The sequence below is a fragment of the Panthera pardus genome, unplaced genomic scaffold, assembly GCF_024362965.1.
Source record: "Panthera pardus isolate Hobbes unplaced genomic scaffold, ASM2436296v1 HiC_scaffold_13, whole genome shotgun sequence".
In the NCBI taxonomy this organism is placed as follows: Eukaryota; Metazoa; Chordata; class Mammalia; order Carnivora; family Felidae; genus Panthera; species Panthera pardus.
Genome location: NW_026526688.1, coordinates 171,691,343 through 171,799,365, shown reverse-complemented (window position 1 = coordinate 171,799,365; position 108,023 = coordinate 171,691,343). Strand labels below are relative to the sequence as shown.

The 108,023-nt window shown below is 37.1% G+C and overlaps 1 protein-coding gene, 1 long non-coding RNA gene and 1 other non-coding gene across 3 annotated transcripts; all 3 read left to right on the top strand.

The window, feature by feature from the left end:
• Positions 1–30,426: 30,426 nt before the first annotated feature.
• Positions 30,427–102,662, top strand: UBE2K (ubiquitin conjugating enzyme E2 K). Its single transcript, XM_019413829.2, has 7 exons — positions 30,427–30,586; positions 71,777–71,870; positions 76,150–76,208; positions 84,231–84,313; positions 95,365–95,464; positions 98,145–98,273; positions 98,612–102,662. Exons 1-7 carry the CDS (start codon positions 30,524–30,526, stop codon positions 98,684–98,686), a joined length of 603 nt encoding a protein of 200 aa, XP_019269374.1. The 5' UTR covers positions 30,427–30,523; the 3' UTR covers positions 98,687–102,662.
• On the top strand, positions 44,861–45,015 carry LOC128776862 (U12 minor spliceosomal RNA). The gene has a single exon (XR_008422001.1). It is a non-coding gene; the product is annotated as a U12 minor spliceosomal RNA (small nuclear RNA).
• Positions 52,765–54,901, top strand: LOC128776630 (uncharacterized). The gene is made up of 2 exons (XR_008421794.1): positions 52,765–53,221; positions 54,245–54,901. It is a non-coding gene; the product is annotated as an uncharacterized LOC128776630 (long non-coding RNA).
• Positions 102,663–108,023: the final 5,361 nt, after the last annotated feature.

Sequence of the window (108,023 nt, the reverse complement as noted above, 5' to 3'; positions counted from 1 at the left end):
TGTCTCAGTTGTTTAGGTGTCTGACTTGATTTTGGCTCAGGTCGTGATCTCATGGTTCGCAAGATCGAGCCCCACGCCAAGCTGTGCGCTGACAGCATGGAGCCTGCTTGGGATTCTCTCTCTCTCCCTTTCTCTCTCTGCCTCTCTCTTTCTCTCTTTCTCAAAAATAAACTTTAGAAAGAAGAAACCAGAAATTTTGCTGGTCATCGTGGAATAATCAAGTGTAAAACTGCAATAAACATATTCAGCAACTACTTTCAGACAGTGTACAATTAATTGCATAGACTGCAGTTTCTCAGAGAAAGAAAATTCATGAGGTGAGTCTCATGATTGACCAGCTCTCTGCCTAGGGAAAACTTCCTAACTATAGTGCAGATAGCTTGAGTCTGAGCAGAGCATAGGAATCCTACTGAACTGAGGAGGCAGGCATGAGAGTGTGTGGCCTCTGAGTTGGCTAAAATCTCTGAGTTGGGGTGAAGCATTGGAAAGGAACAAGCTGTACAGAAAGGGAGGTCCAGATACATCTGTATCTATATCTAGCTATACCTATCTCTATCTATATCACTATATATATTTTGTTCCATTGATCTATACAGTGCTACATGCATATACATGCATATTTATACATATATATATAGAGAGAAAGATCTAGATCTAGGTATATAAATGTATATAGCTATATGTCTCCTGTCTATCAACACAGAAAAAGCATTTGGTAAAATAAAATAACCACTCATGACATAAATTTTCACCAAATTAAGAATAGAAATGTTCGTAGTCTAAGTATAAATGTACAAAAACTACAGCTAGTAGCACACTTGTTGATGGACAAAGGACTGCTTTCCCTCTAAGACTAGGCATAAAGATAAGATATCCACATGCAACACATCTAGTATTATTGTATTAGAGGTCTTAGCTAATGTAACAAGGCAAGAAAAAAAGATACAGAGATTCAAAAGGAAAAAGTAAAACGGTTTCTATTCACAGATCACATGATTGCTTACTTGCATAGAGAATCTTAGGGAATATACCAAAAAAGTGCTATAATTAATAAACAAATTTAGTAGGGAAGCACGGTTAAAGAATCACTTGTATGTCAAAATACTAGCAACAAACCACTGGGAAAAAAATGTAATGCTATTTATAATAGCATTTTAAAATAGCATAATTATTAAACTAAAAAAAAAATAGCATAATTAGGAACAAATTTAACAAAAGGTATCCAAGGCTTCTTCACTGAAAAAAGGTAAAGCCTGACTAAGAGAAATTAAGGATGTAAATAATAGAAAAATGCATTCAGGGACTGAAAGATCCAAAATTGTTAAGATGTTAGTTGTGCCCAAATTGATCTATAAAATCAATGCAATCTTTTTAAAAAATGTTTATTTATTTGTTTTTGAGAGAGAGAGAGAGAGAAGGCACAACTTGGGGAGGGGCAGAGAGAGAGAGAGAGAGAGAGGGAGACACAGAATCAAAAGCAGGCTTCAGGCTCTGATCTGTCAGGACAGAGCCTAAAGTGAGGCTTGAACCCACAAACTGTGAGATCATGACCTGGGTCAAAGTCAGACGCTCAACCGACAGAGCCACCCAGGCGCCTCTAAAATCAATGCAATCTTAATCAAAGTCTCTGAAGGCTCTTGGGAGAAATAGACAAGCTGATTTTTAAATTTGTATGGAAATGCAAGAAACTAAGATAACCAAAACAATTCTGGCGAACTTGTTATTTCAGCGCTATTTGTTGAAAGACTTTCCTTCCCCCCATTGAATTGCTTTGATGTCTTTGTCAAAAATAATCTTGTAACTGTGGATCTATTTGGGGGCTATTTTGTTCCATTGATCTATTTATTGATTTTATGCCAGTACAACACTATCTTGATTGGTCTATATTAAGATGGTTGTTTCTATGACTGGTTCTAGAGGCTGTAGCCCACAGGACAAGTACTCAGGAAAGGAAGATGGGTGTGATGTGAGAGAGGCAAGAACAAACTTAAATTTGTGAGGTTGAGCTGGATATCGATAGGATGGATTGGAACTCAGGTAGGCCTTTCATCACCTCAAAGCTTGTACCTTTAATGATGGGGGTGTAATGCAAGGAATCCATCTGGTGCCTTTTATCTAAGAGCTATTTGCCCAGGAGGTGATGAAGCTGAAGGAGATCTGGCAGGAGCTAGAGTTGCTTACACCAGCAGGTGAGCCAACAGAGATACCTGTAACACTTGCTGGTGCTCTGCACCGACATTACGAGTATGTGAAGAAGATGACTGCTACTTCATTTCTCATGCAAAAAAATAATCCCTTATGGCCCTGGAACTACGTGTTGGGCCACCATTCTCCATAGTTCCCTCACTTTTCTGTACCTTTTCAGAGCAAGAGCAGTGTCAGACCTTATCTTGGAATATCTTTTAAAAGATATTTGTATAGTGAACAGTCCCAAAAGAAAGATAAAGGGGCACCTGGGTGGCTGAGTCATTTAAGTGTCTGACTCTTGATTTCAGCTCAGGTCATAATCACAGTTCATGGGATGGAGCCCCTTGTCAGGCTTAGCACTGACATCTAGAAGCCTGCTTGGGATTCTCTCTCTCCCTCTCTCTCTGCCCCTCCCAACCCCTGCCAGCCTCTCTCTTTCTTTCAAAATAAATAAATAAACTTAAAAAAAAAAAGAAAGAAAGAAAGAGATAGCATTTTCCTCTGGGACAGAGGGCAGATTTATTTGCTCTGCAATATAGTAAGAAAATAATGTAGTAATGACACCTTCCAAGGCAAAAGTAGGGTGGTTTGCTTGCAGTCCATTGTAAAAGATTGGGAGTTTTCCTAAGCTCAAAGTCCCTCAGCTGTGACACAAACCCATTACATGTGTAGCACCCATCCACCTGAGTCTACCTCCATGCCACCCCTGTGGGATTTGGTGGGGGTGGGCATGAGAGCAAAGGAAATGTATGAACGTGAAGCTCATGCTGCCTGCTTACGCTGTGAGAAATAAAGTTCTCTATCTCTAACCTGGGTATCTTATGTCTTCTGCCGGATGCATGAACTGTGGCAGATTTTTAAGAGGGCAAAATCTGGAAAATGTAGTCCCAGCTTAGCTGAATTGACACAACACAAATCCACTGCAGAGAGACGAAGGGAGAGAGCAATGAGGGGGGTGGGGAGGAAGGAGTATGTGGTAAAATGTTAACAATTGGTAAATCCAGATGAAGGCTATGTGGGTATTCACAACACTATCTTTCTTTCTTTCTTTCTTTCTTTCTTTCTTTCTTTCTTTTAAATATGTAGTGATTTCTTTTTTTTTTTAATTTATTTATTTAGAGAGAGAGAGGGAGAAAGCAAGTGAGCACAAATGGGAGAGGGGCAAAGAGAGAGGGAGAGAGAGAGAGAATCCCAAGCAGGCTCTGTGCTGTCAGTGCAGAGTCCAAAGCGGGGCTCGAACCCACAAACCATAAGATCATGACCTGAGCTGAAACCAAAAGTCAGATGCTTAACCAACTTAGCTTTCCAGGTGTCCCTACACTATTCTTTCAATTGAAATTTTACAAAGTAGAAAGTCAAAAGGGGAAAATCACCCAGACCGCTATACGAGACAGAAGAGTGGGAAGAGTTGAAGCAGGGATATTAGTTAGAAAATCTTAAACACAAACCACAAACCAGAAATCTAGGAGCCATTTGACCAACTTCCTTTCCCACATCTAAACTATTACCAGGTCACAGAGGCAATGTAATCTCCTCATCAGCTTAAATTTTGACATAGTCTCTTTTTCACTACCAATACTTAGATTAGGGCAAGACTAATAAAACAGCCTCCTAATTGGGGGTCCTGCCTCCAGTCTAGCCCTCTACAAGCAATCCTCCATATTGCTGTCAGGATAATCTTCAAAGATCTTTTCTGACCATGTCATTTCCCCACTCAAAACCCTCTGCAGCCGGGACAAAATTCAATCTCCTTTACACGGCCTACATGAGATCATGATTTGCACCCCACACTTAACTTACACATGCATCAGAACAATGGTCACATCTTTGTTTCCCACGCACATCATCCTCTTGTACATGATATATCTGCTGCCTGGAATGTCCTTTCCACCTTGGCTTCTTGCTGCGTACCTAATCATCCTTTCATATTTGGTGACTGCGACATTCACTGGTGCTCTGAGACACTTTCCTAAACCTCACAGTGAGAATTTCCTCCTCTGAACTATTTCACAGCCTTGCACATACTTCAGTTGTTTCACATAGCACACACTGTTATATTATTTATTGGCATGACTGTCTTCCCAACGAGGCCATGAGTGCCTTACAGGCAGAGACTGACTCATAGTTGTAATCCAATGCAAAAGACAGAGACGACATGTGGCAGGTGTTCTAGAACAGCTCATTGAAGCAAAGTGAAAATCCTGCCGCTATAAGAGAATTTAGGAAAGGCAGAGAAAATATGAAATACTGAAAATGCCAAGCATAAACTTTGTGTGGCTGAATTCTAAGATGCCCACCCAAAGAGTCAGCTCTGAGTCACTTCTTTTGAAGTTTGAAAACACAGAAATGAAGAAACTGAATGTAGAATTTTAACCACTTACTTTGAAAGAAAAGGTTTCTTGCTAGCTATTTGAAGAAATACAAAATGATGGCAAATATCTTTTTAATAAAATATCTATGGAAATTCAAGTCAAGTATTAAAACATAAGGCTAGTTCACCTCCCCAGAGGGAATGAATAACTTGGAAGAGGGAAAATGGTATCAATAAAATTTCTATTGTTGTCTTTTCCCTGCATTATCATTTTGTACTTTCTGAGAGATGGGACTCAATTTCTATTTCTACCATTTAAAAGGTCCTCCATAGTAATCTAAAAAAGCTGAACTCAGAGAAACAGGGAATAAAGTGGTGGTTGCTAGGGGCTGGGGGTTGGGTGGAGGAGGAAGTGGGGAAATATTGGTCAAAGGTACAAACTTCCAGTTATAAGATTGTCCAGTTCTAGGGGCTGATGTACAGAATGGTGATTATAGTCAATAATACCATATTATATGCTTGAGAGTTAAGAGAGTAGATCTTAAATGTCCTCACCACAAAAAAGAAATGGTAATTAAGTGACAGGATGGAGGTGTTAGCTAATTCTTCGGTGGCAATCATTTTGCAATATATAAGTGTTTGTACACCTTAAACTTATGCAATGTTATATGTCAGTTATATGCCAGTGAAGCTGGGGGAAAAAAGGTCTTCATTTTAACAATAAAGCTGTTGAATTACTGCCTGAAACTCTACCTTTTAGAAGAAACGTTGTAAATAGGATACTTTATAGTTATTATGTTTATGTAGCAGAACAGCTCTAAAATGCTTTGAAATAGGCAAAATAATTTTTAAAGCAAGGTTTTGTGCTAAACTGTCTATGATGTATTTTAATAACTTAATCTAAAAATACTACCTTGTAATAATAGTGTTCAACAGCACCAATACATAAAGGCAGTGTCAGGAAAATTGATGTCCTCAGCAAGAAGAACAAGGAACAGAAGGTGTAATGATAACAGATGACAGAGGACAAAGCAGAATTCATCAGCTCCTACTTGGCTTACATTTTCCATCACAAAGAATTATCCCCAAATTAAGAAAGGTAAGAGCTACATGTGAAAGACAGAATTTTATTCCAAGGCAGGTGAAGATGTAAGAAAGCATCCAGCCATTTACTGCAACTTCACCTCTCTGGTTTAGTGCCAGAATTTGAAATGTGGTGGTAACTTTGTTGGGAATCGGAGAGGTGCCAGAAGACTTGAGATGGACAAATGTCCTCATTTTCTAAAAGAAGAAACTATAAGCCTGTGAACACATTTTTTCCTTGGCGAAATTCTGGAATGGAAAATTAGACAAATGGTTTGTGAATCTCTAAAAAAGTGGTGAAAATAAGGCACAGCATGAATTCACTAAAAAATAAGTGGATCTAAATGAAGTGTTCTACCTTTCTAATAGGGTCCCTACTCTCCCCAGTCTGACCCCTACAGGGTGATACAAGGGAAGAAGGCAGAACTCCAAGTGGGATGAGACTGAATTCCATTCCCAGCTCCCCCACTTGCCAAAAGTGAGACTTGGACACTCAGACTCTTGGAGCCTGTCTTGTAACCCAAATGTGACCGAGCTTCTTCAGGCTAGCCATGCTCTTACCCAGGGACTTACTTGACATCAATCTCACACATGGGGTCTTATTACAAAACAACAATGATTCAAACTTTGAAAGTATTGATAAATAATGGGTATTATGTCATACATGACACAGCAAAACTTCTTAAAAATCCCCTTATCTAGGGGCGCCTGGTGGTTCAGTCGGTTAAGCGTCGAACTTCAGCTCAGGTCATGATCTCACCCTCTGTGAGTTCAAGCCCTACATCAGGCAGCTCAGAGCTGCAACAATGGCAGCTCAGAGCCTGGAGCCTACTTTGGATCCTGTGTCTCCTCCTCTCTCTGCCCCTCCCCTGCTTGCACTCTCTCTTTCTCTCAAAAATAAAATAAAAACATTAAAAAAAAAATCCCTTATCTAACCTCTTTCCCTAAAATTCTTCCTCTTGAGGGGTACCTGAGTGGCTCAGTCAATTATGCATCTGACTCTTTATATCCACTCAGGTCATGATTTCACAGTTCATGGGATCGAACCCCACATCAGGTTCTGTGCTGACAGCGTGGAGCCTGCTTTGGATTCTCCCTCCCTCTCTCTCTCTCTCAAAATAAATAAATAAGCATTTTAAAAAAGACAAATTATTAAAAAAAAATTCTTCCCCTTGAGAATCTACACTATCTCCTTCACTTCTAACTCTCTCAAAGCAAACAAACAAAAAACAAACAAAATTTAAAAAAACCCACTACTGTCTCCACAGCTTCTCCAGGTATGCTTCTGCTTTCCTACCAGTCGGTAAAATACCAGTATTTAGAAAAATGAATATGTAGTTAGCCTAAACCAGACCACACTTACATGTACCCTAGGGAGCCTGAATTCTATCACATCAAAAATTAAAATAATAACATCTATATCAGAGATTTTTGAAAGGACTAAATTAAAAGTTATATATGAAAAAGATTTGGGGGACACCTGGGTGGCTCAGTCAGTTAAGCGTCCGACTTCAGCTCAGGTCATGATCTTGCAGTTTGTGAGTTTAAGCCCCACATCGGGCTCTATGCTGACAGCTCGAAGCCTGGAGACTGCTCTGGATTCTGTGTCTCCCTTTCTTTCTGTCCCTCCCCTGCTCACATTCTCTCTCTCTCTCTCTCTCTGTCTCTCTCTCTCTCTCAAAAATAAACATTAAAAATTTTTTAAAAAATTTTGCCTCATCACTCAATAATGAGTAGGCATTATTATTCATCACTACTCTCACTTCTGTAGAGAGCAGGAAAATGGTATGGACCTTGTAGATCCTTATTTTGTCAAGGCATTTGACAAATCTTCATGGACAAGGAGGGCTGGATGATAGTACAGTTTATTAGAAGCTGGAACAATTTATACAAAGGTGAGATAGAAGTTTCTAGTCATTTGTTAAAGACCTCTATGGTTCTATCCTGTTAAATATTTTCATGAGCCATTTAACATAAAGGAGCATATTGGACACATGGTAATCAAATTTGTAGTTAATACAAAATGGGTGGTGATTCATAGATGACAAGTTTAATGACAAAATGAAGAATCCAGAAGATCTAAAAAGGCTGATACAAAAAGTAACTTAATATGTGTTAATGTAAAATTGAATTTCCCCCAATGGTTACCTCTCACATAATTATAGCACAATAACAAAACCAGGAATTTGACATCAGTACAAGGTGTGTGTATAATTCTATGTCACTTTCTTACATGGGTAGATTTGTGTAACCACTGCTACAATTAAATTCACTGGTGTTGACATTTTACCTTACTCCTTTTATGCCCCTTTATTCTCCTGAATTTGTAATATAATTGTTTTAAATATTTCTTCTACATACATTGAGAACCACATTAGACAGTGTTATAATTTTTGTTTCAATGGCCAAACATAGAAAACCCAAAAAAGTCTATTGTATTTACCTATATTTTTTGCTCTGTGTTCTTTCTCCTTGCATGATGTTACAAGATTCTTTATCATTTCCTTTCTGTTTAGAAGAGAACTTACTTTAGCCACTCTTTTGATGTACGTCTAATTTGGTGAATCTGGTGTCATATTCTTTTAGTTTTCCTTCGCCTGTGAATGTTTTGATTGATTCTTCACTTCTGAAGGATGTTGTCTCTGGATAGAGTTCTGGGTTGACAGTTCTCTTTCACAACTCCAAAAATGTTGTGCCATTTCCTTCTGGCCTCTGTGGTTTCTGATAAGAAGTCTGCTAATATTTCAATTGTTTTCTCACTATAGGTAATGTTTAATTTCTCTGAGTGCTTTCAAAATTTTCCTGTGTCTTCAGTTATTAAAAGTTTACTATGAAGTGCCTTGGGGCGCCTGGGTGGCGCAGTCGGTTAAGCGTCCGACTTCAGCCAGGTCACGATCTCGCGGTCCGTGAGTTCGAGCCCCGCGTCAGGCTCTGGGCTGATGGCTCAGAGCCTGGAGCCTGTTTCCGATTCTGTGTCTCCCTCTCTCTCTGCCCCTCCCCCGTTCATGCTCTGTCTCTCTCTGTCCCAAAAATAAATAAAAAACGTTGAAAAAAAAAAATTAAAAAAAAGTTTACTATGAAGTGCCTTGACATGAAATTCTTTAAGTTTATCAACGGTTTGGAGTTCAGTCAGTTTCTTGCATTGTTTATGAGACTTTTGGTCTGTTTGCTTGTTTGTTTTGCCAAATTTGGGAACTTTACAGTTACTATTTCTTCAAATACTTTTTCAGCCCTGTTCTTCCTCTCTGTCCAGGACTCTGTAGATACGACTATTAGACTTTTTGTCGTAGCCCCACAGTCCTCAAGATTCTGTTCATTTTTCTAAAAATCAATTTTCTCTCATTGTTCAGAGTGGTAATTTCTGTTTTTCTATCTTTAGGTTCACTGATTCTTTCATCTGTCCTCTCCATTATTCTGTTGAGCCCATCCATTAATATTTTTATTTTGGTTATTGAATATTCTAACTCTAAATTTCCATTTCGTTCCTTATATATCTTATTTCTTTCCTAAGACTTTGTTTCTTTGCAAAACTGTCTATTTTTTTAAAGCATGCTCATAATTGCTTATTGGAAGATATTTATGATATCTACTTTGCAATCCTTACAAAATAATCCTAACATCTGTGTCATTTTGGTGTTGGCATCTGTTTTTTGTTTTGTTTTGTTTTGGTTTTTTTTGCATCTGTTGTTTTTTTTTTTTCATTCTTTTTGAGATCATCTTGGGTTTTGGTATGAATGATTTTTTATTGAAACCTGTATATTTTGGGTGGTATAAGACTCCAGATCTCATTTATTTTTTAAATGTTTGTTTATTGTTGAGAGAGAGAGTGCACATGTATGTACGTGAGTGGGGGAGGGGTAGAGAGAGAGGGAGACAGAGAATCCCAAGTAGGCTCCATGCTGTGACCGCAGACCCAGACATGAGGCTCAAACCCACTAATCAGGAGATTGTGACTTGAGCCAAAATCAAGAGTAGAACGCTTAACTGACTAAGCCACCCAGGCGCCCGGATTCCAGATCTTATTTAGATTTTGTGTTTTAGCAGGCCTCCTCCACTCTGATGGGTAAAGAGGTGTGCTACCTCATTATTGCCAGGTAAGAGTGAAAGTGTTAGTTCTCTTCTATGATACCATGGGTGTAGGAAGGAGCATTTGATTACTGTTGAGTAGGGGCAGGAGTTCTGGCTCCCTATGTGGCCTCCGCTGACACCATGGAGGTATTTATGGCATTGGTACCACTGACAGGTGGTGAAAGTCCTGACTCTATTAGGCCTAGCCTGACACCAGTGACAAGGAGAAGGAGTGTTGTGGGTGAAGATGGAAGTCCAGGCTCCCCATATGGTCTCCACTGACATCACAGGGAATCCTATGCTCTTAACCACCAAGCAGAGATGAAAGTCATAGCTCTTCACTTGGCTTTCTCTGACACTTACCCAGGTAGGGGGATTGGGATGACTCATTGGGATGACTGGAAAAAGTGGAAAGGCTCCCCACGGGGCCTTTGCTGGTGATTGTGTGGGTGGAGCCACAGGTTGTTTTCTGTGATGTTTGCATAATGTAGAGCAGTTAATGTTCAAAGGTTTTTTTTGTCTAGCAAACTATTCCTTTCCTGGTCCTTTGGCTAGAGAGAACAGGCTTTTCTTGGGGACATTCTTTTTTAAATCAGTGTCCATTGGTAGTTCCAAGGTGCTGGTTTTTCTAATATCCAGTCTGGAATATATGCAGTGAAAAGAAAACCTGGGAACTCAGCACCATGTTATTCCTTGGTTCCTAACATCGTTAACTGGTCGACTTTCTCCTCTCCATGTATCCAGTAGTTTTAGTTGCACTCAGGGGAAGGAATAGGGAAAAGTACATCTATTCCATTTCTTCCTGGATGTAGAAGTCTATGCTAACTTTTAAAATCCTCTAACTTTTAAATACCTCCATCAACCTGAGGAGGTAACTACTATTATAGCCATTTCAGTGGGTAACCCCATTTCATGGGGAAAGTGAGTACAGAGAGGTTAAGTCATTTGCCCAAGATCACCCAACTAGTAAATGAGGATATGAGATTAAACTGAAGCAGTCTGGTTTGAACCCATGCTCGTGACCACCACATGGGCTTCTGACAACCATTTATTGATTGATCACTCCATTTTGGTCAAAGTATCATCACATTTAATTTTATTCATTAATTCAAAAAATATTTATTGAGCACCAATTATGAATCACTTTGTACTAGATATAAAGATACAACATAAAAAGACATGGTCCCTTGGGGCGCCTGGGTGGCTCAGTCAGTTGAGCTTCCAACTTCGCCTCAGGTCATGATCTCATGGTCTGTGAGTTCGAGCCCCGCGTTGGGCTCTGTGCTGACAGCTCAGAGCCTGGAGCCTGCTTCAGATTCTGTGTCTCCCTCTCTCTCTGACCCTCCCCTGTTCATGCTCTGTCTCTCTCTGCCTCAAAAATAAATAAACGTTAAAAAAATTTTTTTTTAAAAAAAGACATGGTCCCTGGCCATAAGATGATTACAGTCTAGTAAAGGGCATAGAAATATGAATAAATAATCATAATAGAACATGGAGTGCAATAGTAGATATATGTGGTAGATACGGTGGCTGCACAAAAGAAGACCTGAGTTTGTTTGGAGAAGGAAGGAAAGCTTCACAGATGTTTAATTTGGATCTGGAAAGAATAGTATTTCAGTAAATGGATGAGGTAAAGAAGGAATTCCAAGCAGAGAGAACAACGTACACAAAGGCATGAAAGCATGAAAATAGATAACATCGCATGGTTGGGAAGCAGAAAATAGAATGACATAGCTGTTGTTCATGGTGCATTGTTGTGGGGTAGAAGGTAGCATTTTTTTCCCCAAATTATCCTGACACTATCTATTAAATAGTTCATTATTTCTCTACCAATTTGAAATGCCACATGTACTGCATCCCAAATCTTTATGAACTGTTGAATCAGTCCATTCTATCTATACTACCTATTCAGAAAAATGTTTTGATTCTCAGCAGCTTTAAAGTATATTTTAATATCTAGTAGTGTCTTTCTTTTCCAAAGATTCTTAGATTTGGGATGAAATGGTTCAGCGGAGAAAAAAAAGTCCCCTCAGAATTTTAGTTGGAATAGCATTAAATTTATAAATTATTTTGGGAATAATTACTAAGTTATTAATAATTTATGGGATAAGATGCAAAAATCATTAAAAATTTGAGTCTTCCAATAAAAAAAATGTGTATTTTTTTGTCTTCTCAATAAAATTTCATGGTTTTTCTTAATGTGCTATGTAATTATAGTGTTTATTGCTAGATAATTATTTTAGTTTTATCTTGTGAAAACACAATTCTGAAATTGATTTTTTAAATTATTATCCAAATACATAGTGAACTCATGTCAAAGTTTTGTTTAATTCATTAATGAGAAAATCAGTAAAATTCTGAGCTGTTTCAGAAAAGGAGAACTAGGGGTTCCTGGCTGGCTCAGTTAGTAGAGTGTGCAACACTTGATCTCAGGATGTGAGTGTAGAGATTACTTAAAAAAAAAAAATCTGGGGTGCCTGGGTGGCTCAGCTGGTTAAGCATCTGACTGTGGCTCAGGTCATAATCTCATGGTTCATGAGCTCGAGTCCTGTGTCAGGTTTTGTGTTGACAGAGAGGGGCCTGCTTGGGATTCTCTCTCTGCCCCTCCTCCACTTGTACTTTCTCTCTCAAAATAAATAAACATTAAAAAAATAAAATAAAACCTTTAAAAACAAAGGAAAAGGAGAACTAGAAACATATAGCTAGTGGAAAATGGAATGCTGAAATAAGAACACTAAATTAGATGCAAAAATGGTCAGTGTGCTAAAGGACAATAAAATATAATCTTGGGCTTATCCTCACTACCAACAGAAAAAAAAAATCATTGCACCCTATTCATTCCTATGCATTCAGTTCAACTATTACAGTAAAAAATCTGGTCCCTAATCAATTAATCAATTAATGGTCAGAGTTACAATTTCTGAGTCAGATCATCCTTGGGCAGCTTATTTTAAAATGCATTTCTTAAAATTCTGAAGCTCAGAATAGCCAACATAGTATGAAGAAGAAAAACAGGGGCACCTGGGTGGCTCAGTTGGTTAAGAGTCTGACTCTTGATTTAAGCTTGGGTCATGATCTCATGGTTTGTGAGATCAAGCCCCACATCAGGCCCTGCGCTAACAGCTCGGAGCCTTCGTGGGATCCTCTCTCTCCCTCTCTCTCTGCGTCTCATCCCCCCTCTCAAAATAAATAACTAAACTTAAAAAAACAAACAACAACAAAAAAAAACAAACATAGTCTAACCATATACTTAGGATATAACCTAGCAATTAGTCTCTTAGGTATTTACCCAACATAGTTGAAAACTTATGTCCACATAAAAATCTGCAGGTGGATGTTTATAGAAGTTTTATTCATAATTGCCCCAAACGAGAAGCAACCAAGATGTTCTTTAGGAGGTGAATGGATAAACTATGGTACATCCACACAATGGAATGTTATTCAGTGATTAAAAGGAGTTAGCTATCTGGGGCGCCTGGAAAGGCTCAATCAGTTAAGGATCCAATTCTTGATTTCAGCTCAGGTCATGATCTCACAGTTTGTGGGATCGAGCCCCACAACAGGCTCTGTGCTGACAGCATGGAGCCTGCTTGGGATTCTCTCCCTCTCTCTCTGTTCCTCCCCAACTTGTGCTCTCTCTCTCTCTCTCTCAAAATAGGTAAACATTTAAAAAAATTTTTTTTAATTTTAAAAAGGAGATAGTTATCAAGCCAGGAAAAGCCACAGAAGAATCTTAAATACATATTGTTTAATGAAAGAAGTCAGTTTGTAAAGGATACATACTGAGTGATTCCAACTGCATGACAACATGGAAACAGTGAAAAGGAGACAGTGAAAAGATCAGTGGTTACCAGGGAGAAAAGGAGAAAGAGGTGGAAGAGGGATTAATAGGTACACTACAGAGGATTTTTTAGGCAGTAAAACTCCTCTGTATGATACTGTAATGGTGGATACATGATATTGTGCATTTGTCAAAGCCCGTACACACAAAACCCCATATATACACAGAGTAAACTCTAATGTGAACTATGGACTTCAGTTAATAATGATGTATCAGGATGTCTGGGTGGCTTAGTTGGTTAAGCATCCAACTCTTGATTTTGGCTCAGGTCACGATCTTAAAGTTCATGAGAACTGTTTAGAACAGGTTTAGAGAAAATTCAGTAAATACTACTGAGAGTTCCCATATTACACTTTCCCCATCCCTCACAGTTTCTTCTACTATTAACATTTTGCACTAGTGTGGCACATTTGTTATCCTTGATGGACAAAATATCCTTTGCATTATTTCTTAAAGTTTATAGGGGCACCTGGATGGCTCAGTTGTTTGAGTGTCTGACTTTGGCTCAGGTCATGATCTCGCAGTTTGTGGGTTTGATCCCCACATTAGGGCTCTGTGCTGATAGCACAGAGCCTGCTAGGGATTCTCTCTCTCCCTCTCTCTCTTTCTCTCTCTCTCTGCTCCTCCCCCATATACACTGTCTCTGTCTCTCTCAAAATAAATAAATTAATTTTAAAAAATTCTCAAATACTCGTTATTTCTGGAGCAGTGGTTCTCAAATGTTTCCCTGTCCCAGAATCACCTGGAGGATTTATTAAAACATAGATTGCTAAACTCCAATTCACAGTTTCTGATTCAGTAGCTCTGGGACGAACGCCAAGAATTTGCATTTCTAACAAGTTCCCAGGTGATGCTGATGCTACTGTGAACCACTGTTTTAGAATAGCCTAACCTAAGTAGTCTTCCCCCTTCCAGTTCCTCTCCATTTCCTTTCAGGTTACTGAGAGCTGCCAGTATCAATCTTTCTAAAATGCAGTTTCCATATATCACTACCTTAATAAAAAACCTTCAATAATTCCCTAATGCCTCAGATATAAAAACTCACACTCTTTTGCATAGCATCAGATAGGATTCTACAAACTTAAGAGAAACAGGTCATTTGATCCAAACAGTAGTTCCTTTTGGATTACAAATTAGTGTCTTTTTTTTTTTTTAATGTTTATTTATTTTCAAGAGACAGAGAGAGACCGAGTGAGAGCTGGGGAGGAGCACAAAGACCAGGAGAAACAGAATCTGAAGCAAGATCTAGGCTCTGAGTCATCAGCACAGAGCCCAATGTGGGGCTCGAACTCATGAGCTGTGAGATCATGACCTGAGCCGAAGTAGGATGCTCAACCAACTGAGCCACCCAGGCGTCCCACCAATGTATCTTTTATTTCTTTTTAAATAACTGCTTTACTGAGGTGCAGTTTGTATACAATAAAATTTACATTAAAATTTTTGTTTTTATTTTGGAGAGAGAGAGCATGAGCGAGGGAGAGGGACAGAGGGAGAGAGAGAGAATCTTAAGCAGGCTCCATGAGTGTGGAGACTGACAGAAGGCTTGATCCCATGACCCTGGGATCATGGTGAACTGAGCTGAAATCAAGAGTCAGATGTTCAACTGACTAAGCCACCCAAGTACCCTCAAATTTACATTTATTTAGGAGTGATGAGGCTGGTGAGGCTATTTGTTTTTTAAAATAACACCTTTATTGATATATAATTTATATACCATACAATTCACCTGTTTAATGTGAACAACTCCATTGTTTTTAGTATAGTCATAGAGTTGTGCAATCACCATCATAATCCATTTCAGAACATTCTCATCATCCCAAAAAGAAATTCTCAATTCCATGCCCATTTGCAGTTACTTTCCATTCCTCCCTCCTTGCTTCCACCCCTCCCCTCCAGGCCTAGGCAACCAGTAATTTATTTTCTGCTTGTATAAATTTATCTCTTCTCAATATTTCATATAAATGGAATAACACAATATATGGCCCTTTGTAACTAGTTTCTTTCACTTAGCATGATGTTTTTAAAGTTCATCCATGTTGTAATATGTGTCAGTACTTCATTTCTTTTAATTGGTGAATAATATTCCATTGTATAGATACACCACATATTGTTTATCCATTCATCAGTTGATGGACATTTGCACTGTTCCCATTTTGGGGCTATTATGAATAATGTTACTATGAACTTTTGTGTATATACTGATTGGTATCTTAATATTTAAAATTAATTCCTAAAACCACAGCCTCTGAACTCCCAACACATGTAATTTCTGTGCCACTTATTTTTATTTAATTGTGTTTTAAAATTTTAAGGTTTCTTTTTTTAAGTTTATTTATTTATTTTAAGAGAGAGAGCGGCAGAGGAGCAGAGAGAATCTCAAGCAGGCTTCGTGCTGTCAGCTCAGAGCCCAACTCAGGGCTTGAACCCATGAACGCTGAGATCATGACCTGAGCCAAAATCAAGAGTTGAATGCTTAACTGACTGAGTCACCTAGGTGCCCCTATTTTATTTTATTTTTTTAAGGGAAATTTTTAATTTTTAGAGGAAGGGTTTGGTGTTAATTTATCTTTGAAAGAGAGAGACAGAGCATGAGTGGGGAGGAAGAACAGAGAGAGAGGGAGACACAGAATCTGAAGCAGACTCCATGCTCTGAGCCATCAGCCCAGAGCCTGACATGGGGCCCAAACTCAAGAACTGTGAGATCATGACCTGAGCCAAAGTCAGATGCTTAATAGACTGAGCCACTCAGGCATTATCTCTCTCTCTCTCTCTCTCTCTTTAATGTTTATGTATTTATTTTGAGAGAGAGAGAAAGAAAGTGGGAGAGGGGCAGAGAGAGAGGGAGAGAGAAAATTCTAAGTGGGCTCCACAATGTCAGTGCAGAGTCCGATGAAGGGCTCAATCTCATGAACTGTGAGATCATGAGCTAAGCTGAAATCAAGAGTTGGACACTTAACTGGCTGAGCTACCCACGTGCCCCAAGATTTTATTTTTAAGTAACCTCTACACTTAACATGAGGCTCAAACTTAGAACCCTGAGATCAAGAGTCACAAACTTTACTGACTGAGCAATAAGGTGGCACTTATTTTTAAACTACCATATGCTATCTTGTATTTGTATGTATTTTAATGAGATATTCTACTTCCCCCAATAAATTGGTAGTTTCATGAGCAGAGTCCATATCTTATTCCTCTATGTATCTCTAACATCTAATATAGTTACTTGTATACTCATAAATGGTGATAATAGTGGCTTTTATTCAAAGGTAAGCTTTGCTTGGGAAGAAAGAGAAGAATAATCCTCTGCAGTTAAAAGCTTGAGATGATCCCTCACATATATGGTCAAATAATTTTCAACAAGGGCCAAGACCATTCATTGGGGAAAAGACAATCTTTTCAACAAATCATGCTGTGAAAACTGACATCCACATGCAAAATAATGTAGTGGGACCTTACCTTATACCATATTCAAAGATTAACTTAAAATGGATCAAAGACCTAAAAGTAACAGCTAGGGGCGCATGGGTGGCTCAGTCGGTTAGGCGTCCGACTTCGGCTCAGTGTGTTTTCTCAGGGTTCATGAGTTCAAGCCCTGCGTCGGGCTCTGTGCTGACAGCTTAGGGCCTGGAGCCTGTTTCAGATTCTGTGTCTCCCTCTCTCTCTGCCCCTCCCCTGCTCACGCTCTGTCTCTCTTTCAAAAATAAAGATTTAAAAATTTTTTTTAAAAAGTAACAGTTAAAACTATAAAAGTCTTAGAAGAACTTTTTTTTTTTTTTTTTTTTTTTTTTTTTTATTTTTGGGACAGAGAGAGACAGAGCATGAACGGGGGAGGGGCAGAGAGAGAGGGAGACACAGAATCTGAAACAGGCTCCAGGCTCCGAGCCATCAGCCCAGAGCCTGACGCGGGGCTCGAACTCACGGACCGCGAGATCGTGACCTGGCTGAAGTCGGACGCTTAACCGACTGCGCCACCCAGGCGCCCCTAGAAGAACTTTTTAAAATAAATAAATACTCCCTACAACTCAACAAAAACAAAACAAACAACCTGATTTAAAAATAAGCAAAAGAGGGGAGCCTGGGTGGCTCATTCAGTTGCACACTCAACTCTTGATATTGGCTCAGGTCATGATCTTGCTGATTGTAGTATCAAGCCCCGCATCAAGATCCATGCTGAACATTGAGTCTACTTAGGATTCTCTCTCCCTCTCTCTCTGCCCCTCCCCAATCCCATCTTTCTCTCTCTCTCTGTAGATAAGTAAATAAACATTTAAAAAAATAAGCAAAAGACTGGGGTGCCTGGCTGGCTCAGTCAGAGAAGCATGAAATTCTTGATCTCTGGGTTGTGGGTTCAAGCCCCATGGTGGGTATAAGATTACTTAAAGAAAAATAAAATATTATAAAAAAATAAGCAAAGGACTTAAATAGATATTTCTTCAAAGAAGGTATACAAATGGCCAATAAGCACATAAAAAGATGCTTGACATAACTAATCATTAGAGAAGTGCATATAAAAAGCACAATGAGATACCACCTCACAGCTGTCATGATGGTTATGAACAAAGAAACAAAGTAAGAAATGTTGGCAAGGATGTCGAGAAATTGGAACCCTGTGCACTGCTGGTGGGAATGTAAAATGGTGCAGCTGCTGTGGATAATTTTGTGGTAGTTCCTTTAAAAATTAAGTGTGTTGGGGGGGCACCTGGGTGGCTCAGTTGGTTGAGAGTCCAACTTCGGCTCAGGTCATGATCTCACAGCTCGTGAGTTCGAGCCCTACGTGGGGCTCTGTGCTGATAGCTCAGAGCCTGGAGCCTGCTTTGGATTCTGTGTCTCCCTCTCTCTCTGCCCCTAACCCACTCATATTCTGTCTCTGTCTCTCTCAAAAATAAATAAATATTTTAAAAATTTTTAATAAATAAACACATTAATTAATTAATTAATTAATTATGGGGGCGCCTGGGTGGCTCAGTCAGTTAAGTGTCTGATTCTTGATCTCAGTTCAGTTCATGATCTCATGGTTCATGGGATTGAGCCCCACATTGAACCCCACATTGGGTTCTGTGCTGACAGCATGGAGTGTTCTTGGAATTCTCTCTCCCCCACTGTGCTCTCTCTCTCTCAAAATAAATTAAAAATAAAAATTAAAAGTGCCTTTAAAAAAATAAATAAATACGGGGCTCCTGGGTGGCTCAGTTGGCTGAGCATCCGACTTCAGCTCAGGTCATGATCTCACACCCTGCGTTGGGCTCTGTGCTGACGGCTCAGAGCCTGGAGCCTGCTTCGGATTCTGTGTCTCGCTCTCTCTCTGCCCCTTCCCCTGCTCATGCTCTGTCTCTCTCTGTCTCTCTGTCGGCGCCTCCCCGAAAAAAAAATTTTTTTAATTAAATATGGATAGGGCACCTGACTGACTCAGTTAGTAGAGCATGTGACTCTTGATCTTGGGGTTGTGGGTTCAGGCCTCACATTGGGGGTAGAGTTTACTTCAAAAAAAAAGTTAAAAAATTAAATATGGATTACCAAGTAGCCCAGTAATTTTACATCCAGGTACAGACTCACAAAATAATTGAAGCAGGGTCAAAGAGATAATTTGCACACATATGTTCCTAGCGGCAGCCAAAAGATGAAAACAACTGAAGTGTCCATAGATAGATGATGAATAAACAAAATGTGCCATATATATACAATGGAATATTATTCAGTCTTAAAAAGGTAGGAAATTTTGACACATGCTACGACATGGATGAACCTTGGAAACATTACAAATGAAACAAGCGAGATACAAAAGGACAAATATTGTATGATTCCATTTACTTGAGTACTTAGAATAGTGAACTTCACAGAGACAGAAAGTAGAATAGTGGATACCAGAGGCTGAAAGGAAGGAAGAATGAGAAATACAGAGTTTCAGTTTGGGATGATGAAAAAATTCCAGGTGGTGATGGTTACACAACAATGTGAAGATAATGCCTTGAACTCTACACTTAAAAATGGCTAAAATGGTAAATTTTATGTTATGCATATTTTACCACAACTTTTAAAAATAAAAAATAAAAGGTTTGGGGCACCTGGGTGGCTAGTTGATTAAATATCTGACTTCGGCTCAGGTCATGATCTCGTGGTTTTGGGGTTCGAGACCCGTGTTGGACTCTATGCTGACAGCTCAGAGCTTGCAGCCTGCTTTGAATTCTGTGTCTCCCTCTCTCTCTGCCCCTCCTTAACTTGCACGTACCCTCTCTCTCTCTCCCTTCCTCTCTCTCTCTCTCTCTCAAATAAATGAACATTAAAAAAAAATTAAAAATAAGAAAAAATTAAAAGGTTGAGAAGAAGTGTTGTAAGGAAGCCTAGTGAGAGCCTGGTATAAACCCTTGGTACTTAGGTTTATATAATGACAGAAATCTAAAAACCTAATTATCTGGTGTAGAAAATAAGGTTTTATTGTTTTTTAAAAAATAATATTATTTATCAATAAGTGTGCTTAGACTACTTACTACTGCAGACATATTCAAAGCTCTAATTGTGGTAGTATCTAAGTGCTTTCCTGCACTTTTCAGATGGGAAATATGGGAATGTATGTTTCTTAATCAAATACACAAAATTGTGGAATAATAAATTATCAAATTTTTAAATTATGCTATTTAAACTATTTTTATTTAAAATTAACCTTCTGGGGTGGAGGGGAAAAAAGAAAATTAAAAACACAAAACTAACCTTCCTAATGTTAACTTAAAAATATATTATACTATTAGGTTAAAAATGTATAAGAATTCACAACATTGTTAATACATTGACATCATAAAAAGAAGGATAAGATGTAATTTGTAATTGCATCAAATCCTGAGCACAGTGCTTTTGCTGAGATGTTCACATGATAAGTCTTCCTCCTGCTACTTTGGATTATGCTTTTCATTACAGCTCTCTTACGCAGAGAAGCCTGGCCTCTGTAGGGTCTCCTGAGAGTGCCTAAGTCATGCTGCTCACTAGCTTCAGAGGGCACAGGGGGAATCATTTGCATAATGCTCCCCTAAATCTCTCGGAAGAGACACTAAAAGCTGGATCCTTCACCTTGGAAAGGAGCCATTCCCTGGGATGGTGCAGTTGAATGCTCAGCTACAGACATCTGCAAGTGGCTATGAATTTCTACTCCAGGAAGCACCAAGAAAGGGAAAGATATTTGTCTATTATTCATAGAGCAATACCTGAAGTGGTCACTTTCAGTTGGTCCTTCTGAATTAGGTCATCACCCTGGTGGGGAAAGTTGGAACACTGGCCTCCTCTAAGTAATCCTAATGCAGAGGCTACAGAACAGTGGAGACAGAGTGGCAACTTTCCTCAATAACAGCAATATCCAGGAAAGTAAGAAATAATGGTTATACCTTGGTATATCAGACAGGGCCTTGGCAGGAAGCAGGTGGTTTATCAGAAGAGTTTGTTAAAGATACTATAAAAGTTACAGCAAGCTGACAAAGGCTAACAGTAAGGACCACATGGTACCTCCAGGTTTGAAAGGGTAAAGGGAGCAAGATTATCAGAATCCTGGAAGAGCAATAGCAGTAGCTATAGCTGAAAGGGAGATCTTGGACAGAAACTTTAGCCTTTGGTAGCCACTACGGCATTGGTGAGCCTTGGCCTCATCTCCTGCCAGAGCCTCCCATCCATTGACCACATTCAAGTGGAATCCAGAAGATAATGAAGTCTTATTGATGTGAAGACAATATTATAGATCATACTTTCAGGTTCTGGGGGCACAGAGTAAAGAATGTTGGAGAGTAGATTTGCAGAAAGCAAACAAAGACCAGCTGACCAACTTAATGAGGCTGATATGATTTATGAAATTCTGTATTCTAAATGAATAATAAATAATTGACATAATTGACATAATCAAGTAGGTAGAACTAGTTGTGGATTTTATTCAGTGGGAAGTTCATGGTCTTTGAGGTGACCAAAGGAAGGGGATTTTGAAGAGTGGCTTCTAAAGGATTAGGATCTTTTCACTGGAGCCCCAGAAATTCTAGGCTCTAAAATAAAGGACTCTGGTGTAGAGGACAGAAAGAAATTAACCAATTCAGCAAAAACAATTGAGATGGTCAGCGGAGGGTAGTCTATGGGAAAGGTGGATAGTGTCTTAAACATGAAGTATGAAGGCCCTGTAGCCTTGTCCCAGTTGTAGCTGCATATTCCTTGGAAAGAGTGAAATGATAAAGTCCTTCCCTTAAAAAGTCTCACCTATAGAACCTCTGCACCTAACAGGAAACAAATCAGTAACTTAAGACAAGGAAACATATTCTATGCTATTAAAATCAGCTTTCCACTCCATGCTGCAGATATCCTGAAAGCCATAATGGTGGGAGTTATGCTTTATTCTCTAAATTTAGAAAAATACAGTGTGCATTACAATCAATACTGTGGTGCCCACTGGCCTGGGGCTAAGTTTAGAAGTTCGACTGTGGATCTAAATGCTGCTTTCCACTCTTGCTGCTAGAGCTCCTCACCCCAGCTGGGGCGGGTAGGGGAGAGAAGCTAACAAGATGGGAAGGGCAGAATTCAGTGAAAGAAAAAAGGCAAAATGACCTCAGAGTTATGACTGGGTGTTTCAAAAAAAAGTTAAATGAGAGGCTTGGGTAGAACAGGCAGTGATGAGAGAAAGAAAGGAAAAAAGCTGGCAAACACAAGGTCAGGAAAGAGCAGTAGGGAAAAAAATTGCTCTGCCTTCTGAACAACAGGAAATTTAAATCTGAAGAGCAGTAATAGTAACAAGCAGGAATTACAAAAAGGAAGACTGGCTATTATTATCAGGAGTTAGCAAAGCACTATAATGCCTTACTTCATTTTTTTTTTTTTTTTACGTGAATCAACACATCAAAACACATTGTTCTGTTAGACGTAATGGAAGAGTTACTAGATTAACTCCATTAATCTGAAACCAAGTTTACAAATTTCACATATATAACAAGTTTATGTAAATTATATATTCTTTTTTTTTTACAGGAACTTTTTTTAATTTTAATTTTAATTTTTAAATTTATATCCAAGTTAGTTAGCATATAGTGCAACAATGATTTCAGGAGTAGATTCCTTAATGCTCCTACCCATTTAGCCCATCCCCACCTCCCACAACCCTTTCAGTAACCCTCTGTTTGTTCTCTATATTTAAGAGTTTCTTATGTTTTGTCCCCCTCCCTGTTTTTATATTATTTTTGCTTCCGTTCCCTTATGTTCATCTGTTTTGTATATTAAAGTCCTCATATGAGTGAAGTCATATGCTTTTTGTCTTTCTCTAATTTCGCTTAGCATAATACCCTCTAGTTCCATCCACATACTTGCAAATGGCAAGATTTCTCTTTGATTGCTGAGTAATATCTCATTACATATATATGTATATATATATATATGTATATATATATATATACACCACATCTTTATCCATTCAACTGTCAATGGACATTTGGGTTCTTTCCATACTTTGGCTATTGTTGATAGTGCTGCTATAAACATTGGAGTGCATATGCCCTTTTGAAACAGCATACCTGTATCCCTTGGATAAATACATAGCAGTGCAATTGCTGGGTCATAGGGTAGTTCTATTTTTAGTTTTTTGAAGAACCTCAATGATGTTTTCCAGAGTGGCTGTACCGGTTTGCATTCCTACCAGTAGTGCGAAAGAGATCCTCTTTCTCCGCATCCTCGCCAAAATTGGTTGTTGCCTGAGTTGTTAATGTTAGCCATTCTGACAGGTGTGAGATGATATCTCATTGTCATTTTGATTTGTATTTCCCTGATGATGAGTGATGTTGAGCAGTTTTTCATGTGCCAGTTGGTCATCTGGATGTCTTCTTTGGTGAAGTGTCTATTCATGTCTTTTGCCCATTTCTTCACTGGATTATTTGTTTTTTGGGTGTTGAGTTTGAGAAGTTCTTTATAGATTTTGGATACTAACCCTTTATCTGATATGTCAGTTGCAAATATCTTCTTCCATTCTGTCAGTTGCCTTTTAGTTTTGCTGATTGTTTCCCCCACTATGCAGAAGCTTTTTATTTTGATCAGGTCCCAATAGTTCATTTTTGCTTTTGTTTCCCTTTCCTCTGGAGACATGTTGAGTAAGAAGTTGCTGTGGCCAAGGTCAAAGAGATTTTTGCCTGCTTTCTCCCCTAGGATTTTAATGGCTTCCTGTCTTACATTTAGGTCTTTCCTCCATTTTAAGTTTATTTTTGTGTATGGTGTAAGAAAGTGGTCCAGGTTCATATTTCTGCATGTCCCTGTTGAGTTTTCCCAATGACATTTGCTGAAGAGACTATCTTTATTCCATTGGATATTCTTTCCCGCTATGCCAAAAATTAGTTGGCCATACGTTTGAGGGTCCATTTCTGGGTTCTTTATTCTGTTTCTCTGATCTGAGTGTCTGTTTTTGTGCCAGCACCATACTGTCTTGATGATAACAGCTTTGTAATACAGCTTAAAGTCCGGAATTGTAATGCCTCCTGCTTTAGTTTTCTTTTTCAGGATTGCTTTGGCTATTTGGGGTCTTTTCTGGTTTTACACACATTTTAGGATTGCTTGTTCTAGCTCTGTGAAGAATGCTGGTGTTACTTTTTTTTTAATGTTTATTTATTTTTGACAGAGAGAAAGAGAGAGACAGAGACAGAACATGAGTGGGGGAGGGGCAGAAAGAGAGAGAAAGACACAGAATCTGAAGAGGCTCCAGGCTCTGAGCTGTCAGCACAGAGCCCGACGCGGGGCTCGAACTCACAAGCTGTGTGATCATGACCTGAGCCAAAGTCAGACGCTTAACCAACTGAGCCACCCAGGTGCCCCAAAATAGTGAGGGTTTTAGGGGCATCTAGATAACTCAGTTGGTTGAACATCTGACTCTTGATTTTGACTCAGGTCACGATCCCAGGGCTGTGGGATCAAGCCCTGTGTTGAACTCCCACCCCCACCGGCACTGAGCATGGAGCCTGCTTAAGATCCTCTCTCCCTTCCCACTCCCACCCCCACGTCACACACACAAGCATGCACTCTCTCTCAAAAAAATAAAAAAATTGAGGATTCCAAACAGCATTATTTACATGAGCTAAACAATATTTGTTAGAAATTAAAACAAAATAAAACAAAACAAAGAAATTAAAACAAATTATTGGAACATATATTTAAACATATATTTAAAATAACTATAGGGGCGCCTGGGTGGCTCAGTCGGTTGAGTGGCCGACTTCGGCTCAGGTCATGATCTCGCGGTCCGTGAGTTCGAGCCCCGCGTCGGGGCTCTGTGCTGATGGCTCAGAGCCTGGAGCCTGTTTCAGATTCTGTGTCTCCCTCTCTCTGACCCTCCCCCGTTCATGCTCTGTCTCTCTCTGTCTCAAAAATAAATAAACGTTAAAAAAAATTAAAATAACTATAATAAACCTATTACATACTTACGTAAATATCTTTAGTGAGAAATGGGCTATATTTTCTAAGATAAAATCTCTTTAATGCCTGACTTAATAGAATGCAGCTGGATTTTCATATATGCTTTTGCATTCAGTATGTTGCATATATTGTTTTGGTTGAAGTATATGAAGAAAATCCAACCTCACACAGATATGTAGTTGGAAAGGGAAGAAATACTTTAATAACTTTTTCAGATATTTGTGGATCTTATTCTTCAGTACTACACTAAATCCAGACAAGGGGTCCTTCCTCAAAGGTTAGTTGCAATGTGGAATCTGAAATATTACCAGTGAACTTTTTGTACTCTGTTATATTAAATCTACTGGTCTGTCTCAAACCTTGAACAGATGCTTTACCCATGCATGATTTTGTAACATCATGCCTTGGTCATTTGGAAAATATTGGTTCACCGACTTAATGCGGATCTTCCAAATATGAACACATTTCATTGTACAATTAAAAGCATTCATATTTGTTACAATCACCACCAATTTAATCAGAAATATCTTTGGGGCGCCTGGGTGGCTCAGACAATTAGGCGTCTGACTTCCGCACATGTCATGATCTCACAGTTCTTGAGTTCGAGTCCCGCGTGGGACTCTGTGCTGACAGCTCAGAGCCTGGAGCCTGCTTTTGGATTCTGTGTGTCCCTCTCTCTCTGCCCCTCCCTCACTTGCTTTCTCTCTCTCTCAAAAATAAATAAACATAAAAAAAAAAAAAGAACAGATGACTTCTAATTAAAAAAAAAAAAAAAAAAAAAGAGGGGAGCCTGGGTGGCTCAGTCAGTTAAGCATCTGACTTCAGCTCAGGTCATGATCTCCCGGTTCGTGAGTTCGAGCCCTGCGTCGCACTCTGTGCTGACAGCTCAGAGCCTGGAGCCTGTTTCAGATTCTGTGTCTCTCTCTCTCTCTCTGACCTTCCCCCTTCATGCTCTGTCTCTGTCTCAAAAATAAATAAGTGTTAAAAAAATTAATTAAAAAAAAGAAATATCTTTAAGTGTATTGGGAAGCTGTCAAGTCACAATGGCAGATATATTTTCTAAAGCTCAAATTTTCAGTTGAAAGTTTAACTTTTATCATTGGCAAAAAGTTCTGCCAGTTATGTTCCTTGAAGTGACAGGCTTACCTAGTTCATTTTTGATAAAATATTGCCAAATACCCAACCCTTGATAAACATAGTTTGTCTCAATCATTTTAAGTAAAAATGGTATTCCATGGAAATAGTGTCTAATTTAGTTCACAACTCAACCAATTTCACAGACTTTACCATGTGCCTTATGCAGAAGTGCTTTCTCTATCCTTCCCATAAATCACACAGAATATGAAGAAGGCATGTATTCAAAAGTTTAAGTTTAATAACATCAACACTTTCTGCTGCTTCTTCAAAGGCATTCTAAAGTGAAACTGGTTTAAAAAAAAATAAAACAGGGTGGGGGTGGTGCCTGGCTGGCTCAGTTGGAAGAGCATGAAACTCTTGTTCTTGAGGTTGTAAGTTCAAGCCCCATGTTGAGTGTAGAGATTACTTAAAAATAAAATCTTGGGGTGCCTAGCTGGCTCAGTTGGTTCAGTGTCTCACTGTTGATTTTGGCTAAGGTCATGATCTTATGGTTTATGGAATCAAGCATCAGGTTGAGCTCTGTGCTGACCACACAGAGCCTGCTTGGGATTCTCTCCCCCGCCAACCCCTCCCCAGCTCACTCTCTCTCTCAAACTAAATAAACATTAACAAATAAAATAAAATCTTTTTTAAAAAGTGAAACTGGTATTTTTTTTTTAAAGTAAGTTCCATGCCCAATGTAGGGCTCAAACTCATGATCAAGAGTCTCATGCTGCACCGACTGAGCTAGCCAGGTGCCCCTAAAACTGGTATTTTTAACAGTGAGTGTGTGATATTAATAAAATTATTACTAGTACAGTAATTGTTTTTGTCTACTATTGCTTTTATATCATCAGTGCAAATGTCAACACGGTATAAGGCAAATAATGCCTTAGTTGTACTAAGATTATAGTTTGGTCATTGCAGACTGACCCCTGAAAACATCTCAGGGGCCCCGACATTTCTGTGGATTACACTTTGAGATGAATTCTCCCTATCCCTGACAAAATGTAATTCCTGCAATTCCAGAGGTGTTCTGTTTCTTGTTCATTGATACACCTTTAGGGCCTAGATCATGCCTGGCACATAGTAGACACTCAATAAATAGTTGATTAATTTTTAATGAAGTAACCAACCAGAACTACATCATAATAATGAAGAGTTTATAATCTGCATTACTGGAAACTCATTTTTAAAAAATTAGTTTTGAATAGGTGAAATATACAAGAGGTTACATGGTGAAAGTCTCCCATTTTGCTTTCTCGAAGGCATTTAAGTTGCTTTCTCAGAGATAACCAATACTGTCAGTTTCTTATGCATTTTTCCAGTGATATTTTGAGGATTCACAAACATTATATACACAAGCATATTCATTTCTTCCCTCACATACATGGTGGTATACTGTACACAATATATCCTGCATAGTGCTTTTTAAAAAGTAAACTTTGGGGCGCCTGGGTGGCTCAGTCGGTTAAGCGGCCAACTTCAGCTCAGGTCATGATCTCATGGTCTGTGAGTTCGAGCCCCGCGTCGGGCTCTGTGCTGACCGCTCAGAGCCTGGAGCCTGTTTCAGATTCTGTGTCTCCCTCTCTCTCTGCCCTTCCCGTGTTCGTGCTCTGTCTCTCTCTGTCTCAAAAATAAGTAAGTGTTAAAAAAAATTTTTTAAAAAGTAAACTTTTTGTGGGGTGCCTGGGTGACTCAATCAGTTAAGTCTTCCACTCTTGGTTTAAGCTCAGATCATGATCTCACAGATCATGAGTTTGAGCCCCACATTGGGGTCTGCACTGATAGCACAGAGCCTGCTTGGGCTTCTCTGTCTCCCTCTCTCTCTACCCCTCCCCCATTCGCTCTCTATCTCTCTCTCAAAAAATAAAGAAATAACTATAAAAGTAAAGTTTTTCTTTTGGAATAATTGTAGATTTATAGAAAAGTTTCAGAGATGCTTATGTACTCTTTACTTACTTCTACTAATGTTAAGTCTTACATAACCACAGTACCATGTCAAACTGAGAAATTAATATTGGTACAATACTATTAACTAAGTTACAGAATTTATTTAGATTTCACTAGTTAAGTCCTTTCAGTTCTAGGATCTAATTCAATACACCACATTGCATTTAGCACAGTGGTTTTTTTGTTTTTTTACTTAAAATGTACTTTGGGAATTATCTCATATCAGTTAATATGCAGTTGCCTCATTTTCTGGAAGGACTGTAGAATGATTTTCTATAAGTAGAATATCAGGATCAATGATTATGTGTATTTAAAAATTACCTAGCCTCTCTCCCCCAAAGAAATGACCATACTCTTCTAAGTAGACCGCTCTGTGATTTGAGTGCTGCCAAGTTTCTTTGAAGTCCAAGATTAAGATTAGGGACTGAATGAAGCTGATAAATGTAAAGTACTAAAACAGTTTTTGCACACTTCAAAATAATTACTTTTAGTGTACCAACACAAATACACATAAAAATTGCATGATTTACATTACACCAATAACTCATTGTACCATGACCCACATGTATAGCTGGTTCCTCTTAGGACCACTAGGGGGCTCTGCTAGAAGGGTTTTTATAATTTATGTTAGTCCACTCAGGGAAATGTTTCCAAATGATGCTTTAGAATTCTGACCTCTTAAAACCTCAAAGACATCATATAGTCCAGCTTCCTTATTTTGCAGATGAGGAAACCAAGGTTGGCTAAGATAGCTAGCATGGAAGAGAGCTGGAATCAAAAATCCCCTCTAGGTTCGTGTGGCAGAAGTTCAAGAATTTCTTTTCCATGTGCCTCCACTTGAATGATTCACTGCTAATGGCTATTTCCTTACTGTTGCCATAACTTTAGTAATTTTTGCTAAGACTGTATTTGTGATATTGTTCTAGGATACTTTACTAATTGATTAGGTGAACGGAGTTCATGAAATGAAATAAAAAACTTCTAAATAACCTTTTTTTAAGTTTAGAAAAAAATTTTTAATTTTGTTTTATTTTTGAGACAGAGAGAGACAGAGCATGAGCAGGGTAGGGTCAGAGAGAGAGGGAGACACAGAATGTGAAGCAGGCTCCAGGCTCTGAGCTGTCAGCACAGAGCCCCACGCGGGGTTGGAACTCACGAACTAGGAGATCATGACCTGAGCCGCAGTCGGACGCCCAACTGATTGAGGCACTCAGGCACCCCTAAATAACCTTTATTACTTATTTCGGAATGTTCTACTTAAAGTACCTCTCAGCACCAAAACCATATTGCTTACTGAAACCCTAGCAACCACTTTCAAATTGCCTTTCAAACTTACTTTCCACTTAAAACATTTTACTCTTATCTTCATTTGTTCATTCAATATTTATTGAGTGCTTACTAGTGCCAGACACCGTCGTAGGCCCAAGGCTTACAGAAGTAAAGCTGCCCTTTCCACGCCAGAAGCATGTATTTCTCCATTTTTCACTTTAATATACAAACTATTTTCACATGCTTTAGTGTGGTGGTTCTCCTAGTGTGGTCCCTGAATCAGCAGCAGGGGCAGCAGCACTTGAGAACTTGTTAGAGATGCAGGCAGATTGTTAGGCCCACCCCCCACACTAGGGATGGGGTCGAGGAATTTTTTTCTTTTTTTAAGAAGCTCTTCAGGGATTCTGATGTACACTCATGGTTAGAAACTATTAAAAGTCGGGATTAATTATCTAAGTAGTTCAAAGATCAACATCTGACTTCTAAATCCATCTCAGGCATATCCAATGAGTACCGGTTTCAAATACACCTGCTGGGACCCAACAATGACCACTCTTAATTCAGTGATTTGTAGTACCTGGAATGATCGTAATAATACTGCCACCACAATGGCTTCAGAAGGAAAACGAGCGCAGTGGATTTTCTGGGCTTATACTAACAGCAAATGGGCCAGATCGAGTTCTGGAATGGTGTTTTTATAGACTAGACACAACCAGGCACATTAAGCCCGTGGGTTCTGGGACTGGCTGAGTCAGGACGGCGCTCACAGCCGAGTGGGGCCGCGTGAACCCGTTAGGTCGGGCTCAGCCTTCAGTCAAAGGCCACGGCTGGAAGCGGCGACCACACCACAGAGGCTCGAAGAGGGGCGGAGGCACAGGAGAGGACCCAAGATGCCCGGGCAAGGCTGGCCAGCGCGGAAGCCGCACCCTCCTGGCCCCAGACGCCGGCAGGGCGGAGCCACGCGGCCGCAGCTCCAGCAGAGACGCGCTGCGCGGCGCGGCGCGGCGCGGCGCGGGCTAGCGTTTGAGGCGTATGGGGCTACAACGGGAGCGGCTGCGCCGCTCGGCCGGGTCAGCGTCTTGCGCATGCGCGGACCCGGCGCCATTTTGGTGGCCGGGCGCGGAGGTGATTCCACACTGAGGAGAGCGCGGCGGCCGGGGTGGCGGTGGCAGCGTTCGTGTGCTCGGGTGTGAGTCGCCGAGGGAGGAGGCGGTGGTGGAAGAGGTGGCGGCGGTGGCGGTGGTCGTAGCGGTGGCGGAGGAGGCGGGTACGAATCAGCTGCGGGCGGAGACATGGCCAACATCGCGGTGCAGCGAATCAAGCGGGAGTTCAAGGAGGTGCTGAAGAGCGAGGAGGTCAGAAATGAACTCCCGGACATCCCCCACCTCAGCCCAGGGTGGGAGGGTTCTTCCAGTAGCGACTTCAATGTCCCCGGTAACCCCTGGGTGGCCCTCCTTGCGGTCGCCCATCTGCCTGTGGGGAAGCAGCAGTCTCCCCCTGCTTCCGTCGCCTTCCCCTCCCCTCCCCGGGCCCTGGGATGGACCGTCTCGCGGGCGGGTGGTCTGGAGAGGAACACGGTTTGGGGGGCAGATGGAGAAGGGGGCACTTCTTGGAGGGGTGTGGGCTCTAGAGAGAGCCCCGAGGCTGTGGCAACAGCTGGAAGTGTGGCTGTAGGGTGTGGAGGGAGCAGGCCGAGCCTGAGAAAACCCGGGAAGTGGGTTGGGGGAAGGGGAAAGGTGGTAACTGGATCCGGAGAGCCGCGCTGCTCAAAGGCCCACACTTTTAAGGGTATTCTACATTATAGCCTGTTTGGCCTCCACTGTCCTTTCCTTAGGGAAGGAACGGTAAAGGATCTTAGGTGTTGATGAAAAGAGGACGATCAGAGTTACTCCTCTTAGTTCGGTGTTGGGAGAGAAGAGGAGACATAAGGGATACTATTTTATTTGAATGGGGGATAAGGGAATTTTCACCTGAGGTAGGAAATTAATTCCAAATTAGATTATCTCGTTTTCACGCTCCCCCCCCCCTCCCCCCCCCCCAGTTCCTAGGCCTCTTTTCTGTTGACATCTAAACCTTTTTGACTGGGTGAAGGCAAGTTGTTTGGTGTATTAAAGGCATTTAAATATTTTTCGTTAGGAAAAAATAATGGAGAGTAGAAGTAGCTTATTTCAAAATACTGTTTACAAGTTACATATCAGAGTCTCTCTTAACACAATGCCTCTGTGACTGTTGGGTTGTGCCATGAAACTTCATTATGATGTCCCTCATAGTTAACTTCTTACTTTCGAAAAACAGCCCTATTTAAAACATGGGATTTCACCAGATATTAGTACATTATTATATCTCCTTATTGAGTAGGTTTATCCCGATGTAACCTGAAATTATTTAAAAAAAAAATTTTTTTTTTTTGTCTCAAGCTGTTTATGAGTCCTGAGGAATTTAAATACTTTAGTGTTGGCCATATTTATGTATATAACATATTCACAACATCCTAGTGATTTGACTCAAAACTATGCAATTATCAGTACAGTTTTTCATACCCAAATCAACAAGAATGTCAAGTTTTTCCTCCTTGGATTTAACAGAGATGAAAAAGTAATACTGAAATAGTTATTTTCAAGATGTCACATACCATTATAGAATGTATCATTGCTATTTGTATTTTTCTTATGTTGAACTTTGATAATCTCAAAGATTTGTGAAATTCAGCATTCTAAGTATGTGATGAGTAATTAACATAAATGATAACACTTGAGCTTTATATCTGTCACTGATTCTACAGTTATTATCTTTCCAATTAGACTTGGAGAATATAATTCTTTAAAATTACTTAAAAATAACAAATACTAGCAGATTTACTGAAGGTTGTAGTATATAAATAATGATGTGTTTTACAGAGCATGTGTATGAACTCTGACCTCTGTATTTGTTCAAGTGCCAAAACTCTGAATGGAAGGATGACTTTGTATTTTTTGTGATACAGTGCAGAAATAGGGTCATAAATGTCTGTACTGATAAACGTGAAACAATGATTCTAACTTTTTATTTGCAAGAAAATATATTCCAGCACAGTTGACATATATGTTCCTAGTGAAAGATTCATCTAATACTGTTGCCAACAGCCTAAAACATTTTTTCTATAAAGTTGTACATGCCTGAAACTTAATGTAAGACTTCTAATGCTTTATTTTTTATTACTTAAAAATGGTAAGTTGCTGCTTGTAATTCATATGGTCTCTTTGCTTTATATGAGGAGGCTTTCACCATATTTTTAGTACTTCCAATTAAAGCTTAAAAAAATCTTGTATTGCTCTCGTAATGCCTATTGTTAAAATAATACTGCTCTTTATATGTAAGGGATGATGAGGGCTGGCTTCAAGTAAGCGTTATAGTTTTTCAGACGAAGAGAACAGGAAATGCAAACACAAATTATTTTAAGAAGAGTGCCTTTATAAATTTGGAAGGAAACTTCTTCCAGAAAAGAAGTTGCAAAGAGCATTAAGGAAAGGGTCAAATAATTTAAACTGGATTATAACCAATAAATAGCTTTATTTTAACCAATGTTGTATTTCATCCTATTTTAGTAGGCCCAGTTCTATAAGTGTATTATGTTGGTTTTTTATTTGGAGCTCTTTGAAGGACTTGTACAATCCACGTTTCCTTATTACGTGTGTAAATGCAGTATTTTGAGCGTCTGGTCAAGTAATCAAGTATTTCATCATGTCATCTATGTAAATCTCCAGTTTTCAAAGTTTGTTTCATATACTTGTATTTACTAAGAATACTGACTGATTTAAGGGCTTTTTTTTTTTTTTTTTTAAGTTCTTTTATAAAGATAGCTGGTATCTGCTGATTCTGACCTTAAGAAGTTATAAGTGGGCATTCTTGGAGTGTGTTAATTAAAATATAGCCTCCAAGATAAATCAAATGTGAAAAGCAAGGTGCAGAATAGTGTGGAGGAGGCCACTATTTGTGTTGGAAGAAGGGGGAAATATGTGTATTTGTCTCTGCAGGTGAAAGGATTAATGAGGAGAAATTGCTAAAATGTATTAGTTATGTATAAAGGATTTGGGTGTCTGGGGTAACTGGCATCAAAGGATCCCTTTTGAATTTTGAGACATGCAAATATGTTATTTACTTAATAAATAAAGGCATCTAGGCCTTTTTTTCCTGGAGACTGTTTGGAAATCCATCCTTTTATGTGTCAGACATTAATTTTAAATCTGTGTGAATTTTAAGTAGTATTTCAAATTGCCAGGAATGGGAAATTGATTAAAGTACCTTTTATAGTTACTTTATGAGTCGAATTACATAAGTGTTGATTGTGAGGGTATAATAAAACTATAATCTATATTCACAGATTGTGTTATTAATTATTATTGCTGTTAATAACCACTATTTGTAGAGTGGCTCTCAGTACCATTTATTTATGCATTATTGCTAATTTTCAAGAACAATTCTTTAAATTAGATTTCTTATTTCTTAGATGAGGAAATTGAGATTCAAAGAAGTTAGATAATTTGTCTGTAAACATACAGGTTTTGGGTTTGGATCTAGATCTCCTAGTTTTTATATTGTATCACACTGTCATGACTTTCCAAGGATAGGCATACTTTAATTACTTAAAAATAGTTGAGACTGGTTTGTGTTACTGGTTAAAAGGATTTAAACCAATCTAATAGTTTAAACATTAAAATAAGTGTTACCTGTAATTAAAGATTTACTTGCATTTCAATACGCAAAATCCTTTTAAATTTGAAGCTCAGTGAAGTAAAATGCCCTTAGGTCAATGCACGTACTGTTGTTTGTTTTTGTGTTATATATTACCTGTAGTTTTTTCATATTGTAGCTGCACTTGGCTAACATTCTTTTTAGGATTCCAATAGGGAATATTTAAATCTGTGGCATTAAAAATTGGTTTCATGAAAACTGTTACTGTGTAAGTTTTCTTTTAAGTGTTTAAATGGATTTTGTATTTAGTGTCATTTTAAATTTAATATATTTTATATATAGAGCTAGTAGGCAAATCTTTAGAAGTTAAAGTCTTGATTACTGTAGACCATAGTTCCTCATTTTTGGCACTGTTGACATTTTAGGCTGATAATGAATTCTTTGCTGTGGGTGGCTCTCTGAGTTGTAGGATGTTAAGCAGTATCCCTGGCTTCTATCACTGGTGGCCGGTAGCATAGCCAACCCTCCTCCCTACCCTCCCTGCCAGTTATAAACTAAAAATGTCTGCAGACTTTGCCAAATGTTGAGAACCGCTGCTATAGAAAAAACTCTTTAGAAGAACGTTTCAGACTATTAACTATGTAAGATGTGTGGTATAATTTATTGAACGGATGAATGAATAGTAAAGGTACAAAAAAATTTTATAACATGGCTATTACTAGCTTTGAATGTTGTTTTGTTTTTAAGACTTTGAGTTTTTCCCTTTGTAAATTAATGATCATCTTTTTCTTGTAAACTTTTTCCTTTTTGATTTAAAGAGAAAGGTGAAATTCCCTGCTGAAAATGAATGTAACCAGAATTTGAACGATATTTTTAATAAGAGTACAAAAGTGGTTTGCTTTCACAGTTACATAAGTTACAGCTCTGTATAACTTAAATAGTGTGCGTTATGGGGTTCTCTGTGTGGATTGAGTGAGGAAAGCTTTTGATTGGGTAAAAAAAAAAAGAGTCTGGCTCAATAATACTGTTTGGGTTGCATTTCTTGTTTTATTTCACTATTATAAAGATTTTGATCAGGCATAGCTTAAAATTTTTTTTTAATGTTTATTTATTTTTAAGAGAGAGACAGAGCATGAGTGGGGGAGGAGCAGAGAGAGGGGGAGACACAGAATCCAAAGCATGCTTCAGGCTCTATGCTGTCAGCACAGAGCCCGACGTGGGGCTCGAACCCACGAACCATGAGATCATGACCTGAGCTGAAGTCGAGCTCTCAACCGACTAAGCCACCCAGGCGCCTCTGATCAGGCATAGATTTAAATGCATAGGGGATTCCCTAGCATGTCACCGTTTTGTAAAGAATATGTGTTCTTATTTTCCAGTAAATAATGATATTAACAGTTATTGAGGATATTGACCATAGCCCCAAGAGACTTGGTTGGAGATAGATTAAAACTTAGTTAAATACAAAGGGTAAATGTTATGGGAGTTCTGAGGGTGTGTGTATGGAGGGAGGGTTTTCTTTTCTTTTTTTTTTTTTTTTTAAGTTTTCATTTTAATTCCAGTTAGTTAACATACAGTGTTATCTTAGTTTCAGGTGTACAATATTGGAGGGAGGTTTTTGAGCTAGGGTCCAAAGGAAGGTTAAGACTGACCTCAAATTTCAGAAGACAGTGCCAGAGGAATTACAGGAATACTGGAATTTATAAGTACATTTTTTTTTCTGTAGGCACCTGAATTGGAACTAGGGAGCAGAGATGATTGGCGAAAATTAGGCAAGAGACACATTTACATATTTTGAAAGATTGCATACACAGCCCTGATATAGTGAAAACACGGTTGTGGAATTAACACCTAAGTATCTTCACTGTTATCTTTAGGAAAAAACACCTTTTTCATATCAATTTAACAAAATTTAACAATAAGGTGTGACCAGCACCCAGATCAGATCTGAAACAATATTATAAGCACCATAGGAACCCCCAACTGCCCCTTTCTAGTCACTTTCTGACTTGTTTTTTGAGAGAGCGATGGAGACAGAGCATGGGAACAGGGGAGCGGCAGAGAGAGAATCCCAAGCAGACTCTACACTGTCAGTGCAGAGCCCGATGCAGGGCTCAAACCCACAAACTGGGAGGTCATGATCTGAGCTGAAACCAAAGGTCAGACACTTAACCGACTGAGCCATCTAGGCGCCCCACTTTCCTGACTTCTAATAGCACAGATTAACTTTAAATATGTTTGAGTAAAAGAATAGACACAAGTGTATACTATATGTGTTTTAATTTTGAAGGTTTTCAAAAGATAACCTTTAAAATATTTGTTCAAAAAATATTTAGTGGTGTGTATATATATATACACATTAGTGGTGTGTGTATATATATATATATATACATACACATACATAACGTGTACAACAGACTATTGGCAATGAAAAAGAATGAAGTCTTGCCATTTGCAACAATGCGGATGGAACTACAGCGTATTATGCTAAGTGAAGTGTCAGAAAGACAAATACATGATTTCACTCAAGTGGAATTTAAGAAACAAAACAGATGAACATAGGAGAAGAGAAGGGAAAAGAAGATAAAAACAGAGGGAGGCAAACCATGAGACTCTTAAATACAGAGAACAAGAAATTGAGGGTTACTGGAGGGGAGGTGGGTGGGGGGATGGGCATTAAGGAGGGCACTTGCTGGGATCAGTACTGGGTGTTGTATGTAAGTGAAGAATCACTGGGTTGTACTCCTGACACCAATACTACACTGTATGTTAATTTGAATTTAAATTAATAGTGTACTATATATATCTACTCATATATACTATATACTACATATAATAGTGTCTTAGAAAACATGTTAAAATGCATGGAGTATTAGAATTGAAAGACACCATACATCTAGGCCAAATTCCTCATCTATAAGATCAGGAAACAGGCCTAGAGAGAGATTGATTGTTGTTCAGTGACACACATCTGGTTAACGAACCCAGGATTTTTGCATACCAGTCCATTCCACCCTTTATATATGGTCACTTTACTGGACTTTTTTTTTAATGTTATTTTTGAGAGAGAGTGAGGAAGGGACAGAGAGAGGAGAGGAACAGAGGATCCGAAACAGGCTCTGTGCTGACAGCAGCGAGCCCAGTGGGCTCCAGCTCATGAACATGAGATCATGACCTGAGCCAAAGTCAGATGCTTAACCAACTGAGCCACCCAGGTGCCCTGGTACTGTTTTTTTTCATGAATAATACTATAAATGCTAATAAAACTTCAAGTAAGAGTGACAATTTAATATTGGCTATTGTATTTAAGTATATCTTGCTTTTTTTTCCCCTCTCGGTGTTAGAACTTAAATTTGGGAGGAGGCAGAGATATTTCACTCCTTAAGCATGATACAGTAAATTTAGCTTAGTAATTAAGAGTGTGGGCTTCAGAATTAGATTTGATTTGAGTCCTGGCTTTTCTACACTTAACCTGCAGCACTGACTCTGTATCTTAGTTTTCTTATTTGTAAGAATGTAGGAAGATTAAGAGCATCTGTACAGTGCTTAGATCAATGCCTAGGACATATAAATGAATAGCCTATAAGATACCAAAGTTAGTGATATGTTCATATTCTGCTTATTGTTGTTCTTGGATCCTTCAGTGGTGTAGTGATAGCTCTATGAGAATTTGCCTCAAGAAAAGATTTAAGATGAAGGAGCTTTAGTACTTCTGATAGTGATTCTTTGTCATCTGTGTGCAAACAACCTGTGGCCAAGGGGAATTCAGAAAAATATATCTGGGTTTTGTTCTCAAGGTGTTAATCTTTCTTTAGGAGACAGTTAAAAATTGGGGAAGAGTTTGTTAAAATGTGATCTTTTTAAGTGAAAAAGAAATACATTATTTGGAAGCCTTTCAGATAATACAGTGGATTATTTGGGATTTCTTGATATGGCTTTGGTTGCTTTGAACTGAACTAAGAAAACCAGATTCTAATTCTATGGTCTATGTAATCTTCAATCTCTTTGTAAAATTCCTAATTTATTATTTATTTATTTATTTTTTTAAATTCCTAATTTAGGGGCTCCTGGGTGGCTCAGTCAGTTGAGCGTCCGACTTCGGCTCGGGGCACGATCTCGCGGTCCGTGAGTTCGAGCCCCGCATTGGGCTCTGGGCTGATGGCTCAGAGCCTGGAGCCTGCTTCCGATTCTGTGTCTCCCTCTCTCTCTGCCCCTCCCCCGTTCATGCTCTTTCTCTGTATCAAAAATAAATAAACATTAAAAAAAATTTTTTTTAATTCCTAATTTAAAATTGGGTCTTGGAAGCTAGAAAGTGGCAGTCACATCCATCTAACATCCGTGGTGGTCTCTTAGTAATTCTGAGATGAGAGACCTTCATTTCATCCAAAATTCTTGCCCTTTTTCTTCCTTTAGTTCTTTGTTTTTATTACAAATTTAAAATAATAAATACCTATAATTGAATGCATGCTGTCTGCCATTTTATGTGTATGGCAGCCTTATGAGATTGGTGTTATTCTTGTTTTCCAGATTAGAAAATTGGAGCTCTGAAGAAACTAAATAATTTACTCAGTATCAAGCAATTTATTGGTGGAACAGGGGTTTGAAACCAGGTCTCTGACTCCCAAACATTTACTGATTAAGGTGTAAAAAAGAGTGTACAATCATATCTTCTGCTTGCTTCCAGCTCATTATTTTTAAAGATTTTTTTTAAATTATGGAATATTTTACACTTAGAAGTTTAGAAGACAGTCGGTGTGAACATCTTTTATGTCCATGGTATAGATTTAACAGATCTTAACTCTCTTATACTAGATTAACTTTTAACTCTCCCGTCTCCCCCAAGAAGTTAAACAAACATACAGATGAAGATCACTTTGTAACCTTTTCCCTATTCCATTCTCTTAGAAGTAATCATGTGCAGAAGATGGCCTATATCCTTTCCATTCATACTTTTGTTTTTACTATTGAAACCATAGTATTTTTGAGTGTAAAAATACTTTTTAGTGTTTTTAAAAGTTTAAAAAATTTTTTTCATAGTTGACTAATATTCTATATCGGCAACTTTTCTTCTTAGCCTTTTTTTTTTTTTTTTTAGAATTTGTCCATGGCAATGCATATTGCTTTAGTTCTTTAAATTATGTAGAATTCCACATCAGGTTTTGTTTGTTTCTTTATTCATTCTCAATGGGCAGCATGAACTTTGAACATTTAGCCCTTTAAAAAAAGAGAAAAAGAAAAAGAAAAAATCAAATATCATTATGTTTTCTTGGGCACATAAGAATTTTCCTAGGAAGTAGAATTGCAGGATCTGTGTGTGTTTTGCATCTTTTACATCACTGGGTGTTGCTTCATTGTTCTATGGATGATTGTATCATTACACTTCTCTAGTGGTGTATAGGTTCTGGTGACCTGACATTTGTAAGACTTAGATTTTTGTCAGGGCCCCTGGGTGGTTCAGTTGGTTAAGCGTCTGACTCTTGATTCCAACTGTTAATTTTGTCTCAGGTCATGATCTTGGGGTTTGAGAGATTGAGCCCCATGTGGGGCTCTGCTCTCATAGTGAAGAGCCCACTTAAGATTCGTTCTCTCTCTCTCCCTCCCTCTCCCCCCCTTCTCATACACACACCCACACACCCACATGCACGCACACACACACACACACACACACACACACACACACACACTAAGCATAAAAAAAAGGACTCAGATTTTTGTCAGTCTGATGGATGTGGAATTGTAGCTTATTCTAATTTTAATTTCCTTCACCAGTAGAGATATTAAGCATATTTTTGTGTTTATTGGCCATTAGGCATTCTTTTGTGAAGTTAGTGTTTTCATTCCTTACCCATTTAAAAAAATTTGGATAGTTTGTATTTTTCTTATTGATTTGCAGAAATTCTTTATGTATTTATATGTATTTATATGTATTTACATTATGTGACTTTTTTTAACTTTTGTGCTCTTTTTTTTTAAATTGTGGTATGCTATACATGTAAAACTTAAACATCTTGTATATTTTTAAGTGTACAGTTTTAATGGCATTCGTTAACATTGTACAACCGTTACTACCATCCATTTCCAGAACTCATTTCATCTTGTAAAACTGTGAAATTCCCACCAAAAACTCTTTACTTCTTTTGTTGCCCAGTCCTGGAATTCATCACTGTACTTTTTGTCTATGAATTTGACTATTACATGTTATTTGTCCTTTTATGACTGTCTTATTTTGCTTAACTTTGTCATATTATCTAACTGAAGTTTAATTTTTAAGTAGTCACATTTTTTGGGCAGTACCTCTGCCTCAGTTGAGTGTGCAACTCGATCTTGGGTGAGTTCAAGCCCCACATTGGGGGTAGAATTTACTTGAAAGAAAGCAAGAAGTCACATTTTTCTATCTTTTCCTATATGGTATGCTTTTTGTATAAGAAATCTTTTCCTACTTTGATTATTGTAAAGATATTCTATGCTTGGTTACAGGAACAAATCAAATATAGGTTATATTCCCTAACTTTTTTTTTTTTTAACGTTTATTTATTTTTGAGAGACAGAAACAGAGCACAAGCAGGGGAGGAGCAGAGAGAGAGAGAGAGAGAGAGAGAGAGAGACAGAATCTGAAGTAAGCTCCAGACTCCCAGCTGTCAGCACAGAGTCTGACGTGGGGCTTGAACCCACGAACCGTGAGATAATGACCTGATCTGAAGTCAGATGTTTAACTGACTGAGGCACACAGGTGTCTCCCCACCCCCCCCACCCCCAGTTTTTTTTTGTTTTTTGTTTTTTTTTGGTATTCCTTAACTTCTGCGTTCAGGCTTTTATCCTGACCATATAATATGGAAACTACTTCAGGCATTACCAGTATCTTCCGATACATCAGACTAACTTCTCAGCGGTCCATTTTGTATACCTTTCACTTCCATTTCTGTATCAGAACTTGCCTCTCTTGGTTACTCTGATCCTGCTTTTCTGGTTTTCCTTGAATACTATCGTTTATTTTTTGTTTTTGAGAGATCATACATGCACTCGAGCAAGGGAAGGGGACAGAGGAGCAGAGGGGGAAAAAGAATCTTAAGCAGGCTCCCTGCCTAGTACAGAGCCCGACTCAGGGCTTGATCTCATGACCATTTGGTCATGACCTGAGCTGAAATCATGAGTTGGACACTTATCCAACTGAGTCACTCAGGGGCCCCTGTGTCACTACTCTTGGTAAGTTGATTTCTTCTCCCATTCTCCATTTATCTTTTAAATCTTTGTTTCCTCTTTTACATTCCTTTTAAACACTCTAGGTCAGGTTTGCAAAGCTCAGATGGGCTATTTATAGTAAAACTGTTTGCTTATTTACACTTACTTCTCTGCAACCTCTGTTCAACCCTCCTAGTGCCACGCCACAGAATTTAATTTTTAAAATATGATCTTGTCATTTTCCTTTAGCTTTTCTACTGCCCATTGTACAGTCAAAACTTGCATACTTTTGTTCTAGTCTATCTTTCCTGACCTATATCCTGTCAAGTCTCAACACAGTTGCATGCCTACATGTACCTCACTCTCTCAGACCTTCAGCTACACTAAATTGCATACTGTTTAGTGCTGTGTCTGCCTGGGATAAGCTCTTACCTCCTCCTTTGCCTTTTGAAATTTACTTACCCTAAGATGCCTTTCCTCATAAATCTCTCATGAAAACACAGTTTACTTTTGTTCTCCAGTGTCACTTAGTCAGGATTTTGTTAGAGCAGTTACTGTGTTGGTAACTGTACATATGTTTTTCTGCTCCTACTCGATATCATTGAGCTCCTTGAGATACTTACTCATCTTTATTTCTTCACCTTGTATAGTGCCTGGAATGTAGTGTGGGCTTAGTAACATTTAAAATAAGCCACGGTGCTTGGATGGCTCAGTCAGTTGAGTGTTCAACTCAACTCAGGCCATGATCTTACGGGTCTTGAGTTCTAGCCCCACCTTAGGCTTTGTGCTGGCAGCATGGAGCCTGCTTGGATTCTCTGTCTCCCTCTCTCTCTGCCCCTCCCCTGCTCATGCTTACTCTTTCAAAAATAAACATTAAAAAAACATTTTAAGCCAAAAAAAACTTTGATAGGCACCTAATATTTTTTTGGAGCTGCTGTCCAAAGTGCAAAACCTTTGCATAGGTTTAGGGCAGGCCTGTTAACTCGGTTAATTATTTTCAGCCTTTTTGCAATTACATATTTTTCTAGTGATTACAAATGCAGGACTGGTATATGTAACCTTCTCTCAAGTGACTGGGTATTTTTAGGTTTCTTTGTTTTGTGTGGACTCTCCTATTTGGGATTGGCATACTCAAGTGTAGATTTCTGATACTATTGCTTTTCAGCAGTGATAATACATTTTGTGCTTCATTTTTCTTAAATCACTTTGTAGTAGTTCCTTTTTTCTTTAAATATATAGAATATACTGAAGTTTATGCATCTGTTGAACATTTGGTTATTTTCCAGCTTTTGCTGGTGTACATGGGTAAGAATTTTGGGTGTGTATCTTAGAGTCATTGGGTGTTTGAATGAGGTATTAGGTGGTTAGATGTGTCAGACATTGTATCTATAGGCTTGCTCATACTTTGGCTATATCCTTAGGTGTTTACTTAGGTGCTTTATCTCTATCTGCTGGCTCTTAGGAACTGTGAGTGTGAGTCATTGAAGGCAGAGACTTATCTTACATTTTCAGTTCTCCATTGTTTAGCACACTGCCAGGTAAGCAGGAAGCACTTGTTTTCCCACATGAGTTTAAGGACTTTTTTAAGTGCCAGGGAGCTCATCCCCAATCACTGTAAAAGTAATACTGCTTATTCTGCTTCTGAGACTAGGGACTATAGTATATTGATAAAGGTGGCCTCTAGACCAAGTTGGGTTTCTGTTTAAGTGTTGATAATGTAGTCAGGTTGTGATTTGGGGTAATAGTCAAAGCCAAAAACTGGGAAATAAGATGGTGGAAAGGCAATCTATTTTTGTTTTATTCTGTAGTTTTCCCTGTTAAAGATTTCAAGGAGCATCTATTCAATATTATATATGACATCGTCTGTATCAGTGTGGGTTAACTCTTAAGTTTACATTTTCTCCACTTATTCAACAAATATTTTTTGAATGCCACCTATGTTTGTTAGTAAGATATAGTCTATGCTATTATGGACTAAATTATGGTCTAGTAAGGCAGTGACACATTGACAATTGTATGTGTGTTTGTTGAGTTTAAATAAGGAGAACTGTGGGGTGAGGTAACCTAACCTCAGGGAAAGAGTTCCTTGGGAATAACCCTTAAACTGAAACTTGGGAGGATAAATTGGAATTAACTTAGTCATACATTAGGATCATCAATTCTTATATGCCTATAGAAAGCACTAATAATCATTATACAGTCAAGAATGTAGAACCATTTAATTACTTTTCCCTTTTAAATAGCCAATTTTTGTGAATACAAAAGTAACACATACTTGCTTATTGAATTTTGGAAAATACATAGAACTATAATAAAGTAAAAATTATGTGTAATCCTACCCCTGGGGATAATCCTTTTCTTATGTTTTTGTTTTGTTTGTGATATATTTTAGATATACAGAGAAACATCTTAATTTTGGTTATTTCCTTCCATTGGTTTTTAATGTGTGTTCATATATACACGTATTTAGAAGTTGTTTTTTGTTTTTTAAGCGAGGCTTTTTTTTAAATGTTTATTTTTTTTAAAATTCTTTTATTATTTATTTTTGAGAGAGGGTGTGAGCAGGGGAGGGGCAGAGAGAGATGGGGAGACACAAAACCGGAAGTAGCTCCAGGCTCCGAGCTGTCAGCACAGAGCCCAACACGGGGCTTGAACTCCCAAACCATGAGATCATGACCCGAGCTGGCTGAGCCACCCAGGTGCCCCTAATGTTTATTTTTGGGAGAGAGACTGAGCGTGAGCGGGGGAGGGGCAGAGAGAGAGGGAGACACAAAATCCAAAGCAGGCTTCAGGCTCTTCTGCTGTCAGCATGACGTGGGGCTCAAACCTGTGGACCGTGAGATCATGTCCTGAGCTAAAGTTGGATGCTTAACCGACTGAGCCACCCAGGCACCCCCATATTTAGAAGCTTTTAAAAGACCTTTGAATATAATTCGAATTTGACTTGCATCCCAGATTTGTAATTTTTAATGTCTTTTAGTCATTTGAAGCTGTCTTTCTCTACTAGAGTCCCTACTCTTGAGAAGCTCTAAAGTAAGCATCATGGCTCCTCTTTGTATCATCAGTATCAACACGTCTTTAATTTAACAAATATTTGAAGGCTTCCTTTATGCTAGGTATTGCTGTGTGCTGAGAATATAGTGATGAGTGGGGCAAGGTAAGACAGACAAGTGATAAAAGTGCGGAGAAATATGTTGTATAGATGAAATTAATTAGTTGGGTTTTTTTTTAATGTGTATTTTGAGAGAGAGCATGCGTGCTCGCAGGTGGTGTGCGCACTCGCAGGTGTGCGCACAGGTGTGAGGGGGCAGAGTGAGGGAGACGTTGAATCCCAAGCAGGCTCCATTCTGTCAGCGCAGTGAGATCATGACCTTAGCCTAAATCAAGAGTCAGATGCTTAATCGACTGAGCCATCCAGGAGCCCCTAACTGGTTGTTTTTGATTGTATGTTTAGAAAAGGCCTTTTCTAAGACTTTAGACTTAAATTGAGATCTTAATGATAAAGCTTGTTTCTAGGGGAAGAAAATTCCAGATCAGAGGAAATAGTTAATACAAAACCCATAAAGTAGGAATGAATTTGATATGTTTAAGCAAGCAAAAGGAGGTTATTGTAGCTGGAGTACTGTAGGTAAGAGGCAGAGAATGACGTAGGCAGGAGCCAGATGACATAAAACTTCTAGGCCCAAAGTAACGAGTTTGTATTTTAAGTGACTCTAAGAGCCATTTGAGGATTTAAAGAAAGAAAAGAACAAAATTTTTGTTTTTAAAAGACCACTTTGATGCCTTAAACTTCTGAGTAAGAAAAAATAACGATTTGGGTGATGCCTGAATCCTCACTGCTAATGTGAGATGAGATGAATTTCTGAGTGGGTAAAGGTTGCCCCTAAGGTGACCTGCCTGTTTTGTGGGATCCTTGGGAGTCAGGATCTGCCTGTCCCCCCTTTAAAAAAAAAAAAGACCACTTTCGCTGCTGTGTGGAGAATGTATTAACCAAAGATGTAAGGAAGAAGGATTTAGGAGTTAGGGGTTGAGTTTGGCTGGATGTAACCAAAGAAATGGTAGTAGTGGGTTAAACAATAGGTAAAGTCAAGAGAGAAGTATCCTAGAGTTTCGTGGTTAGAGGTTTTAAGGTGTTAATAGACTACTAACTTTGAATTTACCAGTAGGAGTTTGACCCTTGTCCTTAAACTCTTCAAAATGCCTGGCAGAGGTTCAGACAACATTTCTGAATTTTCAGAAAGGGAAACGCATTACCTACATGTCCAGCTGAGTTCACCCTTTTTTTTTTTTTTTTTTTCAACGTTTTTTATTTATTTTTGGGACAGAGAGAGAGACAGAGCATGAACGGGGGAGGGGCAGAGAGAGAGGGAGACACAGAATCGGAAACAGGCTCCAGGCTCCGAGCCATCAGCCCAGAGCCTGACGCGGGGCTCGAACTCACGGACCGCGAGATCGTGACCTGGCTGAAGTCGGACGCTTAACCGACTGCGCCACCCAGGCACCCCTGAGTTCACCCTTTTTAAAGAGCTTTCTGAGAAATCCCATTCAGTGACTTCTGTTTTTATTTATTTTTTATCCAGGATTGTGTCATAATTTCTTGGTTTAAGGAAGACTAGGAAATGTTTTTAGCGGAGCACATTGCTCCCCAGTTAAAATCAGTGTTTCATTAGTAAGGAAAAAGAAAAGAAAATTGGTTAGGCATTTTGTCATGTGGGGGTGGGGAATGGCAGGAATGAACTTAGGAAGATTATTTGGGAAGCCTTTCTAGATAGCGTAGGCAAGAGATGATTGTAGCTTGGGGTTATGATAGAATAGGAGGCTGAAGAGAAGTATTTGGAATATGTTTTAAAGGTAGGGTCACAAGAGCTTGCTGATGTTACAGATGAAAAGTGAAGAAATGAGAAAAACACCTAGACTTTTGTCTTTAGCAACCAGACAGATGATGCTGCTAATTTCTGAGATGGGAAAGAGTGGGAGGAGCACATTGAAATTGTCTGGGAAGATTAAGATTTTTGCTTTGTTCTTGTTAAGTTAAAGCTTAGACTGGATGACTTAAGTCTAGGAGAATTTAGTTAGAAAAGGAGGGAGTCTAGGACAAAGTCCTGGTTTTTGTCATGGACCCCTAGCATCTTTTGAAGTTGAGCCTAGAAGAAACAACAAAAGATAAGAACAGTGAACTATTAGTGATATATTAGGAAAACCAGGGAGTGTGGTATCATTGAAACCAAGAGAAGACAGAATTCCGAGTGTGGTCAACTTTATTATGGTGCTGAGTGGGAGAAATGACATTGAATTTGAGATGCAGTGATTATTGATGACCTTGACTGGAATATTTTCATTGGAATGCTGAAGACGGAGTTATGATTGGAGAGAGTTAGTAAAAGAAAATGAGATAAGGAACTGACACCTTAGAAAGCTAAAGCAACTTTTTTAAGGCTTTGCTTTGACAGGAGCAGAGAAGAGGGGGAGCTGCAGAAGAATATGACTTCAGAGATCTTTCTCAAAAATAAAGAAGCATTTAAAAAAAATAGACACAGAGCGAGAGTGGGGGAGGGGCAGAGAGAGGGAGACACATAATCCAAATCAGGCTCTAGGCTCTGAGCTGTCAGCACAGAGCCCGATGTGGGGCTCGAACCCACGAACTGTGAGATCATGACCTGAGCTGAAGTCAGACGCTTAACCGACTGAGCCATCCAGACGCCCCAGCTTCAGAGATCTTTAAAAAAAATTCTGAGGGGCACCTGGGTGGCTCAGTCGGTTAGTCCTGCAACTAACTCTTCATTTCTGCTCAGGTCATGATCTCACGGTTCATGAGTTCGAGCCCTGCATTGGGCTCTGCACTGACAGTTCAGAGCCTGCTTAGGATCCTCTCTGCCCCTCCCTGCTTGTGCTTTCTCTCTCTCAAAATAAATAAACTTAGGGATGCCTGGGTGGCTCAGGCGGTTAAGCGTTCGACTTCAGCTCACATCATGATCTTACAGTACATGAGTTCGAGCCCTGCGTCGGGCTCTGTGCTGTCAGTTCAGAGCCTGGAGCCTGCTTCGGATTCTGTGTCTCCCTCTCTCTCTACCCCTCCCCCACTCACGTTCTATTTATATCAAAAAATGAATAAATGTTAAAAAAATTTAAAAATAATAAACTTAAAAATTGATATTGATTATATTTATGTGTTGATGGATGGGAGAAATTGATTATGCTAGAGAAAGGAGGAGTAATTGAATGTGTAACGTTCTTGAGAAGAACGGAGGGGTGGTATCACTAGCATAAATGGAGGAGCAAAGACACTTAGGGCAAATGTTAAGTTTTCATTTGGGATTTGTGGTCTTCACTTGAACATGAGACCAATTAATGATGGTTGTGTGTTATTGTCCCCAACCCCAGCAGTGCTGCTTCAGGCAGACACAGAAAGGATTTTTGTTTTTTGTTTTCAAGTTAATTGGGGAATAAGTTTAACTAGCAGTGGGGCTTTGCCTTATGAGTACCTCGAAGGAACAAAAGCACCAAGGTTTGCAAGGGAGTGATTGATAATGAGGGAGAGTGGTGATGTTCGATTAAGCCAGCTAGTAGCTGGGTTTGGAGTACTAAAGTGAACTTGATTTCAAGAATTTCGGAATCTGAGAAACTTGAAATGGATTTCAGAGAAGGTGCAATTTTGGTGATGACAAAATCGAGTGTATGGCCATGGGTTTAAGATCTTATGGTCTGTAAATATCAGAAGCACAGTCTTTGTTTCTTTGTTGTTTTTTGAGAATTTAGAAATGTACAAAGATGACACATGTAAGCAACAATCTCATCAGTCACAGATATCTGTTGCTATTACCATCCTTTTTTTCTTTATACCAAATCAATGTCTTGGTTACATACCAAGTATTGTTTTGTACTTTTTTCTCTTAATATATCTTGTATTTTCTGTGTGACATTAAATATTCTTTTAAAACGTTTACTGTTTAGGGGTGCCTGACTGGCTCAGTTGGTGGAGTATGTGACTCTTGATCTCGGGTTGTGAGTTTGAGCCCAAATTTGGGTGCAGAGATTACTTAAAAATAAGATCTTTACCTGGATAGCTCAGTGGGTTAAGTGTCCAATTCTTGATTTCAGCTTAGGTCATGATCTCATGGTCTGTGAGTTTGAGCCCCATGTTGGGCTCTGTGTTGATGGTGCAGAGCTTGGTTGGGATCCTCTGTCCTCTCTCTGCCTCTCCCCTGCTCATTCTCTTTCTCTAAAAAATCAACTTTTTAAAAAGTTTAAAAAAAAAAATAGGGGTGCCTGGGTGGCTCAGTTGGTTAAGCATCGGACTTTGGCTCAGGTCATGATGTCACAGTTGGTGAGTTCCAGTCTTGTGTCAGGTTCTGTGCTGACTTGTGTCAGGCTCAGAGCCTGGAGCTTGCTTTGAATTCTGTGTCTCCCTCTCTCTCTGCCCTCCCCTGCTCACACTGTCTGTCTCTCTCAAAAAAAAGCCATTAAAAATTTAAGTAAAAATAAATAAAATCTTTAAAACAAAATGTTTACTGTTTAAATATTAAATAGTATTAAATATTAATAGTAAGTTACATATTTAATATTTGGTATTGCCTGACTAAACCATCCTTTTTTTTATTATTATTTTTTTTAAGTTTTATTTAAGTAATCTTTACACCCAACATGGGGCTCGAACTCCCAACCCCAAGATCAGGAGTTCTATGCTCTTCCCACAGAGCCAGCCAGGTGCCCCTAAACCATTCTTTTGTTGAACATTTAAAAGTTATTTTTTCCACTGTGTGTGTGTAGAGAGAGAAAATGGAATATCTTTACATAATTTTTATATGAGTTTATTTTCCTAAGATAGATTTCCTGGAAAAAAGTTACTGGGTCATAGTGTCTGAACTTTTCATATGCTTATGACCAAAGTGCTTCCCAGAAAGTTTGTTGTCAATTTCTGTAGTACTGGCACTGCATGAGGCAGCCCATTTCATCATATTCTCACCATTAATACAATCTTTTTTTAAAGTCAAATAGAAAAATCAATTGTCCAATTTTATTTTTTTATTTAACTTTTTATTAAGAAAACTTTTGGGGCACTTGGGTGGCTCAGTTAGTTGAGTCTGGCTTTAGCTTAGGTCCTGATCTCGCAATTGTAGGTTCAAGCCCCACATCAGGCTCTGTGCTGACAGCTCGGAGCCTGGAGCCTGCTTCAGATTCTGTGTTTGTCTCTCTCTCTGCTCTACCCCCGTTGTGCTGTCTCAAAAATAAGTATTTTAAAAAATTTAAAAAATTTTTTCAAGTGGAAATTTGAAATATACTTACATTCTCACTACCTAGGTTGAACAATTGTTAATGTTGCTGTTATGAAGATAATTCACTACCAAAATCTTGAGCATATATCTCCTAAAAATAACATTCTTTTACGTAACCATGGTATCATTATCCTACCTAAGAAAATGTTAATTCCTTGATATCTAATATTCATATTACCTCAGGTAACTAAAAAATGTTTCATAGTTTTTTGGGGGGCGGAACAGGATCCACATACAATTTACAAATTGCATATGGATGTAATTTTTAGTCTTTTAAAATTTACACTGGTTCTCCCCACACACCCTTCTTTTTTTTTCCTCTTTTTGACACTGAAAATCCTGGAGATTTCCTTATGGTGGTGCTTTTTATATTTCTTATAAACTGGGAGTTTATGTGTAAAGCTTTGACTAGGTTCAGTTAGACATTTTTGACAAGTATAGTATATAGTTCATACTGAGTCAATTTAATAGATCTGTAATAATATCAGGTTGTTTAGTGATGCTAGGTCAGTTGGATCTTGCCCGAGTCAGTTATTTCATTGGGGGTTGCAGAAATTTGGTTTTCCTAATTACCAATTTTACATTTGTATAGCTAATTATATATATATATGTATATATATATATATATATAATACGTCTATATATTATATATACGTATATGCACACACAGTATTCTTTTAGAAATGAGTTTTCTGTCACCAACTGGAATGAAAATTATTATTAAAGATTTGGTATAATAGTCATCTCCACTGGCAATAAATGGTTTTCCCCTTTTTCTTTCTCTTTCTTTCTTTCTTTCTTTCTTTCTTTCTTTCTTTCTTTCTTTCTTTCTAAGTTCATTTATTTTGAGAGCTAGAGAGAGAGTGTGAGCAGGGGAGGGGCAGAGAGGGAGAGGGAGAGAATCTCAAGCAGGCTTGGCACTGTCAGGGCAGAGTCTGACTCAGGGCTCTAACAAACTGTGAGATCATCACCTGACCCCAAATCAAGAGGCGTTTAACCAACTGAGCCACCTAGGTGTCCCATCCTCTTTCTCTTTCTTTCTTATCAGTGTGTGGATGTCTTAGTCCACCTGTGTTACCATAACAAAATGTCATAGACTGGATGGCATAAACAAAAATTAATTTTCTGACAATTTTATTAGAGTTGGAGACTTCCAAGTCACAGCTTCAAAAGCAATTTGAGATTTGTTTCAGTTGTTTGAAATTTTTGTGGTTAAAATAACATTTATGCAAAATAAATTCATGTTGAATTTTATGAAAGTGTTTGTGTTTAGGGGTGCCTGGGTGGCTCAGGGTGTCCAACTCTTGATTTCAGCTCAGGTCATGATCTCACAGTTCCTGTGATTGAGCCCCACCTTGGCTCTGTGCTGACAGTGTGGCACCTGCGTGGGATTCTTTTTTTCCCCTCTTCGCCCCACCCCTGCTTGGTGCACAGGCACTCTCTCTCAAAGTAAATAAACTTTAAAAAAAAGTGTTTAGATGGAAGGATTACTCTAAGTGATAGAAGTAATAGTATAGTTTGTCTTTCCCTTTTTTAAGAAAACTAATTTTGTCTCAATTTTAGATACATATTCTTTGTCAAAGTAAAGGCTGTATTTGTCAGATTAAGGCATTTCCAGATACCTTTTTGATAAAAGTTTTCATGGAGTGAAGTCATTCTTGAATTCTTAGAATAAATCCCTCTTGGTCATAGTGAATAGTACTTTACATTTGTAATGGTATATTAACCAAGATTTTACTCAGAGTTGTATATCTTTTCGGTGAGACTTGCCTGTATTTGTTCAGAATTGTCCTGATTAAGTTTGGGGGCATCAAAGCCATATTTATTTTACAAAATGTGTTTATGATTGTTCTATCCATTTCATTGTTTTGAAACCATATGGGATTATTCTTTGTAAATTGGGGTGGATGTGTGTTTGAGAACCAGGTGGCTTTTTAGAGTGGTTGCTGAAAGGCATATTTTTTTGTGAATTTTTCTTTTTCTGTGTTAATATTTTGTTCACATTCAAAATGTTTGTCAGTTTAGGTGTCTTTTAAAAAAACTTTTCCGTAATACATCTCATTATTTATGATGTTATTAATGTGTAAGTAAACTGAGGGCGTGGTTTGCCTCAGTTTTTAGTTTCTTTTCTTTTTCCTGCCTTTAGTTTACTTATTCTTTGTCTTAACAGTTGAGCCTGTGACTTTTCAATTTTATTTTAGTTCCATGTTTCTCTTCCTTTTTGTTTCAGGTTTTTTTGTTTGTTTGTTTTTTACTTATTTATTTTTAGAGAGAGAGAATCTTAAGCCTCCATGCTCAGTGTGGAGTCCAAAGCAGGGTTCGATCCTACCATCCTGGGATCATGACCTGAGCCGAAATCAAGAGTGGATGCTCAACTGATTGAGACACCCAGGAACCACATGTTTGAGATCTTTAGTTTTGTTAGTTTTTCTTTTTTGCTGTCAGTACGTTTTATCATTTAAAGTTCCTTTGGCTTTGGGGCACCTGGGTGGCTCAGTCAGTTAAGCGTCCAACTTCGGCTCAGGTCATGATCTCACGGTTTGTGGGTTCGAGCCCTGCATCGGGCTCTGTGCTGACAGCTCGGATCCTGGAGCCTGCTTCTGATTCTGTGTCTCCCTCTGTCTGCCCCTCCCCTACTCACGCTGTCTGTCTCTCAAAAATAAATAAATGTAAAAAAAAAAAAAAAATTAAAGTTCTTTTGGCTTTTTTTTTCTTAAAGCTTCTGTATTTTGAGAGAGAGAAAATCCCAAGCAGGCTCCACACTGTCAAGAGTTGGGTGCTTAACAGACTGAGCCACCCAGGTGTCCCTTAAAGTTCCTTTTTGACTTTTCTTAATGATACAGGAATTTGGGTGATTAAAAAAAAAAAAAGGTTGTTTTAAATTAAGGATATAGTGTCATTGTGAAAAATTTTTTAGTACAGAAATAATACAGAGTAAAATTTTTTGATACTTACCCTTTCCTTCCTCCCCTGAGTCCTCATCTTCTCTTTCAGAGGGAACTTTCAACAATTTTTTTCTATGCATTTATATATTTAGTAAATACAGGAACTCTCAGTTTATGAATTTCCATAAATAACAAGGGTATAGCCACACTAAAAGCATTTTAGCTCTGTGTGTGATGATAGTTGTTGTAAAAGAAAGCTTGTGCAGTATCCCAAGATTTAAGAAGAGCAACTTTTTTCAAAGTTTTATTTAAGTAATCTCTATACCCTGTGTGGGGCTTGAACTCAGTGACCCCAAGATCAGGAGTTGCATGCTTTCCAACTGAGCCAGCCAGGCGCCCCCAGAGTATTTTCGTTGCTCTGGAAATCCTGTGTCATCCTGTCCATCTCCCCACCACCACCACCACCACCACCACCACCACCACTGCTGACCTTTCTGCTATCTCCATAGTTTTTTTTTTCCAGAATGGCCTATAATTGGAATTGCACAATATGTAGCCTTTTCAGATTGGCTGCTTTCACTTAATAATAGGCAGTTAAGCTTCCTCTGTATCTCTTCATGGCTTGATAGCTGTTTCTTTTTATTGCTGAATAATATTCCATTGTCTGGATTTACCACAGTTTATCTATTCATCTACAAGTATGTCTTGGTTGCCTCCAAGTTTTGGCAATCATGAATAAAGCTGCAATAAACATCCACATACAGGTTTTTGTGTGGACATAAGTTTTCAACTCCTTTTGGGTAAATAACCAGGGAGTATGATTGTTGTATTATATGGTAAGAGTATGTTTAGTTTCTTGAGGAACTAACATTGTGTCTTCCAGAGTCACTGTATAATTTTGTATTCCCACCAGCAATGATTAAGAGTTTCTCCTGCTCCACAGTTTGCCAGCATTTGGTCCAGATTTTGGCTGTTCTATTAGGTGTGTAGCGGTATCTCATTTTTTCTTTATATTTGTTTTGAGAGAGAGCTCGGGCAAGCGGAGTGGCAGGGGGAGAATCTGTAGCAGGCTCAGTTCTGTGAGCATAGAGCCCAGTGTGGGGCTAGATCCCATGAACCATGAGATCATGACTGGAGACAAAATCAAGAAATCGAGTCAGATGCTTAACCCACTAGGCCACCCAGGTGCCTCATTATCTCATTGTTTTAATTTGCATTTCCCCCATGACATATGAAGTGGACCATCTTTTCATATGCTTATTTGCCATCTGTGTATCTTGCTTGGTGTGGTGTATGTTAAGGTCTTAGCTCATTTTTTAATTGTGTTGTTTGTGATTGTTGAGTTTTTACAAGTTTGTTGTGTATTTTGGGTAACAGTCCTTTATCATATGCATCTTTTGCAGATACTTTCTCCCAGTCCCTTTTTCCTTCATTCTCTTGAGATTATCTTTTGCAGATCAGTTTATTTTTAAGAAGTCCTACTTATCAATTATTTCTCTTATGGATTGTAGCTTTGATGTTAACATGTAAAAAGTCATAGCCATACCAAGTTTAATCTAGATTTCCCCATGTTATTTTCTAGTAGTTTTACACTTTTGTATTTTACATTTAGGTCTGTGATCCATTTTGAGTTAATTTTTTTTTTTTTTTAAGTTTATTTATTTATTTTGAGAGAGAAAGAAGCCAAGCAGGGGAGGGGCAGAGAGGGAGAGAGAGGATCCCAAGCAGGCTCTGCACTGTCACCACAGAGCCCAATGTGGGGCTCGAACTCATGAACCATGAGATCATGACCTGAGCCGAAATCAAGTGAGACACTTAACTGAGCCACCCAGGCACCCGGACCAATACCATGTCTTGATTACTGTAGCTTTATGCTAAGTCTTGAAGTTGGGTATTATCAGTCCTCTGTTTTTTTAGTTCTTTGATACCATTCATCAGAACTTGATGGTTTTCCTCATAGTTTTTGTTTTGTTTTGTTTTGTTTTGTTTTAATGTTTATTTTTAGAGACAGAGAGACAGCACAAGCAGGGAAGGGGCAGAGACAGAGGGAGACACAGAATCCATGAAGCAGGCTCCATCCAGTCTCTGAGGTGTCAGCACAGAGCCCGACAGGCTTGAACTCACAGCACGATCATGACCTGAGCCAAAGTGGGATGCTCAACCAACGGAGCCACCCAGGCGCTCCACCTCATATAGTTCTTTTACATATTTTGTTAGATTTATACTTCAGTATTTTAGGTTTTTTGGTGCTAATGTTAAGTGGTATTGTGTTTTTAATTTCAGATTCCACTTGCTCATTGCTGATATATAGGAAAGTGATGGACTTTTGTATATTAATCTTATATCCTTTAACCTTGCTATAATTGCTTACTAGTTCTAGGAATTACTTTTGTCATTTCTTTCAGATTTTCTACATAGATGGTCATGTCATTTGTGAACAAAGACAGTTTTATTTTCTCCTTCCTAATTTGTATGGCTTGTCTTTTTTTCTTATGGCATTAGCTAGAACTAGTATAATGTTGAAAAGGAATGGTTAGAGGGGATATCCTTGCCTTGTACCTGATCTTACTGAGAAAACTTTGAGTTTCTGACCATTCAATGTGATGTTAGCTGTAAGTTTTTTTGTAAATATTATTTATCAAATTGAGAAAGTTCCACTCTACTCCTAGTTTACTGAGTGTTTTTATTGTGAGTTGGTTTTGGATTTTGTGAAGTGTTTTTTTTTTGCATCTGTTGCTATGAGTGTGGTTTTATTACTTTAGCATATTGATGTGGTTTATTACATTAATTGACTTTTGAATGTTGAACCAGCATATATACCCAGGATAAATCCCACTTGGTCATGGTGTACAATTGACCCTTGAACAACACAGGTTTGAACCACACAGGTCCACTTTTACATGGATTTTTTTTTTAAGTTTGTTTGTTTAGAGAAAGAGAGCATGAGCAGGGGAGGAGCAGAGAGAGAGAGTGTGTGTGAATCACAAGCAGGCTCTGCACTGTCCACGTGGAGCCCAATGTGGGGCTCAAACTTCCGAACAAATCTCAAGATCATCACCTGACCTGAGATCAAGAGTCAGACCCCTTAACTGACACTTAACACTTAACTGACTGCACCACCCAGGTGCCCCTTGACTTTTTTCTCATACGTATATGCATTCAATGTGACTCTTCCTCAAAGCACTACTTTTATCACATCCTGCAAATTTTGATAAGTTGTCTTTTTTTGTTTTCCTTTAGTTTAAAATATTTTAAAACTTAAATTAAGGTGTCTTCTTATGTGTTATTTAGAAGTATGTTGCTTGTTTATATTCAATTTTTTATTTAAATTCTAGTTAACATATAGTGTGATATTGTTGTCAGGAGTAGAATTTAGTGATTCATCATTTACATACAACACCCAGTGCTCAACACAAGTGCCCTCCTTAATACCCATCACCCATTTAGCCCATCTCCAACCCAGCCTCCCTCCATCAACCCTCAGTTCTCTATTGTAGAGAGTCTCTTATGGTTTGTTTCCCTATTTTCCCCCCTTCCCATGTGTTCCTCTGTTTTATTTCTTATATTCCACATATAAGTGAAATCATATTTGTCTTTCTCTGCCTGACTTATTTCACTTAATATAATACACTCTTTCATCAGTGTTGTTGCAGATGGCAAGATTTCATTCTTTTTGATGGTTGAGTAATATTTCATCGTGCATATATACCACATCTTAATCCATCAGTCGACAGATATTTGGGCTCTTTCCATAGTTTGGCTATTGTTGATAATGCTGCTAAAAACATTTGGCTACAGGTATCCCTTCAAATCTGTATTTTTATATCCTTTGGGTGAATACCTAGTACTGCAGTTGCTGGATCACAAAGTTCTATTTTTAACTTTTTGAGGAACCTCCATACTGTTTTCCAGAGTGGATATACCAGTTTGCATTCCCACCAACAGTGTGAGAGAGTTCCCTTTTCTCCACATCCTCACCAGTACTTGTTGTTTCTTTTATTGTTATTTTTAGTCATTCTGACAGGTGTGAGGTGGTATCTCATCATGGTTTTGATTTGTATTTCCCTGGTGTGTGATGTTGAGCATCTTTTCATGTGTTGTTAGTCATCTGGATGTCTTTGGAAAAATGTCTGTTCATGTCTTCTGCCCATTTCTTCACTGGATTATTTGTTTTTTGGGTGTTGAGTTTGATAAGTTCTTTATAGATTTTTGAATTCTGGCCCTTTATCAGATATGTTATTTGCAGATATCTTCTCCCATTCCATAGGCTGCCTTTTAGTTTGTTGATTGTTTCTTTTGCTGTACAGAAGCTTTTTATCTTGATGAAGTCCCAGTAGTTCGTTTTTGCTTTTGTTTCCCTTGCCTCCAGCAATGTGTCTAATAGGAAGTTGCTGTGGCCAAGGTCAAAGAGGCTGCTGCCTGTGTTCTCCTCTAGGATTTTGATGGTTTCCTATCTCACATGCAGGTCTTTCATCCATTTTGAATTTATTTCTGGGTATGGTGTAAGGTAATGATCTCACAGTTCTTAGGATCAAGCCCCCCATGTTGGGCTTTGCACTTCTGTCTTATCTTTTATTGAGCATTTTATATGACTCCATAGTGGATTCATCTGTTTCTCATTATAGTTTTATTGTTATTGCCTGATGTATTTTGAAATTCGGTTCTTAATGCTCATTGACATCTTTATCATTATGCTTTTTATCCCTGGTAATCAATTCTTTCTTTCTTGCTTGCTTGCTTGCTTGCTTTCTTGCTTTCTTGCTTTCTTGCTTTCTTGCTTTCTAGCTTTCTAGCTTTCTAGCTTTCTAGCTTTCTAGCTTTCTAGCTTTCTAGCTTTATTTATTTAAGTTCTCTACACCCAACATGGGGGTCAGATTTATGACCTTGGGATCAAAAGTTGCATGCTCCTCCAGCTGAGGCCATCCAGGTGCCCCTATTCCTGGTAATTTTTCTTGCTCTGAAATCTACTTTGTCTGAAATTGAAATGACTACTCCAACTTTCTTTTGATTACTGTTAACATAGTGTATTTTTCTCCATCCCTTTATTTTTTCCAAAATTATGATAAAATACACTTACCATTTTATTAATCACATTGTCGTGCAACTAATCTCCAGAATCTTTTCATCTTTCAAGATTGAAACTCTCTGTCTATTAAACAATAACTGTTTATCCTCCTCTTCCCCCAGTTTCTAGCAACTGCCTTTTTACTTTTTGTATCTGTAAGGGGACTCATACAATATTGTAGTTTAGTGACTGGCTTATTTCACTTAGCGTAACATCCTTAAGGTTCATCCATGTTGTAACATGTCAGACTTCTTTACTTTTTAAGGCTGAATAATATTCTCTTATGGGTATGTACCACATTTTGTTTATTCATCTGTCAACAGACACTTGAGTTGCTTCTGCCTTTTGGGTTTATTGAATAACGCTGCCATGAAAGTGGGTGTGCAAATTATCTTGAGACCCTACTTTTTAAGCATGTACCTGGAAGTGGAATTGCTTGATCATATGGTAATTCCATTTTCAGTTTTTTGATGAACAACCATACTGTTTTCCATTGTGGCTGTGCTGTTTTACATTCCCACCAGCAGTGTACTAGGTTCTGGTTTCTCCACGTCCTTGCCAACACTTGTTATTTTCACCTTTTTTTTTTTTTAATAGTAGCCATCCTTGATAGATCTGTGTGTCTCATGACTTTGATTTGCATTTCTGTAATGATGTTGAGCATCTTTTTATGTGCTTGTTGGCCATTTGTATATCTTGTGGAAAATGTCTATTTAAGAACTTTACCCATTTTTTAAAGGGTTTTTTTTTGTGTGTTTTTAAAGTTTGTTTATTTTTTGAGAGAGGGGAAGGGGCAGAGAAGAAGAGAGAATCTTAAGCAAAGCTCCATGCTCAGCATGGAGCCCAATGTGGGGCTCAAACTCACGAACCATGAGATCAGGACCTGAGCCCAAATCAAGAGTCAGACACTTAACTGACTGAACCACCCAGGTACCCCTACCCATTTTTTAGTTGGGTTCATTTTTTGTTGATTTTAGGAGCTCTTTTATATATTCTAGATATTAATCACTTGTCATTTATATGATTCGTAAATATTTTCTTCCATTGTATAGGTTGCCTTTTGACTCTGTTGATTGTGCTCTTTGATGCACAGGAATTTTTCACTTTGATGTAGTTCCAGTTAATTTTTACTTTTGTTGCCGGTTTTGTTTGTGTCGTATCCAAGAAATCATTGCCAAATCCAGTTGTCATGAAGCTTTTCTTTTATTTTTTTTTTCTTAGTTTTATAGTTTTACCATGCCTTTTACTGTTAACATGTTTTTGCCTTTATGTATAAAAATGAGTTTTGGGACATCTAGGTGGCTCAGTTCGTTAGGCCTCTGACTCTTAATTTCAACTCAGGTAATGATCTCACAGTTCTTAGGATCAAGCCCCCATGTTGGGCTCTGCACTTCTGTCTTATCTTTTATTGAGCATTTTATATGACTCCATATATAATTTTATTGAGCATTTTATATGACTCCCTTAGCATATTATTTGTGCTTTTTTTAAAGTTTATTTATTTAGAGAGCACACATGAGCACACAAGCGGGGGAGAGGCAGAGAGAAAATCCCAAGCAGACTCCGCACTGACAGCATGGAGCCCCATGTGGGGTTGGAACCCACAAACCGTGAGATCATGACCTGAGCCAAAGTCAGGAGTTGGAGGTTTAACCGACTGAGCTACCCAGGTGCCCCCATTTGTGCTTGCTTGCTTTCTTTCTCTTTCTGTTCGTTCGTTCGTTCTTTCTTTCTTTCTTTCTTTCTTTCTTTCTTTCTTTCTTTCTTTCGTAGTTGCCTTTGAATTTGCCATATACGCTTATAAGTGCCCTTTCACATAACACTGTACTAGTTCACAGGTAGTACAAGTACTTGGTAACAAAATCTACATTTCCTCTCTCCTGTCCATTATAACATTTGGCATTCATTTCACTTACACATAAGGTTTAATCACCAGGTACTTCGTTGTTATTGTTTTGAACATAATTGATCTGTTAGATCAATTAAGAATAAGAAAAATCAAAGATTTTATTTTACCTTTTTCCTCTAATGCTCTTCCTTTCTTTATGTAAATTCTAAGTTTCTGATGTGTTTGTTTTTCCTACTTCTTGAAGAATCTCTTTTAATATCAGGTTTTTTTTATGTTTATTTATTTTTGAGACAGAGAGAGACAGAGCATGAACGGGGAAGGGGCAGGGAGAGAGGGAGACACAGAATCGGAAGCAGGCTCCAGGCTCTGAGCCATCAGCCCAGAGCCCGACGCGGGGCTCGAACTCACGGACCGCGAGATTGTGACCTGAGCTGAAGTCGGACGCTTAACCGACTGAGCCACCCAGGCGCCCCATGAAGAATCTCTTTTAATAGTTCTTGCAAGATAGGTCTGCTGGCAACAAATTTCCTATTTTTTTAAAAACTTTTTTAACGTTTATTTATTTTTGAGAGAGAGAGAGACAGAGCACGAGCAGGGGAGGGGTACTGAGAGGGGAAGACACAGAATCTGAAGCAGGCTCCAGGCTCTGAGTTGTCAGCACAGAGCCTGACGCAGGGCTCAAACCCACGACAATGAGATCATGACCTGAGCCAAAGTCGAATTCGGATGCTTAACCGACTGAGCCCCCCAGGCGCCCCTCCAATTTTTATTTGAGAAGTCTATTTATCTTTATGTCTGAAGAGTAATTTTGCAGGATATAGAATTTTACATTGGTGGGGCTTTTTGCTTTCAGCATTTTACGTTTATTTGTTTGTTTGTATGTATGTATATTTGTACCCAGTATCTTTGCTCCTTTATAGGCAAGGGGTTTGGTTGGTTGGTTGGTTGGTTTTCTGGCTCCTTTCAAGTTTTTCTCTGTTTCTGATTTTCTTCAGTTTGAACATGATATGCCTAGCTATGAATTTTGGTGGATTGATCCTGTTTTATGTGTTGTTGTTGTTTTTTAAGTTACTTATTTTGAGAGAATGTCTGTGAGCATGAGTGGGGGGGAGGGGCAGAGAATTGCAAGCAGGTTTTGTGCTGGATTTTAAGAACCTTGAGATTATGACTGAGCTGAAATCAAGAGTTGAACGCTTAACTGACTGAGCCACCAGATGCACCGGGATTGATCCTGTTTTATATTCTCTGAGTTTCTTGGATCTGTGATTTGGTGTTTGTCATTAATTTAGGGAAATTCTTAGTCACTATTGCTTCAAATATTTCTTCTTTCCCTTTCTTCTCCTTCTGGTATTCCATTACTTGTATGTTACACCTTTGAGTATTCTGTTTTGTCTTTTTCATTTGCTTTTCCTTTGCATTTCAGTTTTGAGAGTTTCTGTTGACATTTCTTTTAGCTCACGGATTCATTTTTAATTTTGTTACAATTTTTTTTTTAATTTCTAGCGTGTTCTTTTGATTCTTTCTTAGAGTTTCCATCTCTCTGCTAACATTACCCATCTGATTTGGATGTCAAATTTTTCCATAATAGCACTTAGTATATTAATCACAATTTAAAATTTTTAGTCTGATTCTAGCATTTCTGCCATCAGAGTCTTTTTTTTTTTTTTTTTTAAGTATGCCTTATAATTCTTTTCTTGAAAGCCACACATGATGTACTGGGTAAAAGGAACTGAGGTAAAGAGGCCTTTGGTGTGAGACCTTCTGTCTGTCTGACCAGGGATTAGTCTCTGTTTGCTGATTGCTGTAGTGTAGATGTCAGAATCTAAAATCTCCTCTGATACCCTTGTTTTTGTCTCCCCTGTTGCCTTTGGGGTTCTTTAGAGACTTTTTTTTTGTTTGTTTATTTAGTTTGAGAGACAGAGAAGAGGAACAGAGAGAGGAGAGAGAATTTAAAGCAGGCTCTGCACTGTCAGCACAGAAGCCTATGTGGGTCTCAAACTCACAAACTGAGATCATGACCTGAGCTGGAACCAGAGCTGGATGCTCAACCAATTGAGCCACCCAGGCACCATCTTTAAGTAAGGTCTGAGACCTGCAGTTCTTTGAGTTATAACCCCTGTTATTGCACAGGAACCCTATTGATGTGGTGGCTGGGGGAGGGAAAGCACTTTATAGTCCTGTAATTGGGTCTCAGTCTTTTTAGCTGTGATTTTAAATGCTTCTCAGTCCCCTTCCGCCCTTAGATGTTACTGGAAGTCTGGAGGGATTTGGAATCGGATATTTTCCCTTAGCTTAGGTTGGTTAGATCTGTTCAAAAAAACTCTAGTTGGTTAGGGTCTGGTGAAAGTTTCTCTTGAGGAAAGGCCTTATTAGGCAGAATACCCTGGGTGTAGAGGCACCTGGGTGGCTCAGTTCGTTGGTATGACTTTGCTCAGATCATGATCTCATGGTTTGTGAGCTCAAGCCCCACGTTGGGTTCTGTGCTGACAGCTCAGAGCCTGAAGCCTGCTTTAGATTCTGTGTCTCCCTCTCTCTCTCCCCCTCACCCATTCACACTTTGTCTCTCCCAAAGAATACCCTGGGTTTATTTCAGAAAGGCTTCTTTCCCCTTCCTCCTGCCAGAAGCATGAGGGCATTTTCTCTTATCTTCACTGTGTAAACCTGGTAGGGATCCTGGAGGTAAAAACTCAACAAAAGTGGGAAGGCTCCTTGGGAGTTTTTCCCTTTAAAATTCATCCTGATTGTGTCTCTAGCAGTTTGTCAGTTACAGTTTAGGTTTTCCTACCTGAGTAATGGTTCATGCAGAGATGCTTGTGAGCTTTTGCCCTGGTAAGTTTTGAATCTTATTTTCTGTCTTCTCAGTTTTGGGGGCAGCAGTTTGCCCTGAGACTTCAATTCTCTGGTGGATTTAAGAAGAGTTGTTGGGGGCGCCTGGGTGGCTCAGTCGGTTGGGCGTCGGACTTTGGCTCAGGTCATGATCTCATGGTCCGTGAGTTCAAGCCCTGCATCGGGCTCTGGGCTGACAGCTCAGAGCCTGGAGCCTGTTTCGGATTCTGTGTGTCTCTCTCTCTCTGACCCTCCCTTGCTCATGGTCTGTCTCTGTCTCAAAAATAAATAAATGTTAAAAAAAAAAAAAAGAGTTGTTGATTTTCAGTTCCCTTTTTTCCTTCTGTAGGTGGGAGTGATGTCTTCCAAGTTTTTACATGTTGGATTGGAAACCAGAAGTATACTCATTTATTTTTGTTTGTAGTATTCTCTATTAAATTGCACCATAATTCCTGTGGACAACCCTCAGTTAATGGATACTTAGGTTATTGTTTTTCATTATATTTAATGTTTCAGTGATTACCATTATGGTTATATATTTTTTTCTACCTATAATGAAATTATTTCTTTACGCTGTTTCTAGGAGTGGTAATGCTGGGTTAAAGAGTGTGACAAATTGTATGGTGTTAATCCTTCTTGTTGTATTGCCATTAAAAGGGTTTCTGAGCTTTATTGGTATCCCTTCAACTTTAACTAGTATTGGATATTAAGAATTTTGACAGTTTAGGGGCACTTGGGTGGCTCAGTTGGTTAAGCATCTGACTTTGGCTCAGGTCATGACCTGGTTCATGAGTTCAAGCCCCACATTGGGCTCTGTGCTGACAGCACAGCACCTGCTTGGATCCTCTATCTCCCTCTCTCTCTGCTCGTGCATGCTCTCACTCTCAAAAATAAACATTAAAAAAAATTTTTTTAAAGAATTTTGCCAGTTTAGAAAATGAAAAATGTATGATAAGATTACTTTGCATGTGGATGTCCAACTGATCTAGCACTGTTTTTGTTGAAAATATTTTTTTTTCTCTATCCAGTTGCCCCTTTGTCAAAGATTAGTTGACTACATAGGTATGAGCCTTTCTGAGTTTCCTATTCTGTACCATTGGTTTGTCTTTCCTCTTACCAATACAATGTTGTTGATTTTAGTAGCTTTATAGTAACCCTATCAGAAGTGGGATTTAATCCAGCCAAAAAATGGGAAAAGGAGTGACTGTTCTCATACAAGGTAAGGTGAAGTAGTGTACAAATGTGGCTGTGGATATCACCTTTGTTTTCATATTCTGATATGATTGTAAACATTAGAAAGTTTTAATCCAGGCATGTTTTAATTCTGGGCATGTATTTCTTTTATAAATTAGTAAGCCAGTTCTGGAATGTATGGAGCCCTTACTATGTGCTAGGTACTGAATTAAATTTAGACCCTGTTCTTAAATTCTCACTCCCAGTAAGTGACTTTTAAAAGACTATTCTTGATCAGGATGATTATGTTAGGAATCACATCCCAGACTTAATTCCTGAAGATTGTTAAATAGTTCACACTAGTAGTGTGGGAAAAGGTTAGAATTTCATTGAGGATAGAAAAATGAGACCTACACAGCTTACATTCACATAACTTTCTCTTTGAAGTGTTCTTTATATGAGGTCAGTCATTTATTTTTTCATTCTGGATTTCACCCATTCTTCCCCATTCCATCTTGTTCATTACATTATCTGTCATCCTTTATTTTACTTGTTTTATTTAAAGATTTTATTTTTAGGGACACCTGGGTGGCTCAGTAAGTAGAGCATCTGACTTCTGCTCAGGTCATGATCTCAGATCATGATCTCTGTCAGCACAGAGCCCGCCTCGGATCCTGTGCCCCCCTCTCGCTCTGCCCTTCCCCCATTTGTATGTGCATGTTATCTCTCTCAAAAATAAACATTTAAAAAAAAAGATTTTCTTTTTAAGTAATCTCTATACCCAATGTGGGACCCAAACTTCTAACCCTGGCATCAGCAGTCACATGATCTACTGACTGAGCCACCTGGGTACCCCTGCCATCCTTTATTTTTACCCTCTCCCTCTCTACTATAGCTATCTCACTAGCATTTAAACTTACTATTTAATGGTTATGTTAAGAAAACTTGTCCTTCTACCCTCTTTCTCCAACTTCTGCTCTACTTCTCACTTACTCTTTATAACCAGAATTTGTTCTCTGTATGGTCTCCATTTCCTCACTTCTCATATACTACCCAATTATAGTGGACAAATTACCATTTGACTTTTGCAAGGACCATCAGTCTTTTTAACGTGTTTTGTAGAAAAAATTCTTTATGTGTTTAAAATAGTTTTCAAACAGTACCTTGGTCTCCCATTTACCCCAGATCCATAGTTCTTAGTTTTACTACGCTAAGCAAACCACTATTGCCAGTTTCTTATGTATGTTTCTGGAAGGTGTGTGTGTGTGTGTGTGTGTGTGTGTGTGTGTGTGTGTGTGTGTGTGTACACATTCAGGGCTTTCAATGTGAAGAAAAGAACTATTTTGCTTATTTTTTCTTTATGCAGTCTTAAGAGTGATATTTGTAAAATCTAAAATTTCTTTGAGTAAGTGTAAAATAAAAATTCTAAATGATAAAATATTGTGTTATAGTGTAAATAAAGGTGTTTTTTTCTTTTTGGCATATATCAGGGCATCCTGTAACTGATGGTATCTTAGAGTCAGTGAAATAAAATGTGTATATCTTGGCTCACGAGTCATTTTTCAAACCCGGCTTCACTAATTATTAGCTCTGTGACCTCCTTGTATCTCAGATTCCTTATTGGTAAATACATAAAATTGTTAATGAGGGTTAAGCGAGTTATTACATATAAGTCAAAATGCTACTTATAAGGTGTTACATAAGTATTAGTATTAGCTATGATTATTACTGTGAGCAACATTAACTTACTCTCTCCTTAAACATTTTTCTTCCTTTGGTGCCAGTGATAACAGACTATCCTGATTTTTGCTGTCTTGCTCATCCTCATATCTTTAGCCCAGATCACTCCTGAACTCTAGACCTGAGTTTTCAACTATGTACTTGGCCCTTAGGATATTCAGTTCTCAACATGTCCAGAACTGAATTTTTTATTTTCCCTTTCCCCAAACTCTGACCTCCCAATTTCTTGTTTATCTTAGTTTAATTATACTATCATCTACTCAATGGAAAAAGCAAGCTGTAAGAGTGATCCTTGTTTCTTCTTTAAGAGGTTATACACTTTGTTTTAATAGCTTAGTCCTAGAACTCTTACCTCTCTTCTCTCTCTTAATTAATTTACTTCTTTTCATCTAAGTAGATTTTCTCTCTGTTTCTGCTTTAATCTACCTCCAGGCTTTTTTCCTTCCCTATAGTTGGTTATTCTTTAAAAGAATCAAATCTCCTTGTCAGGTTACAACTTTCAGTGTTTCTCATTGTTTTTCATGACCCTGCATAATCTGGCTCCTGCCTACCTTTTTTGCTTCATTTCTGCTCCTTTATTCTGTGTATTCTAAGCACATGGGTGGCTTTTCAATTCTTAAACATGCTAGGTCCTTTTTTGCTTCTGTTTTGTACAGGGTGGACTTTCTACTTGAAATGCCATCATTGGCTTTACCAGATTAAATCTTTTAATGGTAGTTTCCTCAGGGAAGCTTTTTCTTACTCTAAAGATTCCATCTTTGTTAAATATTACTCTCATGATATCCTGTACTTCATTTAATAATATTAGAAATTATTGTTTAATATTTAAGAATAAAGGCTCTGTGGGAATAGGGTGGGTTAGAGAACATTTCTGGTCAATCATTTTTACCACTCAATCCCTGTTAGCCTTGTGAATAGTGTTAGCCTTATGAATAGGATACTCAGTAAATATTCATGGGGTTAATATGTTCAGAACTTTAAAAAAAAATTTTTTTTTTTTTTAACGTTTATTTTTGAGACAGAGAGAGACAGAGCATGAATGGGGGAGGGGCAGAGAGAGAGGGAGACACAGAATCGGAAGCAGGCTCCAGGCTCTGAGCCATCAGCCCAGAGCCCGACGCGGGGCTCGAACTCACAGACTGTGAGATCGTGACCTGAGCTGAAGTCGAACGCTTAACCGACTGCGCCACCCAGGAGCCCCCAGAACTTTAATTATTCTGCATTATAGATTGTGTGAAGTATGTGATAGAAATTCACAAAGTAAAATTTAAATGACACACTGTTGTAATTGGAGAGGCTATTATTTCCTGGTTCTCTAGAGCTGTACTTGTCCAGTACTGTAGCCACTGGCCACATGTGACTTTTTTTCAAGTTTTAAAAAACTTTTTGAGTTTAAAAAATGTACAATTCAGTGGTTTATAGTATGTTCACAAAATTGTGCAACTGTCACCATTATCCAACTCCGGAACATTTCCCCTAAAATAATCCTTGTACCCATTAGCAGATCTTTCCCATCTCTCTTCCCTCTCCTCTCCTAATAACCAATAATTTACTTTCTGTGTCTGCAGATTTGCCTATCACATGTGTCTTTTGAACACTTGAAATGTGGACAGTCCAAATTGAAAAGTGTTACAATTATAAATTACACACTGGATTTTGAAGACTTTGTATTTTAAAAAAATGAAAATATCTCAAATTTTATTTTGATCATAGGTTAAAATGATAGTTATATATATATATATATATGAGATAAATAAATCATTGAAATTAGTTTCTCTACTTCCTTTACTGTTTTTAATGTGATTACTAGAAAATTTTAAAGTACATTTGTGACATACATTATTATCTATTGAACAGTACTGTTCTAGAACTTGCAGTTGGTAAGGGTCATAAATGTTCCCCATGGCCATCTAGTCTCATAGTTTCCATGTCAACCTGCTTTGGGTATGTGACATGCCCCAAGTTTCAGAGGATCTTATTTTATTTTACTTTATTTTATTGAGAGTGAGTGGGGGAGAGGGGCAGAGGAAGAGCAAGAATCTCAAGCAGTCTCCACACCTAGTGCTGAGGCTGACATGGGGCTTGATCTCTTGACCCCTGGGATCATGACCTGAGCCAAAATCAAGAGTCAGATGCTCAGCCAAATGAGCCACCTGGACCCCCCTAGAATTTTTTTTATAACTGCTTGAAAGGTGGAAATCTTTCTTATTTGGGAGGGCCTTAGGATAGTAGGGGAAAGAGAAGTCATTTATATTAAATTATGTGAACATAATGGCAACTGTTAAATCTTAAGCCTCTGGGGCACCTGGGTGGCTCAGTTGGTTCAGCATCTGACTTTGGCTTGGCTCAGGTCATGTTCTCACAGTTCATGAGTTTGAGCCCCATGTCAGGCTCTGTGCTGACATCTCAGAGCCTGGACCTGCTTCAGATTCTGTGTCCCCCTTTCTCTCTGCCCCATCCTGCTTGTGCTCTTTCAAAAATGAATAAACATTAAAAAAAAATTTAAAAAGCCCTTTTAAGCCTCATTTCCAACAAATTAGGAAAAACTGAATTTCACATTCACTTGCATTACACCCTAAATTTTGGTAGCTGTGATTTTTTTTAACTTTTTTTTTTTTTTTTTTAACGTTTATTTATTTTTGGGACAGAGAGAGACAGAGCATGAACGGGGGAGGGGCAGAGAGAGAGGGAGACACAGAATCGGAAGCAGGCTCCAGGCTCTGAGCCATCAGCCCAGAGCCCGACGCGGGGCTCGAACTCACGGACCGCGAGATCGTGACCTGAGCCGAAGTCGGACGCTCAACCGACTGAGCCACCCAGGCGCCCCAACCTTTTTTTTTTTTCTTAAGTGAGAGTGCTAGCAGGGGAGAGGAGCAGAGGGAAGAAGAGAGAGAATCTCAAGCATACTGAGCATGGAGCCCAGTGGATACTCAGTGCCATGACCCTGGGATCATGACCTGAGTTGAAATCAAGAGTTGGGTACTCAACCAACTGAGCTACTCAGGTGTCCCACTACTTGTGATTTGACTAGGACACAAATTAATAGTTTCTTTACTGGATATAAGAATTTATCTATAATTTTAGGGGTAATGTAGAGCTATATTGGTTTATCTAAATTTAGGTTGAAATTTTTAGAGTAAATTTTCCAGAGTAAATACAAGTAAGACTAATGTGACAAATTGTCCTTAAAAAACATACAGTATTTGCTTTCGTGGAAGTTTTCTGCTCCAACATCATTGTTAAAAGTCAACACATTACAGTGTTAAATGACTATACATTCAGCATTTACTATATGGCGGGCATTGTCTTATATACTGTATTAGTTCATTAAATTCCCCCATGAACTGTATGTAGTAGGTACTTTTATAATCCCCAGTTGACAGATGATGAAACTGAGGTACAGAATGGTTAATTAACTTGCTCAAGGTCACATAGTAAGTTTAAACAGGTTAAATAATAATGTACTTAGAGCTTGTTTATGTATGTATGTATGTATGTATGTATGTATGTATGTATGTATGTATGTATGTATTTAGAGGCAGAGACCGTGTCAGTGGGGGAGAGACAGAGAGTGAGACAGAGAATCCCAAGCAGGCTCCACACCATCAGCACAGATCCCGATGTGGGGCTCGAACTCATGAAACCATTAGAACATGACCTGAGCCAAAACCAAGAGTCAGACACTTAACCAACTGAGTCACCCAGGTGCCCCTGTACTTAGAGCTTTTATGATAAAATCTTTGTTTTTAGTTTTTCCTACTAGAATGTAAGCTCCAAGTGGGCAGGGACTTAGTTTTGTTCACTAACACTTGATATATCTTTCTGGCATATAGTAGAACCCAGGAATTATCTGAAAGAATTTTGTGATAATGGTATCAATTCACCAAAAGACTTGGCCTTGGAAATCTATTAAAACTGCTTTAAGTCCGCACCATTGCAAATTGGCAGTAATGTTAATTTACCACATCCAAATTACGTTCAACATTATGTGCTATTTTGCATGTTTTCTGTTATATTTTAATAATCTTTACTAGGAACTGTAGTTCTATTCATCTCTTTTCCTTTTATCTGTTAGAAATGCATTGGAGCAGCAAAGGGACATCAGAAAAATCAAGACCAGCAGAGGTCCCACTGTGTGTTTAGTTGAGTTGGCAGAAGAAGGTATAGAAAAGCAGTTTTGCAGGTGTTCTCATAAAAAAATGTAGTACAGTGATAACACATTTCTTCAGGGTTTCATCCAAAAGCCTTAGCATTCCTGGTCATTAAAATGAATAACACATTGTTTTGTTATTTATTTTAAGAAACAACATTTCCATTCTTAGACTGGAAACACAACTGTGAAATAAATTTTATAAAATAAGGCTTTGAAAGCAAAGGTTTTTATAATTGATACTGTCACTTCTATCCACAATATTCTCATTTAAATTGGGTATGTATTCTCATTTTACAGTAATAAAATTGAGAGATACTAAGTGACTTTGCTGAATTAATGCCACAAGTAAGTGGTAGAACTAGGATTCAACTCACATCTGTCCGACTTCCATACTTTTTTAAATACTGTCATTTTTTACCATTTTCTATCTTCCTTACAATACTTGAGTCTTAAGTGGGATTTTAAGTTAGTTTGCTGAGGGCACTGGGATCAGAATTTTGGATTGTGGAATAAACTGGATATTAAACTGTGGAGGTAACGAAGGGTAATTGTTATGTGATGGAAAAAGTAAGCTGTGAAAAATCTGTCTTTAACTTTCCATTTTCTTTTTATCTTTGGTTATCTGCAGATAAGGACCTTACTCTAGACCATATAGGATGCTTCTTTATAATGGATTCATCATGGTGATTGTATTTTTTTTAGCTAATTTAGTAAAATTTTCATACACTTATAGTGTACTTTCTCTAGAGAAAAGAAAGAAAAAAAAAGACCCATTTTCCTCTAATTATAATTTGGGGGTAATGAGGACAGAAATAGGACAGAGGTATACCAATAAAATTAGTAGTTTTTATTTAGCATTTTACTAACTCAAGAATTGGTGGCAATCCAGAAGGCCGCTTTTCTAATTTCTGTTACCTCCTCTTTTCCTCCCAAAACTTTAATCATGTCCTTTACTATCCTGACATTTTAGGGCTATTTACTTCTTTTTGGAAAGGGAGTACTGTGGGAAGCTATAAAGAACTTAGAAAGCATTGATGATGTGCAAGATCTAATTACTCTTATTTTACTTAGAACTGTCAGGGGAGAAATGGAAGTCCGTAGTTCTACTTGTGGCTTCTTAAATTGGTTAGTGAAAGTGTATATGGCGCCTCTGATTTTCATTTTAACATTATTCATTCCTGTGCATACTAGACGAAGTATTTTATCATTGGTAAAATTGTACATTTCATCTTCTGCAAATACCAAGGATGTTAATGATTTTTTAGGGCATAGGATAGAGTTTGCCATGGTATGTTTATCATTACTTTTAATTTTGGTATAAAATTAATTTCAGAAAAATATGAAATACTTTGATCCCAAATATTAGAAGGTTATTAAACCTAATTGTAATGTTTTTAAAATGCATAAAGTTTTAAAATCTTATTAAAAGATAAGATTAATTAGGAGTCATGTGAAATCTTTTAACATTTGGGTTTTAAGTTACAGATTTTTTCAGTACTTAACATTCTGTATTAAAACTGTTTAGCACAGCAAAAGAGTAAAAATGGTATTTTCTGTTGGAAGTTGGGGGAGGAAGGACCTTAAAACAGTAATTCTTACATTGTCATCCATTAACAAGTTTAAGAAGGTAGGTTTGAAATAAAAAAATTTATTATTGAAATCTTGTGAGGCTTTTTCCATAAGAGCAGATATATTGTGTCACTTAGGTAACATGTTACTTAAGTAACAAAATATGAAGTCCTAACCAAAAAAATGAAAACGTAACTGATATATTAAGGATTTATGTTTTTAACAATTGAGAAAAGGAGATTTGCCATATTAGGAATATAGACCTAGACTAGTAAAGTGTAGTGTAGATTAGAAAATATAAGTGGAGAGCTCGTTTGCAGATGAGTACTTTTGAACATGAATGTGAATTCCACTGGAGGGTTTTCTGAATCATTTGAAGGTCACCGTTGACTCAGAATGGATTGAGAAATTGAAATGATACTATAGATGTGAAAGGACTTAGAGAAATACAAAGTGGGAAGTAAATAGATGTAGATAAATTTAAAAGTCTGTTTTGAAAAGTAGGTAGTTGCCACTGAAGTAAACTAAGCAGTTTAGCTTAGTTTAAAACTAAGCAACTTAAATTGAAGAAGGCATTAGATGATTCTAGTGAGGCATTGATGCTTCAAGAATTTTCATGGAAAGAGAAATTAGATGCTTGGAGTTTTCACCATCTGGGTAGATGGTATATTATTTCAGTTAACCTAAACATCTAGAGTTGTGGTTAGTTCAATTGAGACTTTATACACTAAATGGCTTTTAGTGACCTTGAATTTTCTGTTTATATGTATAGAATCCATGTAACCTGGGTTGTAGTATAACAGCATTCATCTACAGATGAATAGATGGATCACTTTGGACTGAACATACATGAAATTGGCAAATGTAAAATAGGTGTCTGCTATTTTTGTCTAAACATTCCAGTAAAGTCAACAAGCCATTGTACTGTTCAAAGTGGTGTTATTTCATTAAAAACATTGAAGTGAAAAATTGTTAGCTTTTTGGTTTTAAATATTCTTAAAACTGGCTAATTAAATCCTAGAAAAGCACAGGCAATTATTTTTACTAGAGGAGATAATCAAGTTTATGAAAGAGGGTCTTCAAAATTTTTTATAGGTAATACTTTAAAATAGGCTTTTTTCTTGCTGATATGACTAACATTTATTTTCTGTTTATTTTTAAGACGAGCAAAAATCAAATTAAAGTAGATCTTGTAGATGAGAATTTTACAGAATTAAGAGGAGAAATAGCAGGACCTCCAGACACACCATATGAAGGCAAGTACTTTTTTCTGTATCAAAATATTGTGTGTATTAGAACTTGTCTGAAACATTAAATCAGAATAATCTTAAGCATCCTTAAAGTACATGGAAGGTAACTTCATTTGGCTTAGGGTATTACAAGAATATTTAAATAATAATTTTAGGTATTTATATAGACTGATTTTTCTTACTGAATTTTAGCTAATTTTTTTCTTTCCCCAACATAGATTCAGTTAGGGCCAAATTACAGGTTATATAGTTAGAATTTAACAGGGGAAAACATCTAGCATGTCAAGCCTCTAATTTACATGGACTGTAGATGCTCAGTTATCCTTCATATGGTATCTATAACAAACCTTGCCTTAAATTTCTGACTGATAAAATATTTATTAAAAAAGCTTCCCTCCCCTGTTTGTCATTTAGCATTTCATTCATTCGTTCGTCTTCGTACAGGCTGTATTCCAAATATTTAATTTTCTTTATTCAGGAAAGCTTTGAGTGATCGTTTCAAGACACATAGAAAAGAAAGGAGGCAACTTTGCTGAACTTTGTGTTCACAGATTTAGTCTGTAGTTACTTTAGACAGTGGAATTGGGTGGTAAGATAGAAGGAAGCTTTATAGCTTTTTATTTCCTCATTAGGCAAACCTTCGGTAATGAATATTATTATAAATTTGGGTTATATAGCATAACCAAGGTTCTTGCATATAATAGGCACTCAAATGTATGGTTAATAGAAATCATATAACAGAATTTGTAGTAGTAGCATTTATTGACTTCTTATTTTTAGAGCTTTACATGTATTTTCTCATTTAATCCTTGCAACAAACCTTATGAGGTAAGAAGTTATCATTGTTTCATAGATGAAGAAATTTAAGCTCAGAGAAGTAACTTGTTTAAGGTCACACATCTAAATGGCACATCTGGGATTTGAGTCCTAATAGCCTATGACTTCAAAGCCTATGTTTCTAATTACTTTCTGCTTTCGAATGAATGAAGATTGACTGAATATTGGAAGTGGTGGTTATGTCTATTTTGATTGGGGCAGTCTGTAATGAATAGTTAACCAGAAGTTATCAGAAAACCAAAAGTTATCAGAAAAATTCAATATTCTAGAATATCTTTCAATTTTCATTTAAATTTTTAAAGACCCTAGGATGTCTTTAGCATATTCTACCAAATCTTAAATGATAAAATTTTATTTTCTGTTTTATAGTTCATAATTGCCATTTCTTGACCTCATTTAGTTTTAGATTGTTTATTGAGTGCCTCCTATATGCCAGGCCTTGTCTGGATGCTTTCATGGATGTTATTCACTTAGTCCTTTTGGCAGTCATTAGGTGGAAAAGAGATCTTTCGTTGTCTTATAAAAATCAAGTTCATCTTAATAGTAGATGTTGTATGTAATGATGCACTAGCTTCTTCTTAAAGGCAGGCATTATAAATATTCTTGAATTTTTTAGGTTGTTTAGGATAAAAGACAGTACAGCAGTAGCATTATCATTCTAGAACTCTTCCAGCAAACTGGTATTTATAAACAAGGCACCTCCTGAACCAAATTAAATAGGTAGAATGTTCATTATTCTCTTAGCAACCCTTAATAAAAGTAGATGAATTTTTAGAAATTGGATATAATACTCATTTGTAGTAATAATAAGTTATATGTATATATGTGTGTGTATATATACATGTATGTACATATATATATACACACACACACACACAAAACATACTCTTTATTAATTGGAAACAAGTTTGGTCATATTTAAGTTTATTTCTGCTGCTGCCACTGAGTGAGACATTAATGTTGATAAGACTGGTTGGTTTGTATTTTTGTTTGTTTTTTGATAGATTAGTTTTAATATGCTTTTTGTATAAATTGTATTCTTTTTATCATAAAACTATTGAAGAAAAGCACTGAATATTCAAGGGCATAAACTTAGATACTATTTTTGAGACATGAACATGAGGAGTATTTTGATAATATTTATTGCAGGGTTGATAGTTTTTGATAGTTTTTGTTTTGTCTTTTAAACCTCAATAGCTAAGGCAAGTGTTTCCATGTAGAATGTTAAAACGTTTATAATCATCATTAACTAATGAGGCAACTATGTTGTGTTAGAAGTAATCAGGTTGAAAAGTAGAATACCCATGGAAAAATTACTGTATTGCACATGTTATTTAACTCTCTTTTCTTCTTTTGCCTTAAGAGCTGAGTGGCAAAGGAGCAATTTAGTTCTTGAGCCTTTTTTCCTAAGAGGAGTTGTGAATTTATGGAATAGTTGTTGATATTTTAAAAACCTTACCCCTTCCCTGTCTTCCTTTTAGATTAAGTTAAATTTAAAGATTATAAAGTTTTAATACCTAAAGCTGTTCTTAAAGAAATGATTTATAGCGAAAACTTTTAATATGAATAATGTAGTTATAAAGTTAGTTCTGTCACTCTGATATATTTATATATATCCAATAATATTATGATTAGTGCAGTGGTTATATGTTGAAAGTTGTCAGAAAATAAGGCAAGACAGAGCATATAAATGGCATGTAGAGTAAAAATAGGATTGGGAGACTCTAGTCCACTATTTACATAGTATATCTGGGCTCTCATGCCCCTAAGAGAGAGTTTTGGACATTCAAGAAGGAACAACTTTATATGAAAGGTTATAAAGACACCATAATCTAGAATTTATCAGAAAAAGTAAGATTCTTAGGAAAAAGAGCCTACACATTAATCAGGACAAATTTATTATACTTCTATTTGAAGCTAGCATTTGTAACTGTAAATATAAATATAAACAGGTGTATCTATATACACAAAACTTTCTCAGGTACTCTTCTCTTACCTATCCTTGTTTGTTTCTTTTGTTTTGACTACTTTCCTTTATGTTTATTTCACTGTTGCCATATGCTTTGTGATTTCAGGCACATGCATCAGTTCAACTCATGCATCAGTCATTATGGGATTCCATTAAAAAGAATTAGCAAGAAAAGGGCTTGAAGAAAGTGGTTACCAAGTGAATTGCTCTTTTGTTTTTCTCCCAGATCCACATTCATCTATTCTTAACAATGGAGGAAGTGGATTTGAGAAAATCCAAGATATACTGAGAATGGAATGTATGAAATTTTGAAGTTAATAATGCTAGTGCATAGTTTTTGTTTTATTTTACTTTCATTATAGAAAGTTTAAGATACATACAGAAGACAAATGGTATAATGAATCCTTGATATACTCCTAATCCAGCTTAAATAACTATCAACTCAGGGCCAGTCTTTGATCTTATCCATCCCTTGATTATTTTGATGCAAATCCTACGCATAGTTTCATATGTAAATACTTCGGTAGCACAGTTTTACTATGTTTTAGAATAATGAGTATTCTACATTAATGGGTCATAAAATCTTAGTTTTAGAAGGTTCCTTAAAGTTAGGATTCAAATTCACCCTCTCATCTAGTGGAAGACTTCCTCTCCAGGGTTTTTTGAGAGACCATTATCTTCCCCTTGAATTACCCCAGTTAATGGGAAGCTAGATAAACTTCTTTAAAATACATATTTGGCTGCTAGTTGCTCAAGATAACTTCAAAACAGAAAGTTGCCTTCTGTTTATATATTACTGGTTAGAACCACCTCTTTTGTTGTGTTTAAATACCTATTTAGAGGAAGATAATAGCTTTTTGTCTTTATGCCTACCTGTTACTGTCGAATTTTATTTTTTAAATTTTAACAAGAAGTGTTGGCCTTTAATTTAGGGCACAAGTTAAAAGTCTGGGGCATTTCTGCATGTGAGAGAACCAGTTAGAAGTAGATTTTTTCAGTTTATGACATAACCATATGTCCTTTTTCTCTGTACCATCTCTGCCTTTATACCTCCTTACCGTTTTTTTTTTTGTTTTTTTTTTTGTTTTTTTTTTTTTTTAATTCCTTCCATATTGTTTGTTATTTAGCAACTCTTCTCAATGTGGACTAGAAGAAACAAAAGGAGACGGGACCTGTCCGTATTACCTAATTGTTCCAATGAAGCATTGGATTGTCTGTGGATTTAATGTATTCATCTATCTCCAGTCCTATTATTCACTGATAAGCTAATATAGTTATATAAAATGGCTATTTTATATGCTTTAAATAACCTTTAAAAACTAGTGTTTTTTTATTTCCTTTTTGGGTTTCAGTGTTAAAATGAATTTGTTGTAATTGAATATAAAGTAGTACATGTTTTGAGATGTTGTATCACTGTATTTGGCTTCACACATTTGACATGAGCAGCATTCTTAACTTTCTGTTTTCCCTGTTTTTTAGGAGGAAGATATCAGCTAGAAATAAAAATACCAGAAACATATCCATTTAATCCCCCTAAGGTATTGTAAGCCTATTTTTTGTGCATGAACTTCTAAAATTTTTTTTTACCCATTTAATTTATATTTTGGTGCTTACTAAGATTACAGCTTTTTGAGTTGTATGTGTAAATTTAGTGTGGACAAGATTTCAGGTAATGGCAGATGGTTTGCTTCTGGAATTAGAATGGAAAGCAAGCTTACTCAGAGACAGCTAGTAATGGCTCTAGACAGGAATAGGAGTTTCATCTGACAATGGCTTAAATTCTAGGTCTGGAAAAATTGGCAGTGTTTCCAAATTTAGCGAACCCTTATACAAATTCTTACTTGCCTTGAAGAAGTATTTTTTTAGGGAAGAATATATTCTGAATTCATTCAGTAGTTATTTGAATACTGTGTGCCAGTATAGCAATAAATAAGACATACTGTCCTTCCTTTCATGGAGCTCACATTCTAGCAGGAAAATAAAATTATGAACAAACAATTGTAACTGGTGAATGTTAAAAGATGAAACAGCCTGGGTCATGTATAACAAGGGGAACTGAATTAAAACTTATTTTTTCACTAAACAGCTTCCTTTATTTTATTTAAAAATTTTTTTTAATGTTTATTTTTGAGAGAGAGAGAGACAGAGCGACAGAGAGACAGAGAGACAGAGCGTGAGTAGGGGAGGGGCAGAGAGAGAGGGAGACACAGAATCTGAAGCAGGCTCCAGGCTCTGAGTGTCAGCACAGAGCCCGATGTGGGACTTGAACTCACAAACTCTGCGAGATGATTACCTGAGCTGAAGTCAGATGCTTAACCAACTGAGCCACCCAGGTGCTCCTGAACAGCTTCCTTTTAATCTTTTGCTGTCATCACTTTAGTTAGGCATTCAACTTTATTACTTTTCCTGTTTTGCCTATTTAATCACCTTTCTATCTCTGCCACTCCTGTTCATTCTTTGCACTGCTGTAAATCTTCTTAAAGTGCAGTTTTGATGTTTCTTTTCTTTCTTTGTTAATAAAGTCTAAACTCCTTAGCTGGGCATTTAAAACCTTCTGCAGCTGGACCCCAATCATCATGTTCTGGAATTTATTCAACCTATTGGTTGTTCCCATTTAAGAAAAGACATGGTAATGGAAGTTCCAGGATGCGTTGGGGTCACCTACTGAGTTTGGAGCGTCTATTATTCTGTTGCTTATGTACATCTATTTTCTGATAACACCAGTTTGATTTTTTTTAATTGTCATAAAATACACATAAAATTTACCATTTTAACCATTTCTTTTTTTATGTCTTTTTTTTTTTTTTTTAAATGTTTGAGAGAGTGCAAGTGGGGGAGAGGCAAAGAGAGGGGACAGAGGATCCAAAGTAGGCTCTGTGTTGTCAGGCTTACAGCAGCGAGCCCATTGTGGGGCTCAAACTCATGAACTGTGAGATCATGAGCTAAGCCAAAGTGGGAAAGTCAACTGGGCACCCCCCATTTTAACCATTTCTAAGTGTAATTCAGTGGCATTAAATATAGTCACGTTGTTGTGCAGTCATCACTACCATCCATTTCCAGAACTTTCTCATCTTAATCTGTTAAACAGTAACTCCCTATTACTTACCCCATGCCCACAGCTCCATAGGCAATGTTCTACTTTTTCTGTATGAATTTGACTATGTGAGGTACCTCAATTAAGTGGAATCACACAATATTTGTCCTTTTGTATCTAATTTCACTTCATATAATGTCTTCAAGGTTCATCCATATTACATACAGCATGTATCAGAATTTCATTCCTTTTTAAGGTTAAATAGTATTCCATTCATATATGCTACATTAAAAAATTTTTTTTTTAACATTCATTTATTTTTGAGAAAGAGAGAGAGACAGTGCAAGCAGGAGAGGGGCAGAGAGGGAGACACAGAATCCAAAGCAATCTCCAAGCTCTGACCTATTGGCTGAGAGCTCATGACCTGAGCTGATGTTGGATGCTTAACTGTCTGAACCACCCAGGTGCCCCTATATATGCCACTTTTTTAACCATCAAGGAAGGAACATTTTGGTTGTTTCTACCATTTAAGCCTGGTTGATTCTTTTTTCTTGCTTTTTTTTTTTTTTTTTCTAGTATAAAAGTAGTTTGCGCTTTTTGTAGAAATTTGAGAAAATTACATATTGAATTATTTTAAAAAACATTTTTCAATATTGGCACTTAGAGATGGCCACGATTAAGTTTTCATCTTATATCTGTGACTTAATTTTCATCCTCATCCTGGTTACCCTCCACTGGTTTCAATCTAGGTTGCAGTGTTATCATTGGAATGAATAGTCACTTGAGGATACTTTAAATTGTTGAATACCATAAGTTTAACAGAAGATTTTATTTTTTACTTTTTTTTTTAAAGTTTATTTATTTATTTTGAGAGAGAGACAGCGTGAGTGGGAGAGGGGCAGAGAGAGAGAGAGAGAGAGAGAGAGAGAGACCGACTGAGACCCAAGCAGGCTCCACGCTGCCAGTGCAGAGCCTGATGTGGGTCTCAGACTCCCAAAACCATGAGATCGTGACCTGCTGCCACTTAACTGACTGAGCCACCCATGTGCCCATAAACAGATGTTAAACGTTTAGTGATAAGGTTGCCCTCATAGCCTACAAAAACTTTTTAATGGAAACAAGGAGGAAGAAAGAAAAGACCTCAAAAGAGACTGCCCTCAACCACTATATTTTTTACCATTAAATAATGGCAGTAGCAGCTGTCACTTGGTTTGTGCCAAAAATTTTATATGCCTTTCCTGCGACAGTGTTTATAATAGTTCTAATAAATGAGGGAACTGAGGCCTAGAGGTTAAATAGAACGCAAATCCCATAAGGCCCAGTGTGCTCCGCTTTTTTTTATCTTAATGAGGAAGGAGTGAGTCATAATCTCTAAAACAGTAAATATGACTCCACCAAGAACAAGAGCAATTCACTGAAGTTCAGATGTACTTCAGCCATTTAACTGGCTTTATGATTTATTTTAAGTAATCTCTGTGCCCAACGTGGGGATCAAACCACAATCCTGAGATCTAGAGTGGCGTGTTCCAAGTGAGCCAGCCAGTCATCCTTGGCTTAATTATTTTAGGCAAACTGTCTTAACTGCTGTGTGCCCCAGTTTCTTCATCTGTAAATCCTCCCTTGGGATTATAAAGATTAAAGGAATTAATCCATGTGAAAATTATTTCAATAATTCTATCAAACATTTTTTCACATATTTGATACATCTGACATCAAGATACACCTTTCAGTGGATGTGATGTCATAATTTAATTGGCAGAGTTTTTTTCTTAGGGTACATAATCTAATGGTGTATTAAATAATTCATGGTACCTGAGATTTAATGAAATAGTAGTACTTAACAATTGTGCCTACACAAAGTAAGCATTATGTAAATATTAGCATTAACCAGCGACTGCCACTCTAAAAGGCCCTTCTTGAAGCAGTCTGTTGGCTTCCCCTCTGTGACATCATTTGAAAATTCAGCATTGACACTTAAATTTCCTGTATAAATTGACATTCTCATTCATTGTTGGAGGGAATGTAAAATGTTGGAGTTGCTTTGGTACATAGTTTAGTCAAAATGGTTAATACAGGGTTAGCTTATTCTACTTTTAGGTATCTACCCAATAGAAGTGAAAACATCTGTCCACATAACTTGTACATAAATGTTCATACCAGCACTATTCATAATGACCCAAAAGTGGAAATGACATAGATGTCCATCAACTGAATGGATACACAAAATGTGGTAGGTTCATGCCATGGGATATTATTTGTGTTATAAAAATAAATGAAGTACTGATAATGTGGTACAAGATAGATGCACTTTGTAAACATCATGCTACATGAAAGAAGCCAGACACAAAAGGCCACACATTGTATGATTTCATTTATATGAAACATTGGAAGAAGCAAATCCATAGAGACAAAAAAACAGATAGGTGGTTGCTTAAGACTGAGACTATGTGAAGAATGGGGAGTGACTGCTGATGGTTACATAGTTTCTCTGTGAATATGCTAAAAACCATGGGGTTGTGCACTTGAAATGGATAAATTATGATCTCAGTGGAAGTGTTTATTTCCCTCTATAGTCTTATATAGCTCCACAGTGATTGCGTAGCCCTGGCTCTGTTTCAGGCACTTGATATTTTATTTAATCATTGAAATCACTGTTTTATAAGTCCTTTTCTTATTAGCACAATGAAAAAAAGAGACTCATAATCTAAGAACAGAGTTCATGTTGCTCTTCAGACCACAACTGTCCTAATTCCAGCCATTGCATATTGGGGTACCTTCAAGATTTAGAAAAGTCTTCCTTCAATCATTCAAATGTGTTCCCTCTGGCTTCAACTAGTCAGTTGTAGTTATAATTTAGTATTATTTTAAATATGGTACTCATTTATGGCATTAAGCTTTCGCAGTAAATGTTAATGAACATATAAATGTGTTCTAGATATGTACCATATTGATTTGAATTTTTACTGATGGGTAAAATAACAAAGAATGGAGTTATATTTGTAAATTTCTGGCTGGATTATGTTCACATATGTTTAATATTGTGGGCTTATGCTTAATTTTAAGCCTCATGAGATAAAAGTATCAAAGGTAGCTGGCTAAATTCTCTTACTGTGCAGGTAAAATTGCCCAAGATTGAAACTTAGATTGAGGAGCGCCTGGTTGGCTCAGTCGGTTAAGCGGCCAACTTTGGCTCAGGTCATGATCTCGCAGTCCATGAGTTGGAGCCCCGCGTCGGGCTCTGTGCTGACAGCTCAGAGCCTGGAGCCTGTTTCAGATTCTGTGTCTCCCTCTCTCTGACCCTCCCCCGTTCATGCTTTGTCTCTCTCTGTCTCAAAAATAAATAAATGTTAAAAAAAAAAAAATTAAAAAATAAATAAAAAAAAGAAACTTAGATTGATAGCTTAATAGTGGTCACAGAGTATTTCTTATTTTTATTCTGCAATAAATTACTAACCTGAAGAGCAGAAAGTTTGCTTCTAGACGGAGGAGGTATATCTTTGAGTCAGCTGAATATAGTGTAAGAAGAATTTTATTCAATGCATACAATCAGTGTTATTTCTGGAGTGAACTATAATGAAAAAACTCATTAAATTAGGAAAACTCTAGCTCAGTGATTTGTCCAATTATGTATTGGAGATTAGGTTGTGAATTTTCCTCTTTCGCCTTGGCATTATAAACATAGTTTTTATATGTGAAATTAAGTATAAATACCATTGCTAATAACCTTTTTTAAAAAAATTTTTTTAATGTTTATTTTTGAGGGAGAGACAGACCATGAGCAGGGAAGGGACAGAGAGAGACACAGAATCTGAAGCAGGTTCCAGGCTCTGAGCTCTCAGCACAGAGCCCAACATGGGGCTTGAACTCACAAGCCATGAGATCATGACCTGAGCCAAAGTTGAATGCTTAACTGACTGAGCCACCCAGGCTCCTCTCATTGCTAATAATTTTTAATGGGTCTGCCCACCTGCACAGGCATATTTAAAATAAAATAGTATTTTCTTTTGTACAATAAGTTAGTTAAAGTTGGTTTAATATTGTTTTGTGATCAGGGTCAAATATGACTAAAGTAGGTCATGGTAAGTGTCATTGTATTGTTACTTTTATACTTCATCCCCTCCAAGTTTTTTTGACATTTTTGTTGATATATAACAGAGATGTTAGCACTATGGGAGAAAGTGATGAATATAGTAGATCTGAATTGTGTGTACAGAATAATAGGACAAAATTCTGGACACCTGTGGATACCATTGGTGATAGTAAGGCTTGAGAAAGATAAAGACATGAAAAATCTGAGAAAGGAGGTAGTTGATAAAGAATAACAAAGAAGAGAGGAATAGGGGAGAAAGAGTGGTAAACCACAGAAAAAACTAGAACATTTATTTACATCTATACTAGTGGATAATCAGTGTCTTCTTGAAAAATTTTTTATTATATCATTTTTAAATTCAGAAGTATTTATTCTAACTGTAGATTATAGTACAAGTAAGAGTTTAATAATTTCCTTGATCTTGCATATATGCATGTTTGTCTTCGTATGTCTATAGAGATCATGGTTTGAAGATGACTCTTTAAAAAGCAAGATACCTTAGATCACTTGCCTACACCATAAACATTCTGACAACTTCAGCAGTAATTTAAAATTAATTTTCCAATCTTGTTGAAAAGATTGAACCAACTTTTGTTTTAAAGTCACAAAATGCTATAATGTCCTTGAGTTACGGAAATTATGGCATCTGGTTATTTTATATCTTTAAAACATATCTGATTCATTACTTAAGGCTCTTTAATGACTTCTCATTCCCTTCATGTAAGCCCGCTTTCTGAAACCAACCTTAGCCTATCTCTCATGTCATCTTAAAAATATATATATATATTCAGTTTCAGAAGTCTGGCTTACATGAAGGGAATGAGAAATCATTAAAGAGCCTTAAGTAGAGTAGTGAATCAGATATGTTTTAAAGGTTACTCTTGGGTTTCAATGTGGAGAATGGATTTGAGGAAGCAAAACTGAAGGTAGTAAAGTCATTAGACTGTTTAGTAACCAAAGTGTAGAATGATGGTCTTGTTTAATGAGATTGTGATTCTGTGGATGTCATCTTTGAAAGCAATAAAATTATTTTAAGAACAAAAAAAGGATCAGGGCATGGAAAGAGCCCCTCAGTTTTAGGTATTTTGTTGAAGTGCTTTTCCAGCATATAAGTTAATGAGTAATTAAGTGAGGAAGTAGTAACAGGTAGTATAGACAAATTGAATCACAAGGAGAAAAGTGGAAGCTATCTGTTTAGCTTCTTTCCATAAATAGCTTAGATTTGAAGCATATATTGATGAGTCAATTTTTGGAAAGTACTATAAGCTTGGCTTTTATAGTAATTAATCTATTAGGTGTAAAGGAGTTTTGACTCCGGTGACTATTGTAACCTGTTAGATATAATAACAATAATAGGTTCCCTCCCCTCCCCCCAATAACAATTGGTTCCCCCCCCCCCCCCAAAAAAAAAAAAACCTCATAAGTAAGAGACGATGAACTACATTTCATTTCATGGTGATCTGTTAGAGATAGCATTTTCACTTTGTTGGTTTCTTACTCATCAGTGCTGAGACAAATAGGCAATTGGAGACTCAGAATCTGAAATGAGATTGTATAAGTGTGTGTGTTGTTCTATTGCTGGCTAGTTGTTTGATTTTGGATAAATTTTCTTTTTTTTTTTTTTTTTTTTTTATTTTATTTTTAAAAATTTTTAATGTTTATTTTTGAGAGAGAGAGAGTGTGAGTGGGGGAGGCTCAGAGACAAAAGAGAGACACAGAATCTGAAGTGGGCTCCAGGCTCTGAGCTGTCAGCACAGAGCCCAGCCTAGGGCTTGAACTCACGAATGGTAAGATCAGACCTGAGACAAAGTCAGATGCTCAACAGACTGAGCCATCCAGGCATCCCTGGATAAATCTGTTAAACACTAAGCCTTAGTGTCTCCTCAGTGCCAGTATCTTCCAAATGTTTGTTGAATTATTTTTTTAAAAAGAAATTGAGGGAAAAAAAATGTTGCAAAATATTAGAAGCCATCTTACAGCTACTTACTACTTAAATGCTTCCAAGCACTGATTTTACTTACTTTGTCCTTCACACCTCTTCTGCATCCTACTTGACACTAAATAAATTGCTATTTACTATCTGTATTAATTTTGATTTTATATTACTTCATCTACCTAAGTAGATTTTAGTCTATGTTGTAGTTATTATAGCATGGAATATTATGCTAGGTAAATTATAAACACCTAATAATTGTTGGGTTTCTTTAGAGGCAGAACATTTATTAAAAGGTTTAAAAATAATGTATGTCAGTGACAACATTCAGCTTACTGAATGCTTTGTCTTCCACACCCCTCCCTTCAGGTAGGCAAAATGATGGTACTGTAAGTATGGACATTTTTTTTTTAATATGAAGATTTCATTTTCCTGTAGTTCTATTTGAACTATATGTGTTTTATTTCTGTTACTTAAAAACTCAAGTGTGCTTTATATTCTAGGTCCGGTTTATCACTAAAATATGGCATCCTAATATTAGTTCCGTCACAGGGGCTATTTGTTTGGATATCCTGAAAGATCAATGGTAAGAGATTTTGAATTCACCTTCTCCCCTCTCTCATATGAATTCCAAACTATATTTAGAGTGTTGCCTGTGTAATTGCCTCAGAACATAAGCATATATTATACTTTCTCCTATTTGGGCTGTAATTTTGAAACTTTATAAAGTCTCTTAAGTGCATAATCAAAAATGTGGTAGATTTGAGATCACAATCATTATTTAAATAGTGACTTATTAGGTAACGATAGATACTAGCTCTTACATCTTGAAAAGCTTTGATTTCATTTATTTTGGTAAATTTAGTTCTTGCTATCTCTGAAAGATGTTTGTGAAAGACTAACATAATTAAATATTGAAGTAATCAGCTCTGACTTGGATGTAATATAGGCAACAAAAATATTGAAAGTTGTGTTAATTGGACAGAGTTAAGGTTCTCAGATTTGAAGAAAGGAGTGCCTTTGTAGGTGATATCTTCATTTGTATGGCACTTTATACTGCTTTCACATGTTTTGTCTGATCTGATTTTAGCACAGTGTTCTTACCCTTTAAATTCAAACCTAGCTCTGCCATTTACTGAACTGTCATCCTGAGCAAATTACCTAGCTTTTGTGCCTTAGTTTCCTCATCTCACAAATAGGGTTAACACCTGCTTCATAAGGCTGTTAAAAGTATTACATGAATTGGTTTATGTAATTTTCTTAGAGTAGATCCTGGCATAGTCTAACAACATGGATGGAAAAAACTAAAACAAGTATAAAAAGACATTGGAGTGGGAGGAAACAGTAATAAGTTTATGTGTTTGATTTGTTAAGAAATGGAAAGAATAGAACCTGAACAGGATGAAACAGGAATGACAACATTTAGTGTTTGGATGATTTGGTTTATTTAGTAACTGGATAAACAGACAAGAGTTGTTGGTTTGGTTTGGTTTTTCTACTCTTTTTTTTTTTTTTTTTTTTCAATATTTGTTTATTTTTGAGAGAGAGAGACGAACAGACAGACACACCATGAGTGGGGGAGGGGTAAAGAGACAGGGAAACACAGAATCCGAAGCAGGCTCCAGGCTCTGTGCTGTCAGCACAGAGACTGATGTGGGGCTTGAACCCATGAATGGTGAGATCATGACCTGAGCCGAAGTCAGATGCTTAACCGACTGAGCCACCCAGGTGCCCCTTGTTTTTCTATTCTAATAGCACATCTGGGTAAAGCCGCCTCCCTCAGATCATCTCTTGGGATCTAGTTTCTTGATATATATTCCATACTGTTAAACATTGAGTAGTGTGGAATAGACCTAATCTGTCCTTCTTTTAATTTGTAGCTTTTTGCAATTTATAGGACTCAGTATTTTTATCCATAAAGTTATCTGAAAGGCCCAGGCCCCTTATAATAGCTCAATCATTCAGTGGTACTAAGGAATGTTTGCAGACATTGTACTTTTTATTCACTTGGTTTCTGGGATATTAGGTCTTCTATTTCCCCCTTTCCTATGTCCACTCCCAGACTCCTTGACTCCTTAACTAGTTTCTCCCTTTTCTCCTGGAGCTTTGCACATGACAGTACTTGAAAGCTAAGTCTTTACCTATGCTCCTCTTCATCTATACTCACTTTCTTGGTATGCTTATCTGATTTTATAACTTCACTTTTTAAATACCAGCAACTCATAAATTTATCTTTCTTGAACTCCAGGCTCATATCCTGCTACCTGCTTAACATCTTTACTTGACTATGTATATAGTAGACATCTCAAACGTAAACATGTTGAAAACTGAACTGATAATCCCCTAACCCAAAACCTGGTTCACCCCATCTAAGTTATTGACAGCTACATCCTTGCATTTGCTCTGGCCAAAACATCCTCATGATCCTTGGTTCTTGTTTCTCTGGTACCCTGTATACCCTGTTGCAAATTTTGTTGGTGAAACCACCAAAGTCTTATAAGCAGTTGCACTGCTACTAACTATCTGGCCCACATCACATTACTTCTTTCCTGGATGATTACAGTAGCCTGCCCCCCTGTTTGTAACTTTGCCCTACTCAGCAATTCTCAGCAGCTAGAATGATACACTCTCCTCCCTGTTCCCCCCGCCCCCCTTTTTAAAAACAAATAAAGCTCTAGACTGAAATTTTCCACCGACTTCCCTTTTTGCTCAGAGTTAAGCCAGCAGTACTACCACATCTGATTATCTCCCTATAGATAGTTGAAAGAAGATGGTGAATGTGTAGAGAGAGAACTTGAACTTTTGTACTGAAACACTTTGTGTCAACTATTCTCATTTCCTTAGGCAGGTGTGAAGTAGCTAAATTTAGTCTCATTTCATATCTATATAATTGAAATGTTAAAAAATAATATCAGATAAAATAGGTGAGATTGGATATACATGGATAATCCTACCTACCCTCTCCCCCCCACCCCCCCATTTATTGAGGTATAATTGGCAGTCAGTGGATATTCATGTTTAGGCTTCAGAGCTGGAATTTGGTAAAGAAAACTACAAGATAGTAATCTTCAGAAAAATAAATTGAGTAAACATTGAATAATTTGGGATAGGTGTGCTAGAAGACAGTTTGTTAGTCTTGGTCTTTTATTAGTATATATGGATGGCGATTTACCTTTAATATTTAACAACTTAATGTTAGTATGGTTTATTTCTTAACTATACAATGTGTTGTATGAAGAAACTATTCTCTGGTGTTTTTCCACTGACACCTATTCTGAATATAGGGGATAGAAGAAAATAACTACACATAAAAATTGCACTCAGTGAAACTGCCCTTCCAAAAGCCATAAACAGGCATTAAGAGAATATTTAGATGACTGATAAGCAATACTCAGTGTCATTAGTCATCAGGGAAATGCAGATTAAAATTACAATTAGATACTACTACACACTTATAAATAGTTCTCTTGCATTGATGGTAGACATATGGTTCAACCACTCAACCAGCAGTATCTACCAAAGCTAAACATACACCTTTGATATGGCATAGCAAATCCACTCCTAAGTCTATATCCAAGAGAAATAAGTGCATGTCCACCAAAAGACTTGTACAGGAATATTTATAGCACATTTAGTCACACCATAACAACCCCATATATCTATCTATCTATCTAGACATATATATATATATATATATGTCTAGATAGATAGATATATATGTCTATATAGACGTATATATATATAGACACACAAATAACATGGATTATTCTCACAGGCATGTTGAGTGACAAAAGCCAGACGTAAAAGAGCATGTACTGTATAGCTTTTTATAAAATTTAAGATAAGCCAAAACTATGATAGAAATTAGGACAGTGGTAGGGGTAGATGAGGGTTGTGAAAGGGAGTTGCATGAGAAGGCTTTTTGGAGTGCTGGAAGTACTCTATATTTTGATCTAGGTGATGATTACATGGGTGTTGTATACATATATAAAAATTCATCTAGCTGTATAACTCTGCTTATTATACTTTAATAAAAAATTAAAACAAAAGTTGCCATTTTTAAGTAGTTGTCAGTGTTTTAAATAAACATCGATTATGTTGATGGTCTTCTGGAAGACCCTTAATAGAAAATAACAGTCAACAATAGAGACAGTTCACATGGCTATTGTACATATTGAAGGCCTTACTCTGTATGCATGAATATATATTTTTTAATTTTATTTAATTTTTTAAATTTATATCCAAATCAGTTAGCATACATATAGTGCAACAATGACTTCAGGAGTAGATTCTTTAATGCCCCTTAACCCATTCCCCCTCCCACACCCCCTCCAGTAACCCTCTGTTTGTTCTCCATAATTAAGAGTCTCATGTTTTGTCCCCCCCGTTTTTATATTATTTTTGTTTCCCTTCCCTTATGTTCATCTGTTTTGTCTCTTAAAATCCTCTTATAGTGAAGTCATATGATACTTGTCTTTCTCTAATTTCACTTAGCATAATACCCTCCAGTTCCATCCACCTAGTTGCAGATGGCAAGATTCCGTTCTTTTTGATTGCTGAGTAATAATCCATTATGTGTGTGTGTGTGTGTGTGTGTGTGTGTGTGTGTGTGTGTGTGTGTGTGTACAACCACACATACATATATATACATACAACCATATGTATGTATGTATATATATATATATGTATGTATGTATAACCACATCTTCTTTATCCATTCATCCATCGATGGACATTTGGGCTCTTTCCATACTTTGGCTATTGTTGATAATGCTGCTATAAACATATGTCCCTGTATGCATGAATATTTAATTTGCCATCTTAACTGTGTTTCTGTGATCTGAGCAAAATTGATTTACTTAAGATAGATTTGTAAGGTATGTCAACCACTGATTATTAAAATTAGCTGACACAAGTTGAAATTTCATAATCCTGTTTACCTGTTAGGATTTGTTTTTTACATACTAAATCCTAAAAATCTCAATGCATTGTGTATTTAGTTAGTACTGTGTAAAACAATAAATGGAATGAAAGATTGTATGTTCAGTTGTATGCTTTTTTCACATTACTATGTTTAGATTTAAAATTTAGAGCAGTCAAAAAATTCATATATTTCTTTACACTATCAAAGATGTTATAATTTCTGTAGTACTTAGAGCCAGAAGACTAGGTTTTGTTTTGATAGTAATTTTATTACAACTAAATTAAAACAATGTCATTCTTTACCATTAATTTTCTTGTCTAGCTTTTTAAAACTTTACATTTAAAGTGGTTTTTTTCCTCTATCATTCATTTTTAAAAATTTTTTATTGGAGGGGTGCACCTGGGTGTCTTAGTTAAGCATCTGACTTCAGCTCAGGTCATAATCTCGCAGTCTGTGAGTTCAAGCCCCACATCAGGCTCTGTGCTGACAGCTCAGGGCCTAGAGCCCGCTTCAGAATCTGTGTCTTCTCTCTCTGTCTTTCACTCTCTGCCTCTCCCCCAGTCACACTCTGTTTCTCGCTCTCTCTCTCTCAAAAATAAATATTAAAATTTTTATTTTGTATTGAAGTATAGTTGACATACAGTATTAGTTTCAAGTGTCATTTATGTTTATTTTTAGCTAATTTTTTTTTTAATTAAAAAAATTTTTTTTAAGTTTATTTATTTTGAGAGAGACAGACAAATTGGCAAGTGGGAGAACGAGAGGGAGAGAGAGAATCCCAAGTAGGTACAGAGCCCAATGCAGGGCTCAAACCCACATAACTGTGAGATCATGACCTGAGCCAAAACCAAGAGTTGGTGCTCAACCGACTGAGCCACCCAGGCGCCCCTAGCTAATTAATTCTTAATGATTTATAAATACCTCCCCCAACATTTTATTAAGAAAAATTTCAAGCATACAGAAAACATAACGTTTTCTCTTTAAGATTGTTATGAATGAAGTCCTAAGATTTTTTTCTTCCATATTGAGAGCAAACTATCCCTTCTAACATGTTCACCTTTAGGTCCTTAGTTTCTGGTTTTGAAAGTGGTAATTTCAGAGGTCTATTATAGTAGTTTGTGTCTTCCCAATAAAGACAGTGGAAATAAAGGAAAAGTATTTTTAAGTATTTATATTAAGGACTTATGACTCTCAAAGAGAAGAGCTTCTCACTTTAAAAAATGTTTTTGAGGCTCCTACATGGCTCAGTCTTGAGGGTTCAACTCTTGATCTCAGCCCAGATCATGATCTCACGGTTTGTGAGATTGAGCCCTGTGTCGGATAACAGCACAGAGCCTGCTTGGGATCCTCTATCTCCCTCTCTGCCCCTCCTCCCACACATTCTCTCTCTATCGCTCTCGCTCTCTCTCAAAAACAATGTTTTTATACTGTAAAATGCATATGACATAAAATTTACCGTCTTGGTGTTTTTAATTGACCTATAACATGGTAATCTTAGCTGTTTAAAATAAGTATACAGATGAGTATTATTAAGTATATTCACATTGTTGTGCTACCAGTCCCCAGTCCCCAGGTTGTTGTTTTTTTTTAATAAGACTTTATTTTTTTAGAGCAGTTCTAGGTTCACAGCAAAATTGAAAGAAAGGTATAGAAATTTCCCATATACTCCCTGCCCCCACACATGCATAGCCTCCCCCATTATCAACATCCTCCATCAGAATGGTACATTTGTTATGGTTGATGAACCTACATTGACCTATCCCAATCATAGTTTATATTATGGTTCACTCTTAGTGTTGTCCATTCCGTGCATTTGAAGAAGTGTATGACATGTATCCATCATTGTGGTATACTGAGTACTTTCACTGTCCTAAAAATCCTCTGTGCTTTGACTCTTCATCCTTCTACCACACCCCCTCCCCACCCTTTCATGTTTTGAAACTGAAACTCTTCACCTCTACACTTATTTCCCATTCCTGTCTTGCTCCAGCCTATGGCAACCACCATTCTACTTCATGTCTCTGTGAATTTGGCTTTTCTAGGTACCTCATGAATCATAGTATTTGTCTTTTTATTCCTGGCTTCACTTATTAATTTAATGTCATCAGGATTCATCATGTTGTAGCATGGGTCTGATTTGTCTTTTTAAGGCTGAGTAATATTTCATTGTGTGTAGATAGATAGATAAAGATCACATTTTCTTCATTCATGGGTTGATGGAAATGAGTTACTCTCACCTTCTGGCTATTGTGAGTAATACTTGTTATGAACATGGGTATACTAGTATCTAAGTCTCTGCTTTCAGTTATTTTGGGTCTGTATCTAGAAGTGGATTTGTTAGATCATATGGTAATTCTGTGTTTAGGTGTTTTTTTTGTTTGTTTTGTTTTTTGAAGAACTGCTATAGTGTTTTTTGTAATTGTTGCTCCATTTTGCATTCCCACCAACTATGCCCAAGGATTCCAGTGACTCTACATCTTCACCAGCAATTGTTATTTTTCTGTTTTGTTTGAGAGTAGCCATCCTAATGGATGTGAAGTAGTGTCTCATTGTTTGGTTTCCTTAACAATTAGTGATGTTAAGCATCTTTTCATGTGTTTATAAGCTATTTTTATATCTTCTGTGGAGAAATGTTTGTCCAGGTCCTTATTTTTTGAGTTTTTGTTGTTAACAGCAATTCTTTATATATTCCAAACATTAACCCTTTATCAGATATGATTTGCAAATATTTTCTCTCATTCTGTGGGTTGCCTTTCACTCTATTGATTTTATCCTTTGCACAGGTTTTTCTGTCTATACAGTTAACTTGGATGTAGTTACACCAGTTTCTCCAGTTTTCCTATTGTTGCCTGTGCTTTTGATATCCCATCCAAGAAATTCAACCCCAATTGTGAAGCTTTCCCCCTATGTTTTCTTCTAAGTGTTGTATGGTTTTAGCTCTTATACTTAGTTCTTTGATCCTTTTTTTTTTTTAAGTTTTTTTAAATTTATTTTTGACAGAGAGCATGAGTGGGGGAGGGGCAGAGAGAGGGAGGGAGACACAGAGTTCTTTGATACATTTTGAATTAATTTTCATATATGGTGTAAAGCAAGGGCCCAAATTCATTCTTTTGAAAGTTCATCAAGTTTTTTTTTAACATTTATTTATTTTTGAGAGAGAGAAAGAGAAAACTTGCAAGAGTGGGGGTGGGGGCAGAGAGAGAGGGAGACAGAGGATCTGAAGCAGGAAGCTCTGTGCTGACAGCAGAGAGCCCAACGTGGGGCTCGAACTCAAGAACCAGGAGATTGTGACTTGAGCTGAAGTCGGATGCTTAACCAAGCCACCCAGGCGCCCCAAGAGCTCATCAAGTTTTAAAGAAAAATGTTTATTGCCTTGAGATAAAAATATAAATCTATGTATGTAATGTTATTAAGGTTTTGCTAAGATTTGTGAGATTTTTAAGTTTATTTATTTATTTTGAGAGAGAGAGAGAGCGAGCGTAGGGTAGGGGCAGAGAGAGAGAATCCCAGGCAGGCTCTGCACTGTTAGTGTAGGGGCTGACATATGGGGCTCAGTCTCATGAACCATGAGATCATGACCTGAGCTGAGATCAAGAGTTGGATGCTTAATTGACTTAGCCACTCAGTTGCCCAATGATTTGTGAGATTTAGACGGCTTTTATTTTACATGTTTTCATTGTTTTTATTACAAGTTAAAATTATAGTGAGTTTAATAATTGTTTTAGTATGAAATATTCCTTTGAGTGAAGATTTATCTTTAATATTCAGATAACTTTCCTTGAAAGAAATAATTATATTAATTAAAAATTATGTAACTTAAGATTTTGTTTAATGTCACGGATTTTTTCACTGGTGTGCTTAAATAAGTTCAATGGAATATTAGAGTAGCCAGCTTAACTTTATATATCCTATTTCTGTGATAATTTGTATTTTTGTCTCTTCTGGATGATTTTCAGGTGATGGAGGTGAGCTTTATGCTGATACATGTAGGCAGCTTTTGATGTTCACGTACCTTTAGACATTCTCTTCAAAATTACCCAAATAGAGGGGCACATGGGTGGCTTAGTCAGTTAAGTGTCCAACTTTGGCTCAGGTCATGATCTCACAGGTTCATGAATTCAAGCCTCACATTGGCCTCTTCTGTCAGTGTGGAGCCCACTTCAGACCCTCTCTCCTTCTCTCTGCCTTTCCCCCACTTGTGCGTGCACACACTCAGAAATAAACATTAAAAAATTTAATTACCCAAATAGACAATGAAAGTAGTGTATTTTTTTTTAATGTTCATTTACTTTGAGACAGAGTGTGTGAGCAGTGGAGGGGCAGAGAAAGGGGGAAAGAGAGAATCCCAAGCTGTCAGCACAAAACCTGACTTGGGGCTCAATCTCACCAGCTGTCAGATGATGGATGACCTGAGCCGAAATCAAGAGTTGGACACTTAACTGACTGAACCACCCAGGTGCCCCAAAAGTAGTGTACTTCTAATTAAGAAAGATTTCACCTTGTCACAGTGATAACGGCAGGACAAGAATGAACATTTAAGTGCTAAATACCGATTTTTATGCTTTGATTCCTGTCTTAAAAGAATATCCATTCTAAAGATGGTGTACCTGTTGGTTGAAAGTAACTTTTGTAAGCTCTTAGGAAATATAGAACCTTATTATTATTTTTTTTTATGTTTATCTATTTTTGAGAGAGAGCACATGCAAGAGAGGGAGGGGCGGGAGGGGGGGAACAGAAGCAGGCTGTGCACTCTCAGTACAGAGCCCAGTGCGGGGCTCAGACTCAAAAGCCATGAGATCATGACCTGGGCCAAAGTCAGATGCTTAACTGATGAGCCACCCAGGTGCCCTGGAAGTTTAGAACCTTGGTTTAGAAAAACAATCTCCATTTTTCCAGCCATGTTTCAGAATTAGAAATTTCCATTACATAACCATATATAGTGGTTTAAAAAGCTTTTAAAATCCTGTTCTCTTTAATGCTAGTTTAGCATTTCAGCTAACTTTTGTGTCATAACCAGTCTCTTCCTTTTCTGATTAAACTTCTCAAAAAGGTAGATTGAGAAATAAAAATTTTTATTCTGGTAGCATTTTTTTTTTTTTAATTTTTTTTTTTTAACGTTTATTTATTTTTGGGACAGAGAGAGACAGAGCATGAACGGGGGAGGGGCAGAGAGAGAGGAAGACACAGAATCAGAAGCAGGCTCCAGGCTCTGAGCCATCAGCCCAGAGCCTGACGCGGGGCTTGAACTCACGGACCGCGAGATCGTGACCTGAGCTGAAGTCGGATGCTTAACCGACTGAGCCACCCAGGCGCCCCTCTGGTAGCATTTTTGATGATTCATTTGTGATGCAATTTTTCTCTCATATATAAAATACAGAACTACAGTTTTGATACTGATTTTATTATATTGGTTTAGAGTAGCCCTTCTCAATTAGCTCAGGCTGTAATCCCCTAAAACAGTATTTCTCAAACATTAGGTTGCATCTGAATCACTTGGAGTGGAGTGCCTGAGTGGCTCAATCAGGTGAGCATCTGACTCTTGATTTTGGTTCAGGTCATGATCCCAGAGTCGTGGGATTGAGCCCCATGTCAGGCTCTGCACTGAGCTTGGGATTCTCTCTCCTTCCCCCTTGCTTGTGTACTTGCTCTCTCTCTAAAATAAAAAAATAAAAGTTGTTTTAATTAAAAAAAAAGTGTTTTAAGATGTTAACTAAAAAAACATCACTTGGGGTACTTGTTAATCCTACCCTGGCATTTCTGATTCAGGAAGTCTGGGATGAGGCTGAGAATTTTCATTTCTTACAAGTTTCCCAGGTGATGTTGACACTACTGGTTGGTGAAACTACACTTTGTGGGATACAGTGCCTTAAGGCATCTATTGTTGGTTAAGGCCTCCATTATTGGTAATAAATTAACCTTTATTGTAATAGTCAAAGATGGTACCATTCTTGGGAAAATTGAGAAAATAGTCACTTGGTAATTTTCTCTGTTCCGTGGTTAAAATGAGGAATCCAGTTGAAAAGGATTGGATTAGAATGATCTAATTTGTGTGGTTAAAATGGGCTTATTATTTAATGCTCCTTCAACTTTTTAAATATTTCACTGTTGCATTTATTATATTTATGAATATTTCTATACTGGTCAGACAGCTTTTTTAACAGAAACACGAGAATCCTTGCTGGTTATGTAGATACCATTTTTTTAAATAAATACTTGCTTAAAAAATACATTTAGAAGCATGAATTTAGTGGTGATATATTTTAAGTAAACTTGGTCTGTTTCAGAATGTTATGGAGTGCTTTTAGGCTTTCTTGAAAATAAGGGATATTTGCTTGATGGTATCTTATATGTTTTTGGAGTGGCATTGAAAGAAAGTTACACATACTAGTTTATCACTTCATGTGTAGAGAAGTGGGTAGAAAATTAAGTCAGTGGATAAAGTTGACTAGAAGGATATTGCCAACAAAAAGAAAAGGAAGGCCAGTTCAGGACACTTTGAATTGTCTTAAGAAATAGACTCCATTCATTTTAAAGTCAAGAAGAAGAAAAATATGGTAGGTAGATATATAAATTTCTACAGTTTAGCTACATGATTAAGATAAAATCTAAATTATTTTTATCTCCAGTTTTTATATTTTATTCAGGAAACATCCACTGTGGTTTTTGTCATGCAGTGTGTTCTTAACTGGAATATTTTCCTGTTTGAATTTTAGGGCAGCAGCAATGACTCTCCGCACGGTATTATTGTCATTGCAAGCCCTGTTGGCAGCTGCAGAACCAGATGATCCACAAGATGCAGTAGTAGCAAATCAGGTAAGGTAGCTGCTTTTATAAGACCTTCTTATACTTACCTATAATTCTTTACTACCATAGTGGTTTGCAGTGTTAACACATGAGCATAGTTCCATTGAAACTAAATTTGGAAATGGTTTTCTTTCTTGTGGTAAGATAATTTTTTCAGATATAATAGTGAAAACTTAATTTACTGATTTTTAAAATACTAATTTAATTGGATATGTGATAGATGCTTTTTTTAAAAAACACATCAGTGGAAATTTTCAAACACACAATGTGAAAAGAATTACACAGTGAACACCCATAGTCCTGCCTACATCTGGATTCTGTGATTATTTACTGTACATGCTTTATCATGTGTGTATCCATCTCTGTCCTTCAGTTTAGTGATGATCCCTCCCCTGATGATCATTTTAACCAGCTCTTGCTATAGCTGAAGTGGCATGGTAAATGTTACCAAGGATCTTAACAGAGGACAGTAAATTACAAGTAAATAATGTTTTATTGCCACACCCCTTTGTTTACTTTCCAGCCACAAAGTGGCAGAGTTGAACAGTTGGAACAAAGACGGTATGGTCTGAAAATTGAAATAATTATCTGGTCTTTAGAGAAAGTTTGCCAACCTCTAAGCCATTAGGATTTACTGAGCTTTTTTTTTTTTCCCCATCTAAAAATTTTTCTTCTCTTGACTTGAGATACAACACTCTCTTCATCTTGGTAGTTGTAGTTGTTCCTTCTTAGTTTCTACAATTATTTCTCTTTTTCCTCCCTCTTAAATATGGTTCCTTGGTTTTGACACTGTTCCTTTTATTTTCCATTATATATGGTAACTTTGGTGATCATATCCATACTGATACAATCACCTGTAAGTTGAGAAAATGTTTAGGCTTTGACCTCTCTCTGAGCCCAAGAGCCTATTCAGAAACAGGATAGCCCTATATGAATGTTTCACTGATACCTCAGCACAATATTCCCAAAACTGAACCTAGAATCTTAAATCCTGTGAACTTTCTATCTTTATATTATACTATCATCAATTTAAATGTCCACATCACAGACTTGGAATTTCTTTCTGTCTCCTTTTCTTTTGTTGATTCCATTCCCAGTATCTCTTTCATCATACTTCTCTGATTTGCCTTAGTTCACATTTTTAAAAATGTCTCCATTCGACTGCTCTTATACCTGCCCCTTCTTCGGCCTCTTCCTTCCCCCATCTTCTACATTGATACCAGTTAGCTTTGTAAAGTACAAATCTTATTTTACTTTACTACTAAAAACCTATTGGAAGCTCTGCTATTACCTACTTGGTAAATCCAGATTCTTTAGTTTGCAGAGCTTTTCCATGATTTGAACTGTCTACAAACCCAGCTTATCTCATCTAAATTCTTACTGTTCCTTGGATTCCTTGCCTTTTCAAGATGGGATTCATTTATACTGGTTATTTCCCCCAATTTGTCATGTTTCCTCTGCCTGAGGAAACTTTCCTCTTAGTAAAACCTGTTCCTTTCCCTTGAAAAGCTGTTCACTCCTTGTTTAATGTATATCCTTGTTAATATGGTCTGTTGTTTGTCTCAGAGTGCTTAGAATTAGGGTTTTACGTGCTACATATATACACTGTTCATTCCCTCTGGGTAGTCAAAACCATAGCTTGAGTCTCAGCTTTGAGTTCCTATTGGAGATCTGAGCCTCAAAGCCTGAAGTTGGTCTAAGCACTTTCTTCTTGTTCCTAAAAGAGTTCAATAATTTGACTTATTCTCTTATTAAGAATTAACATGGTAGAAACTAGGTTTTTCATTTTAATATACAGTAGAAGCTTATCAGTCTTAAAATATTCAATACTTTTAAAAGAAATATTAAAATGAATTGAATAGTTATTTTAAATTTATACGTCACTTGTTAAGTAATGTTGGCCTCAGAGTATTTGAGAATAAATTTATCTCATTCCAATGAGAATGGGAAGTATTACATTTTAAAAGTACTTTATGGTACTTTTAAGAGATAAGTTCATAAACCTTTCAAAATATGCTGTAAATCAGGGCACCTGCCTGGCTTGTTCGGTGGAACATGCGACTCTTGACCTCATGGTTGTAAATTCGAGCCCCAAGTTGGGTGTAGAGATTACTTAAAAATAAAATCTTTTTTTTTTCCTTTAAGTAGTTTCCATGCCCAACATGGGGCTTGAACTCAACCCCATGATCAAGAGTCCCATGCTCTCCAACTGACCCAGCCAGGTGTCCCCAAAATAAAATCTTTAAAAAAACAAACAAACAGGCATTGCACATGGCATATCCTTAAATCACTGTATGCTAATACAGCTCTAGCAAAACAGTGAAGTCTAGTTGTATTCTGTCCTGAACTGTGGTTAGTACAAAGGTCAGTTACATTTATTAGTGAATGTCCACCTAGTTTTAGAAGCAAATAATTCTGTTTAGCTGTATAATGTTTGACACTTCACGTCCAACTTCAGCTCTGGTCATCATCTGGAGGTTCATGGGTTCAAGCTCCACATTGGGCTTACACTGGCAGTGCAGAGCTTGCTTGGGATTCTCTCTTTGCCCTTCCCCTGTTTGTGCATGTGCTCTCTCTCTCAAAGTAAATAAACTTCAAAAAAGAAAAGAAAAGAAACAAGTTCTTAGGCAATTAGGTATTGAATACTACTACTGTATTGTCATGTCATTTGATTTTTTTCTCCATATAGTACAAACAAAATCCTGAAATGTTCAAACAGACAGCTCGACTTTGGGCACATGTGTATGCTGGAGCACCAGTTTCTAGTCCAGAATACACCAAAAAAATAGAAAACTTATGTGCTATGGGCTTTGATAGGGTAAGTATATAAAAGCATACTTATTTTGATACATTTATTGATTGACTTAAAATTATTGCTGCAAATCCTTGGCTGACAAAAGTGTTTCAAAGATACTCTCTAAATCTAGTTTTGATAAACTTTCTTCTGTTATTATAATCAGTGATTTTTCTTTTCCCTTTGCTAATTCCAGTCATTGGTTTAGGAGCTTTTTATGCACTACAAATGCCAGGCAACTTAAAAAAAAAAAAAAAGAAAACAAGGTGTGATTTCTCAATATAAAGATAGTGCATGATTCAGTATTTTAAAAATATTTTCTTGAGATTTGATTTTTTTGTGTCCCCTTTTCTTCTCTACAGAATGCAGTAATAGTGGCCTTGTCTTCAAAATCATGGGATGTAGAGACTGCAACAGAATTGCTTCTGAGTAACTGAGGCATAGAGAAAGAGCTGCTGATATAGTCAAGCTTGCCCTTTCTTGAGGAGCATCAACATCTGTTATTTTTAGGATTCTGCATAGATTTCTTTTAAACTGGCATTCTTGCCTAATGATGTTATCTAGGCACCATTGGAGACTGAAAAAAAAATCCCTGCTCTGTAAATAAAGCTAATTAAACGTCTGTGTAAATTTAAAAAGGGGAAATACTTTAATTTTTTTCTTAATAGTGTAAAAATTCTTTGAGCTAAGCTGAAACCATGGAAAAAACATGCTACTTTAGTGTTTAGCAGTGTACCAAGACTAGCAAGAGTTTGCTTCAGGATTTCGTTGAATAATTAAGATAATATTTTGAGTGTGTCAGGGCCATTCAAATTGTTGGTGTTGCATCACAGCTACCTTAACTGTTTTTAACATGGATCCTCTGTGCCTGTGAATTTACTTGCATGCTTGTACTTGACTTCTTAGGATGGGTAGCTGAAAAGACCACCATTTTAAGCATTTGAGAATTCTTAAATATGAGATTTATCCAGAATTGAAGATGGTGACCTATTCAGAGCCTTTTTGTCCTTGTCCACAGACTGGGACACCATATCTATTTTTCCCCCTCTTACCACACACAGCTAATATTCTGATGGTAAATTTGTATTCTGTATTTGTTGGGGAAATAATGCCGAGGGGCATTACCCCTTGCTCCATTTTTAGGTCGTCCATTTGGAATGTTTTGTTACAATTCTCCACTCCTAAAACTTTCCTATGTGAGTAATAACGTAAAAATGGAGCTGCCAATTTTGTTCCTCTTGCAGAAACAGCAAATATTTGATGTTGCAGTATTCCCAAGATTTAATGAAAGAACCCAACTTAGTTTTTCAGTGAATTTGACATCTTTCTATTTTTAAACTGATGAAATTTTCTTTGAGCTCTTCCAAGGATGCAATCAACTATTTGCAGTTTTTTAGCCTAATTTTGGCTTTATAGAGATTGCTTTATCAGGTACTTTAAAAGTCACTCTTGCTTGCATTTACCCCTATTGACACATGAAAGCTGTGTGGTGTTTTACTGTACATACTTCACATACACATAGGAATAGAAGTGTGTTATAAATCTAGCTTTCTTTATGATGTTTCTGATAATATGAGAATTGAAAACTTTACCTTTTCTTGTACATAGTCAGACTTTCTATTCGTATTAAAGTTACATTTCATTCTAAGTTCAAAAGTTTGAAAATTATTAGTTTTGCAAGCTCAAACACTAATGTGACCATTTTATGAAGACTGAAATGGACTTATGCAGTCAGTTCTATACATAGAAACACAGTTCTTATTAAATTTTCAGGACCAATGCAAAATAACAAAAATGTAATGGAATGAGAATGAATTAAAGTAAGGCTGTATATTGAAAGTCATTTTATAAAAGGTTTGCTTTCTTCAAGTGTTATTTATCCTAAATTACAATCGTTAAGTGTTTGCAAAATAATTTTGAACCATAAATTCAGCATAATTTCATTTGACTTCTCAATAATCTTAGAAGCAATAAAAGAACCATTATTAAATATATTGTAATGTTAAAGATGTGAAGGTTCTTCCAAAAACTTGTAAGGCTTTCCTAATTAATAGTAAGCTCTTGTAGTTGATATTATTGCATACTAAACACAAGTTGGTATGTTTTTTTCCCCTATGTGTTTGCTTAAGTATAAATTCCTTTATACAATCACCTCCTTTAATTGTTATAGTTTAGTTACTTTCTAAGATGCCAAAGGAAATAAGATTTTTCTTTATTTATTTTAAATAGCTAAAACCTTGTACTTTATATTTTGAAGTAAGGTTGGGATTGTGTGAAAATGTGAACAGTTTTGTTCTACTGTTGGTTAGAATTAACTTTTTTTTTTTTTTTTTAAGTGGAGGGTGGCTTGGTAATACTTGGATTATTTTAAATATCAAACACATCTACCCAATTTACTATTTGCCTGTATTATCAGGGTATATTTAATTCTCCTGTGGTTAGACAAAAGAACGAACTCAGAGATTACTAAAGTCAAGCATTACATACTTAGCTCTTGGAGGCAGCTATACCTTTATACCTTGCCTTTGATTTTTATGCACATTAACCCCATCTACTCCTCTAACTATTCAGTGCCCAGGAAATTGAAAAGTACAATATTTGGTATGAGAGGTTCTCCATAATGCAGTTTTCACTTCAAAAATTTATTTACCTCATTTACATTAAATGTGATAATTCCTCTTTCTGATGTATTTCCCACTGCCCTTCTTCTTTTTTATTTCTCTACAGATAGATGTATTTCCCCAAACATAGAAATTAAGGCAATTGCTTTTTTTCCTTTGGTCTTACATGTTTGGGAAAAGGACACTGAAAGTGCAGGTCTAGGGGAAAGGTACCCTGGTAGAAATTATTTTTATAATTCTCAGTTTTTTGTGATTCGTCGGTTGTAAAGGCCTCAAAAATTATGGTTAAATATATATATATAAATTTATATATATATAAATTTATATATATAAATTTATATATACACATATAAACTATGTACAAGAATATATATATATATTCTTGTACATAGTCAAGAATATTTATATATATAAAATAGTATCTCATTTAGAGCAGGCAGATTTGCTAGAGGTCACTGATAATCTAGTAGGCTTTTATTATAATTGGGTCTATTTCCTGGGTATGTGCCCGACTTTTAAAAGGACAAATACTTGTATAGTATTTCACTACAGATTACTGAATGAATGAATAGCAATTTGTCACCCAAATAAGTATACAGTAGATGGTTTATAAATATTTGAGGAACTTTGTACTAAATTAGATTCTGAGTTGGCTACCCAAAATATTTGGAATTGTGACTGTGGTTTACTTAAACACATAACACATAAAAGTATGTATATGTTTGGATTCTGAGTATTTTGCTTTTGAGGAGAGTAATCTATGAAATGAACGTAAGACTGACTTTTTTCTTTTTGGAAGTATTTCACATTTGTGATTGTTGGTGGCGCTTAAAACTATGCAAAAATAATTTTTTTAAAGTAACTCTAAGAAAGAATTGGCATTTAAAGTGGATATTGCTTATTTTATGCACTACAGAATACAACATATTGTGTTACTATTTAGGCTGCTTATTAATAAGTTTATCGATGTGAAAAAGCAGATCTTGGCTATAAGTGTATGCCTGATTTGAGCTTTTAAAACTCTGCAATAGGGGTATGATTATGATTCCACAATACAGGAAATTATAGGAATACAATAAAGCATTTTTATTGTTTTAAAGATTTAAGATGGATTCAGGCACGGAAGGGTTGGAGCCAGGTATACTTTCTTGTACAAAGATGGAATCAATGTTTGGATGTGAAAAAGGAAGCTGTCTGTTTACAGTTAATTTTATTTCATGGACTTTAGAAAATGATGTTGTATTAATCACTTTTTCTAGTTCAAGAAATTTCAATTCCAGGGTACAAACCATTGATTTAAAAAATTTGCATTTCCATTCCTTTAGTACCAGTTTAAAATAAATGCTTAACATCACCTGTTTGCTATCACTGGGGAAGAAGGCAATTTGAAGTACTTACTGATAAATGGCCTTTTTCTCAAATGTTACTTTTCTGCAGTGTCTAACACATAATGTCACATGTTCTGTTTGCACTGTTGCAATATGGATCAAAAATCTTGTGGCATAGGGATAGGGGAATGTTAGTATCTCCCTTGTCCTGTTTGTTCTGTTACTACTTTATTGGACTGATCTACCCTCATAAACCTGTGATCACCTAAATGTAAGTTGTGAATGTGTCACCTTTTGCTTGGTTATTTCAACCATGCTGCTATATATAATCAGGTGTGGCACAGTTTATCAGTTTGGTTCTAGGGGGTGAGTGAATACAAATCATTGCACTGTGCTGTTAAACGATCCTTGTGTGCTTGCTGTTACCTACTTTTTACAGGCATCATAATAAAAGCTAGACTATTTCTTTGGGGGGAAAGAGACTTATTTAATGTAATTTAAAGACTTTTCCAATAGAAAATGAAATACTATTGAAAATATCTATTTTTTAGCTTTCAGCAATTGATGGTGCTTTGTTGTGGTGTCTGCTGGAAGTCTACTGCCATTATAGGGATTCTCATTAACCTCACTGAGAAAGAACCTTGCTTGTTAGCTTCTCTAGATCTCTATTCTAAACAATCTGTTAGTGATGATAAATTCTGTAGGAGGGTCTATTCTGAGCCATTAACTTCCTGTAAGGGGAAAATGGGTGGGTTAACCAGAAAGACCATTGAAACAGGGTGGGTTATGGGTGGAGGGTCGGGTATTTGTCTTGAGAATTAAAAGCTACGAAACACTTTTGTACACAACTGATTTTTTAAAAAATAAACACATTTTTAAAGATGTTGAATTTTTTTTCCCCCTTACTGGGAATTCTTAAAAATAAATGCATGCATGTTTTCCCCTGAAAATGGTTATATCTTCTTTCTGGGTACTCCTCTTAGGGATAGGCAGTTAAGCTTCCACATTGCTTTGAGCAAGAAAAGAACCAAGTAGATAGGTCTCTTAGACAAAGTTCATAGTGATGAGCATATGATGATAAGTGGAATAAATTATATTGGGTCTTTGAATTTAAAACTGCATTGAAACTGTTGAATTCTAAAGTTATTTATTTGAAAATAGAACATTGGTTAGGTTCGAATCCAAAATTTAGAGTAATCCAGAATGAATCTGTACTGAAAGTAATGTTTGTTCTTTTTTTATATATGCACAGAAATCATTCTGGAAATGAGGGTGCCTGTTACCATGGAAAAAAACTGAATTGTTTCAGAAAGTCCTGGGTTACTATCCTTGGATTACCCCCTACCTCCAATTCTGATAAGAGAGGCTATGTTGGTTAGGGTTTGTACTAGTTCTTTCACAGGGTGAATCTGATTGTTACTTTATGTCTCTAGGGCATTCATAACCAGCTTTCAGCAGACCTATGACTTTTCTGTAGCCTGGAGATGGAATTTGCTCCTGGCTGGAATACCAGCATGAAGTCCTCTTTTCATGGAGCAAGCTGAATCTTTACATATTAAATCAAGAATAACAGATGGAATTCAAGTGAGCTCTCATGCCCATCCCTAGCAAAGGATGGTCAGTCAGGTTTAAAGATTTTCAGTGAAAAGCATGAAGTTTACTGATCCCTTTTAGAAGTATATCCCACAGTAATGTATCTGCTCTTGGATTTATGTAATGTTCAATTTACCCCATTTAATTTCAGTAAAAAGACATTAAAGCACAACTTAACTCTATTTAATCTTCCTATTGTAAATTATCTTTTAATTAGATACAGAACCAAGGTCAAGAAAGCCAAGCTGTTTAAATACTCTATACAATATTTGTAGAGCCTTTTTTAAAGTATACATAGGTAAAGCAAAATAAGTACTATAAAACTGGACATTGGAGAAACCCAAAGTATATTTTAATTCTTACAGAGTTGATATACCTAATACTGTGTTTCTCATTTACAGCATAAAAGCTTTGCTGCATATGCAGAATATACCTACCTTGATTGAAGGGCAGCTAGCAGTGTCTTTTCTTCACATACACCGCTAACATAGAGTTGTTTAGTTATTGTATTTGTTCCTCAGTTCATTTTTAATATGTGAGATCTATATATTCCTTTTGGTACACATTGTTATTTGCATTAGATGAGTGACCTTTGTGTCTTGAGCAATATTGAGGAGCAAGAGTAATGACATTGGCATTGCACTGATACTCTTCTAACAATATAGAATTCTAGAATTTTAAGGAGAAAGGGTGACCTTACAGTCTCATTCCTTTATATATATGTAATTAAATGAGTTAGATACCCAGAGACATGGGGGTTTTGTTGTAAACCCATCATACTGTTATTTATATGTCCCTACTAAACTTGGTAGCATTTTAAGACCTGTAATGCTATTCTTGTTTTCCTTAAAAATAGGAAATATGGAGGGATCATTTGCAAGCATGAAAAGGAAAACCAGTTCAGGTGGGAGTAAGGTCTTCAAGGAAAGTGTACCCAAACCAGTCAAACCAATGGTATGAATTAAACAGAATGTTTTGGTAATTTCAACCGTAATTAAGGTTCCATGACTTCTGCTGATGTTGCTTTACATGTACCAAACATACTTTTTTTTTCTGTTTTTGGAATAAGAAAATAGCATTCTTTGTTTATCAAACCCATAAAAAATGACCTTTTTAAACCATAAAATCTAATTGACCCTAAAAACTATTTCATTCCATTTTTTTTATTTTAATATTTTATTCCACCTCAGTTACTTCTATAGTTGTATGTCATACTTCTGTGTATATGAGGAGAGCTATAGCTCCTTTCAGGTCAGCCTTAAGATGTCATGGCACAGAAGTAGTCAGAAGGCAACATTTTTTATAAAGGAACGAATTTGGAGTGCCTTGCTGGCTCAGTTGGTAGAGCATGCGGCTCTTGATCGTGGGGTTATGAGTACAAGCCCTACACTGGGCATAGGACTTACTTCTCCCCCACCCCAACCCCCATAAAAGAAAGAAAAATGAATTCAAGGTAATAGTAATTAGCATGGTTGATTTTCCTTTAAAAATGTTTTCCAAATGATAAATGTGTATTTTTAACAACCATCAGTAGGGAAGAGTTCATAGTGGAAAATCTATAATCCTTTTCCTACCTGTAGTACTAATCCATTGAGACCATAGCTTTTAAATGTTTCTGGTGGGTTTTTTAAATAGTATTTTTAAGTTTACTTAAGGAACTTCTACCCCCAAAGTGGGGCTCGAACTCAGGACTCCAAGATCAAGAGTTGCATGCTCTTCCAGCTGAGCCAGCATTAGAAGCACTAAATGTTTCCGGTTTTTGTTTTTATTTTACCTAAGCAATGTACTCACCTCTCTGTAAGTAACTCTAGGCTTTGTTGTTAACACTAAGTTAATTATATTTCTGTGCCATCAATTATACCTACTATCTCTTGACCTCCTTATTTTTGTCCCTAACCTTTACCTTCATTTAGTACAGATGGTCCCTGACTTAGAATGGTTTGATTTACTTTTTTTTTTTTTAACTTTATGATGGTGTGCAAAAGCAATATGCATTCATTAGAAGCTATACTTTGGATTTTGGTCTTTTCCTGGGTTAGTAGTATGCAGTATGATATTCTCTTACAATGCTGGGCAGTAGAAGTGATCTGCAGATGTCAGCCACATGATTATGAGGGTAAATAATGATACACTTAGAACCTTTCTGCACACATATAGCCATCCTGTTTTTTACGGTTAGTGCAGTATTCAATAAGTTACATGAAGTATTCACTTCATTATAAAATTGACTTTGTGTTAAATTATTTGGCCCAACTGTAAGCCAATGTAAGTGTTTTGAGAATGTTTAAAATAGGCTAAGCTGTAATGTTAGGTATATTAAGTGCATTTTCAATTTATGATATTTTCAGCTTACTATTGTTTTAATGGTACATAACTCCATTGTAAATTGAGGAAGATCTGTAATGGAATTTAGGTTGAGGGAGGACTGTTGCATACATGAAAGCATTGAGAAAGTAGGGTGACTTTGGGGGCAGGATATGTATAGGTAAGGGGCACCTACTCGAATAGAAATTGCTTTGGAACTGATGTAGAGTTAAAAAGTAAACTGAAAACAAGGAAGTTATATCTAGATTGAGGTAATAATTAGAAGGTGAAGATAGAAGGAAAAGACTATGAAAGGAAGGAAAGGCAAAAATGATGAAAAGGCACAAAGATCAAGGTTTTAAACCTGAGAAGGGCAGGGTAGGAAGGGAAAAGAGTGCTGTGTGGGAGGGAAGACATCCATGTAGGGACTGCAACCAAAAACCTTATTCCTAAATGGTAATCCTTTTAATGTGCCCACGTTGCCCTTCCAACCTTCTATCACCAACTCTCTCAGCTTAATTCAGTAGATTAATACTTTGTTCACTGGGCCTTTGAGGAGCTGCTTCTTTTCCAGACATAACTCCTTATACTCTTTGTTACTTTCCATAGGTCTTATTTAGATTTTTTACATCACCCAGCAGTTCTTTTTCCCAATACCTCTTTCCATTAAACTGTTTATGCTTTTTTTTTTTTTCTCTTCTGCCTATTTCACTTTCTGTCATACTTAACAAATGCTGCTTCCTGAATAGTTTGCTTCCTTGACCTTTTCTTTAGTCTTTAACTCTGGCAGTTTAGGTCTGGCTTACATCATTAATATGAAAATTGGTCTGAAAATTCTGCAGCCTTTCGAATTACAGATAACAAAAAAAAACGAGCACTTTACTTGTCCAGAGGTAACATGATGACTGGCATTGTCAGACTGAGAATATGGGTTTGCTAGCCAAAATCTTTCTTGTTTTATTTTAAAAGCATTTTGTGTGTGTATGATAAAAATATGCTCATTCAGGAAACTTAGACTTAAATTAAGTCCTAATCCTATTTCCTAGAATTTACTTAATATTCTGGAGTATTCTTTAATGTACTGTTTTTATACAACTAAGCCAATACTTGTCAATATTCAGCTTTTTAAAACATAATCACAGCTCTTTAAAATTTTTTTATGTAAATATTTTAAATGGCTATAGGTAAGCCATTTTACATACCAGTTACCCTACTAGAGGTGTAGATTGTTTTGGATTTTTCTCTGTTACACATTATGCTGCATGGGCTTCTGATTAAAAACATGATGGGTGCCCCAAATGCTTTAATACTAGCTTCTTCCTAAAACTGGACTGAAATGACATATTTTTAAAAGTAGTAATCTATAGAGACGAAGCATGGAAAAGAAAACAATGCCAGAATACTTTTGGAAGATGGAAAGCAGACAGAGGAGTAGAAACTGATTTAGTAGTAGAGCACATGTAGTTCAAACCTAATTGTCTACAGGAGTGTTTATTTTAAAAGTAAGATGATTTGTTCCTTAAGACTCAAAGACCTAGAGCTAGGAGAAAACAGACCTTGCAGAATGTGGGTATGAAATGTTGGGCTGAGAGTGGGGATTGGTTGACAATGTATTTCCTTCTACCCAGTAAGGTAAGTAGCTAGGTTACTACTCTATCCTTACCATGGAAGTAGAAGTACTCTTGAGGATTTAAAACAAGTCTTCAGATTGAGATACTGTTATAGATTGGAAATGGAGTTCAATTAAAATTCTGTATACTTGGATAGTAGATTCCTGGTTTCTAGAATGCTGACAGTTAAGTCTCAGGGAAAAGGAGACAGGATCCTTTTCTGTAGAAATTCCATCATCCCAGAGAAAAGACCTTCAAAGAGATTCAGACATTTGGAGATTTTCCAATGAGAAAGCAAAGTTCCCTACCCAGTGAACC

Bases quoted from the DNA above. Each gene is read 5' to 3' on its own strand.
- UBE2K (XM_019413829.2), top strand. From the start codon at position 30,524: ATGGCCAACATCGCGGTGCAGCGAATCAAGCGGGAGTTCAAGGAGGTG. The intron at 30,587-71,776 runs GTCAGAAATGAA...TTTATTTTTAAG, and splicing joins AGGTGCTGAAGAGCGAGGAG to ACGAGCAAAAATCAAATTAA. The intron at 84,314-95,364 runs GTAAGAGATTTT...TTTGAATTTTAG, and splicing joins GATATCCTGAAAGATCAATG to GGCAGCAGCAATGACTCTCC.